Source organism: Desmodus rotundus, chromosome 6 (genome assembly GCF_022682495.2).
Source record: "Desmodus rotundus isolate HL8 chromosome 6, HLdesRot8A.1, whole genome shotgun sequence".
Taxonomy (NCBI): Eukaryota; Metazoa; Chordata; class Mammalia; order Chiroptera; family Phyllostomidae; genus Desmodus; species Desmodus rotundus.
The window spans coordinates 49,442,120-49,564,015 of NC_071392.1; the positions used below are offsets into that span (position 1 = coordinate 49,442,120).

Genomic DNA, 121,896 nt, shown 5'->3' on the forward strand with positions numbered 1-121,896 from the left:
TAGCTATTATATAGTACAGTATAAAGCTTTCCAAAACCTATTACATAAGGCAAAATTCATTTCAGAAAATTCTGCTTGGTGCTACAATATCTTGCTCACTTTCTCAAAACCCTGTTTTACTTTTCTTTGATGTCTGCCTTATTTTCTATACAACGAAAAGGTATCTTTATAGAAACAATTCAAAAATGTTTCTTAGATTGTACCCAGCATCTTTAAGGAAACCTTTAGAGAATAAGCATCAGTTTGTTCTTTACTTTGTTTTGTTCTGTTTTGAAAAGGCATTGATTCACAGATGTCATGTAAATTTCCCTTTGTAGTAAACATAGGTCTGGGAAATCAAGCTGTTGGTAAGAGCAAACAATAAGTCATTTTTGCTTTTGGGGGAATGTTTCAGCAACAGAATCAGCCTCATTTTGTACCCTAAAATTTTTTGCTTCATTTTCTATCCTTTGATCTCATTTCCCAATGGTAAAAAGAAAACAGAACCTTCAAAGCTTTAATTAATATGATGGCTAGCCTCAAAGCACATAGCCGTGTCTTTGTAGACTAACCGTGTGCCTATCTTGATTTAATATTCTGCCCATCACGTCAGATTAATGAGTTGTAACTACAAATAGAACACTGCTTTTTTCCTCTGATTCTTTTGTTATTTTTTTCCTGCTCTTTAGCTCTAAAAAAATAGAAAGTGTTTTTGTACTATTATTTTTCTCATATACATCATAATTAATGTACTTAAATTAGTATTGTCCTTCAAAGAAAGCATCCTCCTTAAAACATTTTTGGACTTATTTTCAGAACCAGTTACCATTCCAAGGAAGCTTATTTCATGACTGTTGATTCTTTGATCCCCCACAATTTCTTCCTTTTTTTGTTTTCCTTCCCTTTGGTTCCATGCTATCCTTCTTCCTGTGTATCTCTGTTCAAATCAGTGGTCCTAGATCATTGGAGGTGCACAGATATGGTAGGCTAAAACCAGGACACAGTGGGGAGAAAGTCTGTGAGTTGGATGTAAATACTGTCAGTGCCCAAAGTGCAACTAATTGCTGCGGGGCCATGCCTGTGCTGATACCACTGCTGCGGAGGGGCCTACCCAGCTTGCCCCAGCCGCTCATGGTATGGCATGCCTAGATCCATTCCAGGATCTCTGCAGGAGCAGCTAGGGACCATATCGCCATTGGGCTCACCTGCTGCCATTGGGGTGTGCCTGTTCTCACCTGGAGATCCATAAGAAGCAGGAGTGAAGGGCGCTGTCCCCTCCCTCACCATGTAACCTGACCACCCCTCACTTGTCCTGATCATTTCTGCTGCGCTCCTGGCCAGCCTCCCCGGATCATGTCCTTCAGTATACAGTGACCTCGTCTGCAATCATTATCTCTTGACTTCTCCATTGTGACATCCTGGGACCACATATTTCAGTTTATAAGGCCCTCAGTACGACCTTTCTTTGTAATGATAAAATCTTTTTTTTAAACAAAAAACAAAGTGCAACTAATTGATCAATAAAAGCCATAGGTTAGAATGTCAAAGATTACTTATATTTCAAGATACTTAATACTTGTAGCTTTTGAAATACTTGTTAAGGAAGGATAAAATTGCTGAAACACCTCTTCATTCTCTGTCAGAGACACATTATTTAATGGAAAGTATATTACCCTGAGATGCAAGAGACTTGACTGCTAGTCCCAACTCTACCAATAATTAGCATTGTCACTTAGGGCAAGTCACCTCATATGTTCTGGAGCTCAAAGTCATAAATAATAGCTAACACTGTGCCAGGTATCACTTCAGGTGCTTCTCAGTAAGATATTAACTCTTAATTCTTGCAGCAACCCCATGAAGTTGATACTGTTATTGCCTGCAATTTATACATGAGAAAGGGAGGCACAAAAATGTTAAATGACTTGCACAAAATCATTCAGCTAAGTGACAGAACTAAGATTCAGTCCAAGCAATCTGACTCTGCAATCCACAATCTTAACCACGTTTTGTGCCTTCTCTTGTATACTGGCCTATAAAGTGAAGGGCAGATGGTGCCTGAGAGAGACCCTTTTGTGTTCTGACATTCAGTTAATTAAATGAAATAATTCTATGAAAGACCACTTAACTTTTAATTGCCTTAAATAACAACAGTAATGGAGTTTTACTTCTTACTAGTCTTTTTCCAGCCATGTACCAAAATGGGATAAGGTAGCCGAAAGAGTGAATTATTGTAGCTGGTAGCTATTGGATTTCAGATTCCAAGACTCTTGGTCTTTCTCCACCATCAAGTTACACGTAATAAATTTGGACAAGTTTGCAGGTGCAGTAATGAAAGTATATTTACAAGACCAACACAAATTCAGCTTTTCTAAGTAAATGGCATAATAATTCAAGCAGTATAAACATTCCTGCAACTCAATGATTCCCTTCCAGTTTGGGCAATCACTGGAGAGCCTGTGTGAACTGAACTCAGTGAAGCAACAGCTAGGATTGTTTTGAACTTGAGTGGGCAAGAAATTCACAGATTTAGAGAAATTTGTTTTCTTCTTTCTGATCTTTAAATTTTTTAACTTTAAAAAATTTTGAAACTATAAGGCTTCTTTAGTCATAGTGTGCACTTCAGTCCTCTTACCGCCTAAAAAGAATTTTTTTTAGGGTTATATAATATATTCATTAGAGCTTTAATTCCTCGTGAGCTGCCTAATCTCTATTGCAACACAATAGTGCTGTATCTGATCTTGTGCTACAGCTTGTATGCTCTTGTCTCATCCTTTTCAGTAGACTAAGTTGCCTGAGAGCAGAGATCATATTTTTCTTACATTTTTATCCTTTGTAACACCTAGTATTGTAATATTTGCATGTAGTCAGTGCTCAGAATGATTTGTTTGTTGAAAATACCAGCTTACATTACAAAAGGAACCATCTGCAAAAGAAACTGTTTTCTATGTTAATCTGTTTTAAATTGTCCTCTGTTGCTTTTTCACCTATGGAAACCATCGCTATCAAGTTGCTGCACTTTAGTCAAATGCCCATGCCAATGTGTACATGCTTTATTTTTCAAACATTAATTTGCCTTTCTTGGTGACTTAAATTTCTTGAAATTTCTTTACAATGTCAACTTCTTAATTCTATTAACAGTGGTGGTTTCCACCCAGACATAGAGATCATGAAATTTATGTTTTTATTTTAGTCAAACATTTTACTATTCAGACTTTAATTTTTCTTCCCTAGAAAGGATAAGCTGGAAACATAAAATAAACATTTAAAATCCAGAATAGATTTTTAAATATGAAGAGCATTGTAAAGGATTAACTAAATAAAATTAATTTTGGGACTAATCAATGAAAATTAGATAGAATTTTCCAGGCATAGAGATGGCCCTTCCATTTTGTACTTACCCACCTCCACCCTGACAACATATTCTTCTTTTACAAATTCATCTTTATAAAAATAGTGTGAGTAGACAGCTCACACTAATTGTAACATAATGATCTTCCAATTAATATCCTCAGAACTGATCTTTCCTTAGATTTGCATTACACACTTAATTGATGAAAAGGCTTGCATATTATTTACCTAAATTCTATTTTCATTTTTTACTTTTATTTTTTTATCCTCACCCAAGAGTATGTTTATTGATTTTAGAGAGAGAGAAACATTGATTGGTCACCTCCCATACATGCCCCGACGAGGGATGGAGACCACAACTAGGTATGTGCCCTGACTGGGAATTGAACCCACAACCTTTGGGTGAATGGGATGATGCTCCAACCAACTGAGCCCCCTGGCCAGGGCTACGTAAATACTTTTGAAAATATAATTTTAATCATAGCCTAAACAGAAACTCCTGTTATTCTTATTTTAGAGATTTCAGTCATTGTAAGGAGAAATTTATTTGTATGTTAGCCAAATACCACATTTCTGTTGGCAAAATTACATTGTAGAAAATTATAAAATAATAAAAAGACACAGAATAAAAGAAAGACTAATAATTTTAAATACATTACTCAGACCATTTCCTGGAAGAATATCTGGCTATTGCAATCTAAGCTCACTTCTATAACTCTCTTTTCTCATAGCTCTTGAAAAGTTATAACAAGGAAGAGGAACACATTTTGGAAGCACAAAACAAAAAACTGGTAGAAGACCAGGAAAAACTGAAAACTGAATTAAAGAAGACTTCAGATGGTAACTTTGTGTGCATGTGCCAAAGTAGAAAGAGCATGGTATTTTATGCCGTTACACTTCACTGTTTTCCCTAAAACAAATCTAATGGCTAAATGTTCTTCTGGCTGAAATACCACAAGCGACCTATTTATAAATTCCTGCTCAAATATGAAGATAAAACATTGTTTCAGCCAAGGGAAACATGCTGTGTTATACAGAAAAACATGTAGGTGTTTCAGATCTGTGTTGTAAATACAGATGTTCCTACCTTAGCAAAAGAGCTGTGTTCCTGAAAAGTTGCTTGTAAACACATTATTGGAAAATAAATCACATTCTTCCATCACAGAATATTGCTCCTTTGAAAGAAGTGATCACAGGGGGATTGTTTTGGTTATAAAGAAATTATATTGCTAATCTCAATCCCCAATATTTCCTATCTGCCAGATAAAAAAAGAGCATTCCTTGAAAGAGATGGGTAGGCATAGAGTAAGAAAAATCTGATGATGAAAAAGCTGAGAATTTGAATGTCTCATTCCAAAATACATTGCAATGAGCACTTGGGGTAGGGCATCCTAACTTCATTTCCCTGAAGGCAGCTATTTCTTCCACATTATTTTGTTTTTTAAAAAATAGTTCTGATAGTATTTTCATCTTCTTAGTCAGATAAATTATTATTGCCTACATTCACATAGCACAGAGAAGTAGATACCCCAAGTCCAAAGTCATCCCAGGAAACTGTGTGTAAAAGTCTGTGGCTGGATCCCAGTCAAAATTTCTGCATATAATAGATAGTCCTTGATGTCGTCCAGACACTAGGGAACCTCTCAGTCAGTCACAGTTAAAATAATGATCAATGCATAGACCTTCTTCAATTTTAAGTCTCTTTCGTTACTTTATGTTGAAGGTAAACTGGAGAATGTTCAGTAACTGAATCAAGGACCTACTTTCTGCCATTTGTAAATTTAGATTTTTTAAATAAGCCTCAGTATAATAGAAGTTCTCTATAATATAACTTGCAAATTGATTATCTATTTATATTGTTTGAATAGAGTTAACTTCAAGATGTATTTGAATTTGAGATGGAAAGTATGAATATAAAAGCTAATTCTGCAAAAAAAGCAAAAATTAATAGAATATTTCATGCAATATAAAAAATTTTAGTCACTTTTCTACTTCTCATTTAAAGTGAAAAAAAGTAAATCAGAAAATTGTTTAGAGAAAATTGTTCAGAAAATTGTTTAACTTACAAAAATTGTAAGTTAAAACATAAGTTACTCTTCTAGACAAAGTGGTATATTATGTGGTAGGTATAGTATAGCCCATAATTCAAAATCTTGTCATAGTTGATACTGTAGACTCCTCTGCAATTCCAAAATATTTGGAATATGATTAAGGTTTTTTTAAAGATTTTATTGACTTGTTTTTAGAGAGGGGGACAAGGGGAGAGAAACATCGATGTGTGGTTGCCTCTCACACTCCCCTAACCGGGAACCCAGCCTGCAACCCAGACAGGTGCCTTGACCGGGAATCAAACTGGCCACCCTTTAGTTCACAGTCCAGCACTCAATCCACTGAGCCACACCAGCCAGGGCAATCAGGAACTTTTAATATTTGTATAAAAATAAATTTAGTAATCACCTATTTTCTACATTAGACATTTCAGAAAAGAAATGTGTTCTTTTTTTACCCAACACAAAATATTGCTGCTAGTCCTTCAGAAGAATGCAAGGGACTATTTTCAAAATACCTTTGCTTAATTTTAAAATATTAAAATGGTTCAAAGTCTTGCTTTCTTTTTTTCACATCTGCAAATGATCCTTTTTCTTATGTTGTAAGCAGCGTGTCAGGAAAACCAAAGACAGACAAGAATAGGTAGTGTGCCGTGCTACACCTCCCAACCCTGGCCAGTTTCATCGTCCTTTGCCTTTCAAAAATTCCCACTCTGAGATATTTTGAGCTTCAGCTTCACAAGTCTGGAATATAACTCTTGAAGCTCAATATTATTTTAGATGAACATAAAGAAACTCAGTATTTCTTTAACAGACAATTCAAATTCTTGGAGAAAATGAACTCTCTGACAATGTGGGCATGGTGTTTCTAATCTGATAACAAAAGATGCCAGCCAGCCTCAGTGTTTGAAGTGTAGACTGCAAAGCTACTTTCAAAGTGAATCAGCGCTGAGGTAAAAGCAGATTTTACCTGTTTGAGTATGTCCTGTTCGGTTCCTGCAAGGTGTGTAGTATTTTATGAGTACATTTTATTTACCCAAAATTATTATTTTAGATAACATTATTAGTGACCTTGAGAATATCAACTTTCATTTCTAAACGAAGTATTACTAGGCTACATTCTCTTGACCTACACCCGTCAAATTTATTATGGTAAGAACTAAGAAATTACATAAACAAGTAGCACAAGATTTGGATGAATTTAGCGGCACAATGCTTTGCATGTAGTACAATTCAAAAATATTCACTGATTTGTAAAGATTGAGGGTATTAAGGCTGACAGTGTTAAGAAATGTTTCAGAAAGTTATTTTATACTTGAAAACTGAGTAGAAAAGCAATGTGGTTTATTTTTTATAGTGGGAAATAGAGTATTTGCTATGTGATTTGTCTTACCCTTGGTGTTTCTTTAAATGAAACATTTTCTCCAAAGTGTATAAATAGAAATGAAACATAAATACAAGTATTTATTTAAACTGGTTAGCCACAAATTGGAAAACTGGCATTCTGAAGGCAGGTATTAAAAGCACTCTATCAGACCTGGCTGGGTAGCTCAGTTGGTTAGAGCATCATCCCAATACACTAGGGTTGTGGGTTCAGTCCCTAGTCAGGGCACATACAGAAATCAACCGTTAAATACATAAGTAAGTGGAACAACAAATCAATGTTTGTCTATCTCTCTCTATTTCCCTCCCTCTTCCTTTTTCCTCCTTTCCCTCTCTCTCTAAACCAAAACAAAAAAGCAGAAAAAAAAGAACACTATCAGCAGTACCAAACTCTCCATCAATTTTTAACAACCAACTCAGATTTCACCCAGAATTAGTAAATTCCCCGTGCTTCAGTGCAGTAATACGATCCTGGTGTTCCAAAAGGGTGTGCATGTCCCAAAACACCCAATTTACACTCAGGACTAAGTCAGGTGTAAGGACCTGCCAGACCTGTCATTTTTAATGATCTGTTAACAATAAATCTGATGTCCTAGTGTGTGGAGTAATTGGGAAAGGGCACTGCCATGAAAAATGAGAACTTAAGTTTTGAAGAATTTGAAGAAAGCTCACAGCTTTCATAACAAAAATAGATCTTGTATGTAGTGGAAAACCTTCTGATATTCAGGGAGATTGACTTCAAAGGAGTCTTTCAGGATAGCCACTGTATTTATTCTTATAAACTCCTTCTCGGTATTATTCTTACTAGAGGAGGCATTAGGTACCATTTAATCATTGCTTGTATCCAGGCAGTGGTAAAAGTAAATCTGATTTTAAAAGTGAACTGCATGTGGAAATGTCTCCTCCTCATTCCTTTAGGAGCAGGAATATACCCATAACATGTTTCATTAACAGAGTTCTTAGGTTGGCCATCTTATAGTAGGAGCTGGGTAGTAGCATGTGTCTCCTGCAAAAAGGTCCCTGGTTGGAGGGTGTGTGGGAGGCCACTGATCAACATTTCTTTCACGCATCAGTGTTTCTCTCCTTCTCTTTCTCTCCTCCTTCCCCCTCTCTAAAAATAAATAAATATAAAAAATAAAATCAGCATCTATTTATATAGCCCCAAATAATGTAATTAAGCAAAGTGACTATCAGGAACCATTTTATTGTTGGCTTTTTGACTCTTAAAATTATATTTATATTTTATGAGAAAAACTTTTCACTGTAACCTCCCTTCTCCTAGACTTAATTCAATAGATGGTTAACCAAACCGTATTCCTCAGTTTCATGCAGTCTTAGAATCATAAGGACAGAGCCTGGCATGTTTTATTTATCCATAGACCAAGTGTGTTATATATGGAATGGGGCCACCAATATTAAATGTTTAACACCCTCAGGTGGGACATCTGGAGGGAGGGTAGGAGAGAAGGCCTATACCAGTAAACATAACCATTTCTCATTACTGTTTGTTAAAGATTTTATTTATTTATTTTTAGAGAGGGGAGAAGGGAGGGAGAAAGAGAGGGAGAGAAACATCAGTGCGTGGTTGCCTCTTGTGCAACCCCTTCTCGGGACCTGGCCCACAACCCAGCATGTGCCCTGACTGAGAATTGAACCGGAGACCCTTTGGTTTGCAGGCAGGGGCTCAATCCACTGAGCCATACCAGCCAGGGCAGTTTCTCATTACTTTTATAGTGTGGTTATTTGTTTAGAACATCCGTTGGAATCATAGATATGGAATGATAAAACTTTATAGGAAAGGGCCCTGGCTGGTGTGGCTCAGTGGATTGAGCCCCACCTGCGAACCAGAGGGTCACCCGTTGGACTCCCAATCAGGGCACATGCCTGGGTTGTGGACCAGGTCCCCAGTTGGGGGCGCACGAGAGGCAACCACACACTGATGTTTCTCTTCCTCTCTCCCTCCCTTCCCCTCTCTCTAAAAATAAGTAAATAAAATCTTTAAAAAGAAAACTTTGCAGGAAAGGAGATCTGATTTGAGTAGAGAAATCAGCATGTTCTTTTTATGATAAATATTATATTAGGGAAATTAAAAATGAGACTAGATCTCAAGAGCTCTTTCTAGCTCTGAGAGCCTTTGCCTATGGGATTAAAATAGTCACTTCATGTTTAAAAAGAGTACCTACCTTTGTATTTTTAAACTTTTGTCAGAGTTTTACATTCACATAAACTTAACAGTCAAATAGTACTACAGGACTTACAACAAAAAACAGCAGTTCCCTGGGACCCATCCCCAGAGGCAGCTATTCAACTCATTTAGCTATTATTTCTGATGCTTGCCTCCAGATTTCTAAATGCAATGTTTAGGTAGCCATTTCTTGATCTGCCTGTGTCTGGGATATTGTCTCTGTCTGTCTTATGTGGGAAAGGACTTAGGATCTGGGGACTGTTCTCTTAGCTTACCTAAGTCCTCACACACATTTCCTATTCCCCCATTCTTCCAATATAAACACTTTGATTTGTATTGTATCAAGTTGTTATCACTATATATCTGTTATCCATCATCATCATCAAGGGGACCCCTTTGCCTTTTTCTGGTGTTGCTACCCTGTTTCCTGGATTCCATGCTTTCCACTTTTTAGTAACTCTCTCCTTTTGGTAGAACATATCATCTAATGTTTTCCTGTGAAATAGTACATGAAAGGTGAACACTTCGAAGACATGAATGTCTAAGAATGATTATTTTCTGAAAATCACTATTACTACTTTAGCCTCACCATTGATTGTAAAATGTTTAACCCTAGGATTTGAAGGCTGTGCTTCATTATCTTCTGGCCTGTGTTATTTCTGTTGACATGGCCAGAGTCATTCTAGTCCCTGACCCTTTTTGTATATAACCTGTTATGTTTTGTTTTGCTCCCTGGAAAGTTGTAGAATCTTCTGTCTGTTCCCAGGGTTATGAAATTTCATCTGAAGAGAGATTTTAGGAAGCATGCAGGATCAATAAGATGTGGGGAATGAGGGAGAGTAGAAGTTTAAGATGACTGCAAATTTCTACCCTGGTTGACTAGGTAGGTGACACTTGTAACTAAGATTGGTACCAAAGGCAGAGTGGAGTGCTTTCATTTATTTTGGGGAGAGGGGAAGCAGAAATAATGTATTTGGTTATAAATATACTGAGCTGAAGGAGCCATTAGGATATCCTAGTTAAAATACCCAAACAACAGTTGAAACTTGAAAGAAAAGCAGTCTCAATGTGGAGTCTAAACCATCATACAGACAGACCTGATGGTTAAATCAAGGAGTCGATGATTCCCAGTCAAGGAAGACCGTATTGAGTGGGGAGGAAGAAGCTTGCGCATACAACTCTGGCACGTAACAACATTTGAGGATTAGACTGAGAAGAATCATCAGAAGTTTTTTCTGGTATCTACTCACCTCTTGTGATTTAATTCTCAGTCATTTCATTAGTAAAGATTTTCTGGATTCTAGGTGATACCTCTACTTTTCAATGTGTATTAATAATATCAAGCCTACTGATGATCTAGAAAGTATAATAAAAAATGCTGTGTGTATGTACAAAATTTTCTACTAAAATTTAAAAAAATTTTTATGTATTTTAGAGAGAGAGAGGAAGGGAGATAGAGATGAGAGGGAGAGAAACAGTGATTTGTTATTTGTTTCACTTACTGATGCATTCATTGGTTGATCTTGTATGTGCCTTGACCAGAGATCAAACCCACAACCTTGGCATATCGGGACAGTGCTGTAACCAGCTGAGCTACCTGGCCAGGGCATTCTACCAAAATTTTACCCTTTGAAAGATATTTTGAAATTGCAAAAAGGAATGGAGTGTATGAGGAGAGTGTGGCTAATGAGTTGGAAGAAGTTGGGATATAAAAGGCAACAAACTTGGGAAGCTAATACTATGTTGCTCAGCATGCTCCCTTCTCTCTCCCTGGACTCCTTCACTGATTTCCAACTTGATCTTTTCTTCAGAAGAAATTTGACAGTTTTTTCCCTCACTTCCCCCCTCCCCATCTGGTTTCACCTGCTTAAATGTTTGCAAGACATTGCTGTCAAAGGTAAACTTTATTTAGTCAACACTTCTGAAGGTTTGTATTTCATATATTTCATTCAGTATGTCTGCACACAAAGTGACCTTTCTGGAAAACATTTACCCCTTTGCCCTCTACCCTGCTTCAGAAGCACATCTTTCTATTCAACACTTTGTATAATGTCCTACAACCTTCACAAACCAAGAACTCCTCAGTGGTTTTTATAGAATTGGTTGCTGGGATTTGGGGTTCTGCAGATGGCTGTGAGTTCCTGCAGGCTGCATATGACAGAGATTTTAGCAACATGGAGTTTCTCTGCTCAATTCCTCTTAAAAATTTTACTTGTACCTGCCATATAAAAAGTATTGTGCTAGATGTTGTGAGGGATACCAAAGGAATACATTGTCATCTCAGTCTTCAAGGATTTCTGGTGAGAAAGATGGACAGACTCACTGACAACAAAAATGCGAGTCAAGGGATGACGAAAGCCAAAATGAAGGTATAGGACAAAGGGCTATGGTAGCACAGAGGAGAGAGTGATTGTTATTACTGGCAGAGTTACGGAAAAATTCATGGGGGAGGTATCATTTGAGCTAAGGCTCAGGGATGAGCGGGATTTCACAAGATTAATGAGAGAATCTTCCTCTAGCCTCAGGAATGCACACAGATCAAGGATGAAAGCCCATGGTGCCTAAAAGCATGGTTTATGGCAGGGTAGAGTGGGAAAGTTAAGGCCAGATCTTGAGGCCCCTGAGTACCATGCTTGGAAGATCAAAATTCATTCTAAAGTGAGTACAGAGGCAGCAGCAGATTTTTAGCAAGAAAAAATATAGAGCCAGTCTTTTGTCAAATAATTTGTGGACAGAGATTTAAATTTGAGAAGAGAGAATAAAATAACTGACATGTTTCAATCTATTTAAGAATTCTCTTGCACAGTGCATTTGTTTAAAGATGCTGTGAAAGCATCTAACTAGCATTTGGGAATGTGAAATTTGAAGTGACTGAGATTTGGCTTAAGACTGACTTTCCCTTTGGGGAAGTTACTCTACGCTGAAGTTCTTCACAGAGTTCTTCTGTGTCCTAATGGTCCAATGCATTGTCTATGTTGAAATTTAATAAAGTGCTAGCTATTATTATTATTAATATAAAAAACTTCGCAAGATAAATAGGGAATGATTGAAACAAGAATTTGTTTTCATTTGAATTTTAACTGTCAACCTAAAAAAAATTGTCAAAACTAATTTAAAACACTTCCCTTGAGTTTAGGGACCATTTTTCTGGCACTATCTTACTTTCCAAACCCATTTGCCTTTTTGTGTATCATAATAAAAAATTGTCAAATATAAGGTAAAATCTTTTACAAGCTTCTAAATTGAAAAAGATAAACATACCTCTCATAGCCTAATCGATGGTAAAACATGCATTATTAGGTGTTTGGTATGTTCATTTGCTAATTAAATCTGTAACTGATTTATAAAACCAAGGTGTAATAATAGCACTGTTCTTTTCTGTGGGCGTCTTGGAAATACATTGGTCGGGCCCAGGGTATTTTAATTGGCTAGTGTTTAAAAGTGATTAACATCAATGAGATGAATTAGTTTTGCTTTAGAAGCTGAAGCATGAATTTTTGCTTTAGAGAGTGATTGGGGCACCTCCATGTGAAAGTCCAGCTAGTCTCAAATCAGCTCATCCGAAATTGAACTTAAAGTCTTCTTGTTCAAATTGTTTTCTCCTGGTTCCTGACTCAGTCATTTTTGAAACTGACAGAAAGCAATCAGCTAGGAAAGTGACCTGGAAAATTCAAGGAGCAAAAATCTTTTTTTTCCTGTAACGAAACCTTATTGCAACATCCCCTATCTGTATAGACTTTGTTCTTTCTATAAGGAAAATGGATAGAGCTAAAATAGGAAACTTTTAAGGGGATTTCTTAAAATGTCCAATATAATTTGGACCCTCTTCTCATGTTCTGAAACTTTATTTTTTAGTTATTCTGAGTAAATTTATAACTTAGGAGAAACTGATAAAACCTACAAGTGTTGTTTTAGAACAGGGGTCAGCGAAGTCTAACCCCAGGGCCAAGTCGAGCCTGCTGCCTTGTGTTTGCAAATTAACTTTGATTGGAACAAAGCCACAATCATTTGCTTACATATTTCCTGTGAATGCAGAGTCAAAGAGCCAGAGTCCGCATGACACAGGAAGCTGAAAATATTGACTATCTGGCCCTTTACAAAAATTGTTTACCGAGTGTTACCTAGGCCCTTCAAATAAAAAAGAGTGCCTTTTTCAGATAAATGAGGATGCTGAAAAGATTTGCTTCTGCTGTTAATGTTAAAAAAGTTGCTGTGCATCTAAGTGCTTGTTGAATGAATATTGATCAGATAATTAAAGAAATTATATATGCTTATGTATACTAAAGCTGGTTCTTGGTTTATAGTTTACACATGAAAGTGTTTTATAAAGCATACCCTTTCAAAGCAATTTGCTATGATCTGTACTTACACATTGCTTTGCCCAAAATGTATATCCTGATTTTTTAAGTGCAAAGCTAGCATATTAATATAATTATTCTTTGTTAAGTTCAGAACCAAAGTTGTTTCCTTAAATACATTACTTAACAACCTAACTAAGACTAATGAAGGAAGTCTGTATGCATTTATTGATATTTCTCATGCCAACAGCATACACAGTGGGGCTGATTTTATTCGTTAAATTAGAAAGCCTACCTTTCAGTTCCCTGGCCCAGGGTACCAGTAATCATTGTAAGTGTTAACATGCCTTAAGACACATCTTTTCTAAACCCAAAAACATTTTACCCATGAGCCTCATTCATGTTCCCAGTACATTAGAAGGTATGGGCAAGCACTACGATACCTACTGATGGGTAGAGAAATCGAGACACATGCACAAAAATAAATAAATACATAATTTCTCCTTTGTTCTTTGCATATGAAAAATAGAACTATTTTTGGTTTTGTTCGTTAATGTCTGTATTATCACATTTTGTGTAGTTTTATTCCACTCCAAAAATTTTTGCCTCTCCTCTCACAAAGCAAGCAATCTCCTAATGCATGTCCCACTTTAATCTCTCTGCCATTAGTTTGGCCTCTTCACATCGCCACCAGAGCAGTTTTCAACCCCACATATCTGATTATGCCTCTGCACTATTTAAAACTCTTTATTGGTTTCTGTCACCTTTACAGCTCATCAAGATGGCACACGTGGTCTTCTGGCACACGTGACCTGGTCCCCAGTGTCATCTGTAGTTTTGTCCCCCACCCTTTTCCAATCTAAATTTCATACTCCTACTTTATTAAATATTGTAGTTTGTAGTTCTAACAGTGGTGTTTCGTTACTTTTTACCTTTGCCCAGGACTGCAGGTCTGGCTGCCTGTAAAGTCCTTTCTTCTCTCTCCTTTATAGCTTATGCTCATCCTTCAGTTTCTTTCTTTTTTTTCTTAAGATTTGATTTATTTATCTTTAGAGAGGGGAAAGGAGGAGGAGAGGGAGCAAAACGTCAATGTGTACTTGCCTCTCACACACCCCCTACTGGAGACCTGGCCCACAACCCAGGCATGTGCCCTACACTGGGAATCGAACCATGAACCCTTTGGTTCGCAGGCTGACACTCAATCCACTGAACCACACCAGCCAGGGATCATCCTTCAGTTTCAATGTTGCCACCTCTAGGAAGCCTACCTGATACTCTCTCTCTTCAGGCTGGGTTGCGTCGCCTCCTTGGGGCCTCCATATTCCTGCATGGTCACTTATTTGATAGTGCATTTTTTATCTTTTTATCGTTCTTCCTAGATTGTAAGTGCTTTGAAGGCAAGGGTCACATCTAAATCAGCTCTGTGTCACCAGCACACACCTGCTATTCCAGATTCGTTCATTCATTCATTCATTCATTCATTCGTAAATCTCACCCCAAACACTGAATTTGGTGCACTCTCTTGCCTCCTTACCCAGTTTAGATTTCCTGGTTCATCATAATTATGTTTTTGCAAACTACTTAACTCCGTCCTCTCCCTCCCTCCCCCACTCCCCTCCTTTCTCAAACACCTAGCCCTGGTAATAGTTAAATATCTCTCTATTTGTTACCTGCACCCAAACATCTCAGCATTGTTTTAAATACATGGTCACTAATCTCAAATGGGCCTTCAACACTGCATGGCAGTCCTATTGTACTTCTCTAAAATATTTACTCTTCCACTTTCCAAAACTACTTTAGGTCTTCTCATCTCACTTCTAAATTCTAAATCTACCCTGCTTTTGTGGACACAAAGAATAAATCACAAAATCATCATTCTCTCATCACCTTTACTACCATCCTTTCCCAGCTGGGTTCAGACTTTCTGCTTGTCCTTGGGTCACAGTGGATTAAGTGTCACTTCTCTTCTAGTGCTGTGCATCTGGTCCCCACTGTCCTCCTCAGGACTTTGTTTCCGTGCTTAACCCCTTCTGGTCATCCCACAAACATTCTCCGTCATCTCCTGTTCAAAAATGAAAACGATGACTTCCCTTTGTCTCATATTCTTCCTGTTACCCATTTCTCTGCTCTACACTTGACAAAAATTCTTTTTCCTTTTTTTTACTGCCTATGATTTTTTAACATTTTATTGATTATGCTATTACAGTAGTCCCATTTCCCCCCTTCACTCCACTCCATCCTGCACACCCCCTCCCTCCCACATTCCCTCCCTATAGTTCATGTCCATGGGTCATACATAAATGGCTTCTATATTTTCTACACTATTCTTACCCTCCCTCTGTCTATTTTCTACCTACCATTTATGCTACTTATTCTCTGTACCTTTCCCCCCACTCTCCCCCTCCCACTCCCCTGTTGATAACCCTCCATGTGATCTCCATTTCTGTGATTCTGTTCCTGTTCTAGTTGTTTGCTTAGTTTGCTTTTGTTTTTGTTTTAGGTGTGGTCATTAATAACTGTGAGTTTGCTGTCATTTTTACTCTTCCTATTTTTGATCTTCTTTTTCTTAGATAAATCCCTTTAACATTTCATATAATAAGGGCTTGGTGATGATGAACTCCTTTAACTTGACCTTATCTGAGAAGCACTTTCTCTGCCCTTCTATTCTAAATGAAAGCTTTACTGCATAGAGTAATCTTGGATGTAGGTCCTTGCTTTTCATGACTTGGAATACTTCTTGCCAGCTCCGTCTTGCCTGTAAGGTCTCTTTTGAGAAATCAGCTGACAGTCTTATGGGAACTCCTTTGTAGGTAACTGGCTCCTTTTGTCTTGCTGCTTCTAAGATTCTCACCTTCTGCTTAATCTTGGGTAATGTAATTATGATGTGCCTTGGTGTGTTCCTCCTTGGGTCCAGCTTCTTTGGGACTCTCTGAGCTTCCTGGAAGTCTATTTCCTTTGCCAGATTGGGGAAGTTCTCCATCATTATTTGTTCAAATAAGTTTTCAATTTTTTGTTCTTCCTCTTCTCCTTCTGGTACCTCTATAATTTGGATGTTGGAACATTTAAAGATATCCTGGAGGTTCCTAAGCCCCTCCTCATTTTTTTGAATTCTGGTTTCTTCCTTCTTTTCTGGTTGGATATTTCTTTTTTCCTTCTGGTCCACACCGTTGATTTGAGTCCCAGTTTCCTTCGCATCACTATTGGTTCCCTGTACATTTTCCTTTGTTTCTCTTAGCATAGCCTTCATTTTTTCATCTAATTTGCAACCAAATTCAACCAATTCTGTGAGCTTCCTGATTACCAGTGTTTTAACTGTGCATCTGATAGGTTGGCTATCTCTTCACTGCTTAGTTGTATTTTTTCTGGAGCTTTGAAGTGTTCTTTCATTTGGGCCATTTTTTTTTAGTCTTGGCATGCCTGTTACGTAAATGGGCGGGGCCTTAGTTATTCACCCAGGCGTGGTAATGCTCTTTGGTGTACTATGATACAGTCTGTGCGGGACGGGTCCGATAGGGAGCAGTGGTGCTTGCTCTGCTCTCTGCCAGTTTTCAGTCACTCCCTCTGCTACCCACAAGCAAAGTGGGCCCTTCTGGTGCTTATTCCCAAGTGGGTGGGTTTGTGTACGTTCTGGGACCCTGTGGGTCTCTCCAATGAACTTTCCTGTGAGGCTGGGAGTTTCTGCTGCTGCGTCAACCCCCACAGGTGTTTTCAATCAGTGGTTTGAGGCTTTATTTCCCCGCACTGGAGCCCTGGGTTGTGTGGTCTGTCACATGGTACCCCAGCTGCTGCCTCACCCACCCGCTGCAGCCTTGCCCACCACACTCCACAATCTGCCACCTCACTGGGTCTGGCAGCCACCTGCCGCCTTGCTGCGAGTCCTGTCCACCGGCTGCCCATCTCTGTCCCTCCTACCAGTCTGGATGAATGTTTCTTCTTTATATCCTTGGTTGCCAGACTTCCGTACAGTTTGATTTTCTGGCAGTTCTGGTTGTTTTTTGTTTTTAAATTGTTGTTGTCCTCTTTTGGTTGTGTGAGGAGGCACAGTGTGTCTACCTACACCTCCATCTTAGCCAGAAGTCCTCTTTTTTTCTTTCTAACTTTCTGTGTAGAAATAATTTCAAATTCACAGGAAAAATGCAAAGTAATACAAAAAAATTCCCCTATATCCTTCATTCAGTTACCCAAATGATAACATCTTACATTTGCTTTATCCTTTCTTCTGACTCTTTATATTATTTCACTTATATTTATAATTTTCAAATAATAATATTCTAATTTCCTTCTTCTACATTTGTTAGATGCTATTCTCTTGTGAGGACGAACTTTCTTCACCCCACCATGAGTTGTTTTGTTTTGTTTTGCTTGTTTAAAGTATTCAGGGGTTATAATCTATTATAAGCATTATATTTTATTGTTTAGTCATCTCAGATTTGGCTTTTTCAAGGTGGACCATTTTGCCATTATCATTTTGTCATGCTTCCGTTCTATAAGCACTTACTTTCTGGTATAACAAGATAGTTCAAGCTCATCTTGTACATTTCCTCCTCCAGCCTTTGAATCATCATTTCTCCAATGGGCCTTGGTTCCTTTAGGTTGAGAATGGTATTTAGAAAATAAAATCTGGAGCCTAGGTGTGCTCATTGCTACTGAGGCATCATTATTCGAGACTGCTTTAACAGAACTAATGTAGCTTAAATTTCACCTCTTTAGAGAAACTATTCCTGACGACTCAGCCTAATGTAGCTACACAGTCATTTGCTCTCCCATCACCCTATTTTAACTTTCTGTATGACACTTAGCACTCACTTTTGGTTGGACTCGATAGTGTGTCTTTTACCCTCACTAGAAAATGAGTGTTATGAGAGCAAAGACCCTAGGTATCTTTTCACTATATCCTCAGCTCTTAGAAAAATGTCTGATGCCTAGTAGGCATTCCATAAGTTGTTGAACGGATCAATGAGTAGATAACTCCCTTGTCTTAGAGCACTTCCATCTGTGTATTGACTTTGTATTTTATGGTCATGAACGGTAGGAGTCTTTGGGAGGTACTCTTTCATTTCATGGACTCTCAGCAGTTAGAGGCTAGGAGAAACATTTTCGTCCTCATATTCTTAATGAAAAATAAAGGTTTGTCATTACTGTTAAGAAGTTTAATTCTCACAGCCCTTCCATATTTGTCGTACATACTGACCCTGATGTATGATTTCATAAAAACAATTTTTATGAACCCCAACTTTAAATATTTTTAACATATTTATAACCATATTGCCCCTCAACCCTCTTAAGTAACTAAAATCTTTTACATAAGATGTATACATAAATGTTAAATGTCTTTGCTATTCTTGAAATCTATTAAGTCTATGCTTCTATATTAGAATATCTGCTTTTTCTTTATCTACTTTCTCATTGCCTACTCCCTGCTTTTTTTTAATATTACCACTTTAAAAATACACAATATAACACTACAATAAATCATTTTAAAACATCAGAAGATTTTATACAAGATAAAATTTTAAATAAGGTTTTATTTATTTAAAACAAAGGAATTTGGAGGACTTACTGCTTTTTTATGATAAGATTTTTATGTTAGGACATTTTTGATTTACAGAAAAATAAGGTAGTACAGAGAATTCCCATATATCCCACACTTAGTCACTTTTTTATTTATGTCTTACATTAATATGGTACATTTATATAATTGAAAAATTAATATAGATAAATTATTATTGACTAAAGTTCATAGTTTATTCAGATTTTCAACGCTTTTCACCTGATGTCTTTTTTCTGTTAGAGGTCTCATTCAGGATATATTACATTTAGTACTCTTGTCTCCCTATAGCTCCTCTTGGCTATAGTAATTTCTCAGACTTTCCTTGTTTTTGATGACCTTGACAATTTTGAGAAGTACTGGTTAGGTATTTTGATATTTTATTTTATTTTTTTAAGATTTTCTTTATTTTTTAAGAGAGGGAAAGAAGGGAGAAGGAGGGGGAGATAGATGAACAGATATTCGGAAGAACCATCAATCGGTTGCCTCTCACACTCCCCAACTGGGGGCCTGGCCCTTAACCCAGGAATTGAACCGGTGACACTTCAGTTCGAGGGAGGATGCCCAACCCACAGAGCCACACCAGCCAGGACCTGGTTAGATATTTTGTAAAATATTTCTCTGTTGGAATTTATCTGATGTTTTTCTTGGTTAGACTGAGTTATGGGTTTGAGAGGAAAGGCACAAAGGTGAAGTACCATTTTCACCACATAACATCTGGAGCACATACCAACATGATTTATTATTGTTGACGTTGACCTGGCTGAGGTAGTGTTTTTCAGGTTTCTCTAATATAACATTACTTAATGCCTCCCCCCTTGGAAGGAGGTCACCATTCGCAGCCCACATTAAGAAGTGAGGAGTTCTGTTCCACCTCCTGAGGATAGAGTACCTACAGAAAGTGTTTGGAAATATTCTTTATGGATTTGTCTCTTCTCCCCTATTTATTCATTTATGTGTATCAGTATGGACTCAGGGGTATTCATTTTTTACTTTGAGTTATAATTTAATATTATTTTATTTATTTTTTTGCTCAAGTTGTTCCACCTTTGACCAGTGGGACTCTTTCAGTTGGATCCTGTATCCCTTTGATGTATCCCCATTATTATGGATTTTTAAAAAATATTTTTTAAATATTTAGTATTTTCCTAGTTTCTGATACTATAGGATGCTGGAGACTTATATTTCATATACTCTGCCCCATTCCTAAAATGAGTGTTTTATGTTTTCTATTTTAATTGAATGGGGTCTGTGATAGTATTTATTTGGTTTCTTGTTTTTAATTCTGAATTAGTGTGAGATATTGTAACATGATTATATTTTTATCAAAATATCTCAAGAAAGCTCTGTTTGCTTTGTGACTGTCCAGGTATCCTGAATATTTTGGGGGTTTTTTAATTAAAGGTATAACTGTTTTTAATTGGAACCAAGGTTCTCATCAGGTAACTAAAGTGACACCTCATTGTTTACCTGGTATTTATTTTTATTTTTATTTTTAGGAAATGAACTGGTTTTACACAAGTGAATTTTTTAGATGCTTAAAGCTTAGACTTTTCATTTATCCATTCTTTCCTTCCTTTAAGGAACATATTTTAAGCACCTTCCATGTGCTGGGCATTGTGCTGGGTGCTCGAGACAGACAAGACACAGCTCTGTTTCTTGAGTAGTCCATAGTCTAGTGGGGACATAGTTATACTTCAGCCTGATAAGTGTGATAATAAACTTAAGCTCGCCTGGCTGGGTAGCTCAGTTGGTTGGAACTTGGTCGGAGCTTCATCCTATACACCAAAAGGCTGAGGGTTGTATTTCCAGTCAGGGCACATACCTAGGTTTTGGGTTTGATCCCCAGTCAGGGCACATGTGAGAGGCAACTGATTGATGTTTCTCATACTGATGTCTCTCCCTCTCTCCAACCCCCTTCTGCTGCTCTCTCCTCTCCCCCCTCCCTGTCCCTTCCTCTTCCTCTAAAAAAATCAATAAGCATTTCCTCAGATGGGGGGTGGAGGAGGAGTAAGTTCAAGATGAAGTAGAAGCCAACAGCAGAGATCAAAGACAATTTGTTAACATTTTGAAGGATGAGTCTTAATTAGCCAGACTAAATGGAGGAGATAAGAAAAACAGGGAGATTAAGGGAGATGGGCTAGGATGTTTTTACAAAATGACAAGCATGTAAATGAAGGAGTATGGCACTTTCAAAGTACTACAAGGAGCCCAATGTGACTGGAACATTAAATAAAGTGGAGGCAGTGCTGAGAGTTCAGCAGTAAACCTAAGATCCATCATGAAGGGCCTCATGCCATGTTTATGTTAATTCTGGGGGCACTCTTGGAGAGTGTTTAGGCAGAGGAGCAATTACTTTGACAATACTGTGGACAATGAATTATAGTAGCCAAGAAACTAGGTGAGGAATCCATTTCAGTAATCTAAACTAGAGACGAGGACAGTGGTGACAGAGGTGGCGTGGAGGAGATGGATTGTTGAGATGTAAAGGGAGTATAGATGTGAGGTTAAAAGATGATTGAAGTGATGACTGAGTCAGACCTCATCTATATGTACCTGATAATATAGGCATGTACAAAAATAAAATTAAAACCTTACTTAACAGAAGTTTGTAAGTCTACTTTCTAAGCGTCTTGGAAGCATTACTGTAGATTAACAGTCTAGTGATAAATCACTGGTGAAGGAATAGCACATGTGAATATTAAGTACTGAACAACTCTAGTATATAACACTCTTAAGTCTCAAAAATAGAAGCAAATAAAGTGAAGAAAAAAAAACACTAGGTGTGTGGAAATTCATCAAATTAAAAATGTTTCCTCCAGCACAATCCTTAACAGCTCTTGTACTACAGTCATCTTTAGCTGTCACGCCAGTGCCTTTCAAAACTTTTCCATTTCCTGGCAAAGCTTAGCTTGTAGTGTCTGTTATCTCAGGTAGAAATCATAGTGACACAGCACTTTTACACAGTGTACTAGTTTCAGCAGCTCCTTCCACTGTTCAAATAGCTCCATAAATATAAGTTTGGCACTTTGAAAACCACAGGTATTTCTGGCCTGCTTGCATGTCATTTTACACAAACATTTTTCCTTACCATGTGTCACTATAATATTAATTGGGGTTACTCTCTGATGCATGTGCCTCAGACGTAACCTAGTTTCTCTTTGAATCTGGCCCAAATTGTCATGAAATACCTCAGCATTTCCATAAACCCACTGTCTAGTGAGAGCAACTCTATTTGCTCGTAAGAAAACTGAAAGTGAGTTAGATGTATCACCTCAAGTCTCTTTGTCTAATAATATCTTCCCTATACATGCTGCTTCCAAAATAATATGGTTCAAAATAAAATAAGCATTTACAAATGTTAGATAACAAGTTTATGTAATCCCTTAGTCACAAAGTTCCAGACGGAGGTAGAAGGCATGCAAAACAGAATATTGTAATTTTTATAAAACAAACAAGTAGGACTGGAAAACAATCCAAAAGGCTCCTGGACCATAACAGCCTGTATTTACAGGAGTACATTCAGTCAGATAGTAATCATCAGGCTTACTAATATCCACTGAAACACAAAAGAAGAAACACAGTTCATACCTTGGCTTAATAGTACCAGGAAAACAGGATTAGCCTATAGTAGTTTATAGCTTCGTACCAGAAGCAATCAGAAGAAACTTCTGAATAATCTGCATAAGTGGTTCTCTAACATTTTTTAAAATTAAGTTTATTGGGGTGACAATTGGTTAATAAAATTATATAGATTTCAAGTGTGCATCATCTGTATATTGCATTGTGTTTATCATCCAATGATGAGTCTCTTTTGTCACCATATATTTGACCTCCTTTACCCTTCATTACCCACCTCCTTTCCCTTTGGTAACGGCCATACTGTTGTCTGTGTCTATGAATTTTTGTTTGTCTTGTTTGCTCATTTATTGTTTTCAGTTTTATATCCCACATATAAGTGAAATCATGTGGTTCTTGACTTTTTCTGTCTGACTTCACTTAGCAAGATATTCTCCAGATCTATCCATGTTATCACAAATGGCAGTATTTTATCTTTTCCTATGGCTGAGTAGTATTCCATTGTATACAGGTATCCATCAAAGGACACTTCCATCATTTCCATGGTTTGGCAACCATGAGTAATGCTGCAATGAACATAGGGATGCTTATAGCTTTGCTAATGAAAGTTTTCAAGTTTGGGGGGTAGATAACCAAAAAAGGGATTACTGGGTTATATGGTAACTTTATTTTAAATTTTTTTGAGGAACCTCCATACTGTTTTCCATCATGGCTGTACCAGTTTACATTCCCACCAGCAGTGAATGAGGGTTTCTTTTTCTCCACAACCTCTCCAACACTTATTACTCACCTTGTTAATAATAGCCATTCTAATAGATGTGAGGTGGTATCTCATTGTAGTTTTTGCATTTCCCTAATAGTTAAGTTGAACATCTCTTCATGTATCTGTTGGCTATTTGTATGTCTTCTTGGGAGAAGTGTCAGTTCAGGTCCTTTGCCCATTTTTAAATTGGATTGTTTGTTTTGTAGTCATTGAGTTATATTGGTTATTTATATATTTTGTATATTAACCCCTTGTTGGAGGTGTTTGCAAATATCTTCTCCCATTCAGTCGGTTGCCTTTTTGTTTTGTTGCCAGTTTCTCTTGCTGTGCAGAATAGTTTAACATAGACCCACTCATTTATTTTTGCTTTTACTTCCCTTGCCTTGTAGGTCAACTTCGTAAATTCCTCTTTTAAGACCAAGGTCCATAAGTTTAATACCTGTTATTTTCTTCTATGTAATTAATTGTTTCAGGTCTTATATTTAGGTCTTTGATCTATTTTGAGTTTATTTTCGTATATGGTGACAAAGAGCAGTCTAGTTTCACTCTTTTGCATGTGGCTTTTCAGTTTTCCTAGTACCATTTAGTGAAGAGGTTTTCTTTATTGTATGCTTTTGGCTCCTTTGTCAAAATCCTTTGCCCATGTACATGCATATGGAATTATTTCTTGGTTCTCAATTCTGGTCCATTGATCTGTGTGTCTGTTTTTTTGCCAATACCATGCTGTTTTGATTATGGTTGCTTTGTAGTATAACTTGAAGTCAGGGAGTACCTCCAGCTTCATTCTTTTTTCCCAGTGTTGTACTGGCTATTTGGGGGTCTTTTGTGGTTCCATACAAATCTGATGATATTTTGTTCTATTTCTTTAAAAAATGCCATTGGGATTTTGATGGGGATTGCATTGAATCTGTATATTGCCTTGTGTAATATGGCCATTTTAACTTTTCGATACTTCCAATCCATGAACATGGAATATCTTTCCATTTCTCTGTGTCGTCTTCCATCTCCTTTAATAATGTCTTATAGTTTTCAGTGTATAGGTTCTTCACACCCTTTGTTAAGTTTATTCCCAGGTATTTTATTCTTTTTGCAAAAGGAATTTTGTTTTAATTTCTTTTTCTGAAATTTAATTGTTAGGATATAAGAATGCAGTGGATTTTTGTACATTGATTTTTGTATCCTGCAACTTTACTGTATTTGTTTATTGTTTCTAATAGGTTTATGGTGGAGTCTTTAGGGTTTTCTATATAAAGAATCATGTCATCTGCAAAAGGTGACAACTTAGATACTTCTTCATGCCATTTATTTCTTTCTTGCCTGATTGTGCTGGGTAGGACTTCCAGTACTGTGTTGGGCAACAATGGAGAGAGTGGGCATCCTTGTCTTGTTCCTGATCTTACAGGAAAAGCTTTCAGTTTTTCACCATTTACTATGATATTAGCTGAGGGTGTGTCACATATGACCTTTTTTATATTGAGGTAGTTTGTTTCTATACCCATTTTATTGAGTGTTTTATTCATAAATAGATGCTAGCAAATTGAATACAACAGTACATTAAAATGATAATACATTATCAAGTAGGGTTCATCCTAGGGGCACGAGGAGACTTCAAAATATGCGAATTGATCAATGTGATACATCAAATTAACAAAATGAAGGATAAAAATACATACGATCATATCAATAGATACAGGCAAAGTATTTGACAAGATACAACATCCATTTATGATTAAAACACTTTCTTCTTTTACAGATTCATAAGACACCTGACTCATTCTGTCTAGTAACAATTCAGGGGAAAAATGGTATCTTTTAATGAGAGTTGATGTCTAAGGTTTATGAAATTTCCTAAGTAATTTATTCATTTAAGTATAAATCATTTTATTATTATTTTTTAATCCTCACCTGAAGATACATTTATTGATTTTAGACAGAGAGGAAGTGGGGGAGGGAAACATCAATGTGAGAGAGAAACATCGATTGGTTGCCTCCTGTATGTGCCCTGACTGGGGACCAAATCCACAACCTGGGTATGTTCCCTGACCAGGAATGGAACCCATGACCTTTAGGTACACAGGACAATTCTCCAACAAACTGAGCCACACCTGCCAGTACAGTGTAAATGGTTTTTAACATTAAGACCAACTTCTGTTCATTAATAAGCTCCTGACCAATGTTTTTCAAACCACCATTATTGGCTAGTCAGATGTTATTAGGTTGTAGAATCTTCTTTGCTTTTTATATATTGGACATCTAGGCTCTCAAACATTTTTAGTTTCATATTTTCAAGTGCCCTCTAGGAAATGCCCTAGAGAACCCAAATTGAAAACAAGTGTATAAATCTTTATGTTGTGGCTGTGGTTCCATTGAAATCTAACAAGTCCCCAAAATCTTTCTTCCATGCCTAACCCATACCTTTACCAAATGACACATTCAGTTTGTCACATTCAACTTGTAAGTAGCCCTGGCTGGTGTGGCTCATTTGGTAGGAGCATCCTCCCATAACCAAAAGGTTGAGGGTTCACTTGCAGTCAGGGCACATGCCTGGGTTGCAGTCTGGTCCTGATCTGGGTTTGTGCAATCCCCAGTCTGGGTGCCTGTGATCCCTGGTCCCGGTGCATGCAGTCCCAGGTTTGGGTGGGTACAGGAGACAACTGATGACCGTTTCTCTTTCACACTGGTGTTTCTCTCTGTCTCTCTCTCAAATGCAATGGAAAAATGCCCTTGGGTAAGGATAAAAATAAATAATTAACAAAATTCAAACCTTAATTAGATTTATGGATCTATAGAAGTAATGTCGAAGAAATTATAAAGCTGTGCTATTTACACAAAAATTTAAATTAATTAAAAGTAAATAAAATTTAAAATTCAGTTCTTCAGTTGCTTCAGCCACATTTAAAGTACTCAGTAGCCACATGGAACTAGTGGCCACCATGCTGGACAACAGAGATGTAGCACATTTCGCAGACAGTGTAGATGCAGGACAGTACAGAAAGTTCAACTTGACAACATTGTTTAGAAACTGATACAAAAAGCACTTTAGTTAATAGTGAATAAATGTATATTTTGAAATGCCCATGTGATGGCTTCTCAAGAGGTAAAGCAACCAGATTGTTTATAAATAGAACCTATAATTTCATTTATTGTGCAAAAAAATGCCTTTTAAATTTATAAATTCCACTTTCTTTCCTACAACTTCTACCCTAAAAGATTTACAAATACAGAACTTCTAAAGGCTACATGCACAGAACTGTATGTATAGCTAGTTCCAGATTCCCAGAATTTCTTCAATCCATCTTATACTCTCTTCCCTTCTACAGATTTGATCATTAGCTTCTCCATAACATGTTGACTTAAATGTTTAGCATATGTATATGCTGGGCGGGGTGGGGGGGGACAAAAGTAGATTTACAGTTGTGAGTACGTGAAACACAGAGTTTATTCGCGTATTCTTGTTATTAATTATGGTATTGTGTTCCATGTAAACAACTGCAAGCCTACTTTTGCCCTAGCCTCTCTGCATAGTTTTTTAAACTTCTGTTTAATCTGCTGACTTAGACTGTAGCTTCATGGTGAATAAAGGCCAGTATATAGCCATTTTTTGTGTATCATCTTGAGGTAAAATCTTTAAGTGCCACTTACACACCTTCATATTTTTCAGCTTTCTATAAAAAAGTGATTCTCTTTGTTCTTAAGGAAATACGGTCACACAACCCTTAGTAAGAATGATGAAATAATTTTTCTTCCCTCATTTTTTTCAAAAGCAGACCCTTTTGATAAATTGTGTTTTATAAATGCCCGCCTAGGTGGAGGCTGAGGCAGGGAAGGGTAAGGACGAGCCTGGAATATCTTGTGCCTGAAGTAAAGTACTCAAAAAAATGTGGGAACATTAGATCAAAGGATCTCAGAGCCTGCCTAATAGGGGTTCCACTGGCCAAATCTGGGGGAAATTAAGTATAGTAATGAATTATAAATCACTGAAAAAATAGGCACTTCTGAGTTCATCCTGATGGATGGATCACTGGATGGATAGATGAGTGGACGGACGACTGGATGGATAGATGGATAAGAAAGGAAGGCTCTCCTTTTTTAAATTTGTATTTATTAATTTTAGAGAGGGAGAAAAGGAGGATAGGAGATAGAGAGAAACTTCATCTTGTTCCACTTACTTATGCATTTATTGGTTGATTCCTGTATGCACCCCTACCAGAGATCACCAGCAACCCTGGCACAGTAGGGTGATGCTCCAACAAACTGAGCTACCTGGCCAGGGCAGAAAAGCTCTTCTTTATACTAGAATACTGACTGATAAGTGTGGATGGGTTGGTAAAGCTGGAAAATCACCATTTCATAACCATCATAATAAAGATTGGTTTAGGCAAGAGTTATCAGTGGATGCTAAATATAAGGGGAAGTTTATCAAGGAACAGGATGCTTACATAGCCTTAATTGTCTTCCCACATACTGCTTCTTAATTACTGGAAAATAACTATAAAATGCAAAAAACAGTGAGAGGCAGATGGGCCTCTTCAATGATCTTGAAAGACATTCAACACAACTTATTTCATATTTGTATGTAAATGGGATGCATAAGCTGAATCTAGTCATGAGGAAACATCAGACAAAACCTAAGTGAAAGACATTCTGTTATTTTTAAAACATCTCATATTTTTTAAAATTTCAGTGTCTCAAAAGATGGGGGCAAGGAGGGCAGGGCAAAACTGAAGAACTATTCCAGCTTAAAGCAAACTAGAGATGTGACAACTTACTGCAAATCTTTGATATAGGACTGGATCCTGGACAAGTGAAAAAAATAAAAAGAAAAAGAACATAATTGAGACAATTGCCAAGATTGGAATATGGATGGTAGATTAGAAAAAGTATTAAGGTTAAATTTTGTAACTATACTATGGCTATTGTTAGAGAATACCTTTGTTCGTAGGAAATACACCAGTGAAGCAGTAAGGAGCAAAGGGTCATGATATCTATAATTTATTCTCAAATGGTGCAAGAAGATAATTGTGTGTGTGTGGAGAGAATACAGTAACAAAAGTGCTGTATCATTAACAGTTGGTGAATTTGTGTAAAGGCTACGAAGGAGTCCTTTATTTGTCTTGAAAATTTTCTGTAAATTTGAAATTGTTTCAAAATAAAAAATTTTAAATTTTACTCAATGTTTTCTAGCCCTTTCTAAGGCACAAAATGACCTGATGACAATGAAGATACAATCAGAGAATCTTTCAAAAGAATACGACCGACTCCTAAAAGAACACTCAGAACTTCAGGTGGGGGACATCCATGTTATGGGCTTAAATTTTTTAAAATTGTAATTACTTAAATCTGCTATTTGGGTTATTTGCTCTTCCCAAATCAAGAGGTTGTACTTAATCCTGGCTTTAAGTGATTGGGGAAGACAGAATTTACTTAGAGGGCAAAGATTAGGGCGTTACATGGAAATACAAGGTAATCACAACATACAGAATGACTGGCATGCTAACTTGAAACATTCTAGTTTTTGGTGAAGCTTTAATCAAAAGAATTGAGCCACAAAAGTGCCAGCATCAAAAAACACATTGGTTCTGGAAATTTTTTTTTGGCTCTTTGGAACCTTTGTTATACCCATGCCAAAGAAAGACCAAAAATGAAGTCCCTCATCACACTGCTCCTTCTGTCCTGCTCTTTTAAGCATTTTAGGACAAAACCTATTGGCTTTGATTTACCTGCAATGGATTTGAAAGATCGAAATGAAAAAAAACTTTTTGTTGTTAAAGCCACAAAGTTGGGGTCATAGATATTTCTTTCTCTTCCCCTCCAGTCTAGCAGAGTAAGTTCCCAACATTCATTCATGTTGGGTTTGTCTTTTCCTTTCCTCTTGGGCTTCCAGCCCCTAACCTGCATTGATTTCCCAGCCATACATTGACCATGTGTGGGGAGAATTCAAGGGAGAGACCATTCCACGGGCAGCCCTGGCCATCCTACTTCCTCCCAAGATGGAGGGTCTATGCTCTTTTCCTTTCAGGTTGGGCTGAGCCTAAGAATCTGGCAGCCTTGTGTCTTTCAATCAAGGCTTTTTAGCAATTACAGTTCTACAGTTACTTCACTACACTTATTGGTCCAAGACTCATTTCCCTGCCTTGTAATTGTCATTGTGTCTCCAAGGTCTAACACTGTGCCTGGCATAAGACAAGGAGGCACTAAACCCATAGGCCTTGGAGTCAGGCAGACCTGAAGTAACTACTAGCTTTGCGATCCCAAGCATGTTATGTAACCCTTGTGGGGCTCATTATTCTCCATTTGTAAAATCAGAACAGTAATAGCACCTGGATCACTGGGTTGTTGGGACTATTAAATGTGAAGGGTGCTTAGCATTGTGCTAAGTAAATACTCAAGAAGTGATAGCTATTGACATAATTGTAATTATCATCAGTATTAATTCCTCCATAGAAGTTTTGCTGAGAGAATGACATTCTCAACCAGCACTTTGGCCTTCATCTAGAGCCAGTCTAGAAGCCTTCCCAAGCATATGTGTAATCTGGTATTCCAAGTTGAGTTGCATGTTGGATTTAACTAATGTACTTTGGCAATAGGGCAATGCAGAGCAGGGTAGATAAGCTGTTGTTTTTAAGCCCAGGACACCAAGATCTCAGTTCACATTGTCTGTAGTGGGCAGTTACAGTATCAGCAATACCACCACCCTCTCCCCATCTCTAAAACAGTGGTCCTGATATTGCCAACTTCACCGTGGCAACCTTCAAGATCCACCATGGAAAGTAAAAGAACAGCCCTGACTGGTGTGGCTCAGTGGGTTGAGTGCCAGATTGCACAGCCAATCAATGTTTCTCTCCCTCTTTCTTCTTCCCTTCCCCTCTCTCTAAAAATAATAAATAAAATGTTTTTAAAAAAGAAAAAGAAAGTGAAGGAACACTTCAGAAGCCTCTTCACTTCACTTCAGAAGCCTCTTGTCTAGGAATAGAACTTTTTTTCCTCCCACTTGTGAGGTCATCCTGACCTCACACCAACAAGGGTGAGGACCCACACCAATGGATTTTGTCAGAGTGTCAAGAATGTTTAAGAGAAGCAGGAATATTCCCTCATTTTCTTATGGCCAGTGGCCATTGCTTGAATGTTCCTTTTGTGGGAACAGTTAATGAATCTCTTAATTCCTGAAGAATCTATGTGACAGTGAGATTTCCTCAACCCATTTTCTTTCCCCCAAAAAAGGCCTCAGCTTGGAGCTTATGCATTCTTGACAAAAAGTGTCAAAGAATTTTAATGAGTAATTCCTTCCCCAGAAAGTAGGTGCTCTGTCATACCTGTTTCTTTGAAAAATGACCCCATCCCAGATACCCCAAGTGCCATGCTGAAAGTTGGGTCTTGTTCCCTAGTGCCTTTAGGCCTAGACCTAATTTCTGCTTGTATCAGATTTTTTGAAATATTTAATGGATAACATTTAGTAAGGGTGTGGTCTTGACTAAGCACTTACCTTCACATAGGTTACTCTCCATCACAGCCCTCTAAATTAAGGTATTTTAATATCCTGTTTTGTCGATGAGGAAATGAGAACCAGAGATATTATATAATGTACCCAAAGTCATTGAACTAAAAAGTGATAGCACTCAAAGTCAGGACGCATTTCTCCAGAACCTCCATCATTAACCACTGTGGTCTTTGGCCTGTGCTGGTCATTGGACTGTATTCTGGGATTCATTCTCTTCCCACTGCCCCTCTGCTCCATATTGCAGGGAGATAGATATATTTTCCAGGCTCTATCTCTTTCCACGGTCACGGTTCCCACTGGTCAGCTTCCACCTGGTGGCCCTCGCTCCTGGGATCCATAACACTGTCTCCTCCCTTGTCCCAGCCTGAAGAGTGGCCGTGGTTTTCTGCTGCTGTTAATCCCTTAGGTGCCTCACTCCCCTGTTTGGTGTGTGTGCTCTCTCATCACCTATAAAACCAACCCTCGTAATGAATAACTGAAGGAAAAAAACTCAGCTCCATAGTTTATCACTTCTACAAACCTCAGGTAAATCATTTGACATCCGTCATCCTTGGCTTCTTCATTACTTAAGTATTATAATACTTTATGAGCATTACACCAGATCCTGTAAAGGAAAGCACTTTTAATATTTTTAAACAAGCCCTGGCTGGTGTGGCTCGATGGATTGAGTGCTGGCCTGCGAACCAAAGGGTCTATGGTTCGATTCCCAGTCAGGGCACATGCCTGTGTTGCGGATAAGGCAACCACACATTGGTGTTTCTCTCCCTCTCTTCCTCCCTCCCTTCTCCTCTCTCTAAAAATGAATAAGTAATATCTTAAAAATACACTTTGGAAAAAATAGATCTTTAAACAAGGAAAGCTTTATATAGCTACAAAATGCTAGTAATTATTTCTTGATTGGACACATTTTTTTTCCCATTCATCTGCTCTCCTCCCCACAAATGTTGTCTGTTACGAGAACATGTATAAAATTCTGAGATCCAGGTGTCCTTACCTGAGAACCTTTGTCTTAAAATTGACTCTTACATTTTGATATCTACGTTCAGAATCCAACTGGAGAATCAAAAGATTGCTGTAGACCATCTACGGTGAAAAGCTATATCACATTGTCCTTTATGAATCTTAACTTCTCTTGTCAAAGTACCCTTAACAATTGAATTATCCTGAAGTTCTTTGGGAAACTTAGCTTTCTCCATTTTACATAGTTGATTTAAATAAAATAATCATGAAATAAGGGACTGTAAAACATTAAGGAAACGAAGGTGGTAGAGGGGAAATCTGATTTCTTTACTGTTAACAAATCCCGATTTGTAGCTTTTCAACCCCTTTGGATTTCCCCATCTGGTCCCCTATCTGTGATAGACACTAAATAAATATTAGAAAATAGTCCCTTCAGAAAATGTAGTCTTTGCTTTTCCTTGTTTGCCCTGGCTCTCTTCTAGAAAAGAAAAAATAGAACTAAGGGTTATTGGCAGCACAAGTGCATAAGCACCTGCCAATTTTTAACTTTCATTTTGGAAAATCACCCTTCACTTAAGGGACTTGTCCAGAATAACAGCTCCATTAAAGCTATGATTTCATCTAGCGTGGTAAGAGATATGTAAACACATGCAGTGATACACTATCATTTAAAATGCCTCCTCCAGAGGTGGGACAGGCTGGGGTGGGGTGGAGGGATAGGGAGAAAATGCAGACAATTGTAACTGAATATAAATAAATAAATAAATAAATAAATAAATGAATAAATAAATAAGTAAATAAAATGCCTCCTCCAATCCTATCCTCTGATTTGGTTGCTTAAAGTTAATGTTATTAGAGTTGTTCTGAAAGCATCAATGCTCAGCCTGAATGAGATCTTGATGAACTTCTGTGTATATGCGATAATACTACTACTATATTTTATGAGATTTTTTCCCACATGGTAGACTTTTACCTTGTTAGTGCAAATGATCTTTGAATATTAATTTCTATCCCATTTTCCTCCAGTTTTAATGATGTATTATAGTCAACTCTTAACATAATCAGTAAAGAGTATAATTTGAGAAGGCAGTTCTATTGTCAAATATCTGAAGAACAACAATAAAAAAGGCCAGCCCATCTGGGTTTTTGCTTTCCTTCATTTTTTCTCTGCCAAAAAACCTTAATTGGGTTTGCAAGAGGAGAATTTTGGAAATTTGTTTTCCTGATATAAATGAAACTAAAGCAAAATAGATTGAGACACGGAGGGAAAAAGAACTTATCAAGAGTGTTATTTCCCCCATTGGACATTTTTTCAAATAAAATCCATCAGTTTTGTGTTTTTTAAAATTTGAGACCTTCTCAGTACAAACTTCATTTTTATTACTCTTATAATTAATAACTATACACAGAAAAGAGAAAAATGTTAAAGTCCTTGTCATATCTACAAATCTGTTTCTCACTCTTTGCTGTGACTACTTAAGTCATTTTTTTTTTCTTGCAGGGTCGTCTATGGAAAGGCAACAAGAAAGGGCAGTGAACTGTGCGAAAGAAGATTACAACACACATGTGAAGATAATGAATTTGTGATCATTTTAGCCTCTAGAAACTTTAACATTCAGTCCAGAAAAATGTACTGTGACTAGCCAATATCTTTTAAATGTCATGCACAATAGCATTATCACAATATTTGATGATGTTTTACATATGTTGTACAGTATTCTGGCTCTTAAATAAAATATAAGCATGTTGAACACAATATTTATATATTCATAGTAACACTGGTGGATGGTGGTTGTTTACCAATAGAAGGAAAAATTCACTAGCCAATTTTTTCCAAAATTAGATTTTTCAGTTGCATGAAACCATTAATAGCCTTTAAAAGCTTTGATGAGGTTCCACTAATAATAATCTAATTAATCATATGATGATGCTGATTATGTATTTGAATATAGTATCCAGTACCAGCAAACTTGTTCATAGGGATGTTAAATAAGGGTAAATGATCAGAATTTGCCACTATATTAATAGGGAAGAGTCAGAAAGTGCAAAAAATAAAAACAATGACCTTAGGCTTTTTAAGCCTGATGATACTATGGTTTACTCTCATGAGACAACTATATTTATAGTTTTTGTTACTGTACCTCTGTAGCTGTTAGACTGTTTTTGTTGACATTTGTGGTAATAACATAATTAGTAAGTGTTCAACCTTTTAAAAGTTCATCTAGGAATGGAGTTTACATCTATTTGTACAATAGAACTACCTTCTCAAATCATACTCTTTACTGATCATGTTAAGAGTTAACTGTTAGAGCACTGAACTGAAACTATTTTATAATAATGAGGAATTCTTGACTCAGAAAGTTAATGTACCACATATCCAAAAAAAACAAGTATTTCCCATTACTATGAGAGTTACTAATTATACAAATATTACCTCAAATATACATACACTGGTGTCACAGTTTTTCTGAGATGTTTCTGTACTCTGAAAGCTAACTAATAATATTTTTCATTCAAATATTCATCTAGAATTTCCTTTAGAAGATGATAGTTATTACAACATTAATATGATTTAGGTCATTCTAGTGTTTAGACATCGAAATTATCTTCCATGTCTCATAAAAACCTAAATATAAAAGAAAATGGAGCCCTGGCTGGGTCGCTCAGTTGATTAAAATGTTGTCCCAGTACACCACGGTGTTGTGGGTTTAATGCCCAGTCAAAGCACACAAAAGAATCAACCAATGTGCCCAACACCATTTGTTGAAGAGACTTTATTCCATTGAATGCTCTTGCCTCCTTTGTCAAATATTGACCATAAAGGCATGGTTTTATTTCTGTGCTCTCTGTTCTGTTCCATTGATCTTTATGCCTATTCCAGTACCAGGCAGTTTTGATTACAATGGCCTTGTAGCATAGTTTAATATCAGGTATTGTGATACCTCCAACTTTGTTCTTCTTTCTCAAGCTTGCTGAGGCTATTTGGGGTCTTTTTTGGTTCCATATAAATTTTTGGAATATTTGTTCTAGATCTGTGAAATATGTCATTGATATTTTAACAGGAATTGCATTGAATCTGTATATTGTTTTGGGTAGTATGGACATTTTAATGATGCTAATTCTTCCAGTTCGTGAACACGGGATATGCTTCCACTTGTATCTTCATTAATTTCTTTCTTAAATGTCCTATAGTTTTCCGAGTACAGGTCTTTTACCTCCTTGGTTATATATTTGTTCCTAGGTACTTTATTATTTTTTGTGTTGCAGTAGTAAATGGGATTGTTTTCTTAGTTTCCCTTTCTGATAGTTCATTATTGGTATATAAAAATACAACTGATTTCTGAGTATTAGTTTTATTTCCTGCTACTTTGCCAAATTCATGCATTATATCTAGTATTTTTTTTGTGTGTGGAGTCTTTAGAGTATTCTATGTACAGTATCATGTCAACTGCAAGTATTGACATATTTACTTCTTCTATCCAATTTGGATGCATTTTAATTCTTATTCTTGTCTGATCACTGTGCTTAAGACTTCCAGGACTATGTTGAATAAGAGCGGTAAAAGCAGTCATCCTTGCCTTGCTCCTGATCTTAAGGGAATTGTGTTTAGTTGCCCTTCGAGTATAATGTTTGCTTTAGGTTTGTATATATGTCCATTACTATGTTGAGGAGTGATCCATCTATTCGCACTTGCTGAGAGTTTTTATCATAAATAGGTGCTAAATTTTCTCAGATGCTCTTCTGCATGAATATGATCACGTGATTTTTATCTTTCATTTTATTTGTGATGCACCACATCTATTGACTTGCAAATATTGTACCAACCTTGCATTCACAGAATAAATTCCACTTGAACATGGTTTATTTTTAGTGTATTCCTTGATTCAGTTCGCCAATATTTTGTACTGGACCACCAACTTAACCATACACAAGAATAAATGCAAAATAGATAAAAGACATAAATGTAAGCCACAAAATCATAAAAATCCTAGAAGAAAACATAGGCAGTAAAGTCTCGGACATCTCTCATAGCAATGCTTTTGCTGATATGTCTCCTAGGGCAAGGGGAATAAAGGAAGAAATAAACAAATGGGACTACATCAAACTAAAAAGGTTTGCATGACAAAATAAATGATCAACAAGATGAAAATGGAACCCACCGTAGGAGATCATATTTGCCAGTGATACATCTGTTAAGAGGTTACTTTTTAAATTATGCAAAAAACTTATACAACTCAACAGCAGGGAGACAAAAAATCCAAGGGCCTGAATAGACACTTCTCATAAGAGGACATACAGATGGATAATAGACTTATGAAAAAATGCTCAACATCACTAATCATCAGAGATGCAAATTAAAACCACAATGAGATATCCCTGCACACCTGTCAGAATGGCTACCAGCCTTAAATCAACAAACAACAGTGCTGGCAAGGATGTGGGAATGAAAACTGGTACAACAACTGTGAAAACCAGTATGGAGTTTCATAAAAAAAAAAAAATTGCGTACAACTGCCTTTTGACCAAACTCCACTACTGGGAATATATGTTAAGAATCCCAAAACACTAATTTGAAAGCTCAACGAACTTAGAAGAAGAGTACATGAACTTAGAACTTTAACCAAGTGATAGGAAACAAAAGTAGAACTAGAAAGCATAAAACTGACCAATCAGAAATGAATACATTACAGGGAATCAACAGATTAGATGAAGCAGAGCATCAGATCAGTAATTTGGAATATAAGGAAGCAAAAAACACCTAATCAAAATATTAAAAAGAAAAAAGAATCCTAAAAAATGAGGATTGTGTAAGGAGCCTCTAGGACAACTTCAAGTGTAACAACATTCACATCGTAAGTGTGCCAGACAGAGAAGAGAAAGAGCAAGAAATTAAACATCTATCTGAAAAAAATAATGACAGAAAACTTCCCTAACCTGGTAAGGAAATAGACATACAAGTCCAGGAAGCAGAGAGTCCAAACAAGATGAACCCAAAGAAGCACACACCAAGACACACCATAATTAAAATGCCGAAAGTTAAAGACAAAGAGAATTTAAAGCACTAAGAGAAAAGCAGTTAGTTACCTGCAAGGGAGCTCCCATAAGACTGTCAGCTGCTTTCTCAACAGAAAATTTGCAGGCCAGAAGGGATTGGCAATAAATATGCAAAATGATAAGAAACAAGGACCTACAACCAAGATTATTCTACCCAGCAAAGCTATCATTTAGAATCAAAGGACAGAGAAAGAGCTTCCCAGCAAAGAAAAAGCTAAAGAAGTTCATCACCACCAAACCAGTATTATATGAAATGTTAAATGGTCTTCTTTAAGAAGAAGGGAAAAAAAGATTAAAAAATGTGATCAACAAAATGGCAATAAATATACATCAATCAACAATTGAATTTAAAAAACAAAATGAACAAGTAGAACAGAAACAGACTCACAGATACAGAGAACAATTTGACAGTTGCCAGATGAGAGAAGTTTTGGAGAGAAGGGTGAAAAAGGTGAAGGATTAAGAAGTACAAATTGGTAGTAATAGAATAGTCATGGGGATGTAAAGTACAGCATAGGAAATGTAGTCATAACATTCTAATAACTATGCGTGGTGTCAGATGGGTGCAAGAGTTATCAGGATGATAGCTTAGTAAGTTATATAATATCTAATCACTGGGGTATGTACCTGAAACTAATATAATAATGTATGTCAACCATAATTGAAAAATAAAACTAATTTTTAAAAAACAAAGAGCCCTGGCTGGTGCAGCTCAGTGGATTGAGCGCAGGCTGCAGACCAAGGTGTCACTGGTTAGATTCCCAGGCAGGGCACCTGCCTGGGTTGTGGGCCAGGTCCCCAGTGGGGGCCACATGAGAGGCAACCACACAGTGTTGTTTCTCTCCCTCTCTTTCTCCCTCCATTCCCCTCTCTCTAAAAATAAATAAATAGAATCTTTTAAAAAGAAAAAGAAAACTAATTTTTCAAAAATGAACAAAGAGCCCTGGTTGGTGTGGCTCTGTGGATTGAGTACCAACCTGCAAACCAAAGAGTCACTGGTTCAATTCCCAGTCAGGGCACATGCCTAGGGTGCAGGCCAGGTCCCTAGTGGGGTGTGTGCAAGAAGCAACCAAACATTGATGTTTATCTCCCTCTCTTCCTCCTTTATCCTTTCTCCAAAAAAAATAAATAAAATCTTTAAAAATTTTTGTTAAAAATGAACAAAGAAACTTGGTGGCTTAAAACGACAAAAGTCTTGTCTCATGGTTCTGGAATCCAGAAGTCCAAAATCTGTTTTATTGGTGTCTACAGGCTCATACTCATTCAGCAGGCTCTGGTGAAGAATTTGTTCCTTGCTTCTCCCAGCTCTGGTAGCTACAGCACTCCAGTCTCTGCCCTTGTGGTCACAATGCCATCTCCTCTTCTGTATGATAATATCTTCCTGTGCCTCTGACAAGGATACTTGTGTTGCATTTGGGGCCCACCCAGATTATCCAGGATAATCTCCCCATTTCAAGATCATTAATTTAGTCATGTCATTTCTAATATAAGGTAATATTCACTCTTTTATTATTATTTTTTAATCTGCATCTGAGGACATGTTTATTAGTTGATTTTAGAGAGAGATGAAGGGGGAGAAAGGAGAGAGAGACAGAGAGAGAGGGAGAGAGAGAGAGAGAGATCAGTGTGAGAAACATCAATCAGTCGATCATTTACTCTTTTGATATAGAAAAGAATATTCCCAGTATTAGAACGTATCTTTGGGGGAGGGTGTTATTCAGTTCTGTCATGTTATCATTTTTGGCTATAGAAGGAAGGAGTAATAAAGTCTTATGTTTGTTTAGAGATCAAGGTGGAAAGCAACACTGTGAAGATAATAATGCCATTTAGTAAACTGATTAGAGAAATGTTAAAAAGAGAAAACTTACACTTCATTAATCGGTTTTCAATAATTCTCAGAAAGATATGCTGAAAAACAAAAATATTCAGAAGGGTTTCATGGGCTTTAGACAGGTATAGGGAGCACTCGAACACAAGGTATATCACATGTCAGTGGGGCCGGGTATGGGCTGTTCAGCTGTGGTGGAACATGGATGGGAGGAACAGTGAATAGGCAGTGGGCAATGGAGTAAGAATGCAGGACCAGGCTAACCTACAGAGGTAGAGCAAAACAACAGGAGCACGTACATCCAAGTGGCTGTGGTTGGGAGGCCCAAGGAGGAAGCAGGAATGTCACTGTAGGCAAGCAGAGACCAGCACCAGAACTACAAGCATGGATATTTATTTAGAGATCCTTGCAGGCTGGTGGCATCTAGACAGTATCATAAGAAATAGTTAAATTGTTAAAGCTCCAGGCTCTAAATTGGGGTTCAGGGTACTCTAGTTACCAGTACTGGGCCGAAGATATAACCAGATAAGCCACAAGGGTGACCCCTACCAAATTCTAGAATACTTGGCTAGAACTTATTAAGTGCTACTTCCTGGAGTCCGGAACCTCAACACCTTGCAAGTAGGGAGAGAGAGTCCCATGAAACTCTGTGTAACGCTGACAGAAGAGGACAAGAATGGCACTCCCGTGTGTGAGACCATAGTACAGCCGTGCTCTTGTAAGACATAAAGAAGTCATTACTGACAATGAAAAGGGACACAACTTAATATGAATTGTAACTAAGCCCATGGCATACGTGTTCATTTTTTGCTAACCACCATTATTGGCAAGGAGAATAATAACTAACAGGTATAGTTTAAGGGGCATTTTGGTATTGTGCTAAAGTACACAGGTTTGAAGCCTAAGCTCCTGGTTCAAACCCTGGATAAGTCGTGGCAATATTTTGTTTAGCAAATTATAGCTAACTTGTGTTTATAAAGAGTAGTTACCTGGGGGAACCAGCACATCTGAATTCTAGATGCAGATCCTGACCCCGAGTCAAACTATTCATTTTCCTTGGGAAAATGACTCAGACTTCTGAGGCCTCAAGTTGCCCATCTGTAAAATTGAGGGCTGAGGTCTAGGATTACTTAAATCTACACTTTAAATTGATCTCATGTAATCTTTGAAATCCTCGTGCTTTTCAAAGACCACCCAGACTTTCTCCTTGCTGTACAGTCTGGACAACTTTGAGAATCACAGTATTGTTTTAGTTTATATAGTAATCCTGATTAAGTGCTATTACGCCCATTTTGGAGATGAGGAAATGGAAGTCTAGCAGGTTTAAATAATTTGTACAAAATTACACAGGTAAATTTTTGTGAGACTGGGATTAGATCTTAGTTCTGCCAATTCTAAAGTTGTGTATTTTCTACTTTTCTGTATGTTATTGTCATCAGACTTGATTTCCATATAGTAGGCCTGAATCACAAACATTATCTATGTATTTACCCATGTAGCTTTAACTTTGATATTCTAAGTTGATACTTGGAGTGTCATTTGTTCTGTCCTATTTCAGCACTCCCTCCCTTTTCTGGTTATTTATGGTGCTGTCAGCCCATATGGTCTAACTCCCATTTCTTACTCCTGTTAAATGTCTCCTACATGTCTTGTTTTCTAGCAGTAACTCTTGGCTTTTATCTTATTTTATATGTACTTGCTCAGTTCATCCATTTTACAATGAAAAAATTAAGTATGTGTGAAATTGATGCTAAAATGATAATAAACAACAAAGGTTGAAACAAATATCAAGAATAAAACCCTAGTAAATATTTTCCTTTTTCAAAAAAATTGGCTTGGAGAGAGAGAGAAAGGGAGAGAAAAACATTTTTTTATTCCACTTACCTATACATTCATTGGTTATTCTTCTTGTTTAATCCCCACTAAAGGATATGTTTATTGACTTAGGGAGAGAGGAAGGGCAGGGAGACAAAGGGAGAAAGAGAGACAGAGACGAGACATTGATGTGAGAGAGAAACATTGATTGGTTGCATTGGTTGCCTCCTGATGCACTCGGACCAGGTGCATCGAACCTGCAACCTAGGTATGTGCCCTGCCTGGGGTGTGTCAGGGTGCCTGCTGATGCACCTGAACTGGGGATTGAAACCACAACTAGGTATGTGCCCTGATTGGGAAGCGAACCCACAACCTTTTGGTGTATGGGATAACACTCCAACCAACTAATCCACCTGGCCATGGCCACTGGGCAAGGGCTGATTCTTTTTTTCAACTTTATGTTTATTGTTTCCACTATTTTATAGATAACCCCATTTCCCCCACCTTTGGCCATCAGTCCCTGCCCCCTGTTACCTCTGGACATCACCACACTATTATCCATGTCTGTGTGTCATACATATATGTTCTTTGGCTAGTCCCTTCACCTTCTTTCATCCAGTCCCCTGTCCTCCCACCCCTCTGAGAGGGGTTAGTCTGGTCCATGTGTCCATGCCTCTGTTTCGGTTTTGTTCTTCAGTTTATTTTGTTCATTAGATTTCACTTATGAAATCATACAGTATTTGTCTTTCTTTGACTGGATTATTTCACTTAGCATAATAATCTCTAGTCTATCCATGCTGTCACAAATGGTAAGATTTCCTTCTTTTTAAAGGCTGTGTAGTATTCCATTGTATAAATGTACAACAGCTTTTTTATCCAACCATCTACTGATGGGCACTTAGACTGTTTCCAGATCTTGGCTGTTACAAATAATGCTGCAAAGAAGATAGGGGTGCATATGTTTTTTTCTTAATTTCTTTCAATTACAATAACATACTTTATTATATTAGCTTCAGGTGAATATCCCAGTGATTAGGCATTATATAATTTACTAAGTGGTCATCCCAACGAATCTAGTACCCATCTGATACCATAGTTATTAATTATTGACTATATTCCCTATGCTATACTTTACATTCTCATGACTACTCTATTACTACCAATTTGTACTTCTCAATCCCTTCATCTTTTTCACCTATGCCCCCCAAAACCCCCTCCTATCTGGCAACCATCAAAATGTTCTCTGTATCTATGAGTCTATTTCTGTTCTACTTGTTCATTTTGTTTTTTAGATTCAATAGTTGATACATAAGTATGTACTGCCATTTTGTTGATCCTTTTCCTTCTTCTTAAAGAAGACTTTAACATTTCATGTTATACTGGTTTGGTGGTGATGAACTTCTTTAGCTTTTTCTTTGCTGGGAAGCTCTTTCTCTGTCCTTTGATTCCAAATGATAGCTTTGCTGGGTAGAATAATCTTGGTTGTAGGTCCTTGTTTCTTATCATTTTGCATATTTATTGCCAATCCCTTCTGGCCTGCAAATTTTCTGTTGAGAAAGCAGCTGACAGTCTTATGGGAGCTCCCTTGCAGGTAACTAACTGCTTTTCTCTTGGTGCTTTAAATTCTCTTTGTCTTTAACTTTCGGCATTTTAATTATGGTGTGTCTTGGTGTGTGCTTCTTTGGGTTCATCTTGTTTGGACTCTCTGCTTCCTGGACTTGTATGTCTATTTCCTTACCAGGTTAGGGAAGTTTTCTGTCATTATTTTTTTCAGATAGATGTTCAATTTCTTGCTCTTTCTCTTCTGGCGCCCCTGTGATGTGAATGTTGTTACACTTGAAGTTGTCCTAGAGGCTCCTTACACAATCCTCATTTTTTTAGGATTCTTTTTTCTTTTTTAATATTTTGATTAGGTGTTTTTTGCTTCCTTATATTCCAAATAATTAATTTGACTCTCAGCTTCATCTACTCTACTGTTGATTTTCTGTAAATTATTCTTCATTTCAGTTAGTGAATCCTTCATTTCTGACTGGTTATTTTTTATGGTATCTCTGTCTTTTTCCTATGCTGTTGAAGTTCTCAGTAGTCCATTGAGTGTCCTTATAACCAGTGTTTTGAACTCTACCTCTAGTAGATCACTTATTTCCACTTTGTTTAGTTCTTTTTCAAAGTTTTGATCTGTTTTTTCATTTGGGCCATGTTTTTTTGTTTGTTTGTTTTGTTTTAAAGTTCAGATTTTTATTGCCTGTGTTACAAAAGAGGTTTAGTCAAATAGTCCAAAGCCCATATCATCATCAGATTCCTCAGATTCTTCCTTCTTTGCTTCCACTTTCTTTGCCTCAGCTGGGGCAGCAGCAGTTGAGGGGGCAGGACCTCCTGCTGGTGCCGCACTAGCTGCTGGGACAGGTCCACCAGCCCCTACATTGCAGATGAGGCTCCCAATGTTGACGTAGGCCAGAGCCTTTGCAAACAAGCCTGGCCAGAAAGGTTCAACATTTACACCAGCTGCTTTAATGAGAGCATTGATCTTATCCTCCGTCACCGTCACCTGATCATCGTGCAGGATAAGGGCCGAGTAGATGCAGGTGAGCTCCGAGACGGAAGCCATGGTGTAGGCGAAGGCTGGGCGAGCGCTGCTGGGAGTGGTGCTAGTCGTCTGATGAAGTGAGGCTCTCACTCCAACGTAGCCTTAGCTTCCTCTGAAGGACCAAGCACCTTAGCGGCTGCTGGGGAAAGGGGCTGGACCGTGTTTTTTTGTCTCCTCATTTTGGCAGCCTCCCTGTGTTTGTTTCCATGTATTAGGTAGTGCTGCTATGTCTCCTGGGCTTCGTAGAATGGCCTAGTGTAGTAGGTGTTCTGTGGAGTCCAGTGACACAGCCTCCCCACTCACCCAAGCTGGGCATTTCAGGTGCACCATGCACCCCCCCCCCCCCCGCTGCATGCTCTGTACACTCTCCCATTGTACTTAAGCATTAATTGCTGTTGGCACATCAATGGAAGGGATGGAAGGGATTTACCACCAGGCCAATCGGCTTCAAGGACTGGCTGTGATCACCAACTACTGTGGAGGATCAGCTGTGCTAGGGCCTACCCCACAGAGCAGGATTTACTTCAGTGGGGCTCTGGTGCCTGCTGAGTCCTTCTCTCGAGTGTGTTGCTTGTGGAGGTGGTTGGGTGGTGCTAACAAATGGTCTGAAACTGTCCACCAGGTGTGCTGGCTCTGGGGATTTCCAGGAGTTGCAGGCCAATATCAGCCACCACCTGTGCTTTACCCTGAGCTACCTAGCATGAGCTACAAACTAATCTTTAAATGACTGCTACTGTGCTGGGCTTGGAGGTGCCCAGGCCAAGGCTGAACTGGGAACCAAGGCTGGCTGCTACTAGTGCTGGGCTTGGGGCCACTTAGCCAGAGGTATGGGTCATGTGAGGCCAGATGCTACTTGCTTGAGAGATTTTAGGAAAGTCTGAAGCGTGAGCCAAGACAGGTCATTCATGTAAGAAAGCCACTGGAAACAGCGTGGGTGAGCCTACATGTTGGGTGAGATGGGGTCTCAGAGAATCACCAGGACAGGGCAAACAGTGTGAGCCTGATTGATGGAGAATCATATACAGTGCTTTTTGAGAGTGCTCATCAAAGCAACAGTGGCCTCTGGCAACAGTTCTGTCTGGGAGAAAGCTTCCTTCCCAGCTTTTGCCCTGATGCTGGCAATTCAGTTGCTATCTAAACGCCTCTGGTACCTTTCAAGCTACTGTCCCAGCAATGGAGTTCAGAAGGAGTGAGTCTGAATATGTCTGTGCATGGGCCCTTTAAGAGGAACTGCCTGGGACTCCAGAAGCCCTCCATCTCCCTCAGCCTCAATCTCAGCTGGTTTCTACAACCAGAACTTGTATGGACTTGTCTTCATGGCATTGGAACCCTGGCCTAGGGGCCTGGTGTGGGGCTGGGACACTTGCTCTTCATGAGGGACCTGTGCAGCTAAGATATCCTTCCCAATTTTTTTCTGCCACATATGAGTGTGGGAACAGCCCTTTCCACATCTCCACCCTTCCTACTAGTCTCGATGTGGCTTCTCTAATGCCTTAGATGTAGGACTCCCATTCAATCAGATTTCGGGTGGTTCTGAATGATGGTTGTTCTGTAGTTTAGTTGTAATTTCAATGTGGTTGTGGGAGGAGGCAAGTACTGCACTTACTTACACTGCCACCTTGACTGGAAGTTCCAAGTTTGTGATAATTTGTTAGTAGCACTAAGAAACTAATGCAAGAGACATACAGGACAAATCTGTAATGGGTTGGACTGAATTTTACAATGTACAGAAAACAGATACCTTTAACATCACTCCTATCTTACTTCTTTTTCTCCTTCAGTTTTATTTCTCTCATTCCCACTGCCACTGTCAAACCAAGCCATTATCATTTTTCACCTGGACTACTATGACAACTTCCTACTGATCTCCTGCATGCTCTCTCATGTTAACACTGTCATAAATCATGTCATCCACTACTTGAAGTCTTCCAGTTATTTCCCATTGCGCTTAACATCAAACTCTCCAAACCTCACCAGGCTCCCACCTAGTTTCCAGCCTCATCTCAGTCTACTTCCCCTGCCATCCATACCTGCCAAGGTTCTACCAACCACACCTGCCAAGTCAGATTCTTCTCAGAAGAAGCCAAGTTCTTTTTCCCCTCTCAGGGCTTTTGCAGTTTATCCTGCATCCTATCTCTCTGAAACACTTGTCATTGTCTGAAATTATCTCATTTAAGGTTTGGTTTTGTCCACTGCCCAGTGACTGTGCAGTTCCTGCACACAGCAGAATAGTTTCTCAACATGAAGTGGGAAAGATGTTCCTGAGGGACGTTAGGCAATGTCTAGAAATGTTTTTGGTTGTCACTACTATGGGGTGCTTTTGATGGGTAGAGGTCAGGGGTGCTGCTAAACTCACCCTGCAATGCACAGAATGCCCCCCCAAAGAATTATTTGACCCTAAATATCAGTATTGCCAAGGTTGAAATACTCTGCAATAGATGCTTGTGGCACAGGGTACTAGTTGTCCCCTCATATCTGTTCTTTCCCCTGTGGTAATAGATATTTTTATATCCAGCTGCCAAGCATAAAGGCAATATTTACCAATCTCATTGTTGGCAGAAATAGAAAGGAATGTCACATGGTAGTACTTGCTTTATTTTTTCTTCAATCTGCTGCCTGAAACACAGACACTGCCATCCTAGATCATGAGATCGAGGCCATACAAACCAACGCAACAAGATAGAAGGATGTGGTATCTCTGACACTACAGAGCATCATACCTCTCCTGAATTTCTTCTCACTAAATAGTTGAATAAATGAATGATACCAGATATCTGTAATGCATTGTTTCTCTTAAGAGTGTAGGCATGAATAAAAAGCCAAAAATATATGTGTCTTATATAGCACAAAACCATCAGCCTCTTCTCTCCCCTTTCCTACTTGTGGGGTCTCATATACCTTGTCTTTTATGTTAGGATCGTAATTCAAAATTATATTACCTACTTTCTCTGTACTTTCAACTTTTGTATTTGTTGGTCAAAAATTTTGTTTGGTTTTTCCCATAAGATGGCTCTAGTAGTGCTTAGTTGTCTTTACTTAATTCAAAACATTTTTGTTAGATCATATTGTGACAGCTGTCATATCAGTGTACATTTAAAAAAACATCAAAATTGGTGAATTTTTGTGTAGCTTAATATTGAAGATGGAAGAAAATATGCAACATTTTTGGCATATTATGTCCTATTATTTCAAGAAAGGTAAAAATGCAACTGAAATGCAAAAAAAAAAAAAAAAAAAGATTTGCGCAGTGTATGAAGAAGGTGCTGTGCCTGAGTGAATGTGTCAAAAGTCATTTGCGAAGTTTCGTGCTGGAGATTTCTCACTGGATGATGTTCCATGGTCGGGTAAACCAGATGAAGCTGACAGCGATCAAATCAAGACATTAAATGAGAACAACAAATGTTATACCACGCAGGAGATAGCTGACATACTCAAAATACCCAAACTAATAAAGTTATTGGTGAAAATGAAAAATGTGTCTTTTATTTTATGGAAGAAACCATATGGACCTTTTGGCCAGCCCAATATTTAACTCCTACAACATGCAGTGTGCCCCCCAAATATCTGTGTATTTCACACCATTAGACTTTACAAGAAAAAACCTCTGGTCTCTTCTCTTTCCCTCTCTTTACTATGACTTTTACCACAAGAACAAACATTACACAAACATGAGAGCTTTTACACATATACACACATAGTGAACAAAAGCTTGAGGTGTAATTGTGACAAAAGTAGGAAAAACTTAAGTTCTTGCAGGGTTTTGTTCTTGGATCACCCTTTTCTTAAATTTGAGCAAAGAACATATATGAAGTTTGGGGTTACTCCCATAAACCAGTTGCCTTCCTGGTTAGCCAGGTTTCTCCAGAGAGTGCATCACTCCTACAGAAACTTTTGTTCTCTCAAACACATGAGCAATGGTAAAGAACTTCATTCTCATTCTTCCAAGGGCTGACAATTTCCCGAAACACAAGTGACTCCTAGATGGCCACTTACCAACCAAGGGCTTCCTGAAATAACTCTCCATGGGGATTTACTTCTTGATTATTTTTTTAAGTTTTTTTTTCTTTGAAACAAAATTGATATACAACAAATACAGACAAGTCAGAAGTAACAGGAAAAAAATTGCACTTCGGATTGCAGTTTAGTTAATGTTCTTATACATATAAAAGCATTTAAAAAAATTGAATCATATAATACATACTATTCAGTGATCTGCTTTTATTCTCCCCACATCAGTAAATATTCTTCAGTAACGGAATCCTCCATAGGAGAACTTACTTCTAGTAGGTCATATACACATCACCTAAGGGGTCTTCTTCAAATTACAGATACTCAGTCTCATGTGCCCGTGTCACTACTACCACTACTGAGAAATACTGACACAGGGAACCAGCGTTAGTGGTGATACCATGCCTAACCACTCAGAATGTGAGGGCAGAAAAAGGGGATGAAACCTACAATCCTATGACAGAGTATATGGTCTGTGCAGAAAAGTCCAGCCATTGTTAATATAACAAGAACAGTTTGCATGACATCGATGTAACCTGGCAGCCAAGGACAGTGGACTGGAATGCGCATGAGTGAACAATGACAACTTCACTGTACCAGTCAGCATGGGCTGTAGACACCATTGAGTGAGCATGTGTGCTGTGTGGCCGTCACATTCAAAATGACTGAGTGAGCAGAGCAATGAATCTGCATCAAATTTTGAGTTAAGCTTGCACATTCCTCCACAGAAACTATTAACTACTCACTTTGAGTCTCACTTTCTTCATCTTTAAAGTAACCATAAGCGCCCGCTTCCTAGACTTGCTGAGAGGATGAAATGAGGTAACACACGCTGTTAACCTAAAAATAAAGGCCGTTCAAAGGGAGAGGCAATAGGCACTTATTGAGGTCAATAAGAATTGAGATTCGAGAAACACTGATTGATGCAGAAGCTCAAATAATGTTCCAATTAGGACAAGGGGTATTTATGAGAAAGGAAGGGGAACAAGTACATCGGTAGAAAGAACACATTTCAATTGGTGCAGGTAACATACAATAATGTTTATTCTAAACAGTGTTTTAAATTTTCAGTCCAGCAGTCATCAGTCTGGCAGTCATAGTAACTGCTGCTTTGTTATCTTTGCAGACAGTTCTTTGCAGGGCACCAGGTTGCTCAGGCCCAGGCCAAAGGTTATTTTGCGGTTTTAACACTCCAAATGTTTGAGGCATGTGACCTGCAAGGCAGTTCCTCTGTCCTGGCAGCTCCAGTTCCATTTAAAGTGGCTCCATTTATATCACTGTTTACTACATAAAGAACTTTTTCTGGTGGTAAGCTACTCAAACATTATATAAAAACTGGCACCCAATTGTAACTTACCCCCTTTTAAAAAAACACATTAATTGGAAAATAGATTTTATAAATACATTTTAAATACTCTGGTTTCTCTTCGGAATGCACAAATCTTTTGCTTTTCACATTTTAAAAGTGGACTGCTTAGTTCTATGTAAAGAGAATGTACTATGGGGCGATTTAGGGTGACTTTTCCTGAGAAATTTGAGCAGCCATTCCCTCCCCCTCTGTCAGACAAAGCATGGTGTCTGATTTACGTATGAATACAATACATCTTTGCCTATTTGGAGTGACTTCAATTCAAATCTAGCACATCAGATTCTCTTCAGATGACTATTCCCACTCCTTGTCTTCAGAGTGTGTCCTGTTGTCTTATGATTATGACAGAATCAGCTATAACTCTGACCAACTGGCTTTAAAAATTAATTAGTAATTCTCCCTTCCTAGACATTAATGTATCTCCGTTGAAATCCCAGTGGCAGACTTGATGTTGTGGAGGGGCCTGGGTCTGGCATGTTTTAGGAGCCACATGAACATTAACTGCAATTCTTTTTCTTTTCCTTTCCCTGTGTGTGTGTGTGTGTGTGTGTGTGTCTGTTTAAAAAAGGAAAAAGCAAAGGCAGGGACAGATCCAGGGTATTTTTCAGCCTAGAGCAGATAAAATTTTGAGACTTCTATGTAAGAAAAAGAACATAAAATTACTAAAGTAAAATCATATTTGAACAGAAGAATTTATTCAGAATAAAAACAGAAATCACAACAAATTGCTTGAAGCTTAGAGATTCAGATCGATGTCTTCTAAGGTCTCTGTCAGGAATGCGTCCCGGTTGCACCCTGGCCCCTCCTTTCTACCTGGAACACTCTACAACCCTAGCACTCCAAGGGTACCTGTGTACTTGAGAGGCCCAAAGCTTGAACTATATTAATATAAAAATCTGCCTCCCCTGGGTGGGTGGCTCGTTGGTTGGAGGGTTGTCCCATGCATCCCATGCATCCGAAGATTACTGGTTTGATTCCTGGTCAGAGCATATACCATATTTTGCCATGTATAATGTGCACTTTTTTGCCCAAATTTTTGAGGGAAAAATAAGGATGAGGATTATATACGGGTATAATGATTACATGCCATGGGCATAATGATCCTGTGAGTGCACATTATACACAGGAAAATACGGTACCTAGGTTGCAGGTTCCATCCCCGAGGCACATACCGGAGGCAACTGATGAATGTTTCTCTCTCACATTGATGCCTCTCGCTCTCTCCCTCACCCTTTCTCTCTCTCCCTCTCCCTCTCCCTCTCTGTCTGAAGTTAATAAAAACATATCCTCAGGTGAGGATTGAAGAAAAAAAAAAGGAAATCTGCCTCTAGGTGTGAAATGGGAGAGCAAAGTGAATACAATCAACTTGTTCAAAACTTCAAAATTTAAAGGAGTATAAATCACAATCACTTTTTTAATTTTATAGGAAGTATATTAGTTTCCTATTACTGATATAACATAGTACCACACATTTTGTGGCTTACAACACCACAAACTTATTCTCTTACAATTCTGGAGGTTAGAAGTCTGAAATGAGTGTTACAGGAACTAAAATCAAAGTGTTAGAAGGGTTGGTTCCTTCTAAAGACTCTCGAGGAGAATGTTTTCTCGCCTTTTCCAGCTTTGCATTCCTTTGCTTTTGGACCCATTTCACCTTCAAAGCCAGCCATGGCCTGGCCAGTCTCTCTCATACCACTTCTCTCTGACATTGCTCTTTTGCTTCCCTCTCACATATAAGGACCACTTGATTATATTGAGTCCACCCACATAAGCCTGGATAATTCCTTGATTTACAAGTTAATTGATTTGTTACCTTAATACCACCTGCTACTTCTTTGCCATGTAATTTAATAAACTTGCAGTTTCTGGAGATTAGAATATGGTCATTTTAGGAAGGCCATTATTCTGTCCACCACAGTGAGTTAACTATTTGAGCACCAACTACTTTTGGAAATGATTTTTGCAATAGATTCCCATAACTTAGCATTGGTTCTGAATTAGACAATCTGTGAGTGAAGCCAAAGCACATTTGTGCATTTCAGAATTGAAAGGGAGCAGGTACCGAGCTCAGCATGCAAAAATCCTGCTGTCTTTGTTTTTATTCCTATTGAAGGCATCTGCAGAACTCTCCAAACACTAGAAATTATCAGGTTTTCACCTAAAGAAAAGAGAATTGTAAAGATAGCTGAGTGAACACACACTTTTTACTCTACTAAGCTGTATTAAAACTATAGTAAAGGGAGTTTTTAAAAGCATAACCCTATAAGGATAAAGTATACATGAGAAGAAACAGCACCAACTTTTTGGGAGCTGCAAAATGGATGAACAAGTGCTGCTGACAGTAGAAGTGATGAAGAATGAATTCCATTTCCTACGTGGGGACAGCCAAGAGCAAAGTCCATTTAAACCACCAAATAATCAGTGCCCAGGAATGAGTGGCAAGCAGCTCCTTCCGGCAAAGGGGGGCAGGTATGTTCTCCAGTAAGGAGGGTTTGTCACAAGCTGTTTGAGAAGCAGTTAGAGCCCTAGATGGTCCCCTCTTTCCCCAGACTGCTGACTGATGCCCTCCTTCTCCCCAGCAGAAAGCAGTTTCCTCTTTGAAGAGGGTAAAGCAGAGGGTCTTTTGAATACATGGAAAACAGAGGCGTTAAATAAATGACGTGTACATACTAATTGCAGAACTTCTTCCTCAGCCCAGAATGACGACAGTCAGTCCCTTACTTCCAGGCAGAAGACTAGACAACCTTTTCCTAGGCAGGAAACTATCGGACTCAAGTGGAAAGACCGGATGACGCGGACACAGTGTTGACACCCGAGGTTCCCCCAGCAGATGCCCTCACAGCTCACTAGACAGGTGAGAGGTCCCGCCCGCTCACGCAGAGCTTCCAGGCATACTTAAATGTGAGCTGGCAAACAAACACGAGGAGATGGGAGAACAGCCTCTAATGTGAAAAAATAGAGACCAAAAAACAGAAAAATGTGGTGAAAATAGAAAGTATTCAGGCTGTAAAAAGTACATTAAAAAATAACAGCAACTAAACTCTTAATGTCTTTAGAGGAGTCATGGATTCTTATGTTATTCATATACCTGTGAAATCAGGAATCAAAATACATTTTTTTTCAGAAAATAAAAAGCCTTTAGGAAAAACTGAAAAAGGCTCCACCCAATACCCACAGCACTGAACTGGGTTTGAAGAGAAAGTTCTACAAGTTTCCAGGGAGAAAACACAACACAAAACCTTCAAGGGACCCAGTGAGTTCAGATTTCTCAAAAGGAACTTGGGCAGATAGAAGACAACAGAACAAGCAGTACGTTCAAATTCCTGAGAGAAATATATTTCAACCAGGAAATCTATATCACTCAAGTTATAAACCAAGTATGCCTGAAGAATAGACATTTTCAGGCTTGCAAGTTCTCAAAAACATTCCCTCCCACACACCCTTCCTCAAGGAGCCAGTGGATAGAGGGTGTGCTTCACCTGAAGGGTGAGTAATCCAGAAAGAGGAAGATGGCAACCAGGAAAGAAGGAGATGTGCACAGGGGACAGACAGGGAATCCGCAGGCTGATGGGAAATGGGAATTTTTCACTGTGAAGCAGCTCAGCCAACTCTGGGAGAGGCTTTTTCAAGGAGATGAAGTTAATCAAACAGCTATGTGACTGAGCATAGTGGACAAAACGAACCTATTGAAAGGAGACTTCAATTATGTTGGAGAAAGGTCTGGGCTTACATAGTGGTAAGTATCACTACTCATAGAAAACTAAACAACTAGCACAAGATAAACAAACAAACAAAAAATCAAAATGGAACTCAAGAGAACAACTCCCCCCCCCCTAAAGTCCAGGAAATAAAAGAATAATAGTAACTTACCACATAGCTCCCCTGTGAATAGAAAACAGAATTATGATAATGTGAACACTCACTGTTTATCTAACCAAAATGATTACCCTGTATCAGCAGATGGAGAAATGGGGAGTGTGCATAGGTTTCGAGTGGCAGGAGCACAGGAAAGAGAACTAAATTCTCATCTCACATAGTAAGAAAAATGGAAAAACTAAGCAGAACTATATGAATGTTATTTAGAGATATGGACATCCATACTGGAGAACCACCTAAGCATTTGAAAGGGGTTGCCTTTTGGACAGGGAAACTTGGGAAGTGGCTGAGGACTACTATTTATCTTATTCACCCTTGTGGAACTGTAAATTACAACAGTGATAAAAATAAAAAATTTAAAAGGAGAGCAATATTGCTGAGTTACTTTTATTTTTCTGGAAATAACTTCAGATTAAAGAGATGTTTATAATACATTATGAGCTCTTTGAAAGAAAAAAAAGCCATATTTATATTTCTTTTTTAAAGTATATTTTATTGATTATGATATTACAGTTGTCCCATATTTTTCTCCCCTTTACTCCCCTCTGCCCTGCACACCCCTCCCACCAGGATTCCAACCCTTCTTAGTTCATGTCCATGGGTCATACATATGAGTTCTTTGGCTTCTCCATTTCCCATACTATTCTTAATCTCCCCATGTCTATTTTGTACCTACTATTTACACTTCTTATTCCCCGCACCTTCTCCCCATTCTCCTCCCTTTCCCTCCCCACCCTCAATGTGATCCCCATTTCTGTGATTCTGTTCCTGTTCTAGTTGTTTGCTTAATTAGTTTTTGTTTTTGTTTTTTTTAGATTCAGTTGTTGATAGTTCTGAGCTTAGTATCATTTTACTGTTCATAGTTTTTGACCATCTTCTTTTTCTTAGATAAATCCCTTTAATGTTTCACATAATAAGGGCTTGGTGATGATGAATTCCTTTAACTTGACCTTATCTGGGAAGCACTTTATCTGCCCTCCCATCGTAAATGATAACTTTGCTGGATAGAGTAATCTTGGATGTAGGTCCTTGCCTTTTATGACTCTGAATGCTTCTTTCCAGCCCCTTCTTGCCTGCAAGGTTTCTTTTGAAAAATCAGCTGATAGTCTTATGGGAACTCCTTTGTAGGTGACTGTCTCCTTTTCTCTCGCTGCTTTTAAGATTCTCTCCTTATCTTTAATCTTGGCTAATGTAATGATGATGTGCCTTGGTGTGAGCTTCCTTGGGTCCAACTTCTTTGGGACTCTATGAGCTTCCTGGACTTCCTGGAAGTCTATTTCCTTTGCCAGATTGGGGAAGTTCTCCTTCATTATTTCTTCAAATAAGTTTCCAATTTCTTGTTCTTCCTGTTCTCCTTCTGGCACCCCTATGATTCAAATGTTGAATCATTTCAAGTTGTCCCAGAGGTTCCTAAGCCTCTCCTCATTTTCCTCATTTTTTTTTTTGAATTCTTGTTTCTTCATTCTGTTCTGAATGAATGTTTATTTCTTCGTTCTGGTCCAAATCATTGATTTGAGTCCTGGTTTCCTTCCCATCACTGTTGGTTCCCTGTATATATTTTTTATTTCACTTTTCATAGCCTTCACTTTTTCCTCTATTTTGCAACCATACTCAATCATTTCTCTGAGTATCTTGATTATCTCTGTGAGTATCTTAATTACCAGTGTTTTGAACTCTGCAACTGATAGGTTGGCTATCTTTTCATCATTTAGTTGTATTTTTTTCTAGAGCTTTGATCTGTTTTTTCATTTGGGCCATAGTTTTTTTGTCTCCATGAACCTGTTACATTGTAAGGGATGGAGTCTTAGGTGTTTGCCAGGGTGGGGCAACTCACATCCTTGCACTGTGGTACCATATGTGGGGGATGGGCCCGAGAAGGAACAGTGCCACTTGCTCACCGCTCACCCAGCTTTCAGTCACTTCCCCCGCTACCCACAAGCAAATCGGGCACTTCTGGTGCTGATTCACGGGCGGGTGGGTGGCTTGTGTAGATTCTAGGACCCTGTGGGTCTCTCCAACAAACTCTCCTGTGAGTCTGGGAGTGTCTCCCGCTGCTGCAATTCCCACAGGTTTTTACTGACACAGGTTTTGAGGCTTTATTTCCCTACATTGGAACCCTAGGTGGCATGGTCTGTCTCGCTCCCCAGTTGTTCCTCTCGGTTTATCCACATGTGAATGTGGGACTGCCAGGTCTGCTAGCTGCTGCCTTGCCCACCCACTCCTCCAGCCGTCGCCTTGCCATCTCCACCCTGGGTGCCCATCTGCACCCCTCCTACAAGTCTGGATGAATGTTTCTTCTTTAACTCCTTGGTTGAAGTGGGTGTCAGACTTCCATACAGTTCATTGGCAGTTCTGGTTGTTTTTGTTTTGAAATTTGTTGTTGTCCTTCTTTTGGTTGTGTGAGAAGACAAAATGTATGTACCCACACTTCCATCTTGGCCAGAAGTCATCAAATATTTTATTTATTTATTTTTAGAGAGGGGAAAGGAGGAGAGAGGGAGAGAAACATCAATGTGTGGTTGCCTCTCACACACCCCCTAGTGGGGGCCCGTTCTGCAACCTAGGCATGTGCCCTGACTGGGAATTGAACCAGCAACCCTTTGCTTCACAGGTTGGCGCTCAATCCACTGAGCCACACCAGCCAGGGCTATTTCTTTATATTGGTCCTCAGCTCATAGTAACATTTCTATTTGTTCCTAATATAATTATGTTATCATTATGTTAGCATATGACATTGCCTTTTCCAGAACTCTAAGATTTACGAGTATACTGGTAGGAATCTGTTATTGTCCCTTGTTAAACACCTTTCCTATTTGATTATAATTCCACTTACTAATTCCTTCTGGCTTTTGTCTTCCAAACAATTTTTGATTTTTATTGCATGAATGCAGTTTTAAGTGGTCCTGCAGATGGTTTACAATGTCCAGGTGTAAGATAAATTGGCAAACTCAATAGAAAGGAAGACAACCATTGGGCAGAAAACAGTGGTCAAGGTTACCTCAGCATATCTGTTCATTAGAGGGGTCATACTATGAATATTTTTCCAATTCATTTTAAGTAGTTTTAGAGACCCACTCTACACTAAGCTTTATGATAATAATAACAGCCAATAATCACGTATTTACTGTGTTCTAGATTCTAATTGTTTTCCCTACCTCTCACTTAATTATTGCAGGAACCCTATGAAGTAAATTACCCCCAATTTGCAGACAAGGAAAAGGAGGCATGGAGAGAACAGGTATGTTTCCTGAATTCCTTGAGAAATGGTGGAGCAGGGAGTCAAGCCTGTGGAGGAGACTATAAAACCAAAGAAAAGGTAGAAATGAATTAACTATTGAGTACTTTGCTATGGTCTAGAAAGTTCTATCACTGTATTTAGTTATCACAACTATGTAATGAATGATTATTACTTACTTATACTTGTGAGAAACATTTGTAAACTTGTTCAGAGTCATGGAGATAAGCTTCAGCCCTAAAGAAACCTTTTTCTCCTGGGAGTTAACACAAACAGTAGGAACTGGCACAGCTACAGGTGATGTGCTATAAATAAAAGCATAGTAAAATCTCCAAGGAAGGAAGGAATGTGGAAACTAAGGGAGATGCTGGTGAGACTCCTGGGCTCGGTGTGTTTATTTTGGATCGATAGAAAGGACGGGTGAACAGCATTGTTTCTAGTTATTGTTCTTTGCTGTATTTGATATTTTCCTCTTTTTTGTAACTGTTTATTATTTTACAAAATATTGGCTTTCATGTTGACAAAAAGCATTTCTAAATTCCCTTCTTTCTATGGAAATTTCAAAGCAGGGACAGATGCGTAAGAAGTATGACAAGGAAGTATGATAAGAAGTATGGATAAAAGAGCAGAATATGGGAACTCAAGAGGAGGATGGTTGTTCTTTCAAGGTTAGATCTAACAGAAGGAGAGGGTAAATGCTGGGAAAGGAAGAGATGAAAGGGCAAAAAAAAGTTAGTTTAGGAAGAAAAGTGAACGACTCTGATGGACGTCTATTTTGAGAGAGGAGTTGGATTCAAACAAAGCCTCTGTGGCCCAGCCTACTGACCTCTGTGCTCTTGGAGAGGTTTTCATAAATAGGATACCGCCACAGTTTTTTTTATAAGAAACTCAGGGGTGTGGGTGAGAAGAAAGGTTTTTCTCAGCCAAAACATTTGCAGTTCCTTCAGATCAGGGGCGCATTGTCTGGGTCTCGGGGAGTGCTGCTGTTGCTCACCGCCGTGGGTGAAGTCAACAGAGATGGTCAGCAATGTGGCTTCCGCCTGCTTGAGAGTCATTGCCTTCACATCGTGTGACATCTTCCATGGACTCTGCAATGAAAATCAATTATAATCCCTTTTGGTGGGAGAAACTAAATTAGAAAGAAAAATAATTAGAAACAGAAGGCAGCTTGACGCTTGCGTTGCCAATATTTGTTCAACATGTGATTCAAAAGCCGTGAATAAGTTTTCCTGGCTGTTCTCCCAACTAACAACCTTTCTCTTACTTAAAAGCCAAAATCCGTGATTCAAAGAGCATGCTAGGAAGAAATTTTTAACAGATAAAATTAACTATTCCTACCAGCATCAAATAACATACATATATATACTCATGTACCTTTTTTTGAAATGAAGCTCAAAATATTTCAAGATCTAACTCAGACCACTCCCTACAGCTCCAAAGCTCAGTCAGGAAAGCTAACATTTTTCAAGTGCTTACTATGTACCCAGCACTACATTTAAATCTAACACCAGCACGTAGAGTTAGGTACTATTGCCACATAATCTTTTTTTTTTTTAATGATGAAGTTGAATCAAGGGGAAGTTAAATAACCTTCCAATGTCAAAAAGATAGAAAATGACAGAGCTAGGGCTAGAACTCAGACAGTCAGACGCTCTTGATAAAGTCCTTACCCTCAGGGAGTTTATAACCCTATAGTGGATTCAGACAGGTACACTTCAGTTTGGTAAGTATGTGTAGTAAAATTACTAAGGACCTGTGTTGGAAGACCATCTAACCTTGCTTTTGGCTATGAAGGAGGCTGAAAGGGCCAGCTAAACCAAGACAAAAGCTAGGAATAGTGAAAGGGAGGAAGTTCCAGAGACAAAGGAGAGCTCAGAGATGAAAGACTGGGTCCCTGGAAGAGAGGGCTAATGCAACGAAGAGCCGTTTTGAAAGATTTTAAGCTAAGGATGGATGTAATTTGCATTTCTAAAACTGTTTCTTTGGCTGGCTTGGAGAATGACTTGTGAAATTTGTTAAGAGGCTATTGCCTTGGGTGAAAACCAAGGCAGAGGCGTGCAAATGCAGAGAAGCAGAGAAACTGGAGAATTATTCACACAGCAGACTTGACAGAATGGCATCACAGGCAACAAAGGAGACAGAATCAAGGGTGGAATCCTAAATTACTGCCTTGGAAACTGGACAGATGGGATGCCATTCACCACGATGGGGAATCCAGGAAGAGTATCAGGTTCAAGAATGCAATTGAAAGATGATTCCATCTTTACTGTATTGAGGTACTTATGTAACATATCAATACATAGGGGGATCATTCTTTATAAAAGAATAACTCATGTGAGTTATTTTAATCACCTAGTTCTCTTGTCAATAGAATTTTTTTTTTGCATCTGGTTATCTGCAACTATGGAGACATACATATATATGTTTTACCTTATTGCTAGGACATTTCAAACATCATATTATTTCTATGTATGTATGTATTTATTTATTTAAGTTTTATGATCAGTACAGGATATAGAAGTCAAAAACAAACAATAGAAAAGTTGGTAAATATGAGCAATACATTAAAAAAATAAGTGACCATTTAACATGTTAGCCTCACTAGTAATCAGAGAAATGCAAGTTGAAACAAGAGTAAGATCCTATTTCTGCTTATCAAATTGGCAAATATTTAAAATAAGTAATTGTTAAAGAGGATATTAGGAAAAAGTATTTTTATAGGAATGTAAGTTGTTATGTTCTGTATCATTTTGGTGCAATATTCATAAACAATGATTACTTGGCAATTCCATATGTAGAATTTATTCTTAGGGAAAAATTAAGATGACATTCAAGGATGTATCGTTAAAGGGGTTTACTTCTGTATCCGTGGAAGAGTTGAAAACTGAAAATAATCCAAATGCCCAAAATGAAAGGGGGTAAGTACAACATGATATCCTCCCTACAGTAAAATATTGCAGAGCAAATGGAAATGATGTTGCCACATAATGGCACAAAGTTTATAGATACTGGAAGGTAACAATGTTGTGTTATGTATAGAAAGCCAATGTGTGAATCTGCAGGGCAGAAACTGACGGTGCGGGAGCCTGCATGGAGGAGGAGGTCTTTTAATCCCTTTATCTCTCTCCACAGACAAAGAATCCTGGGCCCAGATACAGAAAATGGTCTGCCTAAGGTCATTTGGGACATTAGTTTCTTCCTTCATCTGTCAGCACCCTCCTGGCCCTGAGGAGGATCTCAGCAACTGTTGATGTCTTCTGGAGCTAAGTACCAGACCCTGGGTCAGGCCCTTTTCACTTGTAATTGTATCCAAAAGACCGAAAGAGGCTGACAAACCGGAGAGAGAGAGGATGGAGCCATTGACGTGAGGCCTCAGAAGCTGAATGGATGGGAACTGGGGCAAACGTAAAGTGATCAGCCTTGGATAGTAAAAGAAACCCCCTTTTTTACTGCAGTGGACAGAGGGTACAGGTCAGTTTGTAGATTCCACAAAGAGGGAGTTTCTTTCCAATGCCTTCTACTTTCTTTGTGAAGTTGAACAGGTTACTGAGCATGACAGAAGATCTTTGGGTCAAGGGTTTAAAAAATATAGAGGCATCTTTGCCAGTGTCGCTTGGTCGAAGCCTCATCCGGTACACCAATAGCTTGCAGGTTTGATTCTCGCTCAGGGCACATAGCTAGGTTGCTTGTTCAGTCCACGACCAGGGTGTGTATGGGAGGCAACCAATCAATGTTTCTCTCTCACATCGGTGTTTCTCTCTCTCTCTCCCCCCTTCCTCTCTCCCATAATCAATTAACGTATTTTATAAAAATAAAAAAATATGGAGGCACCTGTTGTGAACAGGCAGAAGAGCTATCCAGGGAAACAGAAATGCCGCTGGCTGGTGCTGGGGACCCCACTAAAGGAAGAGCTGGAAGTGATGTTGGAACAAATCTGACCATGACATGTCTCCAGCAACACTCTCAGTCTGACTGTAAAGGAGAAGTGAATAAGAGAAATCCTGACTCAAGCTAGAAAGCGCTAATAATTCCGAAAAGTAAATGTGCTTTTTTATCTCTAAAATGTGTGAAATTGGAGAGGGAACAATCAGGTTCAGATGGATGCAGCTTGATATAATCAGAGGCCTTCAAACATTTGTTTGGGTTTGGGTCTACACATCACTGTCCCAGAAAAAAGGAGACAAGAGTTCTTCAACTTAGCCCTGGACGGGCTACTCAGTTGATGAAAGCTACCAGACAGGGGCCTGGCCCTGAGCGGGGCCGCCTCGGGCCAGCTGTAGTGTGTGGGTTCTTGACTTCATGTAGGAAAGATTTCACAACACGAGTCCAGGTGACTATGAGGACACATTTATTAAAGCTGGGGACAGTGAGACAAGGAAGGGCCTAGCACAGAGGAAGCACCAGGAGAGCCTAGGCTGGGCTGCCCTAGCTCACTGGGAAGTTGGAGAAAAGGAGGTTTGGGGGACAGATTCTGGAGATTCTCCTGGGACAAGCTGCCAGCTGCCCATCGCCTTAGAGTTTAGGAGCCATGTGCTCCTAAAGAAGTAAGGGGGGAAGGAGAGGGGAAAGGAAATGGCTGGGGCCGCTCCCCAGAGGGAGAGGTGCTGGATGGATCTTTTGTCTTGAGGCTTTTCTCTCCTTGCAGGGGAGGGTTCAGCAGAATATTCATCACTTCTCTAGGTGTGCTTTTTCAGGGGGTTTCTAGTCATTGCAGCTGGTCCTGGCATCACCCACCTGGTTTTGCTGCTTTTCTGGGCCTGGAGCTGCAACACAGCTGAGGCCTGGATATTATCTCCAGGGAAGAAAGGCCAGGGGAGGAGAGGTTACCTAGGGGGTGAGGTCCTTGTTTCCCCAGTTCTGCCCCCTGCCAGGCACTAGGGGCTTTCTACCCTGGTGACTGTCTGCACCTGGCTGTAAATTGCTTGGCCAGTTTGTTCAGTTGTCTCAGTTTCCCTTATTCCACTTGTCAAGGAATTTTCCTAGCTTCTCATTATCCTGTCTCACTGATACACGAGGGGTTTGGGTTTGATCCCTGGTCAGGGCACATACAAAACTCAACCGATGAAGGTACAGATGGCTGGAACAACAAACTGATCTTTCTTTCTTTCTTTCTTTCTTTCTTTCTTTCTTTCTTTCTTTCTTTCTTTCTTTCTTTCTTTCTTTCTTTCTTTCTCTCTTTCTTTCTTTCTCTCTTTCTCTCTTTCTCTCTTTCTCTCTTTCTCTCTTTCTCTCTCTCTCTCTCTCTCTCTCTCTCTTTCTCTCTCTCTCTCTCTCTTTCTCTTTTTCTCTCTTTCTTTCTTTCTCTCTCTCTCTCTCTCCCTCTCCCTCTCCCTCTCCCTTCCTTCCTTCCTTTCTTCCTTTCTTTCTCTAAAATCAATAAATTAAAAAATGTTTAAAGCATACTTCAATTAAAAAGACCTGTACATTTTTTATTATTATTTTTAATCTTACAGGGGTTCTAGTTCTGGAAGAAAAGCTTTAAGGATGCTTTTAGTTTTGAGATTTTAAGATTCTATAATCAGATTTTAAGATGAGCAATACTTTCAAATGACTTTTTAAATAATTAATTAAAAAACTGGCCCTGGCTGGGTAGCTAAATTGGCTAGAGCGTCGTCCCCATATGCCAACGTTGCGGGTTTGATCCCTGGTCACACCACACATGAGCACCAACCAATGACTGTGTAGATAAGTGGAACAACAAAGCGATGTTTCTCTCTCTCTCTCCAATCAGTAAATTAAAAAGTTGAAAAAGTAACATATAGACCTAGTAAAAAAATAAACAGTGCAAAATACTGTGTAATAAAGTAATTCTATTAATTAGTATGAACTTATGTTTAGGTTAATAGATATAAGATAATTAGATATAGAAATATTATATATGTTTATATACATATTTAACAATATAGTATATAAAATATTACATAATATTATTTCATAATACACTCACATATATTTCTTTGCTCTATCAACTGATAGGGCCTAGAAGCAATGATATTTCAATAGCAAACAGCACACCTATTGCTGACATCTTGGTTCTAGCAGAATTCTCCAGTGGAAGAAAGCAGGGTTCCTTGGAGCATCTTGTAGTGCTGGAAAATAAGGAAGTACACCACAACAAAAACAAAACCACCCTACGAGTTGAGGGCTTGTCAGAGGGGCACGGGAGCCAACTGAAAAACTTCCCAATTGGACAAAGCTAGAACAATTTGATCAACAAAATAAAATAATATTGGGTCATGATGCAAAATATAAAATAAATGCCCTGATTCCATACTGACATAAAGAAATAGTTGAACAAATAAATGGGGAGCATGGAAGACAAATGTCTCTTTCAGAATTTCAAGTAATTTATGAAGATTTTCTGCCCTCAAGAAGGTAGTTGAACTCCCCACTCCTTAACTTTGGGCTGCATAGTGACTTCCTTCCAAAGAGTACAATATAGAAAAGTGGTGGAGGTGGGGAAACTTTACCACGGAGAAACCTAACAAACACTACCTCAGGTAGATGATCAAGGTGAATATCAACAGTGATAAGCAAGATGATACTGTGTATTCTTAGTATGATGTGATGAAAATGCTTCTGTTACTTTTCCTTCTCCAAAACCCATAACACCAATTTAACCCTGAGAAAAACCAGACACATTCTAATAAGGGAGCATACTACAAAATACTTGGCCAGTACTTCTCAAAACTGTCCGGACCATCAAAACAAGGATGAGAAATTGTCACAGCCAAGAGGAATCTAAGAAAACATGACAGCCCTGTCCAGGTCGCTCAGTGTCTAGAGCGCCATCCCGATACGCCAAGGTTGTGGATTCCATCCCCAGTCAGGGCACATACAAGAATCAACCACTGAATGCATAGATAGCTGGAACAACAAATTGATGTTGCTCTCTCTCTCTTTGCTCCCCTCCCACCCTTATTCCTCTCTCTCTCTCTAAAATCAACTAGGAAAAAACCCCAAAAAACAAAACTTGACAACTAAATATAATGTGGTATTCTAGAAGAGAAAAATGTTATTAGGTAAAAACTAAGGAAATCTGAATGAACTATTGACTTTAGTTAATACTAATGTATCAGTATGGTTTTTTTAATTGTGGTAAATATATCATACAGATTTAAGATGCTCATAGTAGAAAAAACTGGATATGCGGTATATCGGAATTCTCTGTATTATCTTCTTGATTTTTCATTAACTCTAAAATTGTTCTAAAAATAAAATGTAGATATTTTTAAAGGTCTCTTGCTTCCATCAGAACCTATTGTCTTGTGACTCTTTTCCAAAATACTCTATATGTGGAGATAGTCTCCATTTGCCCCTTCCTTTCCTCTCTCCATCTTTCTCGGCTGAGTGCCCTGAAGACTGACTTTATGGGCAATCAGTAAGCTCTTTAGATCTCAGGCTTCTTCCTGTAGAATGTGGGCAGTGGAGGCAAGGAGGTGTGGGGATGCACCTACCAGCAGATCAGAGGTAGGAGGGCAAACTGGGGTGTTTATTTCTGCAGTTCCTTCCTGGTTGGGCCTGGGAATTAGCAGTGGCTCCTTTCCTCTCCTGAAGGCCACAGTTCCTGCTGGGCAGCCCTGTCCATCAACACTCTGGGTTCTGGTAACAGCTCCCTCCCTCTGCCCCTAAGGCTAGGATTGTTGACAGCTCTCCTTCCTGACGTGGACAGCTGAAAGCTCCTGGCAGCTAGCTGTCCCCGAGGGCCTTTCCCAGGCCTTGTTTGTTTTCTTTGGTCCTTTCCACACTTTTTAAAAGAGTCCCTGCATTAACTTTCTCTCAGTGTGTTAGCTCTTTCTTGCTAGGGCTCTGATGAATATCATGTATGAATGTATATTCCCTTCTATACAAATATAAACAGGTTATACGCATTTACTTTGCACCTTACTGTTTTTTCATCTGTACTAGACTTTGGGTTTCTTTCCATGTCCATATATTTTGATCCACTTTTTTAGTATCCCAAGGTCTATGTAGATTATACTTTCATATTGAAAGAGAAGAATTAAAAGCTGTGTTTAGCAGAGGGACCATGAAGCCTGGGGTGGGGTAATAACACTGACAAGAAGATCTGATATAGTGGGGAGGTGAACTGATGCTGCTGAAGTCCTGTATAGTTTGGCAGAAAGTTTAGAGGGTGGGGTTTGGAATCAAACTGCTTGGGTTTGTATTCCAGCTCAGTGCTGCTGTGTGACCTTAGGAAAACTACTTAACCTTTCTGTGTGTATTTCCTCATCTGTAAAATGGGAATAACAATATCTATCTCAAAGCAGTTCAGCTTTCAAGTCAACTTTCAGATCAGACCACACTGGGCAACATGCCACATCCAACGGAAAATATTTTTTATTTTAAAATTTTTTTCTCTTCATGTGAGTTCAAGGATTATCTGCATTTTATGGAAGAAAAAGAAGCCCCTTATTTTCCTCCTGTGATCTCAAGGGCTAGCTGCTGGCCTTATTAAGTCGATCTGCCTCCACTCCCTAAATACCTGGGTTTCATTGCCACATACCTGCTGAGGACTGCAGATGGTTATCTCTAGATCTGACTTAATCTGAATTTCAGCCACTCTGCTTTCCTTTTTGTTTCTCAAGCCCATCAAACTCTTTTCCCACCCAGCATTTTTGCCTTTGTTGTTTTGTTTTCTAGGAAGGCCTCTCCTACTTGTACTTCAACTTCAAATGTCACCTCCTTGGGAGGAGAGAGGCTTTCCCTACCCACCCCAGTGCAAGCAGTCCTCCCCCGCCCCATGCTGTGCATTGCCCCCCAGTAATTCTACAAATCATTCTGCTTATTTCTCTCAGAGCTTTTATCATGACAGAATATCTGCTAGGAGTCACCCACCAGACTCTAAGTCCTTTAAGGGCAGAACTTTGTCAAACGTGATCATTGCTGTATCCCCAGCACTGCAGGTGGTCCCTGACACAGTAAAGGGCTCAATATACACTCGCTGAGTAAATCAGTGGAGGCCTGGATGGATGGACAGATGAATGAAATACTTAAACGTCCAACTCGGGATAACACAGCCCATCGTGTTTACTTGGAACCCCCCTCTAGTTTCCTTTTTCTCCTAGTTCTGGTGGACAGACCATAGAGCTATGTGATAATAAGGTGTGCAAGGATAACTTTAAAAGTTAAATATATTTAAATAATAAGAAACGTGGCAGACCCTCACATTATTCTTTGCTTAGAAAACTATGCCATTATTTCATGCTATGCCATTATTTCATGCTAGTGAATGACAAATTTACTAAACTAAATATCTAATTTGAATTAATATTAAAGAATGTGGTTCTTTCTCTACTGTTTGAGACATTTATTGAATTATATAAAAATAAATTTTTATTGACACTGAAAGTTGCTTAAAATTGGAATGGATTGCCACATAGATTCAGAAAAAAAGTTCTCTTATTTAATGTTCTTTTTAAAGAATGGACTCTCATCTTTTTAAAATAGTTTTTTTCCTACCCAATGATTTTTTAAGATCCCATTATTAAATGATCAATCAATCAATAACTTAACAAATATTTTTTCCAGTACCTGTTACATTACCATAATATGCCAAAGTATTCTGGAGAAAAACAAAAGAAGACATAATTTTACTTACTTGAAATTCTTCTGATTAGAGAACTTTTTAAATTATATTTTTTAAAATGAAGGAAAAAAGGAAAATAAAAATCTGCCCTTTAGGTAAAAAAAAATAGCAAAGACTGACTTCTATTAAACCATTAAATCATTCTTGTGACACAAATTCACTCAAAAACATAGATACACTTATGATTTTATGCATATATCCACATTTTATCAATTCTAGTATGCCATACATCGTAAAACTCACAATTATTCTATGAACCACTAAAGAAAGGAAATAATACTGCCAGTTGAACTCTAGCACAGCATGAAGTGTAAGACGAGCCCTGATAAAAGATGAAAACTGTGCATTTTAGCTCAGTGAAGTGGGGTACACGCTTTTGTGGCTGTTTGATAACTGTTGCACCCGCAGATACGAGGCCATGGTCCTTGCTTTTTTTCTTCATCATTATACAATGGCCAGTTCTAATAAATTCTTAATAAATCCTTGGCTGAACGAATGAACAAATAAGTGAGTGTGCAGATGGATCTAGCAGTGAAGTTTGCCTTACATTCCAAGTACCTAAACAATAAATAAGAAAATGCATTTTAGATCAGCACTAACTGTTAAGTGCTGGAAAGTAACAATTTATTTTGAAGTGGTTTCTGTCAGCTTGAAAACAAGTTCTGAAAATGATGAAATTATCACAAAAAAAAGAACCACCCGCCTCCACTGGAAACAGGTGAAGCTTGCTTTGTAAAGCCTAAGTGAGTAATGTGAGGTGTTTAATATAACAAGTAAACTGGGTGGGGGGAGCAAGCTGTTTTCACCTCCTACTCTTCTCGGTTTTTAAAAGACAGTCAAACTCAGATCTAGGAGAAAAGCAGTGCTATACCTTTATAAAAACCTGTGAGCGAGATGCCATTTTGCCCATGTACCACTTACTTCTTCTGTCAAAAAGAGAAGAAAGCAATATCTTCATCTAAGCCCATGCAGGGCTCATTATGGTGTGATAATTATTAAATTGAATTTTTATATAGAAAGATGATTAAAAAAATTCTATCTATTCTCCAAGGGAAGTCACACACCTGACTCCTAGTGTTATTTGATAGTCTGTTGTCTCCTCTGTCTTCTGACACCAACCTCTACCGCACTCCTCATTCCTTGGAATCACCACCACCACCACCAAATAATCACCAGGTTCTGATCCAAAGTGGCCCACAAAACTGACTGAACCAGACCAAAATTGTCAAAATAGAAGTAACAGGGAGCAAACATGCCTATCAGAATGGGATATTGGTTATATTTATATTTGGGCAGAATGCCTCCTAATTAACTCAAGGAAGAATTGTGAGTCTTCTAGGTGAGTTACTGTGGAACTCAGGGTATGATGAGTTGATGGTATTAGATCTTAGGCAGCTGTTGACAACGTTAAGAAAAATTCATAGGTATTCACCTGGAAAGATACTTGTCGCATAGCCTTAACTTTTTTTAAGTTGTAGGCCAATATGTAATGCACTTTTATTAGTTTAAAAACAATCTTTGGCCTATAGGTGTATCTGTTAGAAGACTTTATAGAAGGTAAGGGTTGGAAGAGGTCATAGAGTTTGTCCTCAAGAAGATTTTGTCTAGTGAGCGAGATGAGACTCATATGTAAATAAAATTATGATACCAAAGTAGATAGTCACCGGCATTTTAAGAGACAATCAGATAAGGTACCAGGAGAATCCAGAACAGAAATTAGATTAATTCTGACTGAGAAAATCAAGGAATGTTCATGGAGGAGACAGGAATTTCACTGGGCCTTAAAGGTATGTGTGAAGGTGGACTGAGTGGGTGCAGTCACTATCAACGTTAAGAGTTTTTTTCCTCTATTTCAGTGTAGTTGAGTTTCACGTCCTACAATAATGTGCTTGTAGAAATGCATATACATATGTTTGTGTGTACTAGATATGTCTCCATGTACATGGAGAGATGCATGTTTAGGACACATAGGAACTTAATAATAAATGTACATTTTATTTTTAAAATTTATCAATGTGTGAGAGAGGGAGAGAGAGAGAGAAGGAGAAACACTGATTTGTTGTTCTACCCACTTATGCATTCATTGGTTGTTTCTCGCATGCACCCAGACAGGAGATCAAATCTGCCACCCTGGCACATCGGGACTACTCTCTAACCAACTGAGCTACCTGGCCAGGGCTATAAATGTGCATTTTAATAACATACAGAATCTCAGAGGGACTGCAGACTCCCTCATGGGATGTTTAGTAGCAGCCCTGGCCTCTGTCCACTAGATCTCAGTAACATCTCCCCAGGTGTGACAACAAAAATGTCTCTAGACATTGCCGAGTGTCTCCCGGAGGACAGAAAAATCCTTAGTTAAGAACTCCTAGTTCTGAATTCCTATCCACTAAGAATTTTAAAGTTAATGATTTAGATTTTCTTTTTTAGGTCCCTTTATCAAGGGTTTATAACCATATTGGGTCAAGAAAGTTTTGAAGATCTGTTGAGAGCTTTTGACTCATTCATTCCTGAAAAATGCTCATGCTTGTATCATGTCGAACACAACTTCAGGGATTTACACTTGGTTCTCCTGTGAGTCCTGTGTCTGGGAGCTTGCAGAATTGTTCTGGTCTGCATTTTCCAGCTGGGCGGGTGACTGAACGCTGACGTCCAGCAGGTCCATAGTTTCGAACCTCCTCTGTGTTTACTTCAGAACACTGCTAGCGAGGAGAGTCATCCTGTTCACCGAACTCGCCCCCCCTTCATCTTAACCTGCATTTGCCAGTTTTAACAAGATTCTTCCCAGAAGAAGACAAGACACAGATGAAGTAGAATAGATCCAGCTTCCCCTCATTCTCTTCTAGTCTAGACCCCTGTCTAGTCCAGCTTATTCCCTCTGATTGTCCAGATAAATGAGAAGAAAGAAAGAACCAAGAGTCAGTCTGGTAAGGAAGGGGGCCACCTGGACACTTGAATTTGATTGTGAAAATAATGCACACATACACTGAAGTGCAAACTATATCTAAAATTTATTAATAAATTATTAACTCTCTACAGCCACCATTCATTGTGTACTCCTAAAGAAAAGAAATCCAAAGGCTTATTAAACACAAAACTGGCCACCGCTCCTTTCCTCCTCCCACCTGGCGTGAGAGCTGTGTGCCAGCTGGTGGAGCTTCCTGGTTGCCACAGCCGAGGCTCCGCGCTCCCAGCAATCGCTCCCCTCTTCTACGTGGGACTCTGCATTTCTATAACATGTACCCCGGGGTTGTCGCGCTTCTGGTTTCGTAGCCTCTGTTAGTAACCGGGAGGTAGGTGAGTGAGGATCTGGGTGGCGCCGCGAGTGACATCCAGTAAGATTCTCAGCCTTCTCTGTTCGGGAAAGAGAAAGAATGAGGGAGGGGTAGGATTTCTTTCCCGGTAAGATAGACTGGGGAAAAACCGCTGCCTGTGTGTCCCTCATTTCGACTTAGGTGTCTCTATTGCTCCATAAATAAAACGTGTCCCTGCCTTCTGCGAGCGCTATAAAGGCCGCGAAACGGCCGTGCCCGGGGCATACCGGGAGGGGCAGGAGCAGAGGCGCAGCAGGTGAGATCAGTGCAGAAGGTGTAGCCCACGCCACCCCGGCGGGGCTGGACTCCTAGGGAGATGTCGCTGTTTGGGGCGTGGGATTAGTGTGGGGCCTGGAGCAGACGGGCAGGGGCTGGACAGCCTTCTCTCTGAGAAGCTGAGAGTGAGAAGGAAGCTAGAAAAACAGACCTGTGCAAGAAATTTGCCCCACACCCCCAAAGTTCTGCCCCCAGGAGAGCGGTGGCCCGCGCCCGGAATCTGCCTGCAGTGCACAAAGCCTCGGGCCCGGGGGATTGACGGGGGGTCCCACGACTGGCCGGGGGCTGTGCTTTTCTCCAGTGTGCGCCTGGGGCTGCGCCCGTAGTCGGGTGAGGGGAGGGAGCAACGCTGTCGAGGTCCCCTTCCAGCCCTTCCCTTGCCCCGGGTCCCAGCCCGGGTCTGGGGAGATTTCAGAACGCGGACAGCGCCCTGACTGCTGGCAGAGGACTGACTGGGTCGAGCTTCCAAAGCCCCTGACACGGGGCTCACTCTCTTCAGAGTTTGGGAGCCACGGGAAGCAGGTGCAGACTACCGGGCAGGAAGTCTTCAGGTGCCCCTTCAGCTGGTGGCGCGCGCCGTGGGGCAGCGGCCCCGAGCGCCCAGGGCGGCTTCGAGAGGTGCAGGCCCCCCAGGACCCGCTGCAACAGGTGGGGTCGGGAGGCTGCTGACCCGCGGTCGCCCCTCCCTGCAGCTTCCTCTTCACTGTTTCTTCTCCTTCCTTGCTCCACCATCTCCCTCCTGGTCCTCCTCCTGCGCGAAGGTCATGGAAGCTCCGGGCAGCAGATCGGAGCCGCTGCCGAACCCCGAGTACAGTGGCAGCTACGTGGTGTCGAGGCCGGTCTACAGCGAGCTCGCCTTCCAGCAGCAGTGTGAGCGGCGCCTGCAGGAGCGCAGGACGCTGCGGGAGCGACTGGCCGAGAGCTGCAGGTAGCGGGTCAGCCGTCGAGGTGGGGACGCCCGCGCTTCTACTGGCAGGCCGCGCTCCGGCTCCGCTGTCCGCGACGTGTCCTTCCCGGTGGGAGGAAGGCTGCACGGTGGGAGGAAGGCTGCATGGTTCTCCACCCGGAGCTGACTCTACTCTCAGAAACTTATCTTTGGAGAGAGCGTGTTCCAGGAGTCCCTGTCTCTCCTTCTCTTTTGTGGACACACGGAGTTCTCCTTGGGGTTACTTTACCAAGTACCTTCCGTTGAAGGCTTTGAGGAGAGTGGGGAAGAAAGGGGCTCCACTAAAAAGAGATGATGGGTAAACCCATCACCTGACCAGCAGGAGTCTTTGAAAGCCCAAGATCATCTAGGCAGGATGCCACTCGGTCAGACACTGAATGACAGCCAGAAATCGGGAGAGCGCGCTGCGCTCCAAGTCCTTCACAACGGGCGGTGGGACCCCTGGAAAACCTCCAACAGTCTCAACCAAAAAGGGCCACCGGTAATTAGATATCACAAACAAAAAGAATTAGAGAACTAGCAACTACTGCTAGATTCTATTTCTTTTTTAAAAACTTCATTTTTTAGGACATTTCAAATACATACAAAAGTAGACATATTAGTATAATGAACTTTCTCTCCATGTTTTTACCCACCACTCAGCTCATGATCTTATGATCTACTCAACGTTAATCTTGTTTCAACTTGCCCACCCACACTGTTTTTGAAGCAAATCCCACCTCTCTCTCATTTTATATGCACATAAAATCTCTAGGGACTCTTAAAAATATAACCACAATTCCATTTTCAAGAGTCATAGAATGTTCACTTACTGTTAATATATTTATCTTTTATCTATTGGTTGTGGATTTTAAAAAACACTAAGTAGCAAAGTACAACAAGGTGTACATGTTAAGAGTTTTGTAAAAACTGATTTCAAGCTTGTATTGCCAAAATATACAGAGTGTGTTTATTTTTATTAAAAGACAAAAAGAAGTAGAAGAGAGCATCTGGGATTAGAAGTCTGAAAATTAATCTCCATTTAGACTTAGAGACTCTACGTTGATCAACGTATGGCTAGACCAGGAAATGGGTTCTTGTGTAGGCATGTTTTCTCAGAGGCTGGGGCGGAGGGGGGACACTTAATCCTGTGTTTTCTAGCATACTGCATTTAAAAGGGTAGACAGAGCTCTTGGCAAAATCACGTTAAGCATTTCAGTGTCTGCATTCGCAATTCCCATTCTTTTTCTAAATAGTTGTAAACATCAGCAGAGTTCAGTTCAAAACTTTATGATTGCTTGTGGCTGAGATTAGATTGAAAGCCCTCTTTTCTTGCTTTTTGACAGTTGTTCGAGGAAGAGAGCCCTTGGTGCACTGAAGACTCTCTTGCCCATCTTAGACTGGCTCCCCAAATACCGAATCAAGGAATGGCTGCTTAGTGACATCATTTCAGGAGTTAGCACCGGACTAGTGGGCACACTGCAAGGTAAGGTTTTGGTGGGTTGGTTCCAAGTGACTGCGAATCATAGCTCCAGAAGCAGTTCATAACTTCCTCCAGGCTTCCGTCGGTCTGCACCACATGCTTGCTCACCCTTGAAGGCCTCATTTCTCCTCTAGAGCCCCTTAGTGGAGAAAGTGGCCTCTTTCCTCCTCCTCTTCCTTAGAGTTCTCTTTCTGGGAAACCAAGCTTGTTCTCCAATGGCACGGCTCTGATAGAGCCCTATTACTGAAGCAGTGGCTTCCCACCTTGTACTGACCATAACTCACAGTAAGAAATATGTGTTACATTACGATCTTTATACATTTAACTCAGGTTTTGTCAAAGAATATTTACCTTCACTACAAGTGATATACTCTGATATTTTTTATTGTCTTATTTTATTATGCTTATTTTAAAAATGATAATTGCATCCCATTAAATTACTTTACCTCTCACACATGGTCTTGATCTGCAGTTTTGAAACTGGCTTAAGGGAATGTGGAGAAAGTATTTTAGCCTGGATTACACATAAGAGTTTTTTCTGTTCCCCTCCCCCCTCCTTTTTAATCTATCCCCTTGTTTTAATCTCTAGAAAAATGTCCCAATGTAGGTTGTTATTACTTTTTTAAACTGGCTTTATATCACATTTCCACGAGCATTTTGGAAATCTGTTGCCTAGTTGGCGAATAATATTCTTCTCTGGCCTCCCTCCCTGTCCTCTTGCTCTGCCCTCCACCCAACTCTACAAATCCCCCGAATCATGAAAACAGAAATCTCATTTATTTATTATAATTTTACGGAGCATTTGTATGTGCCAGGTGCTATGTATGCTGACAAGAATAAGATGCACCACTTGTTTTCAAGGAGTTCATAGTCCAGTGGGGAAATAGATAACAATCCGATGTAAGGGCTGTGGCAGGGGTTTGCAGTGTAACATTGCCTGCTAAGGGAGTGCACACAGCCTTAGGGGATTGGGAACGGCTTTCTGTCAGAGTCGAGTTTCCCTAAAAGTTCAGTCTGAGTTTGCCAAGTGAGGGAAGCAGGGTGGGGTGGGGATGTGTGTAAAAAGATGGTTTGGTAATGGACAACTTCAGAAGTTTGTAATAGTTGTGCAATTCATGAGCCAAAATTTGCCTGTGGAGCTCTCAAGATTACTCAGAGCAGGCCAGGTAGATTCCCACAGAGAAGGAGGATGTTTTGTGGTCCCAGTGTGGAGTCTCAGCCTGGTCAACCATGGTTCTGGTCGCAGAGGTGGATGGCAGCCCCCGGGAGAGCTGTGCAGTTCCTAAATTAAACAAAGTCAAGTACCCGTGTGCACAGTGGACTTTCATAGCTGTGCCATGGCAACATCCCATGACTTCTGGGGGACAGGAAGTAAAAAATCCATGTTTGCTTAGTCAGTGCCCAGCAGAGAATGGCACAAAATAGATGGCACTGCAAACATTTAGTGAAGAGGATTGAATTGTATTCCTGGTAATAAATCATCTTTTTTAAAAAAGTTTGTATTTATTTACTTATTTACTTACTGAGAGAGAGAAATGGAGGGAGAAAGAGAAGGAGAGAAACCTCGATGTGTGAGAGAAACATCAATTGGTTGCCTCTTGCACATCCCCAACCCCCAACTGGGGACCTGGCCTGCAACCCAGGCATGTGCCCTGACTGGGAATGAACTGGCGACCTTTCGGTTTACAGGCTGGCACTAAACCCACTGAGTCACACTAGCCAGGGCATGAATCATCTAATCATCTTTATGTATGAAAAAATGGTATTTCAAGTTTGGTTTCTCCCAAGTTTTCATAGACAAGTACCTTATGAGAATTCATTTTAATTTTAGTTTTATTTATTAACTATCAGGCACTACACTAAGGGCTTTGACCCATTATCTCATTTAATCCTCACAACAACTATTATTAATTTCTTTTTAATAGATGAGAAATCTATTTTTTCTTTTTGTCATTTGAGAACATGTTCATTGATTTTTAGAGAGTGGGGAGGGAAGAGAGAGAGAGAAACATCGATAAGAGAGACAAAGATGGTCAGTTGCTCCCCGCGTGTGCCCCACATGGGGATAGAACTTGGAACCAGGCATACACCCTGACCGGAAATCAAACTGGCGACTTAGGTGTATGGGACAATGCTCCGACAACTGAGCCACACCAGACAGGGCTAGATGAGAAAGCTATTAATTAAATCTTGCCCAAGATCATGGAGCTGGTAGGTGGTGGAGCTAAGATTTGAACCCAGACTTTAATTCCTAGGATCTTAACTTGTACACTGCATAGTTCCTTACTTTATAATAATTTGTTTTTCAGAAACTTATCTCTATAAACTTATCTCTGTAAGGTGAATTTCTGGGAGATTAACCTGGTTCTTTTACCCATTCATTTATCATTCATTCACTTGATAACATTTGTGGAACAATTCTGTATGCCAAGTGTTCAGCATGGGATTCGACAGTTTCTGACAGGCACAGGTACTGACCCCACAGAGCTCATTTCCAGTAGTAGGTGGGGGAAATAAAGAAATAAATAGATAGATAAATATTTCAGAGGTGGTGGGTTAAATGTACAATAATAGGGATTAATTTGGGAGAGAGTATATTTCAGACAGAATGGTCAGGGAAGGCTTTACTGGGGGTGTGTGAAATTTAATCAGAGACTAGAGGATGAAAAGGAGCAGCCATGTGTTGATCAGAAAGGAGTGTATCAGGCAAAGGGGCAGATGCCTTCAGGTCAGAGGAGTATAGTATTTTCAAGGGAGGAGGAAAAGAATTCCGGTGCAGGTGGAATGCAATGAGGGGAAGATGGGTAAACAGGATGAGTTAAGGTTGGGTAGGACGGGGGGGATCAGAATGAGGCAAGTGAGGCACTTGTTCTCAGGGGCTCTCCTTAAATATTACACCCTAGGCACCTCATCCTCACCTCAGCCCTGAGATGAGGATGAGCTGTGTCAGCTTCAAACAGTTCAAGCAGGAGGTGGAGAGAGCTACACAGATCTGATATATGTTTGGGGAAAAGAATCACTGAGAAACACTGATTACATGGATTACATGTAGATGAAAATCACAGATGCCCCCAAGGTTGTTGGCTTCAGCAACTGGGTAGATGGTTATATTATCTATTAAAATAGCAAAGAATGGCTGAGGCTTGGGACAGAAAAATCAAGTTTTCTTTTGCTAAGTTTGAAGTGCATGTGAGGCAAAGAAGCAGAGACGCCAAATACAGAGTTGAAAGTACTACAAGTGTGAAGGGCAGAGGAGAGGGCTGGGTTAGACATAAAAACCGGGAAAGCATCACTCTAGAGGTGATAGTTAAGAGAGTGGGAGTGCCTGAGACTACTTAGGGAGAAGGGCAGATGGGAAGAGAAGGCGGCTGGGGTACTCCAAGGTCAGGGAGATGAGGAGGAGGCCATGAAGAAACATGAGGAGGTTGGGCTCAGGAAGTTAGAGAAAAAGAACAATTGGAGGAATGTGGGATCAGAAGCCAAGAAAAGAGGTTTATTTAAAAAAGGATAGAGGAGCCAATAGCGTCTGATACTCTTGGAGGGAGAGTGTGCTGATGGAACACAGACAACATTTGCAAGAAGGTTTTCTGTGAAGCAGAACAGAGACGTGCTGTAAGCGGAGGGAGATGAGAGACGAAGGTAGAGTGAAAGGAAGTTTCCTTTTCCTGTTCCAATTACAGTTTCTGTTCAACATCACTCTGTATTAGTTTCAGGTGTGCAGCATAGTGGTGAGACACTCAGACTTTGTAATGTGGTCCCCTTGATATTTCAAGTACGCATCTGGCACCATACATAGTTATTACAATATTATTGATTTATTTTGTCTTTTAATATAGGAGATATTAGAACATATTTGTTACTTAGTGCTAATGACCTAGCAGAAAGAAAGAGATCTGTGGCCCAAGAGGCAGAGGAGAAACAACTAAAAATGATGAGAAGAGGCGAGCGTGGATAGGTTCAAGGACAGAAGTGAGAGGGTTGCTCCTTAAAGACACAGGGGGACAGCTCCGCCATTTCGGAGGAAGAAAGGGCAGGCGACGTAGTGCAGACGCGGAGACATTTGACATTTTGTTAGAAGCAGATGAGGGGCATCTCACGGATTCTATGTTTTGGATGAAGTCCAAGATTCATCTCTGAACGGCATTTGTGTGGAGAAGGGGGGCGGGCAGTTTGAGGGAAGTAGAGAGGAGAAAAGCACACTTCTGGAAGAAACGTAATAGGATTGCCAGGCAGGATTAAGTGTCCACCTGGGGCTTGTGATCATTACATGAAAGTGGTCAGCCCAGATGTAAGTGTTATTAGGCCAGTTTATCCAGCTGCTCAAATGCTTGTCATGAAAAAGTGGGTGTTTAGTGTTAGCCAGATTGGGGCTTTGCCAGACAAGAAAAGGGAAGGAGAGAGAGAGTGAAGTAAGGGAGTTCGGAGTGTTTGTGAACTTCCATGGACAAGGAGACAGTGAAGGCCGGAGGACACCAGGGATAGGGAGAAGGCGACCGGTTAATTGATTAGAATCCTCGTGCAGACAAAGATACGTTGCAATAAGGATACTGCAGCAGGTGAGTAGGAAGCTGTAGTAAAGAGGAGGCTCAAAATTGAGATTTCTGAGAGGTGCTGCCGTTTCTAGTGATGGCAGGTCCATGACAGAACCAGGTGGCTGGGCAGCTGAGGAGTGGGGAAGAGCTCATTAGAGAGGTCAGGCTCAAGTTCCTGAGAAGCCACTTATTGCTAAGGATAATGGGATCTTTTTGACTTGCGTTATTTAAAAAAATTCCCACCAACAAGCAAAAGATCAGGGTAGCCTTTTCAGTGCTACCTTTCCATACAGCTACGGGGAGCCGGCTCTCTTCTTTCTATTTTTGCCTTCTAGATGCTTCCAAATGTTTGCTAGCACTCCCTGTATCATTATATGGGGCTCTCCTACACAGGAAGTATACCAACAACAGAAAAACCACAGTATATATCAATGGCTTAGATTTCCTTACAAATTGTATACTTTCAAAATTATTGTATCAAATCCTTTTATATTAAAGATGATTACAATATATTTAAGTAGAAGTTGTCCCTAAGTAGGACACTATATGAAAACTGAAAAAGTCCCCATTTTCCAGGCCTGTAAGGACAGCAGAGCTGAGTTTGGGGAAGTGAAAGTTTAAGGACTTGAAAGAAAGGACATAGAAAATAGGTTGGTTTCATTCCCTGCTCATTCTTTTCTTGTCTTCCTTTTGTGGAGTTACCTTTCTTGTCCATGTTCTTGGGACGACTGGTTATTGCAATTTCTTGTTTTAATTTTGTATATTAAAACAATTGCATCAGTAATACAGATTTTTTTCTAGATTGTAAACTCTGTAAGGGCAGAGCCCTTTTTAGTCTATTCCTGTATTCCTCAAACCTAGAACAGTGCCTGGCATGTGGTAGGTACATAGTCAATAGTTATTGAGTGAATGAATGAATGCTTATTGCAAGAAATTAGAAAATACATGAAAAAATATCTCTTCAACAAATTATAAGTTTCCTTTGATCTTACCATACAGGCAACCCATTAATATTTTTAAATTATCTATCTATCTATCTATCTATCTATCTATCTATTTATTTAAGAGGGAGAGCGAAACATCAATTTGTTGTTCCACTTATTTATGCATTCATTGGTTGATCCTTGTACGTTCCCTCACTGGGGATTAAACCCACAACCCTGATGTGTTGCAACCCATTAATATTTTAGTAAATGTTCTACTGGACACATAAATGCCTATCTATATGAAAGCATAAAAATGTCTAAGAATGATAAGCATTAATTCAGCATTGTGGTTGTCTTCTTGGGGTGGAAGAAGAGCATACAGAATGTTTCAGCTGTACTGGCAAAAATCACTCATTTCTTAAGCTGGATGGTGGATATATAGGTGTTTATTATGTTATAGTCGTTTTGCATATGTGAATTACCTTTTAATATGTTGAAAATCTTTCAAGATTATTTTCATGCATACAAAGTACTTTACTTTTATAAAGGTGGGAGCATGCATACTTACTATTTTTAATTGTTTTTTCTCACTTTTTTGTATTTTACATATCTCCATGTAAATGTATTTCTATACATCACATCAATTTCATTTCATTGAATAACAGTACATAAAATATAATTTAATTTAGTTAGCCACTTTCATATTTTAAGGCATTCATTCAAAAAATAATTTTGGGCATCTATGGGCCAAGATATTTAGGTTGTTGCCACACTTTTTCTTTTTTTACTGTTATGAATGTGCGTATTTGTTAATGACCCAAGAGCCAAAGGGCTTGACTTTTTCCCACTTAAGTAAATGATATACAAGAAGGGAACATGCACTAAGATGTGCTGACTGTGTACGAAGTATCTAACCAAGGAAAGGAACACGTCATATCGTCCCGCAGCCCCATGTACACAGAAAGGCTGAGGTGTCTTCATCCCGGATGACATTCATGCTGGGGTTGGCTTAGTGGAGAAGTCGGCCACCCGTGGAGAGCCCAAGGGAGTTGCCTTGCCTGTCACTAAATACAATTGTCATTTTTTTCTTTATTTGAATCTAATTTCTGTTTCCCAAGAAGAAAGGACAAGGGGCAGAGCAACAATGACTATGTCCCTCAGAACATAGAGAAACACTGAATTCAGATGAAACTGCCTACATGCAAAGTGGTATAAGCTTTTGCACTTAACTGATGAAGTTTCTTAACCAACCACTGCCTTGACTTCTTTTTTCCACTCCTGTGATCAGTGGATAATTGAATTCCTGAGCAGTCGAGCCAGTTCCTTAGAGCGGTGATTCACGTGGCTCACTCATTTTCCCAGCATGGCCACAGACTGTATGCACAAGAAGGGGAAGCTCAGGACAAGCAGCAAATTGAGGATCTCTATGAAAAGGCCTTTCTTTGTTACAGGAGAAACATACTGTAACGTTTGTTTGTGAATTCCATCATTTTGGATGTACTTTCAGGCATGGCGTACGCTTTACTAGCTGCAGTTCCTGTTGGATATGGTCTCTACTCCGCTTTTTTTCCTATCCTGACATACTTTATCTTTGGAACATCGAGACACATCTCAGTTGGTAATTATAAGCAAATACTACAATTGCAGTTTTCATGTTTAATGTAATTTTGGACATATTATGTGTATTATGCTTCCATATCTTTGTTAATGATTTCCAGGGAAATAGGGCTTCAGTGCTTTGCCTCCTTTTTCTGTTCAATAGTGCAAATGGCTCTTCTTATCCTTCAAAATACTATGCCTTCCGTTTGCTTTGTACTTGACTCTTTTTACAGGAAGACGAGAAGTTGAAAAATTATTAAAATTATAGCCTACCTTCAAGTTTTAGCATGGTTTTATTTTTAAAAGTGTAATAAATTTGACTCCATATTTAGAGAGTGTTCTCTTCTGAAGCAAAATATGACAGGGAAAAAAAATCTTCGAGAGATCTTTGAAACTACTGTTTTACCAGATTAATTTAGCATTTACTAAATTATGTTCATCAAATACATATTCATTATTTCATTAAAGAGCATACTTATTTTAAGTCACTAAGATCCGAAGACGGCAAAATCATGCCAAAACAATTTAGAAACTAAGCTTGGCTTTCCTTCTTGGTGTGGCTCAAAATAGGTTTATTTCCTACAAATCCTAAATTTTGAATTCTCTTTTGCTAGAATGTTCTAGTAAATAAACATTTTAATGCTACTTTGCAACTTTGATACTTTTGTGCGTACATCCATCTGCTGACTAGACGTGTCTACCTGGACAATCCTTTTGAAACAAACACAACTGTCCACTGTATTCCCAGTCCATATCCTTGTCCTTAGTTGTATCCCCCCAATGTCTGGCATGTTGCTTTTTCTGTGGAAGGAATTCAGGAAGAGGTTTGTGATTGAAAGAACTTCCTCACCTGGGAGAATTGATCAGCATCAAATGCTTGGTGGGGTAAGCAACGTAGAAGCTGATTTTTTCCTCTTTGGTATTCTATCCATTTAGACATTCAAGTTAGTGGCTTTTGGGACTAAGCCTCACAGTCACTAAAGCCTCCATGACTGAAGGATAGGATCATCATCATCATGGGTAAACATACCAGCAGTGACTGGATCAGTTGCTGGAAGAAAAGGAGCACTTTTACAACATAGAATCTTACAAACCGGCATTTGATATGAAAAAGATAAGTTGTCCTGGAAAGAGAAAAAGGGAATCTACACACTCCTTTTGCTGTTTCTTTATCCTAATTTGAACCCTGGGTATTGATCAAGGTACTCAGCCCCACACAGTAGGACAGTGGATGCTCTAGGAAATGGGCTTCTGCAGCGCACAAATGAGACAGAACAAGTAAGGACTCGGCTTGTACGCCGCCTCTGCTGGAAAACTTCTGACAACTTTCCCCACGCCCTTCGCATGAAGATCACACAAAGTTAGACACCCTTTCCATATGCGTAGACAGCATCCTGAATGCTGTATTGCAATAACCTACCTCCAAGTCTCGCTTGCTCACTTCTAAGTCCTGAATGCCTTTTTAGTTTTTTAGCTTCTTATATGAATAAGCAATATTTTCCCAATCACTGCTAGTTTACCTCACACATCTTTCTAATCCTATGTAGACATGACATATTGAATCTAAACACTAGTGATTAATAAACATTAATTGATAGAGACTTTTTTCCCCAGGACCTTTCCCGGTGGTCAGTTTAATGGTGGGGTCTGTTGTTCTGAGCCTGGCCCCGGACGAAGACTTTTCCATACCCGGCAGTAACGGGACGGCATCAAATGCTACCGTGATAGACAACGTGGCTAGAGATGGAGCAAGAGTATTGATTGCAAGCACCCTTACTCTTTTGGTTGGGATCATACAGGTGATGGACTTACAAGTGAAATATAGATTGGCGTGATTTTTACGTGAAGTAACTAACTGTTGCTGACTCAAAAATAAAAGACCCTTCAAAGTGGGAGATAATAATCATTTACTGAGATCAATAAGAATAGCTGTTCCAGAGGCATTGATTCAGGTAGAAGCCCAGATAATGTTCCAATTAGGAGGCCAAGCACTGTGAATTTATGAGAAAGGGGAGGGGAACAATTACACCAATAGAAGGAAGGCATTTCTAGTCATGCAGGTAGCATGATACAGTGATGTTAATTCTAAATCGTGTTTTTAATTTTCAGTCCAGTAGTCAACAGCTCAGTAGTCAGAATAACCTATTTCTTGTCATCTCTGTAAAAGCTCACAGAAATAAGCTACATTATTTTTTACTCTTCTTAGGACATATCTAGAGACATTTCAAGGCTCATATTACCCATGGTTTTCAAGTTTTAGAGTGATGGAGGGGAGAGATAGAGCATGAAGAAATTCAGATTTGTTTCCTACGAGTATTTTTATGTTACAGGTCAGCTACCAGAGTTTAAATTGTTGTTAACTTTAATTTGTTAATAGTTCAAGGGAGTTGTTTCTTCTCCCAGGCAAACATCTAATTTTTCCTTCCTTCTCTTGTTCTAGTTGGTGTTTGGGGGTTTGCAAATTGGATTCATAGTGAGGTACTTGGCTGATCCTTTGATTGGTGGATTCACAACAGCTGCTGCCTTCCAAGTGTTTGTTTCACAGCTAAAGATCATCCTCAACGTTTCAACCAAAAACTATAATGGCGTTCTCTCCATTATCTATGTAAGTGTTTCTTCTTACTCTAGGGATGTCTCACTAAGAACAATGTGTTCTTTTCTTCTTTAACCTGAGTCTGTAGAGCCTATATTCCTCTGTGCCATATGTTGGGACCCCCTGAAAGCATTCTGTTCTGAAAGAAGCAAGAGTATTAGGAGCAACACCAGAGATGGTTGCTAGGACTGATCTGGGATGCTAGAGACTGGAGCTCCAGTCTCAGTTTGGCCTCTGACAAGCTGAGTGACCTCTGGCACATAGATAGTGGCTGAAAAAGGCTCAGGTTTAGAGCTGGATGACCTGGATTCAAAATGGAGTTGGTAAAAGTATCCACCAACTAAGTCAAATAGGGACAGATGAGAAGCATTTTGGCCCAGAGGCTGACACAGAGCAAGAACTCAATAAAAGCAGTTTTTTTGAAATTACTATTTCACATCTCAAGGCTTCTTTTCTTTTCTGTTTGTAAAATGAAACAATTGGACATGTAACTCTAAAGCCCTTTTTAATGGTGAGGGTCCATAAAATATATAGTATAAATATCTCAGCAGTTCTAGATGAAAAGGAATGTTAGATTCAGAGATGATTCAACATGAAAAACAGATGCAAAAGGAAGATGCGAATCACACTAGTTAGATTGAAAAGTGATGATAATAGTAACATGATGTCACTCTAGCTTGGAGGGAATGATATTACGAGAAAATAATGTATCAACATTTAGAATGGAGTCATTAATGATCCATGTATTAGCTTCTAAAGCAATGTAAGGTAATGCGCACATATCTAAAAACTAGTGAGAAGGTCAGGAATTTGCTGAGTTTCACAACAGTGCCATAATCCCACATTACTCCATCTGTTCAACAAATATTACCCAGTGCCCACTACAGGTCAGGTACTCTGCTAAGCATGGGTGGAGGAGGCAGTACAACTCAATAATTAAGATCATGGACTTTGAACTTCAGTAAGCTTGAGTTGTATGTAGTCTTGGTCCCACCACCTACTGCCCATGTGATTTTGGGCATGTTATATTTCCCCAAACCTCAGTGTTCTTAGTTGTAAAATGGGGATAACAATAGTACCTCTTAGAGTTGTGAGGGTTAAAAAAGAAAAATTGTGTATAGCACATAGCACGATATCTGGCACGTAGTAAAAACTCGTAGTAATGTTATTATTGTCATTACCATGATGAACAGACCTCATCGAGCTTACTGTTCACTTCCCAGGCACTCAGCCTATTAGAACACATCATCGCAGACTTTTTTTTTTTGGCTGTTTTTGACTCAAAATTATTTTTGTCATTGTTGCTTTTTCCCCTTCCAACCTTTGGTTCCCTTTGAAACCTTCTGACTGCCTTTTTCTGGCAGGCTCTCTCACTTTTGCGTCTCCTCACACAGCTTGCTTTTTCTTGCTTTCACACTTTCTCCATCAAGTGTACATTCATTTGTTCCTTCATTGTTATTAATTCAATTCATCTGTCCATTAAGTATTTATTGACTTCCTACCATAGGCCAGGCACTATTCATTCCCTACACAAACCCACTGGTCCCTGAATCTGCCAAGATACCCCTTCCTGAGCGAGCTCACCTGTGTGAACATTGCTAGATCAGCATCCACAGAGATTGCAGGGGGCCTGAGCCAATGGTAACCCTGGGTTCCTGGCCATTGTTGGACCTGTGCAGACAGAGAACCGAAGTAGTTCTTCTGGTCTCCTAGGACTGTGTTTAAGGTGAAGCTTGCTCCCGATGATCCCATTATCAACAGGGATGAAAGTAACCAGGAAACACTAGAACAAGGTCAAAAATAGGGTTTTGAAACCAAACACAATCATTATGTGACATGTCCTGTTAAACATTATTCTTAAGTCTCAGGCAACAGTCTGTCATAGAATTTTGCTAGAATTCCTCCCAGGTCAGCCAAATTGGATGAAGATGTTTTTCAATCATCCTTGTGTGGTGGGGAATATAAGCTTCCTCTTCTGAGAAGAAAGAATGAGTATGTTGGGAAATGGTTGCATAAGGCTGAATGAGCCACTCTGTAAGTGAACAGAGAATTTTGTTGATGACATTACCAATTGCAATTATTCATGAAAGAATCCTTCAACGAATGCAGAGTGGTAGTGGGTTCTTCCAAGAAAGACTGTAAGATTATTGTTAGATTTTCTCCTTGGAATGTAGTCAACATTCCTTTTGTTATAAGGTTGTACTTTGGATTGATCCCTGACCCCACAAAAAATAGCAGGAAATAATGAATACAAAAAAAATGGAGGATGAAATACTGGGAAAGAAAAATATATAAACATTAATTCACAAATGTCAAAGATACTGGGTATAGGATGCAGAAAGGAGAATTTAGAATCAGTAATACTTTTCATGCTACCATGTAGCTACTCAATTTCTAAGTAAATCATGGAGTCCATTTCAGAGTGATTATTTTCCCACCATTCACTTTGAATGGTTTGTCTCAATAGACAAAAGCAAACTTTCTTCATGCTTACTAGATTGATGCTACCTGCCCCATTTTCCCCTAACAAAGAGGAAGCACATTGAAGGTTTTGCCCAGATGGTGAGAGTTTTGAAAGCCACTCCTAAGCTTGATCAGTTTCATTACTTTGAATCTATTTCAGTATGTAAATTTAAGCCATTATAATAAAGAAAGTAACACTTTAAGGGTTAAGATATACAAACACACACACGTGTGTACATGCATACACACATCACACACATGTATACACACATATACATATATGTATACATGCATACACACATTTATATAAGCCTACACATGTGTATGTACACGTGCACATATATACATGTGTGTGTGTGTGTACTCACATATATATCTCATACTTACATATAGACTGGCAGGAGATGCCCTACAGTAAATGGTGATTATGCAGGGTCTGTTATATTTATAGAAATAAGATGAAGTAAAATAAATTTGGTTTTAGAAGTTAACTAAAAAATGCGCTCATGTAATACCAGGTAAAATTTTTCCTTATGACTTCAAACACCCAGGCAATGCTAGGTAAGAATGAAGAAATTATCTAGATGGAATGGTCCTAACTTTCTCCCAGCATGCAGAAAATATAGTGAAACATTATCCATGACTGAAAAGCTTATTTTCATGATTTGAATTATTTAGAAGACTAGGCTGGATGTGTTTATCCATATTTAAACATATTTTAGAAAGTATTTTAATAATTAACTAAATTAGAATTAATTTTCAGTACTCTCTTAAAGTCTCATTTCTGTATCTTTGAGCACAATCTGACTACTTCAGTTTATACGGGTGAGTTTTATTTCACATAGGTTAAACTTTCTATTGTAGAGCTTTTTGTAAGAGATCCTGAATGATCACTCGATATATAGGCAACTAATATATTCATATGCCTTATTGAATGCAATTGTGTGATATAAACTGATTTTTGGAACTCCTATTACATTGCCGTTTTTTAAAAGATTTCATTTATTTATTATTTATTTTTAGACAGGGAAAGGGAGGGACAAGGAGAGGGAGAGAAACATCAATTTATGGTTGCTTCTCACACGCCTGCAACCCAGGCCTGTGCCTGACTGGGAATCGAACCAACAACCCTTTCATTTGCAGGCCAGTGCTCAGTCCACTGAGCCACACCAGCCAGGGCACAGAGGTACTTTTTATTCAAAGGTCTAAGTGACTCTCACAGATTAAATGAGGACCTTGTAGTGATTACTCTTATAGGGTGAAAATGTTTTTATGATTAGGATAATTATTCTGATTGTTTTTAAGTTTGAATTTTTCCATCTTGGATTGAAAGTAAACCTTCTTTGTATAGACGGTTAATCAAAATATTATATCTCATGAATTAATGAGGATCATCATCAGAAAACTGCTTATGTAAAGGGCCAGAGTACAATAACCGCAGGACTTAGGGCTGTTTACCTCTCTGGTAGGTACTCTAAGTTCTTGAGTTATCATGTCTGCTTGTGGTAGTTTCTCCATTGTTTTCTTTTTCAAGCTGCTATCACTTGCCTCAATTTGTTATTATCAGTGTGTCTGCATCTAGAAATTTTTACTGTCTCTGGGAAACAAAGTAAACTTGTTAGTTCTGCGGTTAAAGCAAGAGTTAAAATACTCTTTGATTGAAAATCCAAGAGGTTTGCTCCAAGTCAAATACTTGCTCTCTAGTTCAAGCACTTGGTGGAATGTATTTTGTTTGCACTATAACTTCTGCCCTCGTTCCTTTACTCTGAAATGTATTCCAGGGAGCCGAGGTTGCTGGCACAGTGACTCCTAGATTACTTAATGTTCCCAACATGTAATTGCTATCAGATTGTCATAAGTCTTTTTTTTTAATATATTTATTGATTATGCTATTACAGTTGTCCCATTCCCCCCCCTACTCCACTCCATCCTGCCCACCCCCTCCCTCCCACATTCCTCCCCCCTATAGTTCATGTCCATGAGTCATACTTATAAGTTCTTTGGCTTCTACATTTCCTACACTATTCTTACCCTCCCCTGTCTATTTTCCACCTATCATCTATGCTACTTATTCTCTGTACCTTTCCCCCCCGCTCCCCCTCCCACTCCCCTATTGACAACCCTCCATGTGATCTCCATCTCTATGGTTCTGTTCCTGTTCTAGTTCTTTGCCTGGTTTGCTCTTGTTTTTGTTTTAGGTGTGGTCATTAATAACTGAGTTTGCTTTCATTTTTACTGTTCATATTTTTTATCTTCTTTTTCTTAGTTAACTCCCTTTAACATTTCATATAATAAGGGCTTGGTGATGATGAACTTCTTTAACTTGACCTTATCTGAGATGCACTTTATCTTCCCTTCCATTCTAAATGATAGCTTTGCTGGATACAGTAATCTTGGATGCAGGTCCTTGCCTTTCATGACTTGGAATACTTCTTGCCAGACCCTTCTTGCCTGTAAGGTCTCTTTGGAGAAATCAGCTGACAGTCTTATGGGAAGTCCTTTGTGGGTAATTGTGTTCTTTTCTCTTGCTGCTTATAACATTCTCTCCTTCTGTTTCATCTTGGGTAATGTAATTTTGATGTGCCTTGGTGTGTTCCTCCTTGGGTCCAGCTTCTTTGGGACTCTCTGAGCTTCCTGGACTTCCTGGAAGTCTATTTCCTTTGCCAGATTAGGGAAGTTTTCCTTCATTATTTGTTCAAATAAGTTTTCAATTTTTTGTTCTTCCTCTTCTCCTTCTGGCACCCCTATAATTCGGATGTTGGAACGTTTCAAGATGTCCTGGAAGTTCCTAAGCCTTTCCTCATTTTTCCGAATTCTTGTTTCTTCCTTCTTTTCTGGTTGGATGTTTCTTGCTTCCTTCTGGTCCACACCATTGATTTGAGTCCCAGTTTCCTTCGCATCACTATTGGTTCCCTTTACATTTTCCTTTATTTCTCTTGGCATAGGCTTCATTTTTTCATCTGGTTTTCGAACAAATTCAACCAATTCTGTGAGCATCTTGATAACCAGTGTTTTGAATTGTGCATCTGATAGGTTGGCTATCTCTTCCTCACTTAGTTGTATTTTTTCTGGAGCTTTGAAGTGTTCTGTCATTTGGGCCATTTTTTTTTTGTCTTGGCGTGTCTGTTACTTAAAGGGGCGGAGCCTTAGGTGTTCCCGGGGCGGGGGTAAAGCTGGTGTCTGTGCTGTGACGCTATACATGGGGGAGGGGCTGAGAGAGAGCAATGGCGCCCGCCCCACTCTCCACCGGATTTCAATCTTTCACTCCACTACCCACAATCAAACTGGGCCCCTCTGGTGCTGGTTCCTGAGTGGGTGGGCTTGTGCACGCCCTAGGCCCCTGTGGGTCTCTCCAACCACCTCTCCTGTGAGGCTGGGAGTTTCTCCTGCTGCTGCCCCAACCCCCACGGGCGTTTTCAATCAGAGGTTTGAGGCTTTATTGCCCCCCCCCTCCGCGCTGGAGCCCTGGGTTGTGCGGTCTGCTTCACTCCCCGCCATTTGTCTGGTTTATCTGTGCACGAATATGGGGACGCAGGGTGCTACCTGCCTCTGCCTGCCCTGTTCTCCGCCACTCTGAGTCCGGCCCTGTTGGTTTATCTGTGTGCAAATGTGGGGTCGCAGGGTCTGCTAGTGGTCAGACTGCCTGCCCCGTTTGTCCCACACTCCACCAGTCTTGGTCCTGTCACGGCAACAGGAGTCCTCTCTGTCCCAGCTGCCCATCTCCGCCCCTCCTACGGGTCTGGATGAATGTTTATTTTTTATTTCCTTGGTGTCGGACTTCCTTGCCGTTGGATTTTCTGTCAGTTCTGGTTGTGCGAGGAGGCGCAGTGTGTCTACCTATGCTGCCATCTTGGTTCTAGATTGTCAGAAGTCTTTTAGGCATGGTTCATCTATAAAAAGAACTAAGATATATGTCATAAACTGTAAGATGCTCCATTCCTTTATCTTCACATAAAATATGTATAAAGGGACTCATTTAAAGAAAAGTAACCTTCACTGGGAGATTAAATTGTCTCAAAGAATTGATGGAAACCTTCTCCAGTCATGCCTTCTTCAGGACTGAAGTTGCTATAGCAAAGGTATTAGTGTTCTTCCCTGGGATTCTCCCTTGCTAATATCCCTCTGTTCCCAGAAGCCTCCTATTTACAAAACAAGGCTAGTTTTTCTTGAGCTGGTTTATCTCTCCATTTGGAAAGAGTTACTTTTATTTGTCATCTGAGTTCAAGTTTGAACTAAGTACCAGATTAATTTCCAAAAATTTATACTTGACCTGTATATCAATTCAATAGATTTTCTTTGTCATAATGAATAGGTCAGCCCATATGTATACACATATGAAGTATTTCAGGTATTTTATTATCACCTGCATCACTGGCAAGAGCTTTACCTGAAATACTGGTTAGTTGGGACTTTTTGGTTTATCAGTATTTAGTTTCAATGATACCATATCAACAAGGTAAAAATTAGGCCAGTTAATAGCACCTGTAAAACCACTTTTACAGATACAAACTTTTAAAGTTTTCCTGCAAGTAAGAGACAGTATATAATGATGTTTTTCTTTTAAGACATCTAATTTTTATTGTAAAAAACACAGATAGCAAAAATAAGAAAGTAGAAATCACCCATAGTGTTAGAACTCCAAGTAAACCATTGTTAACAACTTCAGGTACATACATACACATATATCAAAGATATGTTTATATATCAAAGGTACATATATGTCAAAGGCATATATATCAAATGCTGGATGTATTTAATGGTGTCTGTATTAGTCAACATATTTTTATGGTTTTACATAGAGTTCTTAAATTCTGTGTGATGATGATATCATGATTTTTTCATATGAGAAGTACATAAAATTATTTTTTTACAGACTCTGGTTGAGATTTTTCAAAATATTGGTAACACCAATCTTGCTGATTTCATTGCTGGATTACTCACCGTTATTATCTGCATGGCAGTTAAGGAATTAAATGATCGATTTAAACACAAAATCCCAGTCCCTATTCCTATAGAAGTAATTGTGGTAAGTAGAATATGTAATTAGAAGACTCAGTATTAATTAGTTGGACAAGAAAGGAATTGTTAAAACAAATGGATTTTTTAAAACTTCTTTTGTTTTATTTCAGACAGTAATTGCTACTGCCATTTCATATGGAGCCAACCTGGAAAAAAACTATAATGCTGGCATTGTTAAATCCATCCCAAGGGGGTGAGTATAGCATTCCTTTTAGGAAATACTAATATCATATATTAAGTCAGTACTTACTATTTAAATGAAACCTTTTATTACAAGTGTCATTTCATTGGTGCTCCTTCAATAGTCCTATGTGTGTACGATCATAAAGAAGCACCATTCGTGCAAACTATCGGAAAAGCAGTGTGTACGTAAAGTTCAATCCAGTTGTTTAAAAGCAGCCCCTATACACTCTCTCTGTCTTTCACTTTCTCAAAAAGTGACAAGACATGTACAGTTACCACCAGACTCCTGATTTAAACTTACATGTATAATTATAATAATATAAATAGAATCATGGATAGGAAAATTTTTTTTGCACTGAGAACAATCTGCTTAAGAAATCAGAGACACCTAATCTAAATTCTCCACCATTGAGTTTAATCAATCTTAGGTAATACTTATGTCATTTGTTCCTTTAAATAAAATGCACAACCTGCAAGGGAATATTTATATATGTTTGGTAGTTTGGTGAGTTACGACCGGAAAGAACTAAGGTCCTTTGTCCATCTCTGACACTGCCTAGTTCTGTGGCCATGAGGGCGGGGGGCGGTTCTCTTGTAAAACAAGGGTAATGACAACTGCTGAAACTTCAGCTTGAGCTTGTTATGAAACGCTAATGAGATCTCTCATAAAATGCACAGAGTGGACCAAGTGCCCTACACTATAATTTTATCATACGGCGTTTTAAAAGAAGCCCAAATGTTTATTAGGTTTGTAACATTAACTTACAGCATTTGTGACTAGACTTGCTGTTACATAACCCCTAAATACTAGTTCCCCCTCTCTCAGTACCAGCTGAGGGACCTCGTACCAGCCTCTGTTCCTCCGCGCTCCTGACAGAAACACTTGGGGCCCACGGAGCACCAGTGTTTGTTCCGTGGGAACTGCTGCCTTTTCATTTGATCCATCTTAGGATTTCTTCTAGTATCTGTTCAAAAAATATTTGAAAAATTGCACCTGGCTCCATGGGCCTTAATTAACATAGCATCCATTGTAATGTTTCTTAGACTTACTGAGACCCTTGTTAACATAGGTTCCTGGTTCTCACCCCAAACCTGTTAAATCAGGCTTTCCAGAGGAGGGGCCTTGGAATTCATATTTTTCAGAAGTGCCTGTAGTGATTCTTATGATTAGGTATATTTGGGAAATTTTACCTTAAAGGATCAACATTTTGATAGTAAATCCTATTGTTGAAAGGAATTAAATAAAAGATACAGTGTGGCTTCTTGAGTTATAGCATTTTCAACAGAACAATTAGATTATTTGAGTAGTTAAAAACAACTGCACAAAAATGTATGTATTACAGGCTTCTTTTGTCAGGCTTCCTAACAAACACTTAGGCGTGGTCCACAGCAAATGCCTGGCCCCATAAATCCATGTTTTATTTGTTGGTATGGGGAACTCATTTCTGCTGCCCTAAATTATCCTTTCCTGCCCTATCCAGAGCTTTCCTGGCTGCTGTCCCTTTGAAAATGGATCTCTAGTCTCGCTCTTGGCTTTAGTCAAGCTGAATCCTCTGACAGACCACCTTGTCAGTGGTCAGCTAACCTAACCTGCCTGACCCCAGGGACTCTGAGCTCCTCCACAAGGCAGTGAGCCCGTTTGTCTCGCAGTGGGATCCCAGAAAATATTTGTTAATGGAATAAAACAGCCAAGCCTATGCCATGATACGCCGCAAGAAAAGACTTTGTTGCCTGATCTAATGTGATGGTACAGAAACAAGCCTAAACACATTAACAGTCCTGAAAAAGAGGATGGAGTAGAGAGATTAGAAAAGAGAAAAATAAGTTGAGTGTTAAAGGTGAGAACAACGAAAGCAAGAGGAGCAAAGAGAAAGGTGGAGTTAGCGCACTTTTTCATTGTCTCCCCTTCAATCCTCCAAAAGGGAGTAAAAGTAAGGCTGCTGTTGGCAGTTCCTTTTCATCCTGCTGAGGGTCAGTACCACGTGCTAGGACCCCTTAGTCCCCAGCAAGTCCGTATAGGAATCCTATGTCTGTAAGAATCTCATTTCTGCTTTACCACCTCCCTCTAATTATGGAGGGGGAAACGTAATTTCTTATTAAAAGAACTTCAGGCTTAAGTGAGTTATATGTAGAGGAGATTTTTTTCTAAGACCTCAGGAATTACACCATATGGATAGTCCCAAGATATAGGTCCATGGAGGTCATCACCCAAATTTTCACATTCGGAGACAAACACATGATTATAAAGTAACAGGGTTTTTTTTTCTTTGTACAGTTTGTAGTACAGCTCTGGTTTTGTGAAACAGTGGTCATTCGACACCCGCCCCCCCCCCACCATGATCACTGGGATATGTTAGTCGTCGTGACGACGAGGCATTCTGATGGTTACATAAGTTTAATCCTTTTCTGAACTCAAGAAGATTTTAAATATCAAGACTCTTTAAAAATTGATTTGAGAGAGAGAGAGGGAGGGGGCTGAGAGAGAGAGAACAGAGAGAACCGTCGATTTGCTCTTCCACTTATTTATTCATTCACTGGTTGATTCTTACATGTGCCCTGACCGGGGATCAAACCCACAAGCCCACAAACTTGGCACATTGGGACAACCTCTAACCAACTGAGCTGCCTGGCCAGGGCTAAATATCATGGCTCTGGAGATATCGATTTTCCACTTAGCTCTTTAGCGCTGTATATTCTTAGTTTCTTTAATAAACCTTGCATCTCTTCATACAGGATAGATCTCACTTTATGGCCAGTAAATCCTTTAAATTCAAAGATCTTTAGGATGAAATTGTGTAAGGAGAAACACTAATGTGGACAGAGCATGCCATAAGATTTTGTGATATTAAAGAGCCAGTAATGGTGGGTTTATTCATGTCAGAGGTACAAATGAGGCAGCATTGGTAGGCTCTCAATAGGAGCAAAAATATCAGCCAGTGAGAGGGCACCAACTTCTGAATAAAAATTATAAAACTGAATGCTGCCACTTATTCTCATGTGCTTTTGCCCTCTTGGATCAAGTGCTTTCTTGTCTAACTTGTGGCTGGGTTGGTGAGGGAAAAGAGAATTATGGTCGAATATTCACAGCACTTTTCATTTGAAAACTCACTAGATTCTTGCCTCCTGCACTGCCACCTGTGAACTTGTTTTCTAAGATGCTGGCTGCATCGTTTTCCATCGCTGTGGTGGCTTATGCTATTGCAGTGTCTGTAGGAAAAGTATACGCCATCAAGTATGATTACACCATCGATGGGAACCAGGTATGGTCACCCTTTTGCTAACTGGTTTTGAAGGGCTAAAAATAAATGCATGGAAAAAATTTTATTGTCTGCTAAAGAAGAGATTGGTTTCTTCCACCAGTCCTTATTGAGTTGGTTTCCCTCTTGTGCACACTAATTTGAACTTATTTAAACATATGCATACTGTATCACTTTGACTTTTAAGAAATCAGTTAAAGTGATAAGAATTTTAAAAGAGTTAATTCAGTCAGGTTATAAATAACATTCAAAGTTAACATATTAGGTCAGAACAAGAATTCTTCATGTAATCCCGTATCTCCTGGTAATTTTTTAAATGGTGGCTATATGACAAAATGAACACTTTTAATAACAGTTGTGGCCACTTTAAATTTAGATGGTTCACTGCACAATTAATGACACAGGCCAGTTTTGCATGCATCTGATACATTGCCAGGTGAGCTCACAAATTCTCAGTTACGGCATGTTTCTGAAAGCACAGCCTGGCAATTACAGCAGTTAAATGATTAGTAATCAAGCAGAATAATAGCTCTCCTAGTCATAATAGGCTTCACAGCGAATATTCAACCACGGAAATAACACTTTATGTGAGAGCAGAAAAAATGTTTTATGTGGGAGCTGTAGCAGATACGCCACTCACCAGGAAGTGAAATAAGCAATTTAGCAAAACGTCAGTTACTCTTCCTCATCAACCTTAAAAAACCGATTGAGAGCAGTGAGGCCTCCTTTAGGGCCTAAGGACCCCAAACACGTGATATTTCTCAGGACCCAGGCAATTTTCATGGTAAAAATTAAATTGGGACTATCAGGCAGGGTGGGTTTGGGAGTTTGTTTCCTTAACATTCGTCCTTAAACATTTGGGAAGGGTCTTGAAAAGGTTGTGTTTGTACCATCACTGTCATCCAGTCTCTCCCTTAGGAATTCATTGCCTTTGGGATCAGCAACATCTTCTCCGGGTTCTTCTCTTGTTTTGTGGCTACCACTGCCTTGTCCCGCACTGCTGTCCAGGAGAGCACGGGGGGAAAGACACAGGTAGGGAGCAACAGTGTGGTCATATCCCTCCACTGAATGAGTTGGGCCTGGCCAGGTGGCCCAGTTGGTTGGAGCATCTTCCCATACACCAAAGGGTAGCAGGTTCAATCCCCGGTCAGGGCACACGCCTAGGTTGCTGGTTCAATCTTGGGTTGGGACGTGTATGGGAGGCAACTGATAGATGTTTCTCTCTCACAACAATGTCTCTCTCTCTCTCTCCCCGTTCCTCTCTCTCTAAAATCAATAAGCACATCCTTGGGCGAGGATTTAAAAAAAGAGAGAAAGAACGTCGGGAACAGCAGTTCAGAATGGGTTGCCCAGCACGGAGCAGGACAATTAGCCTTTGAGAAGAGAGAGCATGCTTCCTGCTCTGATTCCCCTGACTCCCCGGGTTGTCTTGTTTCACCCCCTTCACCAAGAACCTTTCAAACCACAACACTGATGGTTTTCTGAGTCGGTAATTCTTAAATCTCTGTGTCAGTGCTGAGCTAGCTGGCAGATAGCTACACTTACCTGTTTTTCCAGGGACAATAACAATTGACAAAGAACCAGTCATAAAGAAAGCTGACTCTTATCAATTTGTTATCTAGAGCTAGAGAAGGCCTAGTAAACGCATATTCATGGCCTACTGAGTTATTATATTTTCAGAAAAATTAAGTGTCTATTTACATTTCCTTTACAAGGATCAGGAACTTCCTCGAGAGGCCTTTGGTCCCACAGAACAACAGTTTGTTAGCCAAGAATATTTTGTTAAAACGTTTTGACATTTCTTCTTGAGTAAGATCTTTTTCCCTCAAGTTCTGAATGTGGGTTTAATCTTGCCTTTTTTATGTGTTCTTAGTTGTTCCCTTTACAAGGTGACCCCAAAACCTGCATCCCAGTTACTATCTGGAGAGCCTCTCCTTTATTGTCCAGAAAACTGAGGAGCCTTTCTCAAAGGCCATGCTTTCCAGCCAAACATGGAGTCAAAGATGCCAAATCAAGTGGCTGAGGGCAAGGGGCAGGCTCAGGAGCTGTGTTTCTGTTATGCCTGGAGAGTTTCTCCTTCCAGCACAGAAAGAGCTATTATTTAAGAGGAAAGAGTAAATTGAGACTATAAAGGAGAACAACAAATCCAAAGTAAATAGTATCACACACATGTGCACACACACAGAATCTTTGAAACAGGGTTTTAATAGGGCAGAGACACTACAAATCAGTATAAAAAAGAATGACCAAGAAAACCAATGACTTCAGGAGCGGCTTGCCCAGGGAGAGCTTTAATTGCCCCCCAGGAGCACTTGATACTCCTTCCTTATTTACAATGGGTCTTTTCGACAGGGTTGGAAGAATGGATCTCTCCCAATTTCTTGGCTCTTGTTGAACAAAACTTTAATTTTTATAATTTTTCTTTGTAAAATTGAGTTCATTTTTTATGCAAACATTTCTAGCTCTGAGGGCACAAGAAAAACAAGATAACCCATACCAGGGAGCATAACCAGAGACCTGTGGTCAAAGGGGAAGAGGTCAAAGGTGATTTCCAAAGCTGTACCCATGTTTGGGGACAGCTGTCAGCAGCAGGAGTTTCTGCTGCTTTCATCTGAGACGCAGTGTTGACAAGGTCTCCAGGGCATATGGCTGTAAGCAGGTACAGGCAGATCCCCAGCTGCCGATGTTCACTGCCCTGCTGTCACCTCCAGGTCCAAATGAGGCACAGGCTGGCTGCCCAGGTAGGAATGCTGATGTAAAATGATTCCTTGGCAGAGGGTTTAGGGATAATGGTGTTATGGTAAGCTGATACCCACCAGCCACACACTGGCCTGTATTATGTTTAGGAGCAAAGGAAGCCAGGATTTCAGTATTGAAGAATGAAACAAGCACAGAAATGGTTTGATATTTAATTACTGAAATGTATACTAAGTTCTGGGGTTAAAAGTCTTAAGTGCCTGAACTGAAATCCAGGGACTCATGACTGAATAAACCAGCCAGTTTTTCCTTGTGTGGCTTCTCATGTTTTCTTCTACTTTAGAGCCTCAGTTTCAGCATCTCTTCAATGGGCATAATAATTGCAGCCACCTTAGGGATGTCATGAAGTCCTGGTGCCTATGTATTTGTAAATGCTCATGGTTCCAGTCATTAACTCCTCATGATAAGAAGTGTCTTAATACCTATGAGACATGTATTACACCTGTCACAGAACCACTGAGCACGTACTTGCTGAATGAATGAACAAACAGAATAACGAGTGCTGGTGGATTAACTGTTTCAGCACATCTGCAGACTGTAGAAGAGCTCACTGTTGCAACCTGTTCCTTCTGTGCCCCCGTCTGATTCCTCCTGGTTCATGAAAAAAGAATTCTAATTCCAAACTATTCTCTAGCTCTGATTACCCTCTCACTTAACAGAATAGTGAATTTTGTAGTAATTGAATCTGATCATAGATACAAAATCTACAGCATTTCCCACAAACCAGCCTTAATGAAATTAAGTATAAGTCATGGGCCCCCCTCACAGACTTTAATATAGTGACCAAAATTAGTCTTGACCCCCATAATCAGAGGCTTATTATTACATAAACTTGGCAAGTAGATGGCCACCCACTGGCACGTGTTGGGCAGCTGGCTGCAGTCCCTGTCCCCCAGTCTCCATATTGCTCCCAGTTCACAGAGCCCTACATCCACAGTGAGGTGCAAGTGGCTCAGTGTAGACGATAAGTGCTGGTTGAGTAATTGCGTGGAAAAAAAGAGGAATGAAAGGGTTGAAGGAGGAAGGGAGGGTATTAGCTTCTCTGCTTAGGTAGGAGATAGGAAAGTCACCAAGGTACTGGGAATCTGGAGGCATGGTGCTAAGAGGTAACAAATTGCCTAGAAAAAGGGATATGAATACAAAGCAAAATTTTTAGTACATCATATGTGGAATATTGCCTCAGGCTGACCTCACTATACTCTGAACATGAATGATCAATTTGCTAGGTGAAGCGAGAGTGCAAGTGTGAAATTTCCTTGTTTCATATGTCTCCTTTAACTCAAACATCTTGTGCCAGGCAGTATCTGTACCCAACACAACTTTCCTGTTGCTTCCTCTCTGATTGCTCTGCTTCTGGTCCCCTGTCTTCTCTTCTCCTTTCTTCCAGAGCTTCTAATCTCCTCCTTGGCCATGCCCTAGCTGTCTCAACAGAGAATCCATTGGCCATCTGATCAAACCAGAGAATAGTCCCCAATCCCTCAGCCCCTCTCCAAACTATTTATGGATCTTAGGAGAGCTTTTTTGGCCAGCAAAGGTAAACTTTCTGAAGCTTTCTTTACGCTGCTATTGCCTGTCATTACTCCCTGCAACCGGAGTGCAAAGTTCTGAGCCTGCATCTGTGAAACTGTTAGAGGAAGCAGGAGACATGGTCCCACCTCTCAGGAGGCTCATGTGGCATTTGGGTTTGCAATAAGACTGGCAAATTAATTTTCTCTGGGACTTTGGTGGCAACAATGGGCTACAAGCACAAAGTGTTATCAGAATTGTTATTATGGCTACTGATTCAACAACGCAGAAGAATCCATATGCGCTCTGAGAATTTACTTCCCCCAAACATGGTCTGTTGTTGGGGAAGGGGAATGGTCCATGTCTCCTGGTATGGAAAATAATTAGAGGTTTGGGCCCCTGAATTAACACCAAAACTAGAGGTCAAACTGGCTTTACTTTAGCAGGCTCAGTCTCCACATTTTATTTAATTTCTCAGCCATAGCTACTATGTATACGGTTTTTATTTTTCTTCAGTTTTGTAGAGTTTTAGAAAATAGTTCTTATTTCTCTCAACAGTATTAAGGAGAAGGGGGGAGTTCAGGAAGCATCGTGTGCCCTGTGAATGGGCACGCACAACCAGCAGGCTGGGAGGCAGGAGGGGAGGAGGGGCCCTGGTCATGGGAGATGTGTGTCTTTCAGGTTGCTGGCCTCATCTCGGCTGGGGTTGTGATGATCGCCATTGTTGCTTTGGGGAAGCTGCTGGAACCCTTGCAGAAGGTAACCCTGCTTCTCAGCACACTGATTGCATAATTTCTCTGCCACCAGAGAAATAACAGGAGATTTATAAATCATCACATGGAAAGCCATTCCCCGAATAACACAGCCCTCGCTGTCTCTCTTGGCAGTCAGTCCTGGCAGCTGTTGTAATTGCCAACCTGAAAGGGATGTTTATGCAGGTGTGTGACATTCCTCGTCTATGGAGGCAGAACAAGATTGATGCTGTAAGTCACCCATTTTTCTCTAAAATAAGATTTGGTTTTTATGTGCTTTTTTGCTGTATCATCGTTTTCTTATCTCCTAAATTGTACTTGCATTTTGGGAGGCCCAAGGCAGGAATTAAAATTGTGTAGATAAGCCAAAGATTTGAAGTCTTCCTCTTCCACATGAACTGTGTTTCTGGAGGTCCTGTATCTCTGGGAAGATCCATTTCCAGCAAGAATCCCATAGCAGCTCATTCATATACCGTTTTCCTTCTAGAGTTCACAGCCAAACAAGCAAATTAAAGCAAACAGCAAACCCCCTCTAATTTAGAAAGACGAACAAAACCAAACAAAACACCAAACAAAGGAGGAACAACAACAGCAAAATACAAAAACCCATGCTGATTATAATTCTGACCCAAGTAACCTTCACAACTACTCTGAGGAATTGTAAAAACTGGGAACTAAGCCCTTTAGAGTTACGCTCTATTTTAAACCAGAGCAGATGAAAGGAATGAGAAAATTTCCTATATGTCTATATGGAAAGATCTCCAAGCCAAACTGTTAAGTGAAAACAGACACCAGCGCAGAATAGAATAGTGTGCATAAGAACACTAAAAGATGGAAAAATCATGCTTTGTAGTCATATGTACTTGTATTTGCAAAAAAGGCAGGCTGGTGAAAACTGTGCATGAGTGTTTGTGTGCACACACTCGGAGACGGAGACAAAGAGGACGCAAACAGGTAGGATGGGAACGGGTGAGGAGAGGAGAGGGTGGCAAGCGAGATTTTTACTGCACACCCTTTTTATATTAATTCCATTTTGAACATGTTAATATATTACCTATTTGAAAATTAAATTCAATAATATTTAAATGGGACAATCGGTCTATATTGGGAATGCCAATTTCCACTTCTACTTAAATATGAAATGACATCAGAATATTAAAAAAACAGTGTGTGGTGGGGGAAATGGGGACAACTGTACTTGAACAACAACATTAAAAACAATGTGTGGGAGTTGGGGTGCTGACCCCCTGCACAGTCAAAATTCCACATAGAACTTTTGACTCCCCCAAAATGTAATTAATAGCTTGTTGTTGGCCAGAATTACCAATAATACAAATAACTAACCATATTTTGCATGTTAAATGTATTATGTATGTACTCTTACAATAAGTAAGCTAGAGGAAAGAATATATTATTAAGAAAATCATAAGGAAAATACACTTAGAGTACTTAGTAAAAAAAAAATCCATGTATAAGTGGACCCACACAATTCAAATCTGTGTTGTTCAGGGGTTAACTGTAATTTGTTCATCGACAATTGATCTTATTAATTGTACAGGTAATCTCTCACCTGATATTACATGATAAATTAATATAATTATTTTTATTTCCATTTCCCTAGGTTATCTGGGTGTTCACATGCATAGTGTCCATCATTCTGGGACTGGATCTCGGGCTGCTCTCCGGCCTTGTATTTGGGTTGCTGACTGTGGTGCTGAGAGTACAGTTGTGAGTAATATAAGACCCAGGGTACCTATGGCCAGGACAGTACGCTCTGAGATTTCTTATGCTGCTTTGATAAATATAGTAAAATGACTCCCTTTCATAATAGTTACTACGTATTGCATGTTTCTGTGAGTTAAGCACATAGGGAGTGCTTCACACATATTATCATATTTAATCTTCAGAAAAAGTCCTTGAATAGGTTATATTATTCTCATTCTACAGGTAAGAAAATTGAGGCTCAGCAAGGTTAAGAACCTCCCTTAAGATCACATAGCTAGTAAGAGGCATCTCACCCCAACATCTGTGCACTTAGTCAGTTGCTCTAATGCTGGTGTTCTCCTCCTAGTCATGCTAAGACCAAAAGGTATGTAATTCAGCAACAGACTGAGGTTGCTTTGAAATTTCTTTTTAAAATGAGATGAAGTCTGTGAGGCACTGGGCCTAAGGCTCAGGACAACGTAGCTGCTAAATATATTTTAGCTCACTTGGTTGAAGCTAGTAATCCAGAAGTTATGTAACCCAGAACAGGAGACTTAAGAACAGTTCATTGTAGTCAAAATTTATTCCAATCTGCCAAATAAGGCATGTACCCAATAAGCCCCACAATTATATGAAAAAAACACAACTAGATCATCTTCAGAGTGAAAGCAGCAAAGACAGTTGAAAGTAATGGAACATCATCTATGAGGCAGCATGAAGGGGTATGATTTTTGTTGATTTGTTTTGACTCTTTTTTCTTTTTTAAAAATATATTTTATTGATTATGCCGTTATACTTGTCCCATTTTTTCCCCCTTTCTCCCCCTCCACCATGTACCTCCCCTCCACCAGCATTAACCACCCCCTTAGTTCATGTCCATGGGTTATACATATAAGTTCTTTGGCTTCTCCATTTCCTATCTCCCCCTGCCTATTTTGTACCTACCATTTATGTTTCTTATTCCCTGTACCTTTTCCCTCATTCTTCCCCCACCCCCTCCCCACTGATAACTCTCCATGTGGTCTCCATTTCTGTGATTGTGTTCCTGTTCTAGTTGTTTGCTTAGTTTTTTTTTTTTTTGTCTGTTTTTAGGTTCAGTTGTTGATAGTTGTGAGTTTGTTGTCATTTTACTGTTCTTATTTTTGATCATCTTCTTTTTCTCAGATAAGTCCCTTTAACGTTTCACATAATAAGGGCTTGGTGATGATGAACTCCTTTAACTTGACCTTATCTGAGAAGCACTTTATCTGCCCTTTCATTCTAAATGATAGCTTTGCTGGATACAGTAATCTTGGATGTAGGTCCTTGCCTTTCATGACTTGGAATACTTCTGTCTAGCCCCTTCTTGCCTGCAAGGTTTCTTTTGAAAAATCAGCTGATAGTCTTCTGGGAACTCCTTTGTAGGTAACTGTTTCCTTCTCTCTTGCTGCTTTTAAGATTCTTTCCTTATCTTTAATCTTGGATAACTTAATCAGGATGTGCCTTGGTGTGTTCCTCCTTGGGTCCAACTTCTTTGGGACTCTCTGAGCTTCCTGGACTTCTTGGGAGTCTATTTCCTTCTCCAGATTAGGGAAGTTCTCCTTCATTGTTCAAATAAGTTTTCAATTTCTTGCTCTTCCTCTTCTCCTTCTGGCACCCTTATGATTAGGATATTGGAATGTTTAAAGTTGTCCTGGAGGTTGGGAAGCCTCTCCTCATTTTTTTTGAATTCTTATTTCTTCATTCTGTTCAGGTTGAAAGTTTATTTCTTCCTTCTGGTCCAAATCATTGATTTGTGTCCTGGTTTCCTTCCCTTCACTGTTGGTTCCCTGTACATTTTCCCCTATTTCACGTTCATAGCCTTCACTTCTTCCTCCATTTTGCAACCACACTCAATCATTTCTGTGAGCATCCTGATTACCAGTCTTGAACTGTGCATCTTGCAGGTTGGCTGTCTCTTCATTGCTTAGTCGTATTTTTTCTGGAGCTTTTAGCTGTTCTTTCATTTGGGTCATATTTTTTGTCTCCATGCACCTGTTACATAGTAAGGGGTGGAGCCTTATTCACCAGGGCAGAGCAACCCAAGTCACTGTGTTGTGGCACTGTATGTGGAGGAAGAGTCAGAGAGGAAACAATGCTACTTGTTCTGCTCTTGACTGGCTTTCAGTCACTTCCGTCACTACCCACAAGCAAATTGGGCCCTTCTGGTGCTGAATCCTGGGTGGATGGGTTTGTGTACATTCTAGGACCCTGTGGGCCTCTCCAATGAACTCTCCTTTATGCTGATAGTTTCTCACAGCCTCAACCCACACAATCCCCACAGGTTTTTACAGTCAGAGGTTTTGAGGCTTTATTTCCCTGTGCTGGAACCCTGGGTTGCATGGTTTGTCTTACTCTCCAGTTGTTCCTCCAGTTTTATCTGCATGCAAATATGGGACCATCCAGTCCTCCAGCTGCCACCTTGCCACACATCCTCTAGGCCCCAGCTGTCCATCTCCGCCCCTCCTAACAGTCTGAATGAATGTTTCTTCTTTAACTGCTTGGTTGTCAGACTTCCATACAGTTTGATTTTCTGATAGTTCTGGTTTTGTTTTGTTTTCGAGCTTGTTGTCCTTCTTTTGGTTGTGAGAGTAGGCAAAGTGTATCTACCTACACCTCCATCTTGACCGGAAGTCCCTCAATTTTTTACTGTTTTGACTCTTAAGAGGCTTTTTGTGTGCACCCTTCTGGGTCTACAAAATTGTCCGAACAGAAAGGGAAACAGAGCTTGTCTTGCACATCAAAACTTGTTGCCTTTCTGGACTTCTGGCCCTTCTCTGTATTTGGACAGTGAAGGAATAAAACCCTGGAAACTATCAGCATAGATTTCTTCAATTCAGCATAAGCCCACCTTTCGTGTTCCACCAGCCAGTTCTTCTCTCCCTTCCTTTCTCCCCTGGCATGCTGGAGCCCACAAAAGGCTGCTGTACACTGCCTTGGTACCCTTAAATGGTGCCCAAGGGCCCAAAAGAGTTCACAAGCTCCCAAAGTGTCCAGTTTGCTTCCATGTAACAACTCAAGAGCTGTGCTTAAAAAAGGCTGCCTCTCCTGCTCTGTTTGCTTCAGCCTTCACTTTTCCTTGTGTGGGTGTGCTTTGAAGAGAGGGTTTTGTGGAGAGATACTATGTAATTTATGAGCTTTAAGTTAAAAGTTAGCACAGCACAGTAAGCGGATGAGAAATTGGTGGCACATTTTAGCTGCTGCGTTGGTTTAACTGGGCTTTTAGCCAACAGAAAGCAGTATCCTCCACAGTGTTTAATTTCCAGTAATTATAAGGCTGATCCAGAGAGCACATTGCTGAGAGCACCCCAAACAGATACTCTTTCTTCAGGAATAGTATTTAGCATTTGTTCCTAGTCATGCTTGAAGAATGACAAAATTTATTTGATTGCAACAGGAACAGGAAATAGGAAGTGTTTATTTCTGGCTCTCCCAGGCTCCTATTTCTATAAAATGAGACTAATTTGATCACTGCAGACTCTTCATAATTCATCAGAAAGTTGCGCTAACTCACAAGGAATTTCCAGGCACTGGCACTATGTCAGGCACTGAAGACCAATCGGCTAAAGATAGAGCCAGGCTGCTCCTGACCTTGGGGGTCTTTTTAAACTTCTGATTCTCAGTGTACATTCCAATAAAAATGAGGATAATACTGCTGACCTTTCAGGGTTATGGCAGGGCTTAAATAAGATTTAACAGGTGTGAAAGATCTTTGCTTATCCTATAAAGTCCTACACACATGAAAGTCTGATGCTCATTATTTCTCTCAGTCATTGGAGAAGAGTGACACTTCCCCTATCTCCTCCAACTGCACACAAACACCAGCTGTTCACTTCAGAGTTAGCTATAGGAACATGTCATCCGCAGTAGAGGCAGTGTCCAAAAACATCAGAATGATGAGCTCTTTAGTATCTGTTATTTCTTCTTTTTATTCCAAGACATGCTTGTCCCCAAAAATGCTGACTGTAACTTTGTTTTAGTCCCTCCTGGAATGGTCTTGGAAGCATCCCTAGCACAGACATCTACAAAAGTACCAAGAACTACAAAAACGTGAGTGCCTTTGTGAGATACTTGCTGGACTTGGGTTTGCTGGCCTGAATCCCATTATTTCTCTTCTAGTATATGAGGGACAAAGTAGGCACAGGTGGGGGGCTTCTGTCAGGAATTCCAAAAGTCCACTTTTGGGGTGTTTTTACTCAATGTGCCTTCTGATATCCATGGTTTACATGAATTTTGTCCATGCTAGTTGAATGTCATTTTAATGTCAAGCCACTGTAAAAAGAATTTTTAAATATAGGCAATTAAGTTATTTCGAGAAGTTGAATCAAATTCTAGTTCTTTTGATAAAGGGGGTTAAAGGTACAAATTTCTAGTTATGAAATAAGTCCTGGGGATGTGATATAAGTATGGTGACTGTAGTTAATAACACTGCATTACATATTTGAAGGTTGCTGAGGGACTGAGTCTTAAAAATTCTCATCACAAGGAAAAAATTTTAATTATGTATGATGACAGATGTTAACTAAACTTACTGTGATGACCATTAGCAATATATACAAGTATCAAATTATGGTATACACCTAAAACTAATAAAATGTTATATGTTAATTATACCTCAATAAAAAATATGGACAGAACCTCAGAGACCTCTAGAACAAAGTAAAACATATTGACATATGCATAATGAGAGTCCCAAAAGAGGAAGAAAGGTAAAGACAGACACAATATTTAAATATCAAAATTTCTCCAAAATTGATGAAAAACATCACATACAAATCCAGAAGGCCCATTGGCCCCAATTACTGCACACACGAAGGTCTACACCTAGACACATTATGGTAACACTGCTGAAAGCCAGGTCATCAAAAAAATTCTACAGCAGCAAGAGGAAGAAAAAATACTATTTCTTTGCTATATAATCCTCATCATCTATGAAATTGTCTAAAATCCATGGAAGATTTTTTCACTCATTTTTAATAAGAGACTTTCATGTTCTCTGTCACCAAGAAGCTTAGTTGACATTGTGGTCTATGCTTGGAATTGGAAGAAATAATATAAAATACAGGAAATAAAACAAAGAAAATTTAAAAAAAACAAAGAAAATAAACATCTTACTGATGGGCTTGTAATCCCTGCAGATAAGATTGCTTAGTGACCAGCAAGGCAAACAAAGATGAAAAAGCAGAAAAAGAAAATGAAGAAAACACTAATTTAGCAAAAAAAAAGTTTAAAAACTTTAAAAAATTTTTAAAATGTGAACCCTAGGAAGTTGTAGTCTAATTTTACCTTAACATTAAAAAAAATGTTAGACACTGAATCTGGAATTGTAGTAGCTGCCACTTAATTTATTTCCACAGCTGTCCCCAGTTATGTTGAGCCAAGTGCCATCAAGAGCTAAAAATGATTCTAGGAAATCTCTTGGCTTTGGGTTCTGAGTTCTGAATTCTGAGCTTTGGCTTGTAGAGACCCTGCCCAAGTCATCCAGGCTTGCAGGGCCTCCATTTTCTTCTCTGATCAGCTGGACTAAAATTGTTATGGTTCCTAAACACCAGACAAGCCTGTGATTCTGGTTTTACTTTGGGTCTGGCGACTGTTTCAGTGTAAGAACAAGCGAATGACATCATAGGCCTCAGCTCCAGCAGATCCCCTTGAATTTGCAACTTTTTTTCTATTTTAAAAGAATTTGGGGGGGATAAAATTCTTTGGGGGGAAAGAGGGTCAGTGGTATGAACCTGAGGCAACTCATGTCATTGTTCTGAGCTTTCTTCATCCAGAAATCAGAGGGTTGAATAATTGCTTTTTAAGGCCCTTTCTATCATCAGCTTCTCCAGGACTATGGAGGTTCAGGAGTATGGGGAACCTATTGCCTCCCAACTGGGATGAGGCCCTAATAAGGGAGTTGAGTGCTGCTACCCAGCTCCTCTGAGCAATTGTAACTCAACTTCTACCTGAACAGCCAGAAATTTAATTGAGTATTTGAGGTCTGAAATTATTTAACCTCAATTTCTTTTTAATGCTAGATTGAAGAACCTGAAGGAATGAAGATTCTTAGGTTTTCAAGTCCAATTTTTTATGGCAACGTTGATGTTTTAAAAAAATGTATCAAGTCTACAGTAAGTATTTTATCCCTAAAAATTTGTTTGCTAACCTCCTTTGAGACTTCATTCATTCTACAGGTACTTATTGGGCTCAAAGTGGACATAAGGCCCTATATACTACGCCCTTTGTATAGAGCATTAAGAATTATAACATCACATCTTTGCCCTCGAATAACTTATGCTCTTTTGTGGATAGGAAAAAAAAAAACCCAATAACAGATGTTAAAATCCAGGTAGCAATACCTGTGCTGCTGGACAAAAACACTAGAGTTGTCTCCAGGCAGAATTTGAGTAAGTTCCAAATGAATGGTATAGACAGTATGTGCTAAGAGTTCATAGCAGGGAGTGGTCTCTGTTAGTTGGAACTCATCAGGCAGTGTGGCAGTGAGCAGAAGGAAAGAGAGTATTATTATTGGGAACTATGAGAACTGAGAGGAAAAGGTGGGAACATGTATTGGGGAGAGGTTGCCCAACTGGGGTAAGGGGTTAAACAGTGTATGTAGAATATGAAAGCAGGAAATTCTGGTCTTGAATTCCATGCTGTGCTTCAAAGTTGGGTTTTGTTTCTAGATCAATGTTTTATTATGTGAATTCTAGGGTAAATTGCTGGTTCACCCTAGAGGGACAATCATAGATTTTGCAATAACAAAAGAGTTCTGTAATGTCAAAGAAATTTGGAAAACACTAATTTAAAACTAATGAAGTTATTTTTTGCTATTTTGTTTTCTACTGTCTTGGAGTCTTCAATATGCTCCTGTCTTCCCTGCATCTCTGGGTGGGTGGGGTAGATGAGCCAGTAGTGGAGACCTCAAGAATTTCTTTTTTCTTTTTTTATTTTTTAATTAATTAATTATTTTTATTCAGTTACAATTGTCTGCATTTTCTCCCCTTGCCTCCACCCCACCCCAGCCAGCCCCACCTCCCTCCCCACCTCTACCCTCCCCCTTGATTAGCCAGGTGGTGAGGGACAAATACCATATGATCTCACCTTTAACTGGAACATAATCAACAAAAGAAAAAAGCAAACAAAATATAACCAGAGACATTGAAATTAAGAACATTGTAACAATAGCCACAGGGGAGTGGGGAGGGGATAGCAGGGAGAGGGGTCTATAGGAGCTACTATAAAGGACACAAGAACTTCTTATTTGGCAGAATGTCTCAAGGAATAATACTACTCAAGAAATTACCTTTCCAGATAACAATTGCCATTAATGAGCATTAGGAACCAGATGTTTTAAGTAACTGGACATTTCTTTCCAAAGGTTGGATTTGATGCCATTAGAGTATATAACAAGAGGCTGAAAGCACTGAGGAAAATACAGAAACTCATCAAAAAAGGGCATTTAAGAGCAAGAAAGGTGAGGCAACATCTGTTTTTCCCATCTTAAATTTCCTCCTTTCTTAGATGAAAATGAAAGCAATTAGTCTAAGATTAAATCCACCCCCTTTGGTACCCAGATGTGTACCAGCAGATGACATACACTTGTCAGAGAACAGCTGAGTTGTTCTTATAGCCAAAAGGGGATGGGAGAAAATAAAGTGAAATCAGCAGAAAAAACACAGGGGGTGAGTTCATAAACGTTTACAGCTATTACTTTTATTGTCCTGCCAATGTGTCTCTTGGCCAATTCCATAACCTTCCAGAAATCAAGTGTTTCCTGGTTCCTCTGCCCTTCCATTTTTCTTCCTAGAGAACATGAAAGTTTGGAATGAGATAAACCACATTCATTAAGCATTCATCCCCTCAATGTTTTGCTTATCAAGTGTGTAGGACTTTTAAATAATTTGAAATAAATTGTTAAAAAAAACATCCCAAATCATTGGCAATTAAGTTGGCAGTATTTTCTTTGTTTAGAATGGCATTATAAGTGATGCTGGTTCATCAAATAATGCTTTCGAACCTGATGAAGATATTGAAGATCCAGAAGAACTTGATATCCCGACGAAAGAAATAGAGATTCAAGTGGATTGGAATTCTGAGATTCCGGTGAAAGTGAATGTTCCGAAAGTGCCCATCCATAGCCTTGTGCTTGATTGCGCAGCTGTGTCTTTCTTGGATGTTGTTGGAGTGAGATCGTTGCGAGTGGTAAGGTTCTTAGTGTTTTTGAACAGCAGATTAGGAACTTTGGCAATAACAAAACCACATGGGTTGCCCAGTCTGGCAAAAGGGTGATTGATTGCATAGGCTCTGCACTTTTTCTAGGGGAGTGCTTTTGCAATAGAGTTTAATATTTTGAAGCAGAGCTTATGGAGCCAGACTACATGGGGTTGAATCTTGGCTCTACTATTTGCTGTAGTGTGACTATAGGCAAGTTGCTTAATAGGTCTGTACCTCAATTTCTTTACTCTAATATGAGGATAATAACAGTACCTGTTTAATATGGTTTTCATGAGGATTAAATCAGCACATACATGGTTATGGTTTAGAACAGTATCTGGCACACAGTCACCCTTCAGCAAATATTAACATTTATCATGTTTTATTTTTCTGAGAACATATAGGAAATTGAATATGAAAAGGAGGAAGTTTATGCTAAGTATTATGCTTTTATTTGTGATGTAAACAGCAGCAGAATGAGGAATACCGAATACATGGTAGGACTGAAAAAGCCAGGCATTGTTAAGAGGTTGGAGCAGGTAGCATGTCAGGCATCTAGGAAGTCGAAGGATTGAGGAGCATGTAGGACAGGAACATTCATGATATCAGACACCAGTTATGTAAGGTTGAGTTCAGTCTTTCAATAATAGAGGCGAAGTGCTTAATATGTGCCAAGCACTCAGCCAGGCACAAGAGACAAATGATGAAGTAGTCATAGTCTCTCAGTCACTTCCATCACTACCCACAAGCAAATTGGGCCCTTCTGGTGCTGATTCCCGGGTGGGTGGGTTTGTGTACATTCTAGGACCCTGTGGGTCTCTCCAATGAACTGTCCTATGAGGTTGGGAGTTTCTCCTGCCACTTCAACCCCCACAGGTTTTTACACTCAGAGGTTTTGAGGCTTTATTTCCCCACACTGGAACCCGGGGTTGTGCAGTCTGTCTTGATCCCCAGTTGTTCCTCCCAGTTTATCTGTACACAAATGTGGGACTGCCAGCTGCCACCTTGCCACATGTCCTCTCCTGCCTGGCTACCCATCTCTGCCCCTCCTAGCAGCCTGAATGAATGTTTCTTCTTCAACTCCTTGGTTGTCAGACTTCCATACAGTTTGATTTTCTGGTAGTTCTGGTTACTTTTTGTTTTATATTTGTTGTCCTTCTTTTGGTTGTATGAGTAGGCAGTGTATCTACCTAGGCCTTTGACCTGGCTGGACATGAAGTAATCTTTTAAATAACAACTGTACTAAGTGCTCCAAAGCAGACAAACTGGGGTCTCAACTTGATCAGGAGTGTTAACTTTAAGTGAAGCTTCCAGTAGGTATCAAGCAAGTTAGGCAAAAAAGTAAGCAGGTTAAAGACACTAACAATCAGATATAATAATATGGAACTGACCCTCAACTGAGGTTTAGCTTAGCTGGGGCTTCTTGGCTGCTTTGCAAGGGTAGGAAATCATTCCAGAATGTAGGCACTAGGCAGAACAATAGAAAGTGATCATACTTGACAAAAGAAAATGAGACAATGGTGACAGGTTCTCTTCCAGTTCTCTTAGGAGACCTGGTCATTAGCTCATTTGAGAGCATACTCTCATTTTTCATTGTGCATTCACTCTGGACATTGGCTCAGATGCATTGTAGATTGTGCTGGCCAAAGGTTTAATGAATTACTTTTGGGAAGAGTCTTGATATATTTCATGACAGAATATTTTTCACACTTAACAAATAATTGCTTTAAAATGCTATAATGACAACTGTGAACAATTCAACCTTTATACTTGCATAGAGGTCGTGATCTTCTCCCCAGAAATTTCAAGTTATGTTTTATTATTGCCCGTAGGTCTTGCATCTTGATTTTTTAAATTAAATTTTTCATTTTGAGATAACTGTAGATTCCCATGAAGTTTTAAGAAATATAGAGAGGTCCTCTGTGCCCCTTACCCAGTTTCTCCCAATGCTAACATCTTGCAAAAGTAACATCCAAAATCACAATCAGGATACTAAGATCGATATAGCCAAAATACAGAGCCCTTTGTTTTGAGGTCAGTTTTTACACTCAGGATCTGCTGGCCGCATGTCTACAGCCATATATTTTCTGTTCAAAGATATAAACTCAGTGTTGTCTCTGATCTGCAGGGGCTGTATCAGGAAGCCTCCTATGCTCCTTTCTTTTCTTTCTTCCACAAGTATTTATTAGGCACCTTTGTGCCATCAAGCGCCGTGTCATCGAGCACTGGATATTGCCACCTCTTGAGATACGGTCTTTTCATCTCTAGTCATATCATCGCTTCAGGTTGAAACCTCTGTTGTTTTCCAATAATGAACTTTCCTTAAAGTCCCATTTAACTATGAAAATACTGAAGTGTCTCCTGAGCAAGTAACTCATTGCTACTAAATTATGGGCAGGTCAAGTTACTCAAATTCTCCTCTTTAAATTTTTAGATTGTCAAAGAATTCCAAAGAATTGATGTAAATGTGTACTTTGCATCGCTTCAAGGTAAATGCATGTCTGTACATATCTATCTGTAAGACTTTCCCCTAAGCCCTTTCTCATATCTGGGAATATGGATACATCATGACCAATCATTTTTTTATTGTGATAAAGTGCATAATAATACTTGTTATTTGAGTCACAGTCAAGTGGAATTTGATTCAGTAGAATTAAATATATTTACAATGTTGTGCAACCACCACAACTATCTCTTGCCAAAAATTTTCATCACCACAAACAGAACTCTATCCATTAAGCAATCCCACTGAGGGCATTTTTGTACCTAGGGAGATATCACTTCCAGTTGTGCCAGAGGGCTGGTAACGCATGGCAGCCGGTCCTGCCAGCAGTGCCAGATCACTGTGAGAGAATTGTCCTAGGGAGAGCAGAGCTGGAGATGACTTAGATCCCTTAAAACTAGAGGATCCTCCAGGGTGTGATTCTGTGTCTATGTGCAAGTGTATGCATGTGGGAAAATACTAATGCTTAGGCCGAGTTCTCTGGAACTAGAGGCGGAGTTAAGGACTCTTGTACAAGTGATTTATTGAGATCTGAAAAAAAACTTGCTCTCAGAAAATTTCATGAAGGAGTGAGGGGAGCAGGATAGGGCTGGGAAGAAGCGGGACAAAGACATGGTTGCACAAGTCTACCTTAGCCTAATTTCACAGGGAGCACACAACAGGAAAAGCACCAGAGGGTCATTCCTCCTGGAGGCAGCGGAGCAGGCCTTTTTACCCCCATATCAGTCTGTTAGTGCTGCAGGCCACCCAAGGGTGGGGTGTCAATCTCCCAGGCCTTTTCAGGTGACACAGTGTCTGTTGGCCTGGAAATGTTCTCCAGAGAAGGCCGTAGCTGGAACCATTAGCAGCCAGACTCACATTAGCAGCTGGAGGATGGGGACTCTAGCAAAAGGGACCTGGTCAGGAACCAAGGCCATTTACTCCAACCAGTTACGGTATAACTATGACGTGTGCTACTGGAAATGGAACTCAGTGTACAGCAGGGTCACATTTTAGAAATGAGAAAAGAATTAAAAGGAGGAGCTACCAAACCTTAGTATTGGTTGATGTTACAAAATTATCTTTTCTTAGAAACTAACTAAACACTATTTCTTTCTTTTGAAGATCATGTAATAGAAAAGCTGGAGAAATGTGGTTTCTTTAATGATAACAGAAAGGACATATTTTTTCTGACTGTCCACGATGCTGTCCTCCATGTACAGCACCAGGTTAAATCCCGAGAACTTCAAGATTCCATTTTAGAAACGGTAAACATTTAACCTTGTTACCTATGTGTCTTTCCTGAACTATCATTATTTCTGTAAATGGCAGCAGTTTCACGAATTTAGGTTTAAATTCCATTCTAGTGGGATGTCAAGCCAGTGGTTAACTTCTCAGAGCCTGAGTTTTCTCATCAGTAAAATGGAAGTGAAAACATTTACTTTGCTGGGTAGATCTGAAGACTAAATATGATAGTTTATAGGAAAGCTCCTGGGACTACCTAGTATTCAACACATAATAGTTCTATCACATGTAGGTTTACTAATAAAAGTAGGCTTTAGCTATCCTGCCTTTTTAGACTATAGGCACTGAATCTCAGGTCTTCTGGGATTTGTATCTACAAATGCAGTTTAAATTCTCAGCGATCTACAAACTCTTTATTGTAAATGTCAAAGGTCATAAGTGATCTTCGAAAAAGAAAAAAATTAAAAGCCATGAATTAGCCAGGACTTAGTTATCCCCCACAAAACAGAATAGAGCCTGATTTCCGATGGGACTCCTTATTTTGTTAGTTCCCTGGTCAGATGCCTGGGAGAGCTGAGCTTTCCAGTCTGGGTTTGGGCCTGGGCCTACCGGTGGGCCTGATATAAGAATCTCTTCTCTCATGGACTCTGCCACAGAGAATTTGGGAAACTAAAATAATACCTATAAAAGATAACAATAATAATTATTCCAGTGACCCAATTACTATATTTTAAATTGCTTCCTCCTCCCCACCCCCTAAATTAGGATAGATTCTTATTGTGAACTGGAAGTTAATGTCTGAAGTACAACTAATTTAGAAAACAATAGCACATTATTCTTTTAAGCTATTGTTAGTGGAGAGATTGCTCAGCTTAATGCGGTGGGAGAAACAGTGGTTCTAAATACCAAGATCTGAATCTGAAATACAAAAAAGGAAAAAAAGAAAGAAAGGAAAGTAGTAAAACCACAAATTTACAGGAAAAAAAAAGCTACATGCAAGCAAAATGCTCATCTTTGAAAACTCATAGACCTTTTTCTATCTAACTTAAAATTATCTTATAGGTAACAACAAAACAGGATCTTATAAAGTATCTTAAAAAGGCCTCATTCAAAGTAAAATAGAACCAAAGTGTCAACTTCTTTCTCAACGTGAAAAGAGTTATTTTGTTTGTTTATACCTTGTTCTGATCCAAGACCTCAGATTCCACAAATGTCACAAAACCCACTGATGACGGTGCCCCTACCAGCGTTAGACTCAACATTGTTTGTAATCAGGGAGGCATCGTAGTGGTGGGATGGATGTTTTCACCCTGAACAGATGTCAGACTGAGTATAACTGAGTGCTTGTATTATATGCTTACTGGTTCACTGCATAGTGGGGTGAGCACTAGGGGTGACCTCTCAGATCAGTAGCCCTATGCTTCTGAGTCCCCTCAGCATCTAGCACAAAGCCCTGCATACGGTGGGTGTGTAGTAAATGAGGATAAATCTTGCCTGTGGCACTTTCCTTTTCTTCAGGAAGGGTAACGCATGTTACGGATGTTGGGATGCAGTGACGTGGCCATCACAAGGACTCCCGATTCATAGTTACACCTATCCTCCTTCTCTCATTATATTTGACCATCTGCACAGGGACTGTCTCTAATTCATTTCCATGCTAGCAAAGAGAATCGGATTATTTATTTGTGAGATGAAAAATAGCTGAAAAGCTCTTTGAAATGTCACTCTTATCTTGATATACATTTGGAGTTGCTTTGGGAATATCCTTCTCTATGCATCAGATAAAGCCCAAACTGTTACTGGTTTCCTCTGTTATTGATTTACTGCTAAAAAGCAGGACTTTCCTGAAAAACCATCTTGGTGCATAGATGTTGATTTCCATCTCCAACAAAATTAATATCCATCCAGTTTAACTTGTGACTGGTTATCGTCATTTGTCACGAGCCCATTCAGCACATGCTTAATGCCGCACTAAGTGCTCTTAGTTTAGCCTTTGAAATAAAGACACTTTGACTACTGCATCATTCAGGCAGACAGGGTGATTGCTTAAGAGGCGTGCCCTTCAGAAGCTGGGAAAGAGAGTTGAAAAGGAGGTTAACAATGGAAAACTGGCAGTTCACACTTGAATGTGAGAAAAGTGGTACAGGGAAAATTCTAAGTGAGAAATACAAAAGGACAAGAAAGCTGGAAGAGACTCTGAAGTGTGTAGGTTATTATATGAGAAGCACCAGTGGGGCTTCGAGTAATTTTCAGTGGTGTGTCAGGTGGGCTGATGCTATTATGTTTTCAGCAAATATTCTCTGTGTTCTCTTTGTCAAGATCTCCCTCATCCAAGACCATAAAGATCCTCTTGAATTAATGGAAGCAGAGCTGATTGAAGAAGAACTTAATGTCGAGGATGAGGTATGAGCATTATTTTCTTTCAAAGAAAATAATTTAGAGTAAATCTTGAGTAAATAGAATAATACGTGTTGTAACTATGTCTGATACAAACTATTCAGAAAAAATAATTTTAAAAGATACCCAAAGGATGGTGTAATAGAATGAGGAAAATGGAAAACAAGAATTCCCCCTTGAAGACATTAAGAACTTGGGGACCTTATGGCCCAGGCTTACAGGATGATCCGCAACCGGAAGCAGCCAACACTCTGGTCCTGGTTTTTTGTCTAACCCTCGGTGTACTTTTTCTTCCAGAGACCTAAGGAACAGAGGAAAGGTGATTAGAGGAAATTTCTAACCCAGAAGTTTCATAAGCTTCAGGAATAGTCTGTGTGGAACAGGAACCTCATGACTTTCTTCATCTGCCTGACAATGGCTTAGAAAAGACTGATTTTATGTATTTCTGATGCTCTTGGGGGCATGAGTCAATTCTTAGAAAACCTGACTGAAACTTGTAGTAATCTGGATAAACTTTGTGGCTCCACCACAGAGTAAAATTAGACTAACAAAAGAAGATCACAGAATTTTAAAGTTGAAAGATGTCTGAGAGATCAAGGAGTCCCACACCTGAGCCCATGCAGAAATCCCTCCTACACCATGTCTAAGGATGTTCACTCAGGTTTTGTGTGAATGTTTCCAGACATTGGCAACTAGGGGCTTGTTGCATGCTTGAAAGTGTCCAAGTGTTACCTGTGCTTACAAAATTAGATTCGGCCTTTCTCTAATACCTGGTGACTGAGCTCTCTCTTTTCTAGCAATACAAGCCCTCCCACTGAATAGCCCTTAATTATTTAGGAGTATCTCTCAGGTCTCCACCAAACTGTACTCCCGGTGGGACTCCTCCCTTTATCATTCCTTGCAGACACAAAATTTGTCAATGCTCCTCTGCCAAAGACGGGGACGCAAAGCCTTAGACACGGTCAGGTCAGCAGGAAGGTCACACAACTGTGACCTACCTTGATCTCATCAAGATGTTTCTATTACTATGACTTAAAAATGTGTTTATAGTAGCTACATCAAAATCTACACTTCTATTATACGGGTCAACTAAAGGACTTGGGCATTTTTACACAAATTGTCATCCAGCTGGGTTCTCCATTTATATCTATGAATTCATTTTTGACCTCTAGTGCAGGACCACACATTTCTGATAGATTGCATCTTGTTTGTTCACATCGATTGACATCCTCTTGAATTCTGAATCTATCATCCAGCATAAAATTATGCACCCCCACTGGTATCATATGCAAATCTGATAAGCATGCCTTCTCTGCCTTACTCCAGGTCCTGATAAAAATGTGGAAAAGCATATATTCAAAGCCCTGTAGTAAAATCAGATAGTGAGGATGACAGGAGAGAAAACTTTTGTGGGGGAAATACACTGCTAGGATGAAATCTGAGGTTCTGCATCTTAGCCCATCAGCTTGGTGAGCCCAGGAACATCATCACTGAGCTGTGTAGTACTTTATGACTATGGATATCAGGCCAACTCATCTGAGTACAAACTCATACATCAAAATTGGGACCTAAGGAACTGCCATTATATTGAAGTATTTTGATTGCCACATAAAAAGATTATTCAGGTACGATTCCTGTAGATAATGAGGCAGTACAGCAGTATGATTTTAAGGGCATGGACTTTAGAACTGGATGGATTTGAGTGTAAACCGTGATCCTGCTACTTAATGGCTGTGTAGCCCAGGGCAAATTATATATCCTGTCTTCATGTAAAATAGATACAATAATACTTCAAAGAGTTGTGAAAATTAAAGGATGCATAGTAAGTACTCAATAAGTAGTAATAACCGTTTTTAAGTAAATCAAATTAAAGTATGATGAGTTACAGTGAACTTCCGGCCAAGTAGGAGGCGCAGATAGATACACATTGCTTCCTTGCAAAACCAAAAGAACAACAACAAATTTAAAAACAAAACACAACCAAAACTGCCAGAAAATTGAACTGTATGGAAGTCTGAAAACCAAGGAGATAAAGAAGAAACATTCATCCATACCAGTAGGAGGGGCGGAGACAGGCACCCGAGATGGAAAGGACTTGCAGCAAGGCGACAGACCGGGCAGTTTCACATTTGTGTGCAGATAAGCTGAGAGGAATAACTGGGGAACGAGACAGACAACACAACTGAGGGTTCCAGTGTGGGAAATTAAAGCCTCAAAACCTCTGGTTGTAAAAACCTGTGGGGGTTCGGCAGCAGGAGAAATGCCCAGTCTCACAGAAGAGTTTGTTGGAGAGGTCCACAGGGTCCTAGAATGTACACAGATCCACCCACCCAGGAATCAGTACCAGAAGGGCCCAATTTGCTTGTGGGTAGTGAAGGAAGTGACTGAAAGCCAGCCGAAGAGCCAAGCAAGTGGCATTGTTCCCTCTCAGACCCCTCCTCCACATACAGCTGCACAAGCAGCAAAGTGGGTTGCCCCACCCTGGCAAATACCTAAGGTTCTGCCCCTTACTACATAACAGGTGTGCTGAGAAAAAAAAAAATGGCCCAAATGAAAGAACAGATCAGAGCTCCAAAAATAGAACTAAAATGAGGAGACAGACAACCTATCAGATGCAGAGTTCAAAACACTGGTAAACAGGATGCTCACAGAAATAGGTGAATCTCGTTGCATGAAGGAAGAAGAAGTAAAGGCTATGAAAAGTGAAACAAAGCAAAACATACAGGGAACCAACAGTGACAAGAAGGAAACTGGGACTCAAATCAATGATTTGGAACAAAAGAAGAAATAAACATTCAACTGGAACAGAATGAAGAAACAAGAATTCAAAAAAATGAGGAGAGGCTTAGGAACCTCCGGGACATCTTGAAACGTTCCATCATCTGAATCATAGGGATGCCAGAAGGAGATGAGGAAGAGCAAGAAATTGGAAACTTATTTGGACAAATAATGAAGGAGAACTCCCCCAATCTGGCAAAGGAAATAGACTTCCAAGAAGTCCAGGAAGCTCAGAGAGTCCCAAAGTAGCTGGACCCAAGGAGGAACACACCAAGGCACATCATAATTACATTAGCCAAGACTAAAAATAAGGAGAGAATCTTAGAAGCAGCAAGAGAAAAGGATACAATTACCTACAAAGGACTTCCCATAAGACTGTCAGCTGATTTCTCAAAAGAGACCTTACAGGCAACAAGGGGCTAGAAAAAAGAATTCCAAGTCATGAAAGGCAAGGACCTACATCCCAGATTACTCTATCCAGCAAAGCTATCATTTAGATGGAAGGGCAGAAAAAAGTGCTTCCCATTCCCAGACAAGGTCAAGTTAAAGGAGTTCATCACCAAGCCCTTATTATATCAAATGTTAAAGGGTCCTTTCTGAGAAAAAGAAGATAAAAAGTATGAACAGTAAAATGACAACAAACTCACAACTATCAACAACTGATACAAACAGAAACAAAAACAAACTAAGCAAACAACTAGAACAGGAACAGAATCACAGAAATGCAGATCACATGGAGGATTATCAGCAGAGGGTGGGGGGCGGTGAGGGGACAATAAGGGAAAAGGTACAGGGAATAAGAAGCATAAATGATAGGTACAAAATAGGGGAATGTTAAGAATAGTATGGGAAATGGAGAAGCCAAAGAACTTATCTATGACCCATGGACATGAACAATGGAGGGAATGATGGTGAGGGTGGGGTGCACAGCCAAGGGGGGTAAGGCCAAGAAAAAAATGGGACAACTATAATAGCATATTCAATAAAATATACTTAAAACAATAAAGTATGATGAGTTACAAAAATTTTACCCATCATAATAAATTATGAGGATATACACCTGAGATGAGTCAATGTAAGGAATCAACATTATCAAAACATATGTGTAAAAAGACTTGAGGATTCATTTTGTTTCCCCTCTGTTTCCACAGGCTATGCGTAGACTTGCTACCTGAAAGTGGGCTCAGGAGGTCGCTGTGAGCATGGACTACCGGACGGCCAGATTCAACCAGCAATGGAATTCTATGCAAGCATTTTCTGCATTGACTGTTTCTCTGGACTTGAAACACTCATTCTTTTTCTGTTAGAATTTTAAAAGCACTGGTTTTTTAACCTCTTAGCCATTAAAAGAGAGGCACTTAAGATTGTTTCTAGGCTTTATTTATAAAATAAATAGCTTACCTCTAAACTGTGCAAATGGTGAGGATTTTCCTGGCGGTCTAGCCAGGACCTGTTTGTGCTAGGCTGCTCCACCTCCACAACATTTGCCAGCAACCTTCTCGTGGGCGTGGGGTGCCCCTGCTCAGTCGGGGTAAGTGTGGCCCCACAGCCTCTGTGGCCAGTTGAGTCATGAATGATTATCATAAAAAAGATCTATTTCTGACTGGCCTGGATACCCATGGGCCACGCCGATCACAGTGTAAGGGCATACTAGGTAAATGCTGAAATATAATTGTTAATGCATTTATCAATAAAAGCCTTCAAAAATCATTTTTGGTCAATACATCAAAAATGTTTTTTAAATGCAAATTTGGTTAGTACTTAATAATGAATGTTATATTGACCATATACTTAACAAAAATTCAGAATCAAGTAGATGGTTCAATTCTAAACTACAGAACTAGACTGATATATGTTAAAAACATTGATTCAGAGAGATGAAGCAATAATATTTTGGTTTATAAACTCATTTTTTGATATGATAACCATGGATCACAATTAAGATCAAATAAAAATATAAGAAAGACTATCTCTAGCTTAAAATGCAGTTTTAACTTAGTTTATAGAAATAATCATTAGGTAGAATACATAGTGGTACGGCCTATTTAAAATCTAACACAAAAATTGTGTTATTTTGAACAAAAACCAATTTTGATATGTTTATAAGACTATGGTGAGTAAAACAAGCTTATGTTTTTCTCTAAAATTTAGCAGTATGTAAAGTAAATGATATTTAACTAAATTCTGACCATCTTTCAAAAAAAATCTAAAAAGTTTTCAACCTGGATATAAATATATGTTTAAGATGAGTTTTTTAAAGATAAAACATTCTACAACAACAGAATAGTGACCAAAAAAAAAGGCTTGGAATATACACATTGAAAACATATAGGTTTTTAAAAATCTATATTTTAAGCCAGAAAATGTTTAAATTTTTTAGTTTTACTTAATCTTTTCTGACCATCAACAATGTTGTAGGTACTCTATATAATATAGAGGCTGTGGCCCTGTGGACTATTCCCACATGTTTCACACTTGAGTGAATGAAATTGTGCTTTATTTCTAGAGAAAAATAAACGATTAGGTCCCCAACTAAGATGATGTCTTGCATGGTTGAGATAATTATATTACACCTTTGGCACAATTTGTGAAATTCCCAAATGTGTTCAGCTACGCTAAGGCAGCATGTCTTATCTATGTTTCTAATTGAATACAATGAGAAACACGATGTCTAATTCTGAAGGAATATCATCAGTGATAATATGAAATTGGTAACTAAAAGAATCATTATCGCCACCCCCTCATTTTGCCTGTTGGAATTTGAATGAGTTGTAATGGACTGTGATGTTATAATATTCTTTCTTCTCATGGGTTATTCTGTCTTTAATTGATCCCTGTGTTGGGTACAGTATAACCAGGGTTATAAGATTGTCTCATTTTCATAGTGATACCTGCTTATACTGGCAACAAATCACATTGCTAAAGAGTAAGTGTAGTAGTCTTGCAGAAAATGGATGAATACCTCTGTTCAGTAGAGGAAATTTGCACTGATTAGTTTTTTATTAGTTGAAGGAAAGTTACACTTTATAATAAGGCTAGAATTTTGTGAAATCCTGGTTCCATTTGTGACTATATAAGACCACTCTATTTGGCTAGTTTCCCAAATACACTCTAGGAATACTGTCTCTTCTATATGTTTTTTGAATAATAAGCATATTTTAATCCTGTATTACCAATGAAAATTTACTTGAAATTAAAACTGCCTTGTGTTGTTTTAACCTATATAAGATTCCAGTGTTGTATATGAATTTCAATAAGTAAAAATATCAAATCATATACATTTGGAAATAACTACACATTTTTTAAATTAAATGTAAAGTTACCTTTTAAACTACTCGGTTGTGTCCTTCCTGAACAAAACTATTAAGTATAATTAAAAATGCTACATTTTAAGTTTGCCAGTACTCTTATCACTCATCAGTTTGATGTATTTGTTTAAAGTTCTACTTCCATTTTGTGTGTGTGTGCAATTTCTTTTTGTAAAAACAGTAAAATAAACAATGTTACTCACAAATATCTCAGTTAAATCTTGTAATTTTTATGCAAATATTTCTAGCTTATTGTGTGCAATGATTTTCATTTTTTTAAATAAACTTTTTGTGCTGGTATAACAGATATATTGCTAGATAATGTTTGTTATCATTTAAATCCTTGTATGTGAATCCTCTTCCCAAGTCATTTGTCTATTTTTCTTATTGGTCGTCTGCCTTTTTCTAATTGCCATGTGGGGGTTTATATAGTAAGGACACAAATCCTTGTGCAAAATATGTACTGTAAATATTCTGTTCCATGGATTGCTTTTTCACTCTTTTATTTATGTCTTTTTATGAACAGAAGTTCTTAATTTTAATATAACAGAATTTATCGTTTTTCCCTTAATGGTTAGCCTTTTTTTGGTATCTAGTTGTTGTTTTTTTTTTTAAGCTTTGTTTTACCTTTCCCATTTAGATATACAAGATTTCTGGAGTTAATTTTTGTGTGTGATGTGGGGCAAGGAGTGAAGATACATATCATTTTCATCAAAAAGAGTTACCCCATTAACCCAGCACCTTTCGATAAGTACACAGTCCTTCTTCAATGCAGTGTCGCTTTCAACTGACTGCGAACGTCTGAGTCTGTTTCTGGGCTCTCCTGTTTGATTGGTCTATTCTTCTGTCCTTGTACCAACACTTGAACTGTCATTGTGAGTACAGGTTTTTAGTAGCTCTAGACATTTGGAAGTATAATTACTCCAGTTTGTTCTTTTCGCACTATATTTATGCTTAGCCATCTTCATTCCCATATACATTTAAAAATAGCCTATCCATTATTGACAAATATTATTCTTAATATATTTTCTAGAATTAGCACAAATTTTCACCCAATAACTCTCAAAAAATTAAATTATGCTTTACATTAAATGAAATAATATAGGTTGAAAACCATATGAATTAATTATGGTTATATTTTATTAGATGATATAAAATACAAAAACAATTTGAGTTTTGTATTTGTTTTAAGTTAGAAATACAAATTTCAACTCATGTGCTTTACAAACTTACATAGTAGACTCCTGGGTTGAGGTCAAGTGTCTAGTTGGACTTGAGATATGTCTGATATCCTACCACTGATAGGGAAGGCTAAAAAGAAGTCTGTTTAATGACTGAGGAACCTCCTGAGATAGAGACAATTCATTCTAAAGCAAGAAGGATCAGACTTAAAGAGCTGAGCCAGTAGCTGGGCTTGGTTGTTAGTGCACAATTGAGAGTGGGGTAACACGGGGCCTGTCACTCTGGGATATGTTCTAGAGCCAGATTCATAAGCTCGTGTTCGGGTTCTGTGAAGAAAGGAAGTTGCAATTCAAAGGAGCTGCTTTACTGAGATCTCTACAAAAGGATGGGACATATGCCGTGCTCTTGGCAACCACTACAACAATGTAACCGCCAAGTTAAAGGAAGGCATTCTGCCCTGGTCTCCGGGCACATCTATAGCTCTGGACACCTCAGGTCTTAATGATGGTGCCCTGCAACGGTGCACGGAGGAGAGCAGTCCTCGGCAGAATGGACTTGCTCGTGAAACCATGTGAGGCACTTTGTGGAACTTTCAGAAACATCTGAGGGGCCGTCTATCTGGGACTCAGACCTATGTGAACAGATGAGGCGAGAGTCTACAAAGCACCCATCATGCAGACAATATAACAGTGCAACAAAGGCCACATTAACTTTAATCATATAAACTTCCATTTCATTAAAAAAGCCATAAAGTGACAAATAGAGAGAGAGAAATGAAAATAATGAGGAGGGAAGGAAAGGAGGGCCAAAGGGGGAAAGAAGACAGACAAAAAATGAAAAGGTGAAAACACCACTGATGGCATTAGGGAAGGAAAAGAAATAAAAAGGGAGAATTAATTGAAGAAACAGAAAAAAGGAAGGCTAAAATAAAAGGGGGAGAGGAGAAGGGAGAAGAGCTTCGCGAAGGCCTGCAGCGGGTGTTGAGGTGATATGACTTCTGCCCAGTGCTCTGAATGTCGAAGTGAAGAAATTCTATGAAGCAGCGGTAAATGGCAGGAGTAACTGTGACTCTCTTAAGGCAGGCAAATGCCTCGTCATCTAATTAGTGATGTGCAGGAATGGATGAACGAGATTCCCACTGCCGCTATCCAGCAAAACCACAGACAAGGACGGGTTTGATGGATCAGCAGGGAAAGAAGACCATGTTGAGCTTGACTTTAGTCTGGCACGGTGAAGATACTTGAGAGGTGTAGAAAGTGGGAGGCCCTTGTTAGATTCTTCTCAACTTCAATGTCTCTGGTTATATTTTGTTTGCTTTTTTCTTCTATTGATTATGTTCCAGTTAAAGGTGAGATCATATGGTATTTGTCCCTCGCCTGGCTTACAATAGCCGGTGGGGGGGGGAGGAACAGTGGGAAGAGGGGATTACAGGAACTACTATGGAGGACACATGGACAAAACCAAGGTGGAGGGTGGAGGTGGGGGAGGGAGGTGGGTTCAGTTGGGGTGGGGTGGAGGGATGGGGAGAAAAGGCATACAACTGTACTTGAATAACGATAAAAATTAAAAAAAAAAAAGTGGGAGGCCCTAGGCGCCCTCCCCTCCCCTGGAGGGAGCAGGGTGGGGCCCACCAGCCTTGCACCTCACACTGGCTATCATCAATAAATCAACAAGTAACAAGTGCTGGTGAGGATGTGGAGAAAGGGGAACCCTTTTTGCACAGTTGGTGGGAATGCAGAGTGGGCGGCCACTGTGGAAAGTGGTATGGAGATACCTCAAAAAATTAAAAATGGAACTGCCTTATGACCCTGCAATCCCACTTCTGGGAATTTATCCAAAGAAACTTGAAACACTAACTCAAAAGAACATAAGTAGTTCATTGCAGCATTATTTACAATCTCCAAGATATGAACTCAGCCCAAGTGTCCATCAGTAGATGAGTGGATAAAACAACATGGGATATTTACACAATGAGATACTGCTTGGCCATAAAAATTCCACAGATGAGTAATTTTACCCTTTGTGACAACATGGATGGACCTGGAGA

General features: G+C 39.4%; 2 protein-coding genes, 1 non-coding gene and 1 pseudogene across 10 annotated transcripts in view; 3 read left to right on the plus strand and 1 right to left on the minus strand.

Moving 5' to 3' along the window:
* Positions 1-35,449, plus strand: part of BCAP29 (B cell receptor associated protein 29) — a 50,746-nt gene extending 15,297 nt beyond the window's left edge. For both annotated transcript variants that reach the window (XM_024558463.3, XM_053925977.1), the window contains exons 6-8: positions 4,059-4,167; positions 28,316-28,416; positions 33,091-35,449. In XM_024558463.3, coding sequence (XP_024414231.1) covers positions 4,059-4,167; positions 28,316-28,416; positions 33,091-33,126 — 246 coding nt within the window. In that variant the 3' untranslated portion in view covers positions 33,127-35,449. The remainder of the gene's footprint in view (positions 1-4,058; positions 4,168-28,315; positions 28,417-33,090) is intronic.
* Positions 7,642-7,772, plus strand: LOC112303762 (small nucleolar RNA U109). Its single transcript, XR_002974685.2, has one exon. It is a non-coding gene; the product is annotated as a small nucleolar RNA U109 (small nucleolar RNA).
* A 7,076-nt stretch (positions 35,450-42,525) lies between the features above and the next one.
* LOC112301808 (large ribosomal subunit protein P1 pseudogene) lies at positions 42,526-42,936 on the minus strand (annotated as a pseudogene).
* Positions 42,937-68,107: 25,171 nt separating this feature from the next.
* On the plus strand, positions 68,108-118,965 carry SLC26A4 (solute carrier family 26 member 4). 7 transcript variants are annotated; one of them, XM_045193532.2, is made up of 21 exons: positions 68,108-68,244; positions 69,303-69,469; positions 70,813-70,952; positions 77,915-78,025; positions 79,621-79,805; positions 80,447-80,611; positions 87,936-88,088; positions 88,192-88,274; positions 91,377-91,524; positions 92,440-92,553; positions 96,466-96,543; positions 96,672-96,767; positions 98,158-98,264; positions 102,239-102,308; positions 104,279-104,371; positions 105,622-105,717; positions 106,215-106,445; positions 108,892-108,946; positions 110,065-110,207; positions 112,504-112,587; positions 116,511-118,965. In XM_045193532.2, the coding sequence occupies exons 2-21, from the start codon at positions 69,306-69,308 to the stop codon at positions 116,532-116,534; spliced, it is 2,340 nt and encodes a 779-aa protein (XP_045049467.2). In that variant the 5' UTR covers positions 68,108-68,244; positions 69,303-69,305; the 3' UTR covers positions 116,535-118,965. The 7 variants fall into 7 exon arrangements, with proteins under 7 accessions (XP_045049467.2, XP_045049468.2, XP_024413086.2 ...); XM_045193533.2 differs by having other exon boundaries at positions 68,115-68,248; XM_024557318.3 differs by lacking the exon at positions 68,108-68,244 and adding an exon at positions 68,317-68,521.
* The last annotated feature ends 2,931 nt before the right edge of the window (positions 118,966-121,896 follow it).

Bases quoted from the DNA above. Each gene is read 5' to 3' on its own strand.
- SLC26A4 (XM_045193532.2), top strand. From the start codon at position 69,306: ATGGAAGCTCCGGGCAGCAGATCGGAGCCGCTGCCGAACCCCGAGTAC. The intron at 80,612-87,935 runs GTAAGTGTTTCT...ATTTTTTTACAG, and splicing joins GCGTTCTCTCCATTATCTAT to ACTCTGGTTGAGATTTTTCA. The intron at 96,544-96,671 runs GTAACCCTGCTT...CTCTCTTGGCAG, and splicing joins TGCTGGAACCCTTGCAGAAG to TCAGTCCTGGCAGCTGTTGT.